Source organism: Pleurodeles waltl, chromosome 7, assembly GCF_031143425.1.
Source record: "Pleurodeles waltl isolate 20211129_DDA chromosome 7, aPleWal1.hap1.20221129, whole genome shotgun sequence".
Lineage (NCBI taxonomy): Eukaryota > Metazoa > Chordata > Amphibia > Caudata > Salamandridae > Pleurodeles > Pleurodeles waltl.
Genome location: NC_090446.1, coordinates 1,492,053,827 through 1,492,198,005, shown reverse-complemented (window position 1 = coordinate 1,492,198,005; position 144,179 = coordinate 1,492,053,827). Strand labels below are relative to the sequence as shown.

The 144,179-nt window shown below is 47.4% G+C and overlaps 1 protein-coding gene across 1 annotated transcript; it reads right to left on the bottom strand.

Annotated features, from left to right (window-relative positions):
• Positions 1–47,874: 47,874 nt before the first annotated feature.
• LOC138247446 (chemerin-like receptor 1) lies at positions 47,875–114,625 on the bottom strand. The gene is made up of 2 exons (XM_069202072.1): positions 114,507–114,625; positions 47,875–49,306 (listed from the first exon to the last, which is right to left on the bottom strand). The coding sequence occupies exon 2, from the start codon at positions 49,298–49,300 to the stop codon at positions 48,314–48,316; it is 987 nt and encodes a 328-aa protein (XP_069058173.1). The 5' UTR covers positions 49,301–49,306; positions 114,507–114,625; the 3' UTR covers positions 47,875–48,313.
• Positions 114,626–144,179: the final 29,554 nt, after the last annotated feature.

Sequence of the window (144,179 nt, the reverse complement as noted above, 5' to 3'; positions counted from 1 at the left end):
TGTTGTTTCCCCCCTGGCGGTTGGTGCGGTACATTAACTGTCTACGGGAGCTATCACCGCCATGGTCATAATTTGGCAGTACTTACCACCAGCCTGTTGGCGGTATTACCGCCACTTTTTCACCCACCACCAGGGTCATATTGAGGGCCTAACTCCTCAGAAAACAGTGAGAATGCTATTGTTACACAAAGCACCTGGTTTGCATTCAAAATAAAGCCGCAAGGGTGAGCATGCATCAAAAAAGTCAGCGATGCATCAATTCCTTACGTGGGAGTGAGGTTGTGCATTGTTTCCTTCTCCGGTCAGGTCAGCGATGTGTTACTTTTCTCCTTAGCAAGAGAGCGATGCATCGATTTCAGGATGAGGCACCTCAGATCCGCGCAGAGTCGGATTCACTTTGTTGCCCAGGGACGATGCGTGGAACTTCCTGACGCACGCTGTTAGAAAACTGTGCTGTGTGGGCTTGCGTCATTATCAGCTTCCGTAAGCGGGTGTTGCGTCGTTCTCCCAGCCGCGATGTGGCTGGAGTGTCGATTTCAGCCGTGAAGCCTGCGGCACGTTGTTTATCAGCTGCGTTTTAGAAGGTGCGTTGAAAATTTCTCCTAACGCCGTTCTGTGCGTGGATTTTCAGCTCTTGTTTGCCAACTTTACCTTTCAAGGGCCCAGGGACTGGATAGGACACCACTTGGCAGGGCAGGAGTCTCAGCAGAGAGTCCAGGTACTGGCAGGGAAGTATTTGATGGCCCTGAAACTTCAACAAGAGGCAAGCTCAGTTCAAGCCCTTGGAGATTCTTCTCAAGCAGGAATGCCCAACAAAGTCCAGTCTTTGTCCCCTGTCACAGGCAGAAGCAGCAACTGCAGAATATCCCAACAAAGCACAGTCACAGACAGGGGCAGCACTTCTCCTCAGCTCTTCAAATATTCTCCTTGACAGAGGTTCCTCTTGAATCCAGAAGTGATCTAATTTTCAGGGGTTTTGGGTCCACTATTTACACCCCTTTCTGCCTTTGAAGTAAGCAAACTTCAAAGGAAAGTATCTCTTATTTGTAAGATCCTGCCTTGCCCAGGCCAGGCCCCAGGCACACACCATGTGGTTGGATACTGCACTGTGAGAGGGCAGGCACAGCCCATTCAGGTGTTAGTGACCACTACCCCCTCCACTCTAGCACAGGTGGCTCAACAGAATGTGCAGGCTACTCCCCAGCTCCCTTTGTGTCACTGTCTAGAGGAGAGGTGCAAACAGCCCAACTGTCAAACTGACCCAGACAGGTAATCCACGAACAGGCAGAGTCACAGAATGTTTTAAGCAAGAAAATGCCTACTTTCTAAAAGTGGCATTTTCACACTCAGTCTAAAAACAACCTTTCCCAAAAGATGTATTTTAATTTGTGAGTTCAAGGACCCTAAACTCCATATTTCTATCTGCTTCCAAACGGGATTCTGTACTTTAATAATATTTAAAGGCAGCCCCCATGTTAACCTATGAGAGAGATAGGCCTTGCAACAGTGATAACCGAATTTGTCAGTTGTTCACTGTCAGGACATATAAAACACACTAGTATATTTCATACCTTAAACATCCACTGCACCCTGCCCATGGGGCTACCTAGGGCCTACCTTAGGGGTGCTTCACATGTAGAAAAAGGGAAGATTTAGGCCTGCCAAGAGGGTGCACTTGCCAAGACGAATTGGCAGTTTAAAACTGCACACACAGACACTGTAGTGGCAGGTCTGAGCCATGTTTACAGGACTACTCATGGGTGGCACAACTAGTGCTGCAGGCACACTAGTAGCATTTAATTTACAGGCCCTGTACTAGGGACTTACTAGTAAATCAAATGTGCCAATCATAGAAAGCCAATTACACATACATTTTACATAGGAGAACATGCACTTAAGCACTGGTTAGAAGTGGTAAAGTGCCCAGAGTATCAAAAACAGCACAAACATAGTCCAGGACACATCAACCACCTGGGAAACAGAGGCAAAAGGTTAGGGGAGACCACGCCAAGGATGCTAAGTCTAACAGCCTAGCACTAGGATTCATAGTAATTGGTACTTTGACTGATAAGGCGTCTTTGTTATATCACTTATGCCTGGAAAATTCTTGCTGCTGCATGATGCTTGGATGGTTGTGAGAGGAAAGTAGCAGAGATAAAAGGCCTAACCAGGAGTTTGGCTGTCAGACTAGCTGACCGCGAAACTCAGGGGGAGGATTCCACCGCCATGGCAGTGGCGTCTCCCCCAAGTGTATTACCAGGTTCCCTCTAGCGCCCTGGGCATAGGCAGTGCAGGGTCCGCCCTGGGTCCCTCAACTCTGGTTTTCTGCCAACCATGCCATGGCGGGGACACCACCATGGAAAGGCTGGCAGAATGCTGAGTTGTATTCAGCATGACGGTACTGAGTAAAACTCAGGCCGCTGGCAGCCCCTCGGGAATGATGTTCCTGACAGTGACTGTGAGAAAAGGCCTTTTTTTTACATGGTTAGCCCCCACTTTTTGCCTGGTATGTGATGTAGCCTAGAAGCTTTTAGTGCCCAGCGCGCCTGCTAACCAGGATCCCTGGGCCAGAGCTCTTTCCTTAAACTGTGGTGATGCATTGGAACAATTGTCAATGCCTTTGGCTGCCACTAGAAGTCCCTGGTAAATGGTACCTAGGTACCCAGGGCATGAAGTACTAAGGATAGGCTGCTGATGGCAGCAGCACTGACTGTGCCACACTCTAAAGTCATGCATCCAGATGCATCTAGTCCTACCATTGTAGACTGAATGCTCTTGAGCAAGCCAGAAGCTCGAACTCGACCTGGCACACTTAATGTGTGCCCTGTCCTCTATACACTGCATGCACTATGTGTAAGACACCCCACTACAGGCCTTCTAGCCCTAAGAAAGGGCTTTTAAAACATGTGCTGGATACTGGTCAACACGAGTTTCACTGCTACATGATGGCTATTCTGCACCTTGGGTTGGTTGGTATCTAACAACTCAGAATGATAAATTCCAAATTGGTTCAAGTGTTGGATTTATTATAAAATCTCCCCATGGGTCACCTTAGAGGTGCCCCTTACAAAAGCTAACTACCCTGGCATAGTTGCTGACTGGTCCTGACCAGCCTGCCACCGCCAGACACAAATCTGCAACCCTGAGGTGAGGGCCTCTGACCTGCAGAACAAAGCCCTTCCTGGGTGGAGGTGCTAACACCCCTCCCTCAGGAATGCACACTGCCCTGCTGGCAAGTTTCAAAGGGCATGCTGCCCTTGAAACTAGACCCCCACGCCTGCTGCTAGCAGCAGATGGCCAGCCCAGGTGCAAACCCCCACTTTTGGTGGGAGCAACGGTGGGAAAACAGACAAAAGGTAAGAGGAGTCATCAGTCCTGACTTGCACCACCCCTCAGGTGTTGCATGCAAGGTGACCCCTCCATTTCAGTTTTGCCATCTTGCATGGATGGAAAATAGCCAACCAGGTGTAGGGAAGTGACCTCTGTCCACAGGAAGTGGTCACTTAGTGGGTGTTGCCACCCTAAGGTAGGTGGTCCATTGTCCACTACTAGGTTCCCCCCTAAAACGCCCACCAAATTCTGTATTTAGTGGGCATCCTTAGACAAAGAAATCAGATTCCAGGGACAAAAGAAGACCAGCAGCAAAGAAGACCCAAGACTTGAGAACTGAAGTCCTGCTGTACCAAGATAAGGTTCCAAACTCTGCCTGCTGCACCCAGGACTCAACAATCGGTGCTCAGTGGCTGTTTGGACATTGAACAGACTTTACACTCCCCCGGAAGACCTCCACTCTTCACAAATTGCCAAAGATCTCCCTCCAGAGTGAAGGTATTTCTCTGGAACCCCAAGGAACCAAAGACCTAGTGAAGGCCACTTCAGTGCACTGCTTTTCCAAGTGGTCCCACGCAGTGGCCTGGCACCAGCTCCATTGACTTTCTGAAGCTGCTCCCGCCGGAACCTGGAGCTGCCCGAATTTCTTCAGCTGGTGCAGGATACCCATCAATGACCTCGATGTACCTGCAGAAGGAGACTCTGATAAACACATTGCCTGATTTGTTGTGAATTTTCCAAGTATTCCTTCATTAATTTCTATAGTGTGTAATTACGCACAGAAAGACTATTTTTAATAAACTTCAAAAATTCATAACTTATAAATGTCTCACCTGATTTTGATGATCTTGGTCTTGAAATTTATATAAAAATATTTTTATAAATTGGTCTTGAGTTATTCTTTTGCATGTGTGGTCTCATTTATCAATACTGCGCATGCTACAAATGCTTTGTACTTCTCCAAGATTAGCCTAACTGCTTGACCGAGCTACCATAAAAATTACATTAGGTGGTCTAGTTTTTACCTCTGTAAACCAATGTGTGGTTGCCTGGACCCCTTGCACAGTGTACCTAGCTTTGCAAACTACATAGAGGGCCAGCCTCCTATACTCCTCCAGCAGATCACAAACAACTGCTTGGATACCATGACACTGTAAGTGACCCTTACCCACAGAAAAGCGTGATTACTGCTTTCTCAATTGCATGTCATTCTAGATGGTGGTTTCCTCCACAAGGATTATTGTCATTATGGCTTTTTGCCTTCAAGAGTAGCCTCTGTGCCTAAATCATGGACGCTGCATAGGATTTTCAGTTACTACAGATTCTGGGATTCAATCCTCATGAAGCCCAACATTTATCTTGTAGAAATACACAACAGATTGTGATGGGTGGCCTCTCACTTTACAATGAATATCACAGTTACTATTTGAAGGTTTCTATCATGCTAGTTTAGTTGATCCTCTAAGAAGTTTTCAAAGATGTTTCCTATTCTGGGTGAATGGGCAATTTAAATTGAAAAATTACCCACCCATTCCTGTCCACATGTTCTGATTGGAATCCGACTATCTGTTGGCACTCAAATTTAGGAGCTATACTGATATACTCAAACCAGTGCCTTGTATCTGCCTTGACTTCAACAAAACTCTACAGCACCACCTGAGAGGAGGTGACATACAAGGAAAAGGACTTTAAGTTGTTTTTTCAGAGCTGGAACCGAGCCTAGGAGCAAAAGAGAAGGTCATACTGCTGTGCCCTTCATGTAAGATAAGGAGCTGGACTGCCTGGAGATGAGATGGCCCAACTTCGAGGACAAGCCCTGGGCAGAGCTGCGGCCTATATGGAGTGCAACTGATGTAGACAGCCTCCCAAAGGAGACACAATAATCTCCTAGCTGATCTGGACAATAAGCACAAAATATACACCTACATCATGAAATAAGTTAAGATCATTCAAGGAAATGCTTGATACTCTGACAGCACGTGCCTGCTTGGGAGCCCGCACTGCCAAACACCACCTGCTGCTCTATACCCCAACCCTGCAGTTTCCTAGCCAGTGCCAAAGCATATAATACAGTGGTGGATGGAAGGTTAGCCTGAAGAAGGAGTTTGTCTACACTTTATTTACTTAAGCCGCTATTGTGCAGTCTTCGGCCTGAGAGAAGCTCTAGTAGGTTGCACTTTGGAATTTTGTACACAAAAATATCGCCTAACAGCCATATCATGTCTTAAATATCATTTACAAAAATTATGGTATTTAGGACACGATGTTCATGTCAAACGATATTCTGAGTAATTGCGGTTCTAAGGACTAAAGATTGCATGAGTATTAAAAGGATCTTGCTCCTGCTTTGACTCATCTTAGGTATAACAAGAAAGAAAGATCTCAAGTTGCATACTGGGGAGTATTTGACTGTTGGCAATGGTGGCTTTGGAACCATAGACAGTGATTTAAACATAGTGCACTTAGCACTTCTCAGTAGGCCACCAGTATAAGCCTGAAGCATAGGTTTGGCTTCGGGACGGGAGGACTAGGAAAGATGTCCGATAAGGAGCTCATCCTATCCTGACAGGTCTAGTAGTAAACATGGAGATATTCAGAGCCAAAATAACTGCAAAAAATGCCGCTGAGCACAATTACTATATCTTATAATATGATTTTCTCTCACAAAGTAGAAACCTAGTGGTAACAGATTTAACAGGCACTAAAAAGAGATGGTACATTTAAGGCTTCTAAGCTATACCTTATTTTCATCACCCTCCTCTTTTGTATGTATAGTTTTATTGAGCGTACCAGTGACTGAAAATTGCTCTATATTGTGTGTTTACCCTATCGCATAAACTCAGACCATAGCACCAAATATGCTATCAGCTTTATCTTTTAGAGTGCTTCACTATTTGAGTGGAATTTTTCAAATCAATTTTATTGGATTTTCACAAGTTGACATTACAATCATCACTTATCTACACATATCTGAAATGCAGATGGTGTCTCTCCCCAAGTCAAAGAGGGAAACAAAAAACAGAGAAATATAAAAAAAACTCCCTCAACCCTCCACCCGAACACAGCAACACACTAAGACAGTGGTTCCCAACCTTTTGACTTCATGGAACCCCGAATTTATCATTACTGGAACCCCAGGTTTTCTGAGGAGGAGCTCAGGGTCATGGTGGACGAAATCATCCGGGTAGAGCCACAGCTATTCAGATCACAGGTGCAGCACACCTCCATAGCTAGGAAGATGGAGCTATGGCACAGAATCGTGGACAGGGTCAATGAAGTGGGACAGCACCCAAGAACACAGGAAGAGGTGGAACGACCTACGGGGCATTGTGCGTTCCGTGGTCTCAAGAGACCACATTGAAGTTCAGAGGACTGGCGGCGGACCCCCACCTCCTTCCCCACAACTAACAACATGGGAGGAGCAGGTCTTGGCTATACTGCATCCTGAGGGCCTCGCAGGAGTAGCTGGAGGAAGGGACTCTGGTAAGTCAAATCTTTAACTACCATATCCCCCACCCTACCTGCATGCTATCACATACCCCCACCCTCACCCTCACCCCCATCACTCCAACTCCTCACATATGTCCCACTATCACAAACCACCCATCCCAACACCAAGCACTGCATGCAACAACAGAGCATGGACACCCATCACCAAAACATGTCCACTACACATACCCATACAGATCCCCAAACCAAATATCACACAATGTCCTACACAAGAATGTAAGCACTGGGGTACAGGGTCACTAACCCATTCCACACAATGGCACACACAGATGCAATAATCATACCTTTACACCACTGCAGGACCCCTACCCAACGTCACCGGACAGGAGGTTCCAGACATGTCCAACCCCCCACAGTGATGACAGCAGCTCTGTCCAACTGGATCTAGATGACCAGCCCGGCCCATCTGGGACCTCAGGACAGTTGGTTCCCCTGACACAGTCACAGGCCACCACAGAGCCTCCCCCCTCAAGAAACACCAGCACAGCACCCACCTCTGTCCCCAGGACACGTCAAGCAGCATTGTATCCACCACTACAGGGAACCCAGGAAAACCCACCCCCCCAAGAACAGCAGGGACCTGGGGGCAGTGGCAGTGGGCACACGGTTCAGGGGACAGAGGCCCAGGAAAACCAGAGAACTGGGAGGTCTGCTGTGTGACAGGGGCAGGACAGGCAGGACAGGCCCAGGGAACCCACTCTTCACGAGGCCCTCTCCAACATCATGGGAGGGTACCATCATTCCCAGGAGACGATGGCAACGGTACTGGCCAAATTTCAGGAGAACCAGCGGCTGCAGGAGAAACAGTATTTGAGGATCAGGGAGGAACTCAAATCCATCAGTACCACCCTGGGCACCATTGTAGGGGTGCTGAAGGACATTGTGAACACCAGGAGGGACACTGTGGCACAACAAGGGGCCCCTGACACTAGCCTGGATGATGAACTGCCGACCACCTCCGCCGGCGTTAGTGGACAGGAGGCACCACCACAGGACCACAACACCAGCCCCCCAATCCCTGCAGATGGAGAACCACCCCACAAGCAGTCCCTGAGATCCTGGACAAAGACAGAGAACAATGCCAAGACCCCGCCAAGAAATGAGACCACCCTGATTGTCATCCTTCTATCCCATTTTGTCACCCTGTCCATCCTTAAACTGCTCTAGCTCCACTTCCTATGCCCCTTTGGGTAATGCACCTGCGAGACAAATAACTGGACTCTGCCATGAACATTCCTCCACCATCACCCCTGACCACTTTAATACCACCTCCACCATTTTGCACTTTAATAAACACTGTTGAATCACAAAACAATCTGGAGTCAGTCTGTGCTTTCACAAATGTGTATTTGCAATAACTGAGGAAAATACCAATGTCCATTTAATTTGTCATCATACCTATGTCACACAGCTCTAGTCCATGAGGTAACATACCAGAGGTCACACAGTGGGACCCACATCTGTGAAATGAAAAGGCAAAGTGACAAGTTAGGGTCTATACACTGGGTGAAAGTGACAGAAAGATGATAGGTCTTACAATTTTATCAGATGTAGGAGGTGGTGATGTCTTCTTACCTGTGTCTCACTGGAAGTATTGCTGGATCACGGTGTTTCTGTTGTCTATGTCCTCCTCTTCTGTCTCATCTTCTTCACTGTCCACAGGCTCCACAGCTACTACTAGACCCCCTTCTGGATCATCCTCCTGCAGAAAAGGCACCTGTCGTCGCAAAGCCAAGTTGTGCAGCATACAGCAGGCCACGAGGATCTGGCACACCTTCTTTGATGAGTAGTAGAGGGAACCACCTGTCATATGGAGGCACCAGAACCTGGCCTGCAGGAGGCCGAAGGTCCTCTCTATGACTCTCCTAGTTCACCCATGTGCCTCATTGTAGCGTTCCTCTGCCCTTGTCCTGGGATTTCTCACTGTGGTCAGTAGCCATGACAGGTTGGGGTACCCAGAGTCACCTGCAAATGTCGAGGGACAACTGTTATACACACACTAACCCTTAGGGACAACCCCAGACAACTATTCACACGGTATAGGGTCCTTGTCCTCACCTATTAGCCACACACGGTGCCTCTGGAGTTGACCCATCACAAAAGGGATGCTGCTATTCCTCAGAATGTAAGCGTCATGCACTGAGCCAGGAAACTTGGCGTTCACATGGGAGATGTACTGGTCTGCCAAACACACCATCTGCACATTCATAGAATGGTAGCTCTTCCGGTTTCTGTACACCTGTTCACTCCTGCGTGGGAGGACCAAGGTCACATGTGTCCCATCAATGGCACCTATGATGTTGGGGATATGTCCCAGGGCATAGAAGTCACCTTTCACTGTAGGCAAATCCTCCACCTGAGGGAACACGATGTAGCTGCGCATGTGTTTCAGCAGGGCAGACAACACTCTGGACAATACGTTTGAGAACATTGGCTGAGACATACCTGCTACTATGGCCACTGTAGTTTGAAAAGACCCACTTGCCAGGAAATGGAGTACTGACAGGACCTGCACTAGAGGGGGGATTCCTGTGGGATGGCGGATAGCTGACATCAGGTCTGGCTCCAACTGGGCACACAGTTCATGGATTGTGGCACTATCAAGTCTGTAGGTGACTATTACATGTCTCTCTTCCATTGTCGAAAGGTCCACCAGCGGTCTGTACACTGGAGGATGGCGCCATCTCATCACCTGCCCCAGCGGATGTGCCCTATGGACGAGAACAGCGAGCACAGAGTCAGCCAACACTGAGGTAGGAAAAATAAAATTTTATTGCACACATTTGTCAATCCACTATGTGCCTGTCTCTCTGTGTATGCAAGGCCTAGATATGTGTGACACATTTAAAATTAATGCCACGTGGCCCCCTGAAATGGCGGCAGTCTGACCTGTAATGTGGGACAAGGGGATATGAGGTAACTGCGCTGGCGTTGTACACTGTTGCGGTAGGCGGTCGAAGACCGCGGCGCAATCCTGCATTGGTTAACATTGGACCCTATGGGTCCCAGGAGCCAATGACGATGTACGCCGGCGGTGACGGTATGCACAGCCGCGGACGTGACCGCCATTTTCTGTCTGTTCAATCGCTTGTTACCTGATCTTCGACAGGAGAGGACCTACACTGCAAGTGCTGCTGTTATCTCAGTCTGGAAGCGACGATGGCTCATGTGTCTGGGGAAAGGGCCCCTGCCTTCACATCAGAGGAGTTGGATAAATCAGTGGATGGGGTCCTCCCCCAGTACACGCTACTCTACGGTCCTCCAGACAAACAGGTGAGTACACTGTGAGCATGTTGTATGGGCAATGCCTGTTTGGAGTGGTGTGGATGGAAGATACAGGGGTGGGGGGGATGAGGCATGCATGATCGGACGGTGAATGTATGTGCGTCTGGGCAAGGGTGGGAACATGGGTCAATGACTGTGATGGTCCGGACGGTTGCAGTTTTTCCTTTTGCCCTGTACTATTCCTCTAGGTCAGCGCCCACCAGGAGAAGGATATTTGGCGTACCATCGCCAAGGACGTACGGACCCTGGGGGTCCACCACAGATGGAGCACACACTGCTGTTTAAAATGGGAGGACATTCGCTGCTAGAGCAAGAATACAGCGGAGGCCCAGCTGGGGATGGCCTCCCAACAAGGGAGGGGTGTCCGTCGCACCATGACCCCCCCTGATGTTCCGGATCCTGGCTGTGGCGTATCCAGAGTTGGATGGGCGCTTGAGGGCATCACAGCAGTCACAAGGGGGTGAGTACCATCACATCCATCTGACTCTGCGCACATTGGAGGTGTCTGGGTGGGGGAGCTGGACAGTGGGTTCCCCTGAACTAGGGCGAGCTTTGTAGGCAAGGACCCTTTGTGAGGCAGGCTAAGTGGCACCCCCACCCCCACCAGTGGTAAGAGCCATCAACACCTAGTCAGGCTCCTGTGACTTCAAGGTGTGCAGCAATCGGGCATAGGCCATGTACCCCATGTCCCTGTGATTAATTAGGGAACTCTAAGTGCATGGCGTAGTGCAGAGGGCTGCTGTGTCTATAGTGTCCGCCAACGGTAGAGGTATTGCATGCCTTGTACATGTCTTTCTTCTTTCCCCCCCCCCCCTTTTTGTGGTCTCCCTGTTCTTGTGTGTATTAGCTTATCAGGCGGAGGAGCTGTGCCACCGGAGCAGGAGGGAGCTGCATCCCACATGGCCCTGGAGGCCGAGACAACGGAGTCAAAGATCACCAGTGGGACGGAGGGCAAGGGGAGCTCCACGGCGGGGACAGGAGCAGAGACCAGAGACACCGACTCCTCCTCTGATGGGAGCTCCCTTGCGGTGGCGGGCCCCTCTGTGCCCCCGCATCAACAGGTACAGCCGCCACCCCCCCTACCAGCACTGCCCTCTCAGCAGCCCCTCAGTGTGTGTCCTGTGGCCGCTCACCCAAGAGGGTGGGCATACCCTTCGCCCCAGGTACCTCAGGCCCTGCCCTAGTCATCCCTGCTGCCCTCAGTGAGGAGGCTATTGACCTCCTGAGATCCCTCACTGTTGGACACCCTACCATTCTGAATGCAATCCAGGGTGTAGAGAGGCAGTTGCAACAGACCAATGCATACCTGGAGGGCATTCGTTCTGGCCAGGCAGCCCAACAGAGAACATTTCAGGCTCTGGCCTCTGCACTGATGGCAGCCATTGTCCCTGTGTCCAGCCTCCCCCCTCCAACTTGCTCCACCCAGGCCCAATCCCCAGTACCTCAGCCTATCCCAAGCACACCATCAGACCAGCATGCACACAACACAACACACAAGGGTGGATCCTGCAAACATAAGCACCACACATTCCACAGGCACTCACACAAGCATCATACCCATGCAGACATGCCAACCTCCACTGCCTCCACTGTGTCCTCCTCCTCCAAGTCTCCCTCCTCCCTCCCTGTCACATCTCCACTCACACCTGCATGCACTACATCTTCAGCCACTACCGCCATCACCAGCACACCCATCACCACACAGCGCTCACATGCAGTCGCCACCCCCACTACCATTCACACATCCCCTGTGTCCTCTCCCAGTGTGTCTGTGAGCCCTCCTCCCAAACTACACAAACGCAGCCACACACCCATCCAACAGCCATCCACCTCACGACAGCCTCCAGCCCATGCACCTTCACCCAAAGTCAGCATTCAAACACCTCCTACAACCACTACCTCTTCCTCCAGTCCCAAACCCCCTCCATCTACCCGTCCCAGTGAGTCAAAAAAGCTTTTCCTCTCAAATGTTGACCTCTTCCCTACACCTCCCCCCACGTCTGTCCCCTAGGGCCTGCCTTTCCAGGTCCCAACCCAGCACCTCAGCTACCAGATCACCGGGAACAGTGGTGCAATAAATATCTGGATTCTTGAGTGCGCCAAGCAACAGGGCTGCCAGTGTCCCAAGGAGCGAGTCCAAGGACATTCCCCCACCTCCAAAACAGAAGAAGTTGCCCACATCCCGGAGGGAGAAGGCCAAAACACCTGCCACCAAGGGCTCAGCCAAGACAACAGTTGGGAGTGGCAAGACAGCTGCGCCACCATCCAAGATGGGGAAGGGCCTGAAAAAGAAGGCAAGTCAATGTCGCCGCCAACCAGCACCGCAGACACTGTGCCATTCAGCAGCACCGTGGTCAGTGAGCTCGCCACCAGCACCGCCGCTCATGACCCTGCCGCCAACCCCGAGGTCAGTGAGCCCGCCACCAGCACCGCCGCTCATGACACCACCGCCAGCACCGAGGTCAGTGAGCCCGCCACCATCACCTCTGCTCATGACACCTCCACAAGCACCGAGGTCAGTGAGCCCACCACCAGCACCGCTGCCCAATGACTGCTGCAAGCACTGCCGCTACTGAGCCTGCCGCCAGCACCACCAGCGGCCACGCCACATCCTGAGCCAGTGGCTCCACCACAGAAATGGCTGCCATCCCCAGTGGTCATTCGTACAAGGCTGGTGGTCAGTTCCAGGGGCCTGGGCAGCTTCCATGTTGCCCCACCGTCAGTGGACTGTCACATCCACTACCTCAGTCCTTGGCAGGATGAAGCACTCTGGGCACAAAGCCCCCTCCAGAACCAGTGGAGAAAGGCATCCACTACCTCTGTCCTTGGCAGGATGAAGCACTCTGGGCACAAAGCCCCCTCCAGAACCAGTGGAGACAGTTATCTACTACCTCTGTCCTTGTCAGGATGAAGCACTCTGGGTACAAAGCCCCCTCCATAACCAGTGGAGAAAGGCATCCACTACCTCAGTCCTTGGCAGGATGAAGCACTCTGGGCACAAAGCCCCCTCCAGAACCAGTGGAGATTCACATCCACTACCTCAGTCCTTGGCAGGATGAAGCACTCTGGGCACAAAGCCCCCTCCAGAAGCAGTGGAGATTCACATCCCCTATCTCAGTCCTTGGCAGGATAAAGCACTCTGGGCACAAAGCCCCCTCCAGAACCAGTGGAGAAAGGCATCCACTACCTCTGTCCTTGGCAGGGTGAAGCACCCTGGGCACAAACCGCCCTCCAGTACCAGTGGAGAAAGGCATCCACTACCTCAGTCCTTGGCAGGTTGAAGCACTCTGGGCACAAAGCTCCCCTCCAGAACCAGTGGAGAAAGAAATATACTACCTCTGTCCTTGGCAGGATGAAGCACTCTGGGCACAAAGCCCCCTCCAGAACCAGTGGAGAAAGGCATCCACTACCTCTGTCCTTGGCAGGATGAAGCACTCTGGGCACAAATACCCCTCCAGAACCATTGGAGACAGGCATCCACTACCTCTATCCTTGGCAGGATGAAGCACTCTGGGCACAAAGCCCCCTCCAGAACCAGTGGAGACTGTTATCCACTTGGGAGACTGTGGCTTTGCACTCCCCAGGATAAAGCAGTGGGCAAACCACCCACTGGAGAGACTTGAGAGACTGTGCCTTTGCAATCCCCAGGATAAAGCAGTGGGCAAACCACCCACTGGAGAGACTTGAGAGACTGTGGCTTTGCACTCCCCAGGATAAAGCAGTGGGCAACCCACCCACTGGAGAGACTTGAGAGACTATGGCTTTGCACTCCCCAGGATACATCAAGGGGCATGGAGCCCCCTCGTGGAGCTGGCGTTGTGCACTCATGGGGCTGAGGTGCCCCCCCTTCTCTTCCCCCTGAGGTGCCTTTTTTTTTTTCCATCTGATGCCCCTGCAGTGTTCTCTCCGTTGCGATCGGGTATCTTGTGTGAGCCTCACCCATGCATTTTGGGCCCAGTGGTCCATGGACTATATTGGTGCAGTACCTGGACTTGAATTCTTGGTGTACATATTTGTTTATAGTGTATATAACATTTTGACTAATGGATTTTACATAATTACAATCGTTCAACTCATTTCCTTTTGTCAGTGTGTTCTTCCAGGGGGTTTGTGGGGTGTAAATCTAATGTTTCAGCATGTATTGGTGTGTGTGTTGTTGTGGGTGAGGGTGGGGGTGTTGCGTGTGTGTGTCACTCTCTTTTCCCTTTCCCTCCCTTGTGTTGTAGGTGCAGTACTCACCGTGATCGTCGCCGCCGTTGGTCGTGCTCCTGGTAGAGGAGCAGGAAGACAATTGCAGGGAGTATTTGGAGTTCAGGCTCCATGGCGTCCTGGTTCCTCGTGGGTTGTGTAGAGGTGGGTGTTTCCGCCGTGTTTTTGTTCAGGTTGAATCCGCCCCGGAAAAGGTGGCGGATTGGCCTGTCATAATAGTGTGGGCGGTACATTGTCTTCCGCCTTACTGTTGGCAGTGACCGCCATGCTGTTTGTCTGTACCGCCGTGGCGGTCGGAGTGTTAAAGTGGCTGTCTATGTTGGCGGTTTCCGCTGTGGTCCTAATCCCATTTTTTTTCCGCCGGCCTGTTGGAGGTATTACCGCCTTTTTAACACCGACCGCCAAGGTTGTAATGAGGGACTTAATTTTCAGCCGCCAATTTCAATTCCTTGACATTTACAGTATATTTTAAAATGTTGAATCGTAATTCAGGCTTTGTATTTATATTCACTTTATTGATCTGTTAATATTATTTAATTTTGTAAGCAGTTGCGGACCCCCTGAGAAGGCTTCCCGGACACCCAGTGGTCCTCAGACCACAGGTTGGGAACCACTGCACTAGGACATGTCGCTCTCAAATGAGTCAATGCTTATTCTACTTCCCTTCGTCTTTGCTCATGGAAGACTATGATTTTGTTGTTAAAATGTAATTAAACAGATGGAGGTCCTGTAGTTTAGGAGGACGTTTTAATTAGTCATGAACTCCTTCCCCATAAGCTAGCATAGGTTGCCAAGTTCCTTGTCTTTTGTAACATGTGATATCAGTCTTTCTATTGCTATTTTTTCCCATATTCACCACCACCACATATGCCACATCACGTTGTTGTTTTCCATTGTCTAGCAATTGTCATTCGTGCAATGACTAGCATTAACTTCCAGTTCCTTTTCAGGGTTCCCTTCCATCCTGTAGGCCCCATACCCATAATTATAACATCTGGGATAGCTGGCAGTTGCACCCCTGAGCTCTCCATGATGGCCTTTAGTAACTCTTTCCAAAACAGGTCTGTTGTGTGGGCCATTCAAGCTCAAAACCACAGACAGTTTCACCCTGAGCATCACCCTCATTAACAAACCCCCCAGGACCATGCACCAAGTTTTCGGACATCATCACCAACTTTGGGCCTTATTTAGATTTTGACAGACGGGTTACTCAGTCACAACGATGACAGACATCCCAACAGCCAAAATATAAATCTCATATAATTTAATAGAATTTAATGGAATTTAGAGTAACCCGTCTGCCTAAAACTAAATCAGGCTCTTTGTTTCCAGCACCTTCATCCTTCTTGGAGACAAAAAATTCCACCTCAAAGCCCACTTGGACCTTAACAGGACTGGACTACACGAATAAGTGGATAACCTTGTCATCACCCAATGCATGAAATGAACCACTGACTCCACCGGACACCATTGTCCTCTGATTTTCACCACCTTCATTATCTCAATCAACAAACTTGTGCAGTTTCCCTGGACTGACAATTCCATCATCAAATTCAACATCCCCATCCCATATTACCCCAGAACCCACACCGCCAACCCACCCTGTCATTACTGGAACACAATCCCCAGATGAAGACTCTACGACCAAACTCATGGAGCACCAGCCTATTTCGCTCCATCACACATTTCAACAACTGGAGCACTACGTGTATTGACACCCTTTCTCCCCTCAAACTCAAGAAAGTCTCAAAGTCCAGACCACAACCAGCTGGTACACAAATAATTTTAGAATAACAAAGCAACACTGAAAACAACTGCAGTGCAGATGTGGATTGAGCTAGACTATGCAGTCATGCTTTCAAATCTACCTTCAGACACATCCACCAGCAGATGCAGGCCACCAAATGTTCCACACTCATAAACCACATTGACGCCAGCTCCAAAAGCAGCAAAATTATTTGATATAGTGAAAGATTTTACCTCCCTTGGAGCCACTTCCACCAGCATCACCCTGTTGTGAGACCTCTGCACCAAGGTCTCCCAATTTGCCTGCAGCAAGATAACCAGCATTAAAGACAAATTTGATCCACAGCCATATCTGGCTGCCTTCGCAATCCCCAGCTTGTCCAAGGCTAACAAACCTGAAGCTAACTCTACAGTGCCTCCATCAGACCTTTGCCCCACCATGCATTTACAAAGAACTACAAGCCATCAGCTCAACACTCACCCTAGTCCCAAATATCTAAATTGTAATAGTCACCTATCCAGATGGATGGAACATGACCATGGTGTTCCCTCTGCTTAAGAAGACTTCCATGGACCCAATGAAGATGGCAAATTACAGATCCATTTCTCTGCTTCTTCACCAAAGTCCTGGAGAAACTCATCAACAAACACCTAACCAACAATCTTAGTGCTCACCAACTTCTTCACATCACGCAATCTGGGTTCAGACACACCCACAGCATGAAAACGGAGCTCATCACCACAACAGATGACATCCGTATGTTTCTGGACAGAGGTGTGAGAAGTTGTCCCATCCTCAACTACAGAGCTGTTTTGGTGAGCGTGACTGTGAGCACAAACATGTTTAGTGCCAATGTGACTTGTGGCAGGAACACATCTTATGGCAGAAACAGGAAGGCTATCGGTCTTGAACCTATGATACCTCAAACACACCGTGGCAAAGAACATGCTTCATCGTGCAGAATGTGGTGGGTATGCCATTGCCATAGGACATCTTCTGAAGGCATTTTCATTCAGTATTAATAAAGGGACTACACGTTACATGATTCCTGCAGGCAGCCATTTCCAGTGAGTTCTCCAATGAAAGGCAGCCCGCACAAGATCAATTGCTCAATATTTTGGAAGAACTGGTGAGAGAAGAGGAGCAATTCAGAGTGAGACTTCCAGTTGCAGAATCTCAAGATTCAAGATCAAAACATGAGTGTTTCTTGTAAGGCCTACTGTGCAAGTGTTCTGCCTTTGTTTCCTTAACAGATTTAAAAGATAGAACAGAAACTGAGAAAACATTCTAACCTTTGATGGATTCGAAAAGATATAAGCTCTTTCAGACAGCAATTCGTGTTTGTTTAAAGAGAAAACTGTGAAATGTTATGGAGCAGGATCAGTGAGTGTCAGACATGGCTTACTCCTCCCCTAGTCTTCCGTGCTCATGCCCACCCAGAGGTCTGCTAAATGCCAACATGCTGCACGCCGACATGCTGTCACACCAACAAGCTGTACCCGCTCAACTCCTGCTCGTTGTCCGCATTAGGCCCCCTGCCTTCTGACCTGGGCTGGTCCTTCTGTCTCTTATCTCCTACCGGGGGCTGGTCTGAGGTTGAGAGGTTAGTGAAGCTGCATTTTATTGTGTTGTCGTCATGGTGCCATATCATGGAGTGGTGTGGTGTGGCGCTGAGCCGAGAGGATGGCTGTGCACTAGGACGTAGGTTTTGCCTTTCTGTGGCCTTTCCATGAGGTTTCTGGAGGTCCATTGTAAGAGGATGTTCGTTTTGGCTTGTGTCTTCACTGAGCAGGCCTGAGCAGTAGGTCCACCTCCTCACTGCCACTGCTCTTGACTCACTGTGTTTCTTACCGCAATCACTGCACTCAACTCACCCGGGGAGCCGAGTGAGTTTAGAGGCCTACAGAAGGGCCATGGTGATTGGTGGGTTGTTGGTGTGCTAGACTGAGGTGAGGTCTTGGGTTGTCTCCCCTTCTGCTTACTTGAGTTCCGCTTGAAGGCCCCCCTTTGCCACTCTTTGAGCCTGAGGCACTCAGACTCAGTACTTGGCATTTGGGACTTGGCACTTGTTGATAGTAACCTACCGTGGCCGGTGGGTGGTGGACCATGTGGTTTGTGGATGTAGTTTGTGGACTACGTTGGAAAGACCAGGTTGGAAAACTCAAGTTGAGCCTTTCCCTCTGCTACAGACCCTGGCTCATAGTTCTCAAAAGTTGTGTACCTTTGACCCCACCTTGACATCCCGAACAATGGGAAAGAAGAAAGCTCTGGGGGTCCAAATTTCACTGCTTTCCCCTAAAAGTACTTGTAAGGAAATGCCTCCTTTGCATGGTTACCCCCTGACGTTTTGCCTTTGCTGATGCTAAGTTTTGATTTGAAAGTGTGCTGAGGCTTGCTAACCAGGCCCCAGCACCAGTGTTCTTTCCCTAACCTGTACCTTTGTTTCCACAATTGGCACACCCTGGCATCCAGGTAAGTCCCTTGTACCTGGTACCCCTGGTACCAAGGGCCCTGATGCCAGGGAAGGTCTCTAAGGGCTGCAGCATGTCTTATGCCACCCTGGGGACCCCTCACTCAGCACAGACACACTGCTTACCAGCTTGTGTGTGCTAGTTGGGATAAAAAGACTGTCAACATGGCACTCCCCTCAGGGTGCCATGCCAACCTCACACTGCCTATAGGTATAGATAAGTCACCCCTCTAGCAGGCCTTACAGCCCTAAGGCAGGGTGCACTATACCATAGGTGAGGGCATACGTGCATGAGCACTATGCCCCTACAGTGTCTAAGCAAAACCTTAGACATTGTAAGTGCAGGGTAGCCATAAGAGTATATGGTCTGGGAGTCTGTCATGCACGAACTCCACAGCATTATAATGGCTACATTGAAAGCTGTGAAGTTTGGTATCACTGATGCCAGTGTACATTTTATTGTAACATACACCCCAGAGGGCACCTTAGAGGTGCCCCCTGAAACCTTAACCGACTACCTGTGTAGACTGACTGGTTTTAGCAGCCTGCCACACACCAGACATGCTGCTGGCCACATGGGGAGAGTGCCTTTGTCACTCTGTGGCTAGTAACAAAGCCTGTACTGGGTGGAGGTGCTTCACACCTCCCCCTGCAGGAACTGTAACACCTGGTGGTGAGCCTAAAAGGCTCACCCACTTTGTTACAGCACCCCAGGCCACTCCAGCTAGTTGAGTTGCCCGCCCCCTCTGGCCACGGCCCCACTTTTGGCGGCAAGGCCAGAGGAGATTATGAGAAAAACAAGGAGGAGTCACTGGCCAATCAGGACAGCCCCTAAGGCATCCTGAGCTGAGGTGACTCTGACTTTTAGAAATCCTCCATCTTGCAGATTGAGGATTCCCCCAACAGGGATAGGAATGTGCCCCTCTCCCCTCTCTCTCAGGGAGGAGGCACAAAGAGGGTGTAGCCACCCTCAGGGCTAGTAGCCATTGGCTACTAACCCCCCAGACCTAAACACACCCCTAAATTATGTATTTAGGGGCTCCCCAGAACCTAGGAACTCAGATTCCTGCAACCTAAGAAGAAGAGGACTGCTGAACTGAAAAACCCTACAGAGAAGACGGAGACACCAACTGCTTTGGCCCCAGCTCTACCGGCCTGTCTCCCCACTTCTAAAGACACTGCTCCAGCGACGCTTTCCACAGGGACCAGCGACCTCTAAAGCCTCAGAGGACTGCCCTGCATCTAGAAGGACCAAGAACTCCCGAGGACAGCGGCTCTGTTCACCAAAGACTGCAACTTTGCAACAAAGAAGCAACTTTGAAACAACTTGTGTTTTCTCGCCGGAAGCGTGAGACTTGGCACTCTGCACCCGACGCCCCCTTCTCGACTTGTGGAGAACAACCACTTCAGGGAGGACTCCCCGGCGACTACGAGACCATGAGTAGCCAGAGTTGACCCCCCTGAGCCCCAACAGCGAATCCCGAGGCTCCCCCTGACCGCGACTGCCTGCTTCAAAGACCCAACGCCTGGTAAAGACTCTGCACCCGCAGCCCCCAGGACCTGAAGGATCCGACCTCCAGTGCAGGAGCGACCCCCAGGTGGCCCTCTCCCTTGCCCAGGTGGTGGCTACCCCGAGGAGCCCCCCCCCTTGCCTGCATGCATCGCTGAAGAGACCCCTTGGTCTCCCATTGATTTCAATTGAAAACCCGATGCTTCTTTGCACACTGCACACTGCACCCGGCCGCCCCGTGCCGCTGAGGGTGCACTTTCTGTGTGGACTTGTGTCCCCCCCCGGTACCCTACAAAACCCCCCTGGTCTGCCCTCCGAAGACGCGTGTACTTACCTGCTGGCAGACTGGAACCGGGGCACCCCCTTCTCCATTGAAGCCTATGCGTTTTGGGCACCACTTTGACCTCTGCACCTGACCGGCCCTGAGCTGCTGGTGTGGTAACTTTGAGGTTGCTCTGAACCCCCAACAGTGGGCTACCTTGGACCCAAACTTGAACCCCGTAGGTGGTTTACTTACCTGCAAAAACTAACACGCTCTTACTCCCCCCAGGAACTGTTGAAAATTGCACTGTGTCTACTTTTAAAATAGCTAAATGTCATTTATGTAAAAACTTTATATGCTATTTTGCTAATACAAAGTTCCTAAAGTACCTACCTGAAATACCTTTCATTTGAAGTATTACATGTAAATCTTGAACCTGTGGTTCTTAAAATAAACTAAGAAAATATATTTTTCTATACAAAAACCTATTGGCCTGGAATTGTCTCTGAGTGTGTGTTCCTCATTTATTGCCTGTGTGTGTACAACAAATGCTTCACACTACTCTTTTGATAAGCCTACTACTCGACCACACTACCACAAAATAGAGCATTAGAATTATCTCTTTTTGCCACTATCTTACCTCTAAGGGGAACCCTTGGACTCTGTGCATACTATTCCTTACTTTGAAATAGTACATACAGAGCCAACTTCCTACAGTACTTCCATCAACAGGATGCTGCAGAAAGTGATGGGGGTGATCTCTACGAAAGGAGACTCTCCCTGCTGGTGGCCTCAAATAGCACAAGTGACCCCTGTTGGATGCTGTTCCTCCTGATTCTGAATTGACATCTTCAGTAAATCCTCCAGTGGATGTTCAGGTTTCAAATGGGGACAGGGTCCTCTCCTTACCAATGCCTCCTGGCACCCACCTCAATAAGTAAAACAATAGGGGGCATTTGAAGTCAATTGTGGCCACCAAATGGCCCAGGTGGCAAGTTAAGACCAACCAGAACATCCAGTCCAACCAGTTCACCCAGACCACACAATTGTTTATTGGTGTATCTGCCCCAGACCCACAGCACCCTCAGACCCTCTGAAACATTACCACCCAGGCGTCAAAGTGGCAAAGCTAGCTCCTAACTCTAACTCCAGTGCTACCTAGGTTGCTCAATTATTGAGGACTGCCACCACAAATTTAGAAGTATACTGTCTTCTGAGCTCACATCAATTCTTACCTGCTTGCATGCAATAGATCAGGTCTTAAAGGATATTAGGCATGTCCAGACATATGTACCCCAGGCCGTCAGCCCAGTACCGAGTGTTGGCGTGACATCCAGCCTGTCCTCTGTTAACCATCACCCTGCCACACAGGCCCCCAGGAGTCATGCCCTGTCAGTTTGCATGACCACTTACATTCATCAACCTGCTGCATTCTCTCCCAACCCCACTCAACCCATAAATGTCGCTAGAGAGTGTGACAACTAAAAAACTCAAGAGGTAATTCCAGGTGGCAGGGTCAACATGGACATGTCAGCAGGGCAGTCCTTCCATAAGCAAGAAACCCAAACTTAGCTTAAGAGGCATCCTGTGGTTAAGCCGGCCTCCTGCCCATATATGGCAGTATTTTCTGGGGTTCCCTAGTTGAGTGAGAGTCAGAGGGAGGCACTGGGCGAGCTCACTAATAAAGTTAGAATTGGCTGGTTCTCTATAGAAACTTCCCTCTTTGGCATTCTAACAATGTCCTACAAACCCGTAGAGTAGAATGGGTAGGCCCAGGACAGGTGAATCGCCCTAGGGACTGTGTTGTGATTAACTTCAGGTCCCCATTCCTGGTGGAGAGATTGCTTTTAGGTCACCCTAGTCAGAGGGGAGGGTTCATCCAGCTTTGAACTATTGCCGATGAGCTACTATTACAAGCCATATTTCCTTGGTAGACCAAGTGGCCCTGCTCAGCTACAAAACCAATTGCTGCACCTAGCTAGGGCCACTAACACCAAGAATCCTGCTGGTGCACGGGGCATACTTGGTTTCCCCACCTCTAATCGCCCACTTCTCTAGCCTTTGCTCTACAACTGAATTAGACAATACCCATATGACTGCCTGTAGCAGTGTCAATATTGATGTTAGGGCATTAGAGAGAGAATGGGTGCACGACCCAGAAGATTATTTCAGCAATTCTTAAGATCATCCCCAACAAAGCTCTGGGGCCTGACAAAATCCCTTGCAATTTTGTTTATAAGCGAGGTAGGTGTTTGGAACTAATACTTCTCTCAGCTCTTCAAAGCCATCCTAAAGAGGTCACCAATCACCTCCACTTAGTAGGGGGTTGAAATCATTCCAATATATAAAAAGGGTACATCTACACTGCCGTCCAATTATAGACCCATAAGCCTGCTGGATAGTTCATAAAAGCCGCTTAAGACGATTATGTTAGAAAGGGTACAAGACTGGATGGCTGCTGAATACATACTCACTCTTTTACAGGCAGGCTTCCGGGAACATACCAGCACTGTGGACCAGGCCTTCCACTTCCAACTCCTCTTTTGGAAAATAGTGACTTGTGGGAGTAGCCTTGGACTATGTGGACCTGCGGTTGGCCTTGGACCTGGTCCCCAGATCCTTGCTCTGGCAAGTGCTACCTATCTCTTGGCCCTTAAAATAAGGCCCAAGTGCATTGTGGCCGACAGGCAGAGATGATAGAGAACTTTTCCGTCATTAGAGGGGTCAGGCAGGTTTGTGTCCTTGCCCCCACCCTGTTCACTCTTTTTGTTAATAGGCTGGTAGCTTATCTGAATCAGTGTGAGGGTGACATCCCATTCCTGGCTGGCACTAGGATCCCCGCCCTGATGTTTGCGGATGATACTATGCTTCTTTCTAAGACCCTTAGGGGCTGCAAAGGATCATAGACAGCTTTGACACCTTTTGTAGTTGGTGTGGGTTTGAAATAAATATGGCAGAAACCAAATGTATGTTTTTCAATCTCTGCCATTCCTCTAGATCCATTCCCAGGCTCAAAGGAGTGCCCTTGGTGCAAGTGCAAACCTTCGAGTGTCTTGGGCTGATCCCTATAGAGCAGCTGAACTGGCATATTCACATTGACAAGTGTAGGCTTAAATGAGAGCAACATACGACTGGGTTGGTCAAAATGCAATGCAGATCCCAGCTTCAGTCAATTCTACCAGCACTGCAAATTTACAAACAGCAGACCCAAGGTGCTGTGCTTCATGGAAATTAGCTCTAGGGACATAGGGATTCAGCTGCCCTTATAGTAAAGAGAATCAATTATTGGCCAATTTTTGAAACCTCCCCGTTAGCACTCCCTTACTCTCCCTTAGACTTGATACATGGTTGAGGCCAATCCCTGAAGGGATAGGCATTAGACCAATCCTTTTTTTCAGGCCACTCCTGAACATTTTTCTTATCGCCTGAGGTTGGAAGAGATCTTGGACCTCTCTTGCTCCAGTAATATACCCTGGATACCAAGGGAAACTCTCACAAAGTCAGGCAAGAAGATTATGTGGGATGACCCCTCATCAGCCCCACCTACTAGTAAGATAACCATTAAGGAGAATTATAGCCAGTACAGACACAGCCTACTACAGGCACAACCAGCAGTGATTCGTCCATTGGAGCAGAGGAGCATCAGCCCCCCCCCCCACACTGCCTTGCAGAAAGTGTAAAAAATAAAATGCTTTCTGCCAGCAAACGGAGTGTGAGGGCAGGGCAGGGCCAGTGCATTACTACTGCTAATGATCAGCAGCAGTGAGGAGTGGCCACTTCAGTTTGAGGTGCGCATGTTGGTTTGGCCGAGTACCATGGTATTGGCCAAACTGACATGCGCAAATCAAACCTCTCCAACCCGGTTGTCTTGGACAGCTGGGTTGGAGAGCAAGCACAGGCCTACAGTGCCTTTTGGAGCATGGAGCCGGCCTACTCCAGCCAATCAAGACACTTTTTTCACGCTGCTTATCAGCATGAAAACAGTGTCTTGATTCGATCAGGGAGTTGGCTGTGGGCTTTGTGCCTGGAAGATGTGCTGTAGAACAACGGAGGCATGCTGCAGAACATTGAGTGAGGTAAGTTAGTTTTTAATTATTTATATTGGTGTGTATGTGTAGTTATATTAGTGTGCTATGTGCACTTATAGTAGTGTGTAACATGTAGTTTGTTGTGTATGTCAGTATTTTGCACCTCTCCAATGTAATTTGCCACCAACCACCATTGGACTCGGCCCTTCTCTGGGCGATTGACTGATGTTTTCTGGGCAGAGCCGTTCATGGATGAGATAGAACCTGTGGCTGTCCGGAAAATCTACCTTCAATTCCGCTGCGGCACACAATCCTCTCTTCAATTACTGATTGGTGGGCTCAGACTGATGACTCAGGCAGGCAGGCTTGGCCATCCTGCAGGGATACTAAGGAAACAGAAGAGCACGCTCTGTTCTTCTGCCCAGTTACTTGAAGGGGAGAAGGAGGTGGATAGTTCTACTGTTCCAGAATTTGCGATTTTAGGAAGTACACTGAGGCACTCCGAGTGCTGAAATACGATACAAGGCAAAATATCATCTTTTCAGTTTCACTGTATTTGCAATCGATGAGGAGGTTTAGGCAAAAGATGTGCCAGTCTAACACTCCCTCAGTTTCCCAAGAGGTTGGCTGCCCTAACTGAATCTAGTCTTAAGGGAGCATATGCATGTACCGCCTTTAGATTGCTAATATTTGTTCATCTTTTTAATTTTTATTGTGACTTAATAAAGGACTGTTTGTACTTTACTAACACCTCTATTGATGGCAAGCACTGATAGAGCTCTTAGAGCACTTGCTCTTTATTGCACTGTGCAGAGAATCCAATGCATATATATTTTCTGTCACACCAATGTGCCTATGATTGCATTAGCTGTACTTTTGTATTAAAATTTTATTGATGGTAAGATATTGTTTTATGATTATCTGTTCACATTGAACATTCTCAGTTTGTCTGCTTTGATGCCGACTGTTGATGCATTCTTACGAGTTTATCCTGTTTGTTTTTTATATGTTCTTTTATGGTTTACAGCTTAAATTATAAATTATGGATAGATAGATAAAACGTTATTAAGACCAGGAACACTAAGGCCCATATTTATACTTTTTTTAAAGCGGCTCAAACTTACAAAATACAATTATATTTCGTAAATTTGCACCTCATTTGCATAAAAAATGACGCAAATGCGGTGCTAAAAAAGTATAAATATGGGCCTAATTTTTTAGAAAGAGTGTGAATAGAATGCTGAAAACTGCCAAGAAATAGGCCGAGAAGGAAAAGACACTTAAAATAAAGTGTGTTTTGTTCTTCCATTCACAGCTTTCCAGGGAAAATGCCAAAAGATAAAGGAGAACATTGAAAAGACTGAATTATAACTGAAATGGCATTAATGTTTGTGAATAAAAAGAATTGCTTAGCATGACTAGCATGGGTGAAATCACAGTTGTACATGAAGCAATGATGGAGAACTAAGACTTATAAGGACTAAATAAAAAGAAACCCATAGTACAAATGTCTTCCATGTTCTAAAGACAAGTGGGAACAACCTTTCTGGGTTTGTTATTATGTTATAATAGTTTACTAATGTGTTAATGCAATGTTTCTCTTAAAGAAATGGAACGAAAACTAATCATTGTCTTCCTGTATATTTAGATATCTGGGAGAACTCCTGATCCTTATTAAATTGCAAAATTTGAGTTTATACTTTACAGGTAATCTCTGTAACTGTCTAAAAGAATGCTTCCCAAACTTTTTAGAACTTCGACCCGCTTTTTAGTATGACAAACTTTCACGAGCCACCTAGCTTTAATGTACATGAGACAGGCAATATTTTTAATGTGGACAAAGGATCTTGTGGTAGCACGTTCCATTTACAGACAGCATATTTTCCAATTAAACACGCACTAAATATTCAGTTATAAAGTTTTGCTGATAAACCTATATTGGAAACAAATGATAATACGTAGAAATTGGGTTTCAGTAAATATTTATAATTTGTGCATAACCAAGTAAAATGTCTTAATTTGTTCTGTTTCTATTAAAATCTTTGTTGTCACCTTACTTCAGAATTAAAATCAAATGTGCTTTATTTTTGCTTTCCTAACGGCTTAATGTGTACAGTTTATTTACATGTGTGTACATTGTGTTGTGTGTTACGAAACAATGAGAGCCCACAGCCTTTCTTTTCATGCTTTGTGTATGCCCGCAAGATTGTCACATAATCCACTTAACTTTACTTTCTCTGGCTGCAAAGTGAGAGGAGTCTGTAAACACTGGTTCCCATGTTAAAAGGAATTAGCAGCAATTTGTGAGAGGATATAGCCTGAGATTGGACCTCTATCTTTGAAGTGCAGCAAATGTGACAAGATCAATACAGCATTTAAAGTCTTTATTAATCTGACTCTATTTATTGGACTTTCGCAAATGACAAAAAATGTCTCGCAATCCACCAGTGGCTTTGAGAAACACTTGTCTAACAGTTTGTTGCTCAATCTAACTGAGAGAATAAGGGGAATAAAGTTAAGTGATAAGGGTTATTCTCTTCTATTCCAGCTGTCCCTCCTTGCTGTCCCCACCCTAAAACCGCTTCCATCTCCTGGCTGCTCCAACACTCAGGGGCTCGATTACAAGAAACTGTTGAGCCGCCCTGCGCCCCCTTAACTACGCCATAAGAGTACTGAATTTAGAATACAGTGCTCCATGACTCAAGGTGTCCACAACAGCGTCAGAAATTCTGAGGCTGCTGTGTTGCTAAACCTTAACATTGCTGGACTAGCATCAAAATGTATTATGCTAGTCGACAATGTACAGTGGGCCCCATAGACAACAGCACAGCATCCTTTATCACCTGCCCTGAGCAGCCATTAAACAAATGGTGCTATGTTGCCACAGCATGGCACAGTGAAATCTTGTAGATTTCACTAAGCCATTTCTGTGGGGCTTTTTATGGGGGAATGCCTCCCTTGCATACATTATACCTTGCGCAGGTATAATGTGGCGCAAGGCTTTACAAACGGGTGCAATGGTGACACTGCACAAGTTTGTGAATATAGTGTGGGGAACTGTTAAATCTCACCTTAGTGTAAAAAAAAATGAAGCTAAGGTAGCACAAAATCGTTGTGAATGAGGGACTCAGTGTCATTATTGTATACTGAGTTGGTGGTGCCAGCAGTGGGCCCCAGTGAACATCGTGCCGACCCCAGTGAACAATGGATTCCTGACAAGAGGAGACACTGTAGCCCTTTCTCCTGGATGACTCTGCAGCTTACGACATAGAATCCCACCCCATCCTCATCTGACATCTGAATGAGATTGGAATAAAATGACTTACCCTTCAAAGGTTTTGCTCCTTCCTGAACCAGAAGTACCTAGTCAGTCAGTTCAGTCCCCTATTGCTCGGAGGCCCGCCTCCTCATCTGTGGAGTATGGCAATGGTATGCAACCCTCCTCAATGCATGCATGCATGATCCAGCTCACAAGCCTCAATTACACCAATGACATTGACGTTCTATCCTATGCCAATGCCACTCAGCTGATTCTCTTTCTCTCAGAAGAGAACCCCAACAGCTGGACCAAGTTCAATGTCTACCTGACCAAATTCACTGACTGGATAAAAACTATCTTTAGGATGGACAAAACAGAAGTCCTGATCTTGAGGAACAACTCATCATCATGAGACTCCACCTGGTAGCCAGCAGAACTCAGGGCTACAACCAGCCCCACCATTCACACCAAGAACATATGGATTTTTATTGACAGGCAACTTCACAGGGCTAATCAAGTCAGTGTCATCACTGCTTCCTGCTTACATACCCTGAAGATGCGGAGGAAAACATTCAAATGGCTCCCTACCAGCACCCAGAAAACCATCACCCAAGCCATCATAAAAAGCAAGATGGGCTATGACAACACCCAAAAAGCCAGGATCAGCAAGCAACACACCAGGCAACTCCAAACCATCCAGAATTCTATAGCCAAAATCACACTCAAACTATCTTCACTCACACATCACACTGCACCTTAGGGAACTACATTGGCTTCCATTTCACAAAAGGGCATAGTTAAGATTTCTGACACACACCTTCAAAACCCTACACAACAAGGGCCCACCTTACCTCAACAATGGAATCTCATTTTACAAACCCACCAAACACCTCTGCTCAGCAGGGATGCTACTGGCGTTCACCCCATGCACATGCAGAACCAGAGCTGGGTGTTGTGCCGTCTACTACATCACAGATAATGCCTGGAATGACTTGTGCCTACACATCAGCGCCACCTTTTCAGTTCTTGAATTATGCAAGTAGCTGAAGACATGGCTCATCAAATAGGCCCCCCTCTAACCAGCCCCAGGCCAGGCTTGTTTAGTGCAGGATTTCGGTGCCAGGATACCCTCCTGGGTGGTAGCGCACTTTAGAAATACATATAACATAACATAGCTGTGAGACATTGGGTTGTTGTTTGAGAGGAGAGTGAGCCCTTCTCAAGCAGCGGCCACAAGCCTTCTCGGGGTAAACCACAAAAGTTGTTGAATTAAACTGTGCTCAGCTCCCTGGTAGCTTGGCAGGAAAACAGTCAGACTTAACTTAGAGGCAATGTGCAAAGTATTTACTTATTTATTCAAAGTATTTATAAAGCATGCCATCATCTCCTATGGGATATCCCAGTTCTGTACCAAAAACTCAAAGAAGTTCTCTGTTAGATGAATAACCAGGGGTAAAGAATTCCATTGGAGGACTGCTACGTAGTTAAAAGAGCAGCCAGATATGTTGTCTCCCTTAATTTGTCTACTGCAAACCAAGGCTTCACTTGAAGATCAAATCACTCTTGTGGGCTTGTATAAAGTCACTTGGCCACACAATATAGCTGGCCCTGAATCATGGAGTGATATACGGACATAGCACAGTAACTTAAACTTGCCTCTTTTCCACACTGGAAGCAACTGCAGTGAATTGAGGCAGGCATAGTCCAACCTTCACCTGGAGATATTACAAATCACTGTAGCTGTCTCAGTCAGTAAATTACAGTCGATTAAACAAATAATTGAAAATTCCTAAATATAGGGCGTTGACATAATCTAATCTGCTCATGTTCAGCACCTGTATGATAGTCCTACTCCATAATGTTGGGTTTCAACAAAACAGCCTTCTCGGAATGTGTATGAGTACAAAACATCTCCCACAAACAAAATTCCCTTGATCTTGCATCAAAAGTGAATCATCTAACTGAAATCCCAAGCCCTTAGCCACTCTTTTTGGTGAGGGGGCAGTACAGAGGGAGGCTGGCCACCATGTGTTAAGGTCCAGGAATGTACTGTGTCATTCCACAAAATCAAACAGCAACAAAGTGAAAACACAACACAAGAAAAATCCCACACCAATTTAGAAGAATAGAGCATAATTTAATTAGTTAATTGATACCAACACAACAAAAATCCAATCTATAGAATTGGAGATATTGAATTTGAAAGGTATGCATTAGAATAGCGCCAAAGGGCACACAGCGCCTACTAAGGGTATCTGGTCATGCTCAACTAGGACAAAGTCAGAAGTTCAGACCAACTGAGATGGAGTGCCTTCTGGGCACATGACCAAATTTGACCTACTGAGGACTGTACGCTATGTCCATGGTTTGCAGCCTATACGGTGCTGCTTTCCATGGCTTCACATTGTCTGTCATCAGTTCCAATAAAGCTGTGCAGCGAGGCTTTGTGGGGTTTAGTGCCACTCTGGGTCAGTTCCGATGAGCTGTGTGGCTATGCTTTGTATGACTGTGCATCGCCCAACGTCGGTTCCAATGAAGCTAGTAGCTGTGTTGTGAGGCTGTGCATGGCTTTACATCGCTCTGCATTGATTCCAGTGAAACTGACATCTGGTCGGTGAGATCTTGCGGGGCTTTGCATTGCCCAACATTAGTTCTGATGAAGCTTGCAGCTGCATAATGAGGCTTTGTGAGGCTTTGGATCACTTGCCGTTGATGCCAGTAAAGCTGACAGCTGTATGGTGAGGGTTTATGTTGCCCGGGGTAGGTTCAGATAACACTTGCAGCAGAAAGCTTGCAGCAGTGCTGTGAGGCTTTGTGGGACTACGTGTTGAATTGCTTAATGCAAGATTAGATCGAACCTTCAGTTATGCCAGAAGGAACTCTTTCTGATGTCAGCTAAGTGTCCCAGCCATGGGGCTGCACCAACTGGGGCTCTGGAGCTCACTCCAGCAGAAGTCAGCAGGACTTAGGCAAGGGATACTGTAGGTCCAGGCAGGTCCAATGCAGCAGCTCAGCTGAGCAGTTGCAGGAAGGCCTCTGTAACTTGTTGTGTCCCTGTAGCTCAGAACTAGAGGTCAGTCAGCTGAATCTTGGATTCACTCAGGTAGCCTAGGAAGAAGAGAGCAGGTCCAGTACTCCTTCTTAAGCATCAGGGCAGTTCTTGTTCTGTAGTGTCCTCAGGTCCAGGCGTGTACTGAGGAGTGGGTCTCAGGGTCCTACTTTATACCTGATGCCAGTTTTAAAGTGGTAGGAAGATCTAGAATATCTCCCCCACAAATAATTGGAATAGCCTTCCTCCCTGTCCTGGTCCAAGTCTATCTGCAGTGACAATAGGCTATTGTAAAGTTCTTTGTGTGTGAGCTGAAGCAGTGTTTTTGAAGTGTAAGTGGTGCTGTGCACAGCTCTGCCCCATGATGGCCCATAATGCTAACACCTAGTCCCTCTTTTGTTTAACTGTCTGGAAGAAATAGTCAAAATTCCCTAGACACCAAACATGATTTCTATATACTCCCAAACAAAAGTTATAACTTTTTAAATGTATTAAGGTAATCCACTGTTATCCAATGGGAAAGGTAGGCCTCACTGTAGTGAAAACACATTTGTGAGTTTTTCATTACCAGGCTATTTAAACCTACAAGTACATGTCCAACTTTTTAAATTCAATGTACACTGCCCTGCGGGCTGTCTAGGGCCTGCCCTAGGGGTAACATATAAATTACAAAGGAAGGTTTAGGCCTGGCAAAAGGTTTATTTTGCCAGGTCTAAATGGAAGTTTAAAACTGCACACAGGCTGCAAATGGTAGGCCTGAGACATTTTGGAAAGAGCTACTTAAGTGGGTCTCACAGTAAGTGCTGCAGGCCCACTAGTAGCATTCAAGTTGTCGGCCCTGGGTATATGGTGTACCTATTGACTAGTGACTGACAGGTAAATGAAATATGCCAAGTAGGTGTAAGTGAAATGTTACCATGTTTAGAGGACCCAGGCAGTGGCTGAGGAGGAGCAGCGGTCCTCATCGCCATCCCCGCCCGGACCAAGAGCACTCGGACAAAGACGATCTAGGGACTGACGGGGCCCTGGTGGACACACTGCTGGGCGGCCGCCCTCCAGTGACCCCGCAGACAGCGGACAAGATGATATAAAAAAATGACTGAATTAGCAGATGAGTTGGTGTGAGAACTGCCTGAAATAGAGACAAAAGGATGCAGTCAGGGGAGCTCCACCTAAATATGCACATAATACAAGGTGGGACATATGTCGGCATTATAAGGGCTGGATCCTGTAATGCAAGATCTTTGAGGATTTTCATATAGCCTTCTGACTGTGTTCCCCTCACATACACGAAAGGTGTATCCAACAATGATCAGTTCTTAGCTGTATTACTTGTGTGCATCATAGTGCTACTGGCTGATCGCCCATTGGCGCAGCAGCCTGGGACGGGGGAGTTTGCTGCCACACTTGGCTGTTCTAATGGATCAATGTATTTACAGTTGTTTGCACATATATGGGTGTGTGATTGAAGTGGAAAGGACTGGAGATGGACGAGAAGCTGTCGGGTAGAACCAGGGGTACAGCTCGAAGTGCTACACACTCGGATTGACACTGAGGGAAGATACGCAATCCTGGAAGGGAATTTAAACGGTGCGCCAATCTCCATAGTCTCCCTCTATGCCCCCAACTCCAACCAGGCCACATTTTTACAAACACTTACTACAGCACTCTTACTTGATATATTGGCACCATGCTACTGGAGAGGGGACTATAATTGCCTCCTGGAAAGAGATCTAGGCTGGTCAGCCCACCAGTATCCGGGGCCCAGTCCACGACTATCACACAACACTTACGACGATTGGCGAATCATAACCAGCTTACGGATGCATGGACAGGTCTATATCCCACTGCCCGTGAATATTTCTATTGCTCTGGGTTGCACAACTTACACACTAGAATAGACCTCTTTTACTGTAACTCAGGGCACTAATGAAGATTGGTAACTCACAATACGTCGGGCACACACTATCAGACCACTCTCCCCTCTGGATATGGTTGACTTGGAACCAAAAGCTCCTGTTCATACTTAAGTGAGTCTTCCTACGCATCCCTACAAGATGGTGCATTCAGTGACTAAATTAGGGACCACATTGTAGCTTACTTTGATACAAACGCGGGCTCAGCTAAGGATGCAGGGTTCGATTGGGGTACGTTCAAGGTAGTACTTAGGGGCACGCGAAAAAGTCAGCATATGGCGTCAGGCTAACATTACCCAGGGAATTTCACAGTTAGAATCTGAACTGCTGTACTACGAAGAACTCTTACCAACAAACGGGTCGGCGGCGTCTCCCCTAGAAAGAGCCTGCATTGCATAAAAGGAGACCTTCATAGGCTTAGTAAGTTAGACTACAAAGAATACCAAGCAAGGAAACACTTGAGAAAGCTGGCAAACTGTTAGCTTTACTCCTGACCCCAATCACTGCTATTTGAGATGGGGTGGACAGCTACTTAACACACAGGTGTCTGTTAACTCTACCTTCTGCCTGTATTATTCCAAACTATATTCCTCCCTGGAGGAAGCAGATGGTGACCACATTGGATCATTCTTGAACAGCATTAACATACCACACATAGCATCAGAAGCCCTAGAGACCCTGGAAACTCCTTTGCAGATCTCAGAAATAGAAGAGGCAATCAAACACATGGCACGACGTAACACCTGGAACCAACTGGATTCTATGCCATATAGCAAACGTTATTGTGCCCCCAATTATTGGCAACATACAACACTGCATATACCAAGGGAATCGTGCCTGCATCCATGCACGAGGCGACACTGGTAGTGATACCCCAACTGGGTAGAGACCCATTTCTGATGGGGTCCTACCACCCTCTATCCCTGCTCAATACAGATTATAAAATACTTGGCCGGGGCCTGGCAAATAGATTGACACCCATAATTAGAGGAATGATTCACTCTGGTCCGAATGGATTAATTCCAGGAAAGAACAGGCTTATGAATCTTCGTCAGCTATTCCTACTTCTGAGTACACTGGGCTGGGAATATCTGATGATGGTATTAAGAAAAGGGGCGAGGGGAGCTTCACGTCGGCCACCGGATCACCAAGCAGCAACACAGACTCGTTCGCTGATGGGGGCTCCCTTGTGGTGGCGGCACCATCTGTGGCCCCCCACCTCTACAGGTACAGCCGCCACCTCCCCTACCAGCACCGCCCTCCCAGCAGCCCCTCAGCTTTCGCCCCGTGCCCGCTCACCCAGGAGGGTGGGCATCACCTTCGCCCCAGGCACCTCAGGCCTTGCCCCAGTCAGCCCTGCTGCCCTCAGTGAGGAGACCATTGACCTCCTCAGGTCACTCACTGTTGGGCAGTCTACCATTGTGAATGCCATCCAGGGTGTAGAACGAGAGTTGCAACACGGTAATGCATTCCTGGAGGGCATTCATTCTGGTCAGGCTGCCCTTCAGCGAACCCTGCAATCTCTGGCCTCAGCACTGATGGCAGCCATTGTCCCTGTGTCTAGCCTCCCCCTCCAACTTCCTACACCCAGACCCAATCTCCTGTACCCCAGCCCATCCCAAGCACACCTACAGACCAGCATGCACACAAGTCAACACACACAAGTAGCTCAAGCAAACATAAGCACCACACACACGACAGGCACTCACGCAAGCCTCACCCACGTACAGACACAGCAACATCCACTGCCTCCACTGTGTCCCCCTCCTCCTCTTCTCCCTCCTCCCTCCCAGTCTCGTCTACACACACACCTGCATGTACCACATCTACAGGCACTATGAATCGCACAAGCCGCTCACCTGCACTCACCACCTCCACTGCCATTTACACGTCTCCTGTGTCCTCTCCCAGTGTGTCTGTGACGCCCCCTCCCAAAGTATACAAACACCGGCAATCCCTCACCCAACATCCATCCACCTCACAACAGCCTCCAGTACCTGCACCTGCACCCAAAACACCTAAAGTGACACCTCCTACAACCACCTCATCTTCCTCCACTCCCAGACCCCCTCCAGCTACCCATCCCAGTGATTGTCAGAAACTGTCCCTCTGTAAAGTTGACCTTTTTGCCCCCACCCCACCCCCTCCAATTCATCAGTCCCGTCATAGCGCCTCAGCCAAAAAGCCTCCAATACCAGTGGTGCGTGTTCAAGGTTTGTGGAGTGCACCGGCCACCAGGGCAGGCAGTAGGACCCGGAGCCAAGGCACTGGCAGCCCACCCCCTGTAAAGGCTCTCAAATTGGAGAGTGGACGACGGGACCGTGTTAAGACTCCTGGTGGGAAAACTACTGACATGGGTTCCAAGGGGATTGGAGAGTCAGCTGTGACTCCACCAAAGGTGGGTAAGGGCCATAGGAAGTCTGCCCAGCCTGTTGTGAGTGTCACAGCGGAGAAGTGCGCCATCATTTCCGGTGGTCGACACATAACCACCAGCACCGTCGTCACTGGTCCAGAGACCACCGCCGGAGTCACAGCCCAGGAGGGCCCAAGTATCGTCACTGGTCCAGAGACCACCGCCGGAGTCACAGCCCAGGAGGGCCCAAGTATCGTCACTGGTCCAGAGACCACCGCCGGAGTCAGTGCCCTGGAGGGCCCCGGCTGCCACAGCCCCGTTGGGCAATGATGGAACGTCATGCCACACACCAATGCCCAGTGTAGAGAACGTCATGCCACACACCGATGCCCAGTGTAGAGAACGTCATGCCACACACCAATGTCCGTATCAGAACCGCCATGTCAAAGCACCGCTGAACAGTCCAGAACCGCCATGGCAAAGCACCGCTGAACAGGTCATGCACTGCCATGGCAAGCACCGCTGAACAGTCCAGAACCGCCATGGCAAAGCACCGCTGAAAAGTCCAGAACAGCCATGGCAAAGCACCGCTGAACAGGGCATGGACCGCCATGTCAAAGCACCGCTGAACTGGGCAAAGACCGCCATGGCAAAGCACCGCTGAACAGGGCAAAGACCGCCATGGCAAAGCACCGCTGAACAGGGCGAAGACAGCCATGGCAAAGCACCGCTGAACAGGTCATGCACCGCCATGGCAAAGCACCGCTGAACAGTCCAGTACCGCCATGTCAAAGCACCGTTGAACAGTCCAGAACCGCCATGGCAAAGCACCGCTGAACAGTCCAGAACCGCCATGGCAAAGCACCGCTGAACAGGGCATGCACCGCCATGTCAAAGCACCGCTGACCTGGGCAGAGACCGCCATGGCAAAGCACCGCTGAACAGGGCAAAGACCGCCATGGCAAAGCACCGCTGAACAGGGCAAAGACTGCCATGGCAAAGCACCGCTGAACAGGGCAAGCACCGGGTAGGAATGAATGGACCGCCACATCAGGCATCCTTATCCCATGTGCAGCTGGGACAGTGACAGGACAGGAACTTTCACGGGGAGACTCATCTAGTCTGGGCACCAGTCCCCCCCAGTACCAGTAAAGACCTGCATCTACTTGAGAGACTGTGGCTTTGCACTCCCCGGGATGGTAGAGTGGGTAAACCACCCACTGTAGAGACTTGAGAGACTGTGGCTTTGCACTCCCCAGGAGGGTACAGTGGGCAACCCACCCACTGTAGAGACTTGAGAGACTGTGGCTTTGCACTCCCCAGGATGGTCCAGTGGGCAAGCCACCCACTGTAGGGACTTTAGAGACTGTGGCTTTGCACTCCCCAGGATACATCAATGGGCATGGAGCCTCTTCGCGGATCTGGCTTTGCAGTCATCCGGCTGAGGTGCCCCCCCTTGCCTTCCCCCTGAGGTGCCTGTAGTATTTCTATCTGATGCCCCGGCAGTGTTCTCTCCGATTGTGGTCAGGTATCCTTTGTGGGCCTCGTCCATGCAATTTTGGACTGTTGGTGCACGGACATTGTTATGTACATATCTGCACTACTTTTTGTATTGTATATAATTATGGCTGATTTCCAAATATATATCTGTATATTTTTGTATGACACATATATTGCCACATTACAATGTTTGACCAAATTTTGCATTGTCTTTTCATTCTTCCGGGGGAATTGTGGGTTGTTACTGTGATTTTTGTGAATGCATTGGTGTGTATGTTGTAATATGCGAGGGTGGGGGTCGGGGTGTTTGGTGGGTGTCCCCCTAACTTTTGCCTCCCCGTGTCATAGGTGCAGTACTCACCGCTGTCTTCGGCGCCTACGTAGCTGTTGGTCATAGAGGAGCAAAAAGACAAGGGCAGGGAGTATTTGGAGTTCCGGCTCCATGGAGTCCTCGTTCCTCGTGGGATGTGTTCAGGTGAACGTTTTCCCATAGCAAAAGCTGTTTCCGCCGTGTTTTTATCCGCAGTGAATCCGCCCCGGAAAAGGTGGCGGATTGGCGGGTTGTAATAGTGTGGGCGGTACATTGTCTTCTGCCTGTCTGATGGCGGTGACCGCCGCGCTGTTTGTTTATACCGCCGTAGCGGGCGGTGTGTTAAAGTGGCTGTCTTTGTTGGCGGTTTCCGCCAGGGTCATAATTCCCTTTTTTTTTCCGCCGGCCTGTTTGCGGTATTACCGCCGCTTTAACACAGTCCGCCAGGGTTGTAATGACCCCCTATGTCATAAGACACACAATACTCAGAGTTACTAAAAATAAAGGTACTTTATTTTAGTGACAATATGCCAAAAGTATCTCAGAGGATATACTCCCTTAGGAGGTAAGTAAAATACACAAAATATACACACAAACCAAAATCAGGTAAGTAAACACTTAGAAAAGTAGTGCAAACACGGTAGAATACAATAGAATGCAATAGGAGACAATAGTCCTAGGGGCAACACAAACCAAATACTCCAAAAGTGGAATGCACACCACAAATGGACCCCAGGCCTAGTGTAGTGTTTAGAGGGTCGCTGGGAGTGTAAGAAAACACTAAGGGTGTCCAAGATACCCCACCCCAAGACCCTGAAAAGTCGGAGTAAAGTTACCCTACTACCCCAGAAAGACAGAAAAGTCGAGATAGGGGATTCTGCAAAGACAACACTGACTGCAAAGCACTGAAGACGGATTCCTGGACCTGAGGACCTGCAAAGGAAGGGGACCAAGTCTTAGAGTCACACAAGTGTCCGGGGGGGGGCAGAAGCCCACTAAACCCCGGATGAAGGTGCAAAAGGGCTACCTCTGGGCGGAAGAAGCCAAAGATTCTGCAACAACGGAAGGTGCCAGGAACTTCTCTTTTGGTCAGAAGATGTCCCACAGCGTTCTGGAGGATGCAGAGTTGTTTCCACGCAGAAAGACCGCAAAAAAGCCTTGCTAGCTGCAAGAGTTGCGGTTGAAGATTATGGGTGCTGCCAGGGCCTAGGAAGGACCAGGAGGTCCCCCCTTGGAGGAGGAGACAGTGGGGGCACTCTGCAACAGAGAGAGCCAACACAGAATCAGGCAGCACACGCAGAAGCACTTGAACTGGCATTCAAGAAATCTGAGCACAGCAGTCATCTCAACACAACAAAAGAGGGTCCCACGAAGCCGAAGGTCAACTGAGCGAGTTGGGCAATGCGGGACGGAGTGCTGGGGACCTGGGCTGTGCTGTGCATGAAGGAAGTCTTGCAAAAGTGCACAGAAGCCCTAGCAGCTGCAGATCACACAATACACAGGATTACTGTCTGGCGTGGGAAGGTAAGGACTTACCTATGCCAAATTTGGACAGAAGGACCACTGGATTGTTGGGGTCACATGGATCCAGCTCCTGTGTTCCAGGAACCACGCTCATCAGGATGAGAGGGGACCCAGAGGACCGGTGATGCCTGCGGTAGCAGGAGGAAGATTCCGTCGACCCACAGGAGATTTCTTCTTGGCTTCCAGTGCAGGTTGAAGTCAGATAGCCCTCAGAGCTTACACCACCAGGAAATAGTCGAGAAAGCCGGCAGGATTAGGCACTACAATGTTGCTGGTAGTCTTCTTGCGACTTTGTTGTGGTTTTGCATGCGTCCTGGAACAGTCAGTGGTCAATCCTTGGCAGAAGTTGAAGAGAGAAGTGCAGAGGAACTCTGGTGAGCTCTTGCATTCGTTATCTGAAGAGGAACCCACAGGAGAGACCCTAAATAGCCCTCAGAGGAGGATTGGCTACCTAACCAGGTAAGAGCCTATCAGGAGGGGACTCTGACGTCACCTGCTGGCACTGACCACTCAGAGGTCTCCATTGTGCCCTCACACCCCTGCATTCAAGATGGCAGAGGTCTGGGACACACTGGAGGAGCTCTGGGCACCACCCCTGGGGTGGTGATGGACAGATGAGTGGTCACTTCTCTTTCCTTTGTCCAGTTACATGCTAGAGCAGGGGCTAGGGGCTCCCTGAACCAGTGTAGACTGGTTATGCAAGGAGGGCACCATCTGTGCCCTTCAAAGCATTCCCAGAGGCCAGGAGAGGCTACTCCTCTCAGGCCCTTAACACCTATTTCCAAAGGGAGAGGGTGTAACACCCTCTCTCGGGGAAAATCCTTTGTTCTGCCTTTCTGGGACTGGGCTGCCCAGACCCCAGGAGGGCAGAAACCTGTCTGAGGGTTGGCAGCAGCAGTAGCTGCAGAGAAAACCCCAGAGAGCTGGTTTGGCAGTACCCGGGGTCCATGCTGGAGCCCCGGGGATGCATGGGATTGGCACCGCAATACCAAATTTGGCTTGGGGGGACAATTCCATAATCTTAGACATGTTACATGGCCATGTTCAGAGTTACCATTGTGAAGTTACACATAAGTATTGACCTTTATGTAGTTCACGCGTGTAAAGGTGTCCCTGCACTCACAAAGTCCAGGGAAATGGCCCTGAACAATGTGGGGACACCTTAGCTAGTGCCAGGGTGCCCTCACACTTAGTAACTTTGCACCTAACCTTCACTAAGTGAGGGTTAGACATATAAGTGACTTATAAGTTACTTAAGTGCAGTTTAAAGTGGCTGTGAAATAACGTGGATGTTATTTCACTCAGGCTGCAGTGGAAGTCCTGTGTAAGAATTGTCTCAGCTCCCTATGGGTGGCAAAAGAAATGCTGCAGCCCATAAGGATCTCCTGGAACCCCAGTACCTTGGGTACCTAGGTACCATATACTAGGGAATTACAAGGGTGTTCCAATGTGCCAATCAGAATTGGTGAAAAATAGTCACTAGCCTGCAGTGACAATTTTAAAAGCAGAGAGAGCATGAACACTGAGATTCTAGTTAGCAGAGTATCAGTAATACAGTTAGGCACCACACAGGCAACATATATAGGCCACAAACTATGAGCACTGGGGTTCTGGCTAGCAGGATCCCAGTGACACAGGCAAAAACAAACTGACACACACGTAAAAATGGAGGTAACATGCCAGGCAAGATGGTAGTACTTTTCTACATTTGCTGCGTGTATATGTATGCCAACATTTCTTGGCAATTCTCATTAAAACATTGGTGTCTTTCCCTGGGGTGTATGAGTAACTTTTCATGATCCACCTCAATATAGGTGGGGTGGAGGCAGTCTCAATAGCTATCTCTAATTCATTCTGGTTATCCGGTACCAGCCAGTGCATAAGCCACTGAAGTTGGGCAGCTGCGTAGTAATGCTCATAGTTTGGTGCACCTAGCCCCCCCCTTGTCAATGGTATATATAGTTTGTCAATTGCCACCCCTATCCTGCCCTTACCCCATATCAACGTTATCAGCTTAGAGCGCATTTTAGTGATCTATTTGTGTGGGAGCAAGGCTGGAATGTCTGAGAAAAAATATAGTAGCCTAGGAAGCACTAGCCTTTTGGAAATGGCGATTCTGCCCATTGGGGAGAGGGGTAGGGACGTCCAAAACTGCAACAAATACAGGACACTTTTTGGATTATGATTCGTGTTCTGTGTAAGCTGTGGGTACGTACCTCTGAGTTGGTTGACTCTGTGCTCGCTGTTGTTCTTCATAGGCACCGTCCGCTGGGACATATGAGAAGATGGCGGAATCCTCCGGTGTACCGACCGCTGGTGGACCTGTTGACAATGGAAGAGAGACATGTCATCGTCACCTACCGTTTGGACCGTGCCACAATCCAGGAACTATGTACCCAGTTGGAGCCAGACCTGATGTCACCAATCCGCCATCCGACTGGAATTCTCCCTGACGTGCAGGTGCTGTCAGTGCTCCATTTCCTTGCAAGTGGGTCTTTTCAGACAACTGTGGCCATGGCATCAGGGATGTCCCAGCCTATGTTTTCCAACGTGTTGTCCAGAGTGTTGTCTGCCCTGCTGAAACACGTAAGGAGATACATCATTCTCCCTCAGGTGGAGGATTTGCCTACAGTGAAAGGTGACTTCTATGCCCTTGGACATATCCCCAACGTCATAGGTGCCATTGATGGGACACATGTAGCTCTGGTCCCCCCCCACAGGAGTGAACAAGTGTACAGGAACAGGAAGAGTTATCATTCCATGAATGTCCAGATGATCTGTTTGGCAGACCAGTACATCTCCCAGGTAAATGCTATGTTCCCTGGCTCAGTGCATGATGCCTACATCCTGCGGAATAGCAGCATCCCTGATATGATGGCTCAACCCCAGAGGCACTGTGTATGACTATTGGGGGACTCTGGTTACCCCAACCTTTCCTGGCTATTGACCCCAGTGAGGAATCCCAGGACCAGGGCAGAGGAATGGTACAATGAGGCCCATGGGCGGACTAGGAGGGTGATCGAACGCACCTTCGGCCTCCTTAAGGCCAGGTTCAGGTGCCTCCATATGACAGGTGGATCCCTATTCTACTCACCGATGAAGATGTGCGACATCATCATCGCCTGCTCCATGCTCCATAATTTGGCTTTGCAACGCCAGGTGCCCTTTCTGTAGGAGGATGATCCAGATGACGGTGTTGTAGCAGCTGTGGAGTCTGTGGAGCCTGTGGACAGTGATGAGGATGAAGCTGAGGAAGAAGACAACGACAACAGGGAGTCAGTCATACAGCAATATTTCCAGTGAGACACAGGTGAGAACATTTTCATTTTTACCATTACATTAACTTTCTCACGTCTACCTCTATCCTGTTTCTCGATTTCAATCACTATTTGGTAACTGAGCTGTACCCTTCCATTACGGTTTCACAGGTGTGGTTACCTACGTGTCAACTACTTGCATCCTTCAAGGGCTTGTGATGTGCGACATAGGTATGTTAGCCTTACAATGGTAAACCCATTATGACACTGTCATTGATAATACATATTTACTAAATCACAGACTGACTCCAGGTTGTTTTGTGTTTCAAGGGTGTTTATTGAAGTGCTCTGAAATGGGAGGGGTTTGTAAATTGGTGATGGGTTATGGCGGAGGAATGTCCATGGCAGAGTCCAGTCTATTAGTCTCACAGGTGCACTGCCCATCTGGGCTTAGGAAGTGGAGCTGGTGCAGTTTAAATATGGACAGGGTAACAAAGTGGGACAGTGGGAGGACAATCAGGTTCGTCTCATTTCCTGGCGGGGGTCTTCCCATCTTGTTCTGTCCTGTTCCTGTATCTCAGGGACCGCTTGCGTGGTGGTTGTCCGTCTGCAGGGGGTGGGGTGCTGGTGTGGTGGTCCTGTGGCGAGGCGTCCTGTCCACTAGCGCCGGCGGAGGTGGTGGGCAGTTCATCGTCCTGGCTAGTGTCAGGGGCCCCTTGGAGTGCCACGTTGTCCCTCAAGGTCTGCTGTATGTCCTTCAGCACCCCTACGATGGTGCCCAGGGCGGAGCTGATGGTCCTGAGCTCCTCCCTGAACCCCAAATACAGTTCGTCCTGCAGGCGCAGGGTCTCCTGCAACTTGTCCAGGACCGTCGCCATTGTCTCCTGGGAGTGGTGGTATGCTCCCATGATGGAGGATAGGGCCTCGTGGAGAGTGGGTTCCCTTGGCCTGTCCGCCCCCTGTGGCACAGCAACCCTCCCAGTTCCCCTGTGTTCCTGTGCCTCCGTCCCCTGGACCGTGTGCTCACTACCACTGCCCCCAGGTCCCTGTTGTTGTTGGGGTGGCGGGTTATCCTGGGTACCCTGTAGTGGTGGACACACCGCTGATTGACCTGTCCTGGGTAGGGAGGTTTGTGCCCACTGGGTGGGTGCTGTGCTGGTGTTACCAGAGGGTGGAAGGTTGGTGTTGGGCTGTGCCTGCGCAAGGGGAACCGACTGTCCCGAGGCCCACGATGGTCCGGGCTGGTCATCAGGATCTAGTAGGGCAGAGCTGCTGTCGTCACTGTGGGCCTCTTCTTGGGGTGGAGTGGTGTTGTCTGGATCCTCTGGTGTGGTGACGGTCCTTCGGGTTCCTGCAGGAGCATAAGAGCATGATTATTGCATGTGTGTGTGCAATGGTGTGCAACGGGTGGGTGTTTGTGTACCCCAGTGCAAGCATTCCTGTGTGTGTGTTTGTGTGATGATGGTTGGGGGGGTGTTCTGGGTATGTACAGTGGGCATGCTTTCGTGATGGGTGTCCATGCTTAGTTGTGTCATTGAGGGCTTGGTGTTGGGATGGGTGGTTTGTGTTATGGGTAGATTAGTGAGGATTTGGAGTGATAGGGGAGGGTGTGAGGGTGGGGGATATGATAGTTAAGATTTGACTTACCAGTGTCCCATCCTCCACCAACTCCTCTGAGGCCCTCAGGATGCAAGATGCTCAAGACTTGCTCCTCCCATGTTGTTAGTTGTGGGGGAGGACGTGGGGATCCGCCGCCAGTCCGCTGTACCACGATGTTGTGCCTGGAGACCGTTGAACGCACCTTCCCCCGTAGGTCGTTCCACCTCTTCCTGATGTCCTCCCTATTTCTTGAGTGCTGTCCCACGGCGTTCACCCTGCCCACTATTCTGCGCCATAACTCCATCTTCCTGGCTATTGATGTGTGCTGTACCTGTGAGTCAAATAGCTGTGGCTCTACCCGGACGATTTCCTCCACCATGACCCTGAGCTCCCCCTCGGAGAAGCGGGGGTGTCTTTGGCGTGACATGGGGTGGTGTGGGTGATGTGTGATGTGGTGATGATTGTGATGAGTGTAGTGGTGTGTGGTGTTTTGTGCGTGGATGTTGTGTGGGTAATGGTGTTGTGTGCCTCTGTGTGATGGGGTTGTCTATTCTGTGCTGTCTCTCTGGCCTTCTCTCTGTAATTGTGGTCGTAGGGGTTTGTGGGTGATGTGGGTGTGTGTTTTATATTGTATTGGGGGTGTGGGAGTGTTGTTTGTATGTGTATCAGGTGTGTGTATTTGGAATTGTCCAATGTGGCGGTGTTTTGGAGATGTGTGTGTATATTGAGAGCGGCGGTGTATACCGCCAATGGAATACTGCGGTTGAAAGGCCGCCGCATGGATTCGTGGGTCGTAATAGCATGGGCGTGTTTCTGTTGGCGTGGAGGTGGAGGATTTGTTTCCGCCAGTTTATCACTGACCTTTGGTGTGGCGGTGTTGTGTGGGTGTCTGAATTTCGGCGGATTCCAAGATGTGTGTCATAATAGCTGTGGCGGAATACCGCCGCCGCAGCGGTGTATTGGCCGTCTTGTGCACGGCGGTAAGCGCCTTTTACCGCCAATGTTGTAATGACCCCCATAGTGCTATATGACATAAGCGGTATAGTAGGAGCTTTGCATGTCTCCTAGTTCAGCCTAAGCTGCTCTGCTATAGCTACCTCTATCAGCCTAAGCTGCTAGAAAACTACTAATCTACTAATAACGGATAACTGGACCTGGCACAAGGTGTAAGTACCACAAGGTACCCACTAAAAGCCAGGCCAGCCTCCTACACCAAACACCACTGATTCCCTTATGCACCGGGGCTGCTGCTGTGGGTACTACCAGGATGCGCCAACATGTACACAGGGCCGGATGCAGTCGCCTGGGAGAGAGCGGGTATAACAGAATGGGGAGACTTCTTTGTGGATTTGATTTTGGCCACGCTTGATAGTTTGGTGGACGACAACGGCATATCACCAGGCACCTTCCTGACATATGCCCCAATTACGCAATACCTCAAGCACTACTGGGACAAGGGGAACCAACTCCTGCTGCACCACTCCAGACACTGTTGACTCAGGGGGGCGCACGACAAGCTGTCACTAACATATATAGTGCTATACGTATGGACAAGGAACAATCCCTTCAGGCGCTCAGAGCTTACTGGGAATCAGCCTTCCATATACCACTTACAGACAAACAATGGTCGCAGGGCCTCTCAATACCGAACATCATATCTACAAACGCCAGGCTTCAATATACAAAATTCAATTACCTGCATCACACTTACCTCACCCTCAAAAGACTGGCGAGTATGTACCCGTGAGAAGAGGATATATGCCTGAGGTGTCAATCAAACAAAGCACATGGTATGGACATGCACCCCTGTGATCACCTACTGGGAGTCCATAACTGGGAATTTAAATGCAATAACAGGAGAGCAAATATATGGGGATTGGGGGCATTACATAATAGGGATCACGACCCGCACAGAACAACACAATCCTATTAACAAATTCATGGATCTGGCACTGATCCTGGCAAAACGCAGACTAGCAATCTGCTGGAAATCAAGTACAGCACCACATATCACACTGTGGCTATCTGACCTGCGGACAGGGATACTCGCGGAACAGCAAGTGGCACTCACAGCTAGACCAAGTGGCAACCCCCCAATCAGGCTACCAGACTGGCAGAAACGTTTAGAGGAGTTTGAAAGACAATTGCTCATGCAGGGATACATCACACCAAAGACCAAACACAACATGAGCCAACTCCCTGTATGCCACCCCTGTGCCACCACATTGAACATAAAATACTGTTCAATCGTAATCCCTGATACGCACGCCCCAGAGTTTAAGGTTGTGAGGAGTTGCTGTACAGGTTGCTAACGGTACTGCACAGACATAGGTATGACTGTAGGAATCAGCACAACAGCAAGCGCAAATAGGAGGGGAGGTAACATCATTTGTATCACAAGTAAAATGTATACAGTTAATGGACCAATTACCAACAATGTGACTGTAAATCTCTTGACGTACGCTTTTGTGATAACTGTAAAAGGTATTACTTACCATACTGTGCACCCTTTTTGTTTCTTAAAACAATAAAGATTTATTAAAAAAAAAAAACTTTAGCAGCGCTGGTCTTTGACTTAAGTCATGTGGAAGATGGAGATATGACCGCTGCAATTGAGATTTTTTTTAAAGTTATTGTTCATATTCTAATCAATGTTGTCCCAGATCAAACACTATCCAGTCGAATAGTCCTGGATAAAGGAATGGTTTAGTACTGTGGTTTTCGAACTTTTGACATCTGTGGACCAGTGGCGTAACAAAGGTCCCCGCAGTCCCCGTGCTCCAGGAGGCCTGCTCAGCACAGTACACTGTACATGGGCAGCACGCCCCTGACCGGGTCCAGGAGGGAGGGGGCCCCCTACGGATACTTTGAAGAGGAGCCCCCTTAAATTTTGTTACGCCACTGCTGTGGACCCCCACTTTCTCTTTACTGGATTCCAAGCAACTCCACTGAATCACTGGACTCCGTATACTTCCCCTATAATTACAGACACAAGCATTCATCAAACAAATACACAAATGATGAAATTATGAAGAACTAGTGGTTGAACCATCACAAACATCGCTCTTAAAGCATTGAATGACGTTCTACTGCAAATAAGAGCCTCCTCCTCACTTCTTCCATTCTGCAAAAAGCAGAAGACCTAGCTCTTCGAGTAGTCCCACTAGGCACTAGGTGTGCTAGGCTCACACCTGCCTACTGCCAGGAGTTCTCCCCCCTCATCAATAGTGCGCTCTACAAATCTGCATGCCGTAACATAAAATGAAGGGACATATTTAAGAAAAGTGGCGCTGCACACAGTGCAGCGCCACTTTTCTTACACCTCTTAGCATCCCCCTAATGACACCATGTGTGCGCTGTATTTAAAATACGGCACACCATGGCAGTAGTTAGGGGACTGGCGTCATAACTGTTGACGCTAATCCTGCAAAGCCCATTGAGGCCCATTGTAATCAATACTGTGCATCCTTTTAATGCCTGCTCTTAGCAGGAATTAAAAGTGCCGAAAAAGATTATGCAAAGAAATCTGTTAGATTTCATTGCGCCATTTTTTCAGCCCCCCTAACGGGGGAACGCTCCCTTTGCATACCTTGGCAGGCATAATGTAGTGCAAAGGGTTACAAAGAGGTGCAATGCACACATTGTGCCACTTTGTGAATATTGTGTGGGTATTTTGGCCTCGTTGGGCCTCGTTAGTGTAAAAAAAATGATGCTAATGTAGCACAAGGAGGTGCTAGGAGTTCTTAAATATGCCCCTAAATATTTTATATAATTCTCAAACAGATATTTAAAAAATCAAACTTTTAATTTTAATGGAAAGGTTGGAGCTTTTATAAATTCAATTGAATCGTCTATATTATAGTTTGATGCATTTACTCTAATCCTCCAAATCAATCTGACAATATCAACTTAATTTTTAGCCTCCATTTTCTAATTCCAGAACATTTTAAATGTCTTAATTTTATATATTGCTCTTTATTTTTATACACTTAATTAATTTGTTAATAATATATCATGTTCTAAGCAGTCACAGATCACATGAGTAGGCGTAGTGGACCCCATCTGTCCCTTGATCACAGGTTAAGAATCACTGGTCTAGTGGAGATCTTCATAGGCCATAATATCTACATGCATTTAGGAACCTAAAAAAATAAAAGAGGCAATGTATTCTCATGGACATCATTCATGGACAACCAGAGGTGGCATCTGCTAGCCGTAGCTTGCCCTTTTTGCACCCATGGCACTATCCTTGCTCCTCTTACTCCCAATGATCATGAAGGCCGGAGCAGGGTTAACATGCAAACCGGACTCTTACTAATACAGTTAATATTTATATTTTCCCCTTTTTGTCTACTCCTTACCCCGATGAGCATTTAAGAACCTGTTGTGTTGCTCCAAAATTTTCAGCGGATAAGCATGTGTTCTGTGCTATTCAGGCTTGACAACTTTCCAAATATTAGTAAGCCATTTTATCCCTCAACACATCAGATCCTCCTCCTCATATCTTGAGTTCTGCAATAAACTGAAGACCTGGCTCTTCCTATAAGCACCTTGAGGTCCACACACTTATACAGCTGCCTAAGCACCTGGATAACCTTTTGGATGAATAGTAAACTATGCAATACAACATAACATAACATTACATAACATAACATAAAAGCAATGATCATAGTTCGCTCTTTATATCTTCCCAGATGGATCTCAGAACTAATTCCGTGATCAAACGTTTAACTTTTCCAAACTTTTTATTGACATCATACAAATTTCGGTTAGTAAGTTTAAAAGACTCAGAATGTTTACCTTCAATAGAGTTTAAATGGTTTTGACAGATTAATGATTTATCTGGCTTCACCTGACAACTCAAGAGGTGGCTAAGCCAACTAGGATATGGGCAACAGAAACTTTGCCTCACACAGCTATTTTGTTTCACATGTTGGAAAACATTTGTTTGTAGAACACAGACCTAGTTTCACTCTTGTGTACCAGCTTTCTACAATAATATATTTATAGAGAAGGGTGCCTGCCACCTAACTGCAGCATTGATAAAAGACTAATATTCTTGTTTGATGACTAGGACTTAGAACACACTCCTGGTAAAGCTCTGGCAGCTAGTCAACAAGTACGGCAACCCTACATTGCACATAAGGAAATCATCATGAAGCTGCCTCACAGTCCATGAAAGAGATCCTTGGTTTTCAAGCAACGCTCTGTACAGACATCTGTTGGGTTTCAGGCTCAGTTGAGTTACTCGTGTCATCGGCAAAGACTCGACTGAGAACCGAAAGCAGTGACTGCTTATGGTGGTGATTCTTCAGGTAGCCCATGAAAAAGTAGAGGAATGGGTTGACGCAGGCACTGAAAAAGCCTAAAAAGTTAGCAAACTTAAATCCTGCTTTCCATGCTGCTTTTGAACCACGGGTCTTCTTCAGCAAGAGCAACATGTGGTGGGGGAGCCAGCAGACAAAAAAGACAACGACCACTAAAGTAACAAGCTTTAGGGCGCCTTTTGAGGTCCTCACCTTTTTCTGCTTCAAATGGGTCGCCAGAATTAGGTTACACACACTGATGATGACGACGGGGATAACAAAACTAATAATGAATCTGGCAACACGCAAAACATGCTCCTCTTCTTTACCTAGGTCTTTTGTGTATTTACAGTCAGTCCGTGACCCATTCTTATAGGTTTCGAAGTAAAGTGCATAAGGCACAGCCATAGCTGTTGCCAGTAACCACACCACAAAACAGATGATGGCACTAAGCTTGGTATTTCGGTGGATCCGGCACCAGATTGGGTTGGTCACCATGATGCAGCGATCAATGCTGATGATCATCAGTAGAAGGACACTGGCAAAGAGATTGAAGAACTTTATGAAGCTGTTGACCTTGCAAGCAGTCTTTCCAAAAGGCCAGTCAAATAACATGCCTTCTCTGATGACACTGAAGATACGCGTGGCACAAAAGAAGAAGTCGGCCACAGCCAGATTCAGGTACCAGATTGTGCAGACGGTCTTCTCCATCTTGAAGCCACCCAACCAGATCACGATCCCATTGCCGGTAATTCCCGCAAAGAAGATGATCATGTTACCTATGCTTGCTGCTATATGTATTCCTTTTGTCAGTTCACTGTCATTATTGGCAGGTATTGTTAGCATATTGTAGGGTGTAGAGTTGTCAGCAGCCATTCCTTCCTGTCAGAATGAAAAGTTGGCATGACATCAGTCAACGAATAGGGACACAATATCACAACACCATTGCAACTAAAGAATCATCAAGACTCAGACTTACTCTGCCACTGGAATTATGCGTCAAATTCAGCAGCAGGATAAACAATTAACGAGGAAAGAATAGGCATAGACTCTAGGCACCTGGCCCCCGCATTAGCATTGTATGTAGCCATCTTAACACACAATGATACACAGAGTGTAGCACTGCTACAACAAAGTAGATGTCTTAAGGATGGAACGTGTGGACATTCAGAAGATTCTATCACAAAATGTAATTTAACTGATTCGTTATTGCATGGAAGCACATGAAAGCTACTTTATCTACATTGTATTTTGTAATTTTGGAGTAAAACTGTTTCTGTAAATACATTATAGCATTCAGAATAAAGGAAGGTTCCATGTGATCACTTCTTGCAATAAAAGATAGCTCTCTTTCCCTCTGCACGTCCTACTAGCATATTAGAGGGTTTTAAGCCTTCTGAAAACGAATGATTTCAGAAAGAAACAGCTGGGTGACCAGTATTGCACCTTACATAATAAGCACATGCATCACTAAAAAGGACTATAGTTACCAAGACATCTGGTGATCAAACAAGGTTTGGCAAAGCCATTAGGTTTTACCTATGCAAATAATGTTGACTTTGTCATTTTGTTTTCATATTGCAGAACAGATGAGCTGTTGTGCAATATAACCTAAAGTACAAAAAAAAAAGAAAACACCATGACACGGACAATAAGTGAAATCTATTGGTTTTGCCAATGCTTGTTTAAGCAAGGTGTCATTTCAGCGCAGTATGAGTTGAAGCCAGGCTAAAGGAGGATTGAACAAGCCCTTTTCACTTGTGTCTTATCTGTGGGAAACCCAGACTCCCCAAGCCCAAGTTAGCACATCCTCAAGCCAAACCAGGCTCTTCTCTGCAATGGTAAACGTGGAACATTCTGGAAAGTCATACCTCAACAACAGAATGAGATGCCATACCAATGGAACACTGTGCGCTGCTCGGACCAAAACAGCACTCACACACGTAATATAATATGACAGTGGTCGCATAGTAAATAAGATAAAGGATGTTGTCTAGATCCCATTCAGATAGCATATGCCACTCATTATTCTAGCAGATAGACTGTTCCACTCGTGCAAATTACATTTAAAAACAAGCATTTGCAATGCAATTGGTCCCGCATTTGCTCAAGTTAGAGCTATTAGCGTTGTAAACTTCCAACCGGCTTTTCCTTCGACATAAATTGAAAGAAAAAAAACGAGCGAGACCGCAATATTTAAAACCCAGCACCATCACGCTGTGTGGAAAATAAAAAGATCAAGTAATGCAGCAACCACGCTAAAAACATGGAGCCTCATATATTTTCAGTAGTTGCGCTCGAGGAGGGCTAAACATCAGAAAAAGGCATGACATATGCATGCCTTTCATTAATGAAATCAAGCAGATTTTAAAAGGCAAGCCCAGAAACCAACGAAAGTGACATGTGTTACATTGATGTGGTTAAAAGCTCAAAGAGAGATTACAACACGAAAGGAGCGCTTGTGTGCTCAACCCAAAACAAAATCAAGTCCAGGATATCCAACAGCACATGCTTTTGCCCATTTACTCCAATCAGTTGCATTAAAATGGAACTTGTGAACATGTTCCTGTAACTCTCCAATAGGTCTATTACAACTACAGTCTATTACAACTACAATAGGTCTATTACTCCACAGTTCCATAATGGCTACCCTGAAACCTGGGAAGTTTGGTATCAAACTTCTCAGCACAATAAATGCACACTGATGCCACTGTGCAATTTATTGTAGCATGCACCCAGAGGGCATCTTAGAGATGCCCCCTTAATACCAATCTGGCTTCTAGTGTGGGGCTGACCCGTTTCTGCCAGCTCGCCATCGCCAGATGAGTTGCTGGCCACATGGAGAGAGTGCCTTTGTCACTCTGTGTCCAGGAACAAAGCCTGCAATGGGTGGAGGTGCTTCACACCTCCCCCTGCAGGAACTGTAACACCTGGCAGTGAGCCTCAAAGGCTCACCCCCTTTGTTACAGCACCCCGGGGCATCCCAGCTAGTGGAGATGCCCGCCCCTCTGGCCACCGCCCCCACTTTTGGCAGCAAGGCTCGAGGAGATAATGAGAAAAACAAGGAGGAGTCACCCACCAGTCAGGACAGGCCCTAAGGTGCCCTGAGCTGAGGTGACCCCTGCCTTTAGAAATCCTCCATCTTAGTTTTGGAGGATTTCCCCAATAGGATTAGAGATGTGTCCCCCTCCCCACAGGGAGGAAGCACAAGGAGGGTGTAGCCACCCTCCACGACAGTAGCCATTGGCTACTGCCCTCCCAGACCAAAACATACCCCTAAATCTAGAATTTAGGGGCACCCCAGAACCCAGGAAATCACATTCCTGCAACCTGAACTAAAGAAGAAGGACTGCTGACCTACAAGCCTGCAGAGACGACGGACGACAACAAGTGCTTTGGCCCCAGCCCTACCGGCCTGTCTCCAGAGTCGAAAACCTGCAACCAGTGACGCATCCAACAGGGACCAGCGACCTCTGAAGCCTCAGAGGACTGCCTTGACCCCCATGACAAAGAAACTCCTGTGAGCAGCAGCTCTGCTCAAAAACAGCAACATCTTTGCAACAAAGAAGCAACTTTGCCCCCGGCTCGAGATCCAGAGAACCAACCCCATAGGGAGGACTCCCCGGTGACTGTGACCCCTTGAGTAGCCCAAGGCGACCCCCCTGAGCCCCCACAGCGATGCCTGCAGAGATAATCTAGAGGCTCCCCCTGACCGCGACTGCCTGTAACAAGGGACCCAATGCCTGGACCAAGCAGTGCACCCACAGCCCCCAGGACCCGAAGGAACAAACCTCAGTGCAGGAGTGACCCCCAGGTGACCCTCTGTCTAGCCCAGGTGGTGGCTGTCCCAAGAAGCCCCCCCCTGTGCCTGCCTGCACTGATAGAGTGACCCCCGGGTCCCTCCATTGTTTTCTATCTAAAACCCGACGCCTTCTTTGCTCACTGCACCCGGCCGCCCATGTGCCACTGAGGGTGTGTGTTGTGTGCCCACTAAACCCCCCTGGTCTGCCCCCGAGGACGTGGGTTCTTACCTGCTGGCAGACTGGAACCGGAGCACCCCTGTTCTACATAGACGCCTATGTGTTTTGGGCACCTCTTTGACCTCTGCACCTGACCGGCCCTGTGTCTGCTGGTGTAGTAACTTTGGGGTTGCCCTGAACCCCCAACGGTGGGCTGCCTATGCCCAGGAACTGAGACTTGTAAGTGTCTTACTTACCTCACAATCCAACCTTTACTTACCTCCCCCAGGAACTGTTGATTTTTGCAGTGTCCACTTTTAAAATAGCTTATTGCCATTTTAACAAAGACTGTATATGTTATTGCTTTAAATCAAAGTTCCTAACATACCTGTGTGGAGTACCTTTCATTTTGTGTATTTACTTCAAATCTTGAACTAAGAAAATATATTTTTCTTAAAAAACACTTATTAGCCTGGAGTAAGTCTTTGAATGTGTGTTCCTCATTTATTGCCTGTGTGTACAACAAATGCTTAACACTACCCTCTGATAAGCCTACTGCTCGACCACACTACCACGAAATAGAGCATTAGAATTATCTAATTTTGCCACTATCTTACCTCTAAGGGAAACCCTTGGACTCTGTGCACACTATCTCTTACCTTGAGATAGTATATACAGAGCCAACTTCCTACAACCATTTTGTGAAGGACATAGGACCTTCAGTAATGCCTTGAAACAAGCAGCTGATTGCAATGCATGCACGTAGCGAGCAATGCAAATGTTTCAAAGTACAGGGGAAACACGGACAGCAGTAACTTGCAAACAGAGAGGAGGCGCAGGCTTGAAGTGCTTGGACAAAAGTAAACAGGCAGGAATAGGCCATGCAGGATGTCGGGAAATACAGTCAACTCCGGCATGATATGGAAACAGTGCCCGGATGCATGCATCAAATCTTTTTCAACATTATGACCCTCATTACAACCCTGGCGGTCGGTGATAAAGCGGTGGTAACACCACCAACAGGCCAGCGGTGAAAAAAAATGGAATCATGACCACGGCGGAAACCGCCAACACAGACAGCCACTATAACACACCAGACACCATGGCGGTAGCAACAAAAAACGCAGATATAACCGCCAACAGCCAGGCTGAAGACAATGTACCGCCCACAGCATTACAAAAGGCCTATCCGCCACCTTTTCCGGGGCGGTACCAATGCCATCTAAAGCACGGTGGTAACAGTACACTGAAGGGAAACGACTCACCTCTCAACACTCAAGGAAGAACCACGACGCCATGGAGCCCGAGCCGCGCATATTTCCAATGCTGGTGTACCTCCTCATACACCAGGAACACGAACGCCAGCGAAGACGACCACAGTGAGTACTGCACCTAGCACAAAAGGGAGGGGGGGAGGGAGTGACACACACACATGCAACACGCAACACCCCCACCTCTACCCCCACCCCCAATACCATACACACAAACAGATGCAACAACATTACATATACACCCCGTAACCCTCAGGAATAACGCAAGGACAAAAGGAATGGATTAAAATGAGTGTAATGGTATAGTTTTAGATAAATATGTCCTTAAATCAATAAACAGTATGTACAATATATACCAAAGGAGGGACAATGCCCACTCCAAAATGTCCGTGGCCCACGGGGTTATAACACATAGGCCAAGGCCACACTTGGCTCCTGCCTCAATATGGAGAGAACACTGCAGGGGCATCAGGTTAAAAAAACACAGGCACCTCAGGGGGACAGGGAATGGGGGGCACCTCAGCCGGAAGATGGTACAACACCACTTGCCTGGAGGGGGCTCCATGCCCACGGCTTGGTCCCGGGGAGTGCAAAGCCACAGTCTCTCAAGTAGGTGGTTTGCCCACTGCTTGCCCCTGGGGAGTGCAAAGCCACAGTCTCTCAAGTGGGTGGTTTGCCCACTGCTTGGTCCTGGGGAGCAGCTCCCACAGCCTGCCTCCGTGCCCCTGAGCCCACCCTCACTGCTACCATGAGTTCGAGGCCCTACATCACCTGCAGGCACCCGCCTGCGCCTCATCCCTGGTGTCTAGTGGTTGCCGTAAGTATTGTGTGTGTGTCCTGTAATTTGTCTTAGTGTTTTTGTGCGGTTTTTACCACTTTCTGTGCCTTTTTCTGTTTTTTCTGACTCTGTCTTGTACCTTTCCTGTTTTGACTCTGTTGTATTGTCTTTTTGTATTTCTGACCTTTTCACCGTTTTTTTTCCTTACTCCCGTTCCCGCCACTACGTCCCCTGCGGCCCCGCCCCTCTTGTGCCCCTATTTGTCACTGCTCCCAGCCTCCCGCCTGCCAGCTGCTCCTCCCTCCCACCTCCCCTTCTTCATGGCAGCCGCTGCACGGTCGCGCCAGAGGCAAGCCCATCAGCGCCCATCTGCGCCTTGACCGTGCCTAGTGCCAGTCCCCCTGTCCCAGGCACCCCCCACACCACCAGACACCGCTACACTGACAAAGAACTCCATGCGCTCAACCCTGGCCGCCCCACTGCCCGCATCCAGACCTCCCCTAGGTACACCCATGGACCCTTCTCATGCCAGATGTGCAACTTCATCTGTGCTCAAGCCACCAAGCACCAAAACAACGCCACTCACCTCAACATCCTCAGCTGCATCCTTCTCAACACCCGCTCTCTCCACATGCACGCCCTCGAACTCTGGGACCTGCTCACAGCAACCTCCCCAGACATCGCCTTCCTCACCGATCCTGGATGAACCCCTCTTCGGAACCCGACATCACCATAGCCGTCCCTGAGGGCTACAAAATCACCAGAAGAGACAGCACAAACAAACCAGGAGGAGGAATCACCATAGTCCACAGGAGCTCCATCAGGATCTCAACCGACACCCATGACGCCCTAGAAGCCGCTGAACACCTGCACTTCCAGATATATGCCAACGGCAACACCACCCTGAGAGGAACCCCCGTCTACAGACCCCTGGATCCCCGCCCGCATTTCTGCGATGACATTGTCGACACAATCAGCACCCACGCCCTCGCCTCAATGCACTACATGCTCCTCGACGCCTGAATTTTCACCTGGAGAACACTGGCGACAACTCCTCTGCCCTGCTGGACAACCTCACCAACCTCTGCCTCAAGCAACTTGTCACCACGCCCTCCCACTCAGCCGGCCTCACATGCGATGCCATCTTCTCCACCAGCAGCCACGTCACCTTCACCCACACCACCGAACTCCACTTGACCGACCACCGCTGTGTCCATTTTTCCTTCCAGAAACCCACCGCCCACCACCAACAGCATCAGATCCCTCACCACAAGTGTAACAAGATCTTCAAGGACCAACTGATCTCCAACCTCGCCCACGCCCCACCACCCAACAACAGCGACCCCAACATCGCCGCCCTCAACCTCAAGCAATGGCTCGACAACTGCGCTAACACCCTCGCTCAGGAAAACCACCAACACCCACACCAACAAAAAAGCTTCCTGGTTCACTGCAGACCTTCAGGCTTCCAAACGGTAATGCCGAAAAAGCTGAGAAGATCTGGCGCCAAGAGCAAACAGAAAGCAACCACGCTGCCCTCAAATCCGCCATCCGCAAACATCACCAACTCATCCGGACCACCAAAAGATCTTTCTACAAAGAACGAATTGACAACAACGCACACAACAGCAAGGAGCTCTTCAGCATCATCAAGGAACTCACCAACCCCAAGTCCTGCTCTGCTGACCCCACCTACTCACAAGACCTCTGCAAATCCCTCACCACCTTTTTTCACAGACATCCATGGCAGCTTTGCACCACCGTACCCCACCACCACCACTCCCAAAGCTGACCCCAACGCACCCATCCACACCAACATCCTGAGTGCCTGGACTCCCACCAACAACGAGAAAACCACCAAGACCATGAGCACCATCCACTCCGGTTTACCCGCCGACCCCTGCCCTCACCACGTCTTCAATAAAGCCAGCCAAATCATCGCTCCACAGCACCGGATCATCATCAATAGCTCCTTCGAGACCGCCATCTTCCTGGAGAGCTCGAAACACGCCGAAGTCAACGCCCTGCTCAAAAAGCCCACAGCCGACCCCGAAGACCTCAAAAACTACCAGCCCATCTCCCTACTCCTCTTCCCTGTGAAAATCATTGAGAAGATAGTCAACAACCAACTATCTCGCTTCTTGGAGGACAACAGCCTACTCGACATCTCCCAGTCCAGCTTCCGCAAGAACCACAGCACCGAGACCGCCCTTATCGCTTGCACTGACGACATCAGGAGCAGGCTCGACAAAGGTGAAACCATTGCCCTCATCCTCCTTGACCTTTCCGCAGCCTTCAACACCCTCTGTTACCACATCCTTTGCACACGCCTCCACGAAGCCGGAATCTGCCACAGAGCCCTGGATTGGCTCACATCTTTCCTCTCTGGCAAAACCCAAAGAGTCCACCTCCACCTGTTCCTGTCAAAAGCCACCAAGACGATCTGCGGAGTCCCCCAGGGATCCTCACTCAGCCCCACCCTCTTCAATGTCTACATGGCACCATTCGCCAACATCGTCCGATCCCAGGGCCTCAACATCATTACGCGAACAACACTCAGCTCATCCTCTCTCTCACAAAGAACCCCGCAACCGCCAAGAACAATCTCCACACCAGACTTCATGCCATTGCCAAATGCATGGAGGCAAGCTGCCTCAAACTGAACTCGGAGAAGACCGAGGTCATCACCTTTGGCTCCAACAGATCACCATTGGGATGACTCCTGGTGGCCTGCCACTCTGGGATCTGCCCCAACGCCCACCACCCACGCACGCAACCTCGGCTTCATACTGGACTCATTGCTCTCTATGACCTAGCAAGTCAACGCCATCTCATCCTCATGTTTTAACACCCTTCACATGCTTCACAAGACCTTCAGATGGATCCCTGTTGAAACCAGAAGAACGGTCACCCACGCCATCGTTCGAAGCAGACTGGACTACGGCAATGATCTACACGGGAACAACGGCCAAGCTCCAGAGGAAACGTCAGCGCATCCAGAATGCCTCAGCACGACTCATCCTCAACCTCCCTTGTCACGAACACATCTCAGCCCACCTCAGAGACCTCCACTAGCTCCCCGTCAACAAAAGGATCATCTTCAAACTCCTGATCCACGTTCACAAGGCTCTCCACAACACCGGACCTTCCAACCTCAACGAGCGTCTCAACTTCTACATCCCGACACGCAAGCTCGGCACCGCCAACCTCGCGACCTTCCCACACATCCACCAGACCACAACCGGAGGGAGATCCTTCTCCCACCTTGCCGCCAAAACCTGGAACTCCCTCCCCGTCAACCTACGTCTGACCCAGGACCTCCTGACCTTCAGGAAGCGCCTCAAGACCTGGCTCTTTGAGCAGTAGCACCCCCCCCAGCGCCTTGAGACCCTACCGAGTGTGTAGCGTGCTTAACAAATTACTGATTGATTGATTGATTGAGTGAAAAGCCACAATCTCTCAAGTACGTGGTTTGCCCACTGCTTGGTCCTTGGGAGTGCAAAGCCACAGTCTCTCAAGTGGGTGGTTTGCCCACTGCTTGGTCTGGGGAGGGCAAAGACAGAGTCTCTCAAGTGGGTGGTTTGCCTACTGCTTGCTCCTGGGGAGTGCACAGGTAGAGTCTCTCAAGTGGGTGGTGTGCCCTCTGCCTGGTCCTGGGGAGTGCAAAGCCACAGTCTCTCAAGTTTGTGGTTTGCCCACTGTTTGTTCCTGGGGAGTGCAAAGTCACAGTCTCTCAAGAGGGTGGCTTCTCCACTGTTTTTGGAGGGGGCTTTGTGCCCAGTGTGCTTCATCCTGCCAAGAAGGGGGTGAGTGGATGCCTTCTTCCACTGGTTCTGGAGGGGGCTTTGTGCCCAGTGTGCTTCATCTGGATGGGGCAAGGTCACAGTCTCTCACCTGGGTGTCACACCGACAGGTGTTGCAGGGGCCAGGACACACTGCAGCCCATGTAGTCACTACTACACAGTGCTCACCGGCGGTGATGGCTGCTCAGTGGATGGCAGTTGCGCTGCAGGTGGTGATGCTGTCAGTGGTGGTGGGAGGCTCCAGCCCTTCACCTGCCGCCTTGGAATGCTGCCCACTGGGGCTGCTGCTGGCAGTGGTGCTGCTGGTGGCAGGGCAGGTGGCAGTGCTGGCTGTGGTGCAGGTGGCGGTACTGGCCGTGGTGCAGGTGGCGGTGCTGGCCATGGTGCAGGTGACGGTGCTGACAGTGGTGGGGGGAGTCTCCAGCCCTTCCCCTGCAGCCTCGGACGGCTGAAGTGCCATGGCTGGTGTTGTGTGCCCATTCCTGCCCTTGGCAGATGGGGGTGCCTCCTTACTTCTACCAGCTGCTGTTTTTTTCTTGCCCTTGCTGGCTGGTGGTGCCTCCTTTCCCTTGCTGGCTGGTGTCCCCTTCTTGCACTTGCTAGGTGGCGGTCCCTTCTTGGCCTTGGCAGGTGGTGCTGGCACACGGGCTGTGCAGATGGGTGCCTACTTGGAGCCTCTCACACCTGCAGTAGCTGTCAAAACCACAGTGGCCGTGGACTGGGTGGCTGAGGTGCTGGGTTCTGCCCACCCTTGTCTGAAGTGAAGGGCGGGGGGAGGAGTAGTGAATAGGTCAATGGTGGTGAGAAAAAGCTTGTTAGGGACACTGGGGTGGGAAGAGGGTGAAGGTTTGGTATTGGAGGAAGAGGGAGTGGTTGTAGGAGATGTCAGTATAGTGTGTTTAGGTGCAGGTACATGGGCTGGATGCTGTTGTGAGGTGGATGGCTGTTGGGTGTCTGTGTGCACAAGTTTATGTACTTTGGGAGGAGGGGTCACAGACACAGTGGGAGAGGACACAGGGGACGTGTGCATGGATGTGGAGGTGGTGTCTGCCAGTGAGGGGCGTGTAGTGATAGGCGTGCTGGTGATGGAGGTATGAGGATGTAGTGCATGCAGGTGTGAGTGGAGACAATACTGGGAGGGAGGTGGACAAGGAGGAGGAGGGGGACACAGTGGAGGCAGTAGATGTTTGTGTGTCTGCATCTGGATGGTGCTTGTGTGAGTGCCTGTGGGATGAAGTGTGGTGCTTGTGTTTGCCTGAGCCACTTCTGTGTGTTGATTTGGGTGAATGCTGGTCTGAAGGTTTGCTTGGGATAGGCTGGGGTTGAGGGGATTGGGACTGGGTAGAGAAAGTTGGAGGGGGAAGCCCTCAGTGAGCTGGCCAGAGCCTGGAATGCTATCTGTTGGGCCGCCACACCAAAGTGAATGCCCTCCAGGCATGCATTTGTTTGTTGCAAATGCCCTGCTTGACCCTGGATGGCATTCAGTATGGTTGACTGCCCAACAGAGAGGGATCTCAGGAGGTCAATAGCCTCCTCACTGATGGCAGCAGGGCTGATCGGGGCAAGGCCTGAGGTGCCTGGGGCAAAGGAGATGCCCACCCTCCTGAGTGAGTGGGCATGGGAAACACACTGAGGGGCTGCTGGGAGGTCAGTGCTGGTACGGGGTGGCAGATGTACCTGTAGTTGGGGTTGGCATAGAGGTGTCTGCCACTGCCAGGGAGTTTCCATCGGAGGAGGAGTCTCTGTCGGTACTGTCCCCTCCTGTCTCCATCGTGGTGCTCCCTCGCACTCCGTCCCACTGGTGCCCTCACTGTCAGTGGATTCAGCCTCCATGCCCATGTGGGATGCAGCTCCCTCCGTAGCTGGTGCCTCTGCTCCACCGATAGATGATGCTAAGGCACACAAGAATAGGGGGACAAAACAAAAAGGGGGGAGACAGAGTATACACTTGGTCAATGCCAGCAACAACACTACCGTTGGCGTTCGCAATTCAAAGGAAACAGCCCTATGCACTAGGCCATGCACTACCAATAACAATGCTAGTCACCATCCCATGGGGTACAATGCCTAATGCCATTAGCTGCACACCTGAAACCCACAAGACCCTGCCCAGTAGTAGATGCCCACCAACATTATTGTGGTTGGAGTGCATCTGAGCTTGCCCATCATGAAACCTACCCTGCCATGTTTGCCCTGGCCTAGGGGCATCCACAGCCCACATCCCCCACCCAGGTAACACCTTAACATGCGCAAAGTCAAGAATCTGAATCTGTACTCACCACCATGTGGCTGCGGTGATGCCTTCAAGAGCCCATCCAACTCAGGATAGGCCACCGCCAGGATGCGGAACATCAGGGGGGTCAGAGTACGATGGGCACCCCTTCCTCATTAGGAGGCCAGCCCCAGCTGGGCCTCCACCGTTTTACTTGCCAGCAGCGCAGGTCCTCCCACCTTTTGCGGCAGTGGGTGCTCCGTCTGTCAAAGACCTCCAGGGTCTGCACCTCCTTGGCGATGGCACGCCAAATACTCTTTTTCTGATGGGCGCTGACCTGCAGGAAAAATACAGCAGAAAAGGTATTAGTCATACCGTCCAGACTGTCATACCCATGGCCCACCATATCCATTCTATCCCCTTATGCACAGACATTGAGCACCATACATGCAGCACTCTGACCAGGACCCCTCAGCCCCCCCACATGAGGCTTACACACACAGCACTACATACGTTCATGCCCCACGCATCATGCACACAGTGTACTCACCTGTTTGTCTGGAGGACCAGAAAGTAAAGGTTATTGGGTGGGACCCCATCCACCAGTCTCTCCAACTCCTCCGAAGGGAAGGCAGTGGCCCTTTCCTCAGACACTCGAGCCATGGTCGCTTCCAGACACAGGTCACAGCAGCACTTGCAGTGTAGGTCCTGTCCTGTTGAAGGTCAGGTAGCAAGTGAGTGAACAGATAGAAAATGACAGTCACGTCCACGGTGGTGTGTACCGTCATTGCCGGCGTACATTGCCATTGGCTCCTGGAACCCATAGGCCCCAATGATAACCAATGCGGTACTGCACGGCAGTCATCGACCGCCGACCGCAACAGCACACAACGCCAGTGGAATTAACTCATTTCCACTTGTCCCTCCTCACAGGTCAGGTAGCCACCATTTCAGGGGGGCACAGGCACATCAGACAAAGGCACTGACTTACAAGTTCACATACTGTTTCTGTAAAACCTGGTGCCAATGGAGGACAGGAGCATTATCCTAACCTACAGACTTGATAGAGCCACAATCCAAGAGCTGTGTGACCAATTGGAGCCAGACCTGATTTCAGCTATCCGCCACCCCACAGGTATCCCCCCTCTAGTGAAGGTCCCATCAGTGCTCCATTTCTTGGCAAGTGGTTCCTTCCAATCGACAGTGGCCATGGCATCAGGGATGTCAAAGCCTATGTTCTCAAACGTGCTGACCAGAGTGTTGTCTGCCCTGCTGAAACACATGTGCAGCTGCATCGTATTCCCCCAGTTAGAGCATTTGGCCATAGTGAAGCCTGACTTCTATGCACTGGGACATAACCCCAACATCATTGGTGTCATTGATGGTCCACATATTGCCTTTGCCCCTCCCCTGAGAAATGAACAGCTGTTCAGTAATCAAAAGAGCTTTCACTCTCTGAATGTGCAGATGGTGTGTTTGGCGGTCCAGTACATCTCCCATGTCAATGCAAAGTATCCTGGCTCTGTGCATGATGCCTATATCTTGAGGAATAGCAGCATCCCATATGTGATGGTTCAACTCCAGAGGCACCGGGTGTGGCTAGTAGGTGAGCCCCTGGTCCCCACCCAGTTGATGTAAGTATATTTACAGGTGACTCTGGTTACCCCAACCTCCCATGGCTACTGACCCCAGTGAAGAATGCCAGGACAAGGGCAGAGGAACATTACAATGAGGCACATGGGCATACAAGGAGGATCATTGAGCGCACCTTTGGCTTCCTGAAGGCCAGATTCCGGTGCCTCCATCCGACAGGTGGATCTCTGTACTACTCTCCCAAGGAGGTGTGTCATATCATCATTGCATGTTGCATGTTGCACAACCTGGCCTTGAGACACCAAGTGCCATTTCTGCAGGAGGATGAGCCTGGGGATGGTTGTGTGGCAGCGGTGGAGCCTGTGGACAGTGACGAAGAGGAGGCAGAGGAAGAGGAGGTGGACAACAGAAATACAGTAATCCAACAGTACTTCCAGTGACACACAGGTAAGACACTGTAACTTCACCTTCCATTGCAGTTTTGTGTTGGACATTGCACATGGCAGCCTGATTTCCCTATTTCTATGGCCACTTACTGTACCCTTTGGCATCTCTATTTTCAGATATCTGTGCCCCGCTCTGGCTCCTGGTGTGGTTACTGCTGCCCACTACAGGTGATACATATGTAAATATAACTGTGCTTTTGAATTGCAATGTTAACAGCTTGTTTAAGTAATACATATTACAATCAATTGACAGACTTCATACTTGTATTTGTTCCAAGGGTGTTTATTTCTGTGATAATATGTGTAGGGGGTATTGCAAAGGGCTGGGTTGATGGTGGAGAAATGTCCAGGATAGAGTCCAGTCTATTGGTATCACATGTGCATTATCCAAATGGGCATAGGAAGTGGAGCAATGTCAGTTAAAGGTGGACAGGGTGACAGAGTGGGACACATGGGTGACAATCATGTGAGTCTTATTTGCTGGCTGGGGTCTTGGCAATGTTCTCGGGCTTCTGCCTAGATCGCAGGGACCTTTTGCGTGGTGATTCTCCTTCTGCAGGTGGTGGGGTACTGGTGGCCTGTTGTTCCAGTCCTCCAGGGCCTCCTGTCCACTAGCTTTATCGAAGGTGGAGGGCTGTTCTGCGGTGTGGCTAGTGTCAGAGGCCCGTTGGTGTGCCACTGTCTCCCTCATGGTGTTGGCCATGTCTGTCAGCACCCCTGCAATGGTGACCAGGGTGGTGTGGATGTCCCTAAAGTCCTCCCTGATCCCTAGGTACTGTCCCTCCTGCAGCCGCTAGTTCTCCTGCAACTTGTCACGTATCTGGCCCATCGTCTCCTGTGAATGGTGGTATGCTCCTAGGATGTTAGTGAGTGCCTCGTGGAGAGTCAGTTCCCTGGGCCTGGCCTCCCCCTGTTGCACAGCAGTGCTCCCAGCTTCTCTGTTGTCCTGTGCTTATTTCCCTGAACTAAGTGCCTACTGCCACTGACCCCAGGTCCCTGATCACCCGGTGTTAGTGGGGTTGCCTGGGGTCCCTGTAGTGGTGGACACACTGCTGATTGACGTGCCCTGGGGACAGAGGGATGGGCCCGCTGCGTGGGTGCTGTGCTGGTGTTTCCTGAGGGGGAAGGCTCTGTGGTGGTTTGGGACTGTGGCTGGGTCACCGACTGTCCAGAGGTCCCTGATGGGCCAGGTTTGTCATCCTGATCCAGGCATGCAGAGCTGCTGTCATCACTGTGGGCCTCTTCTGGGGGGGGACTGGATGTTGCTGGCACCTCCTCTCCGGTGACGCTGTGTGGGGGTCCTATGGGGATGTAAATGCAGTGTCATTGTTTCTGGGTGTGACATCTTGTGCATGGGTATGTTTCCTTCTGTGGTTGTTATTACCAAGGCAGCTTTGGCTTGAGTGAGTTGTGATTTGGTTGGCTAAGTGATTGTCACTAGTGTGCATGCCGTGCTGATGGGTGTCTATGCAGGTCTGTGATGGGGGTCCATGCATTGGTGTTGCATGCAGGGCTTGGGATTGGGATGGGTGGGTTGTGATGGTGGGGTATATGTGAGGTGGTGGAGTGATGGGGGTGAGGGTAGGGGTAGGACGTTGTGATGGCATGCAGGTAGGGGGGGATAAAGTAGTAAAGATTAGACTTACCAGATTCCAGTCCTCCTGCTACTCCTGCCAGGCCCTCAGGATGCATGATCACCAAGACCTGCTCCTCCCATGTTGTTAGTTGTGGGGGAGGTGGTGGGGGTCCACCGCCAGTCCTCTGTACAGCTATCTGGTGTCTGGCTACCAAGGAACGCATCTTCCCCCGCAGGTCATTCCACCTCTTCCTCATGTCATCCCTTGTTCTGGGGTGCTGTCCTACAGCATTGACCCTGTCCACGACTCTCCGCCATAGCTCCATCTTCCTAGCAATGGACGTCTGCTGCACCTGTGATCGAAAAGCTGTGGCTCTACCTGGATGATTTCTTCCACCATGGGCCTAAGCTCCTCCTCAGAGAATCTGGGGTGTTGTTGTGGTGCCATGGGTGTAGTGTGAGTGGTGTGTGTGAGGATGTGTGGGGTGATGTGTTGGAGTTTGTGCTGTGAGGTGTGTGGATGGTGTATGAGGGATGGTGTTTTGTGGCACAGATTCAGTAGGTGCTCCTGGCTTGTCTCTCTCTCACTTGTCACATTCTTTGGGTCGTAAAGGGTTGTGGGAAGTGTGTGTGTGTGTTTTATAATGGTGTGGGTGTATGGGTGTGGTGTGTGTATGGGTGTCAGGTGTGTGTAGATTGAACATGTCCAATGTGGTATAGTTTTGTAATTGTGTGTGTATTTTGAGCACAGCAGTCTGTACGGCCAATGGTTTACCGTGGTTGAATGACCACCACAGTGATTCGTGGGTCATGATGCTGTGGGCGTATTTCTGTTGGCGTAACGGTGTGGGTTTTGGTACCACCAGTTTATCACTGACCTTTGGGCTGGCGGACTTATGTGTGTGTCTGTATAGTGGTGGATTTCTATGTGTGGGTCATAATACCCGTAGCGGTATACTGCCGCGGTCGGGGTGTGTTGGCGGCAGTGAGCATGGCGGTAAGCACACTTACTGAAAATGTCATAATGAGGGCCTTTATATTTATAATGGTTTTAGGGGTTTGTATGACAACATCAGACCTTTGAGTTTCTGCAGTTTTGTGCCTTTTCCCCTGCTTGCGAATATCATGTGTGACATGATCTGAACATATTTTGAATTGAAATAAGACGTGCACATAACAGGAAGCAAAACAAAAGGAAGCTGGTCTTGGGAGAAGTCTGTTATCCTTTCTGAGCCAAGCTTTTAGCTTGCGCCAACATTTAACAAGTTTGCAGCGTACACCAACAAAGGGTGTTTTATAAAACTGATTAGCTTGTTATGCTTATGAGTGGGAGGCGCAACCTAATAAAATAAGTGGTAAGCACACAAACCAATGACAAGCAAGGGTGGGATGTAGACCCCTTTTAATATTTATATTAAATACAATAGATTTCACAAGCACAGAACAGGCGCTGTGCAGGTGAAACCTAAAAAGAGGCAGCAAGTTTAGGAGTTCCCTGGAAATAACCGTTTATTTGAGCATAGTGCCAATGAATTAGGAGTAGTTTTCCTAACAGTGTAGTAATAAAACATGAATGTGCATGAATAGTAAAATATAACATTTTCATGACAAAAGCCCTACCTGTTCTACTGTAACGTGGTAATTGCAAACTGGTGAGCTCTTGTACTTGCTATATCCATGTAATGCCATCAGCATAGATTCCCATCAATGTAGTGTATCATGCATGTAACTAATAAACAAGAGGGAGATTCAGATGGAGCTCACGCACACAAGTCTTCTTGATTTTTTAATATATCCCTTGGTTTCAAATAACATTCAAACCTCTACTATGTAGACACTGATAAACAACTGAGAGTCCACTGCAGGTAGCATAAACCGTCTATTGTCAGCCTTAGTAGTGTGAGTTACTTGGTATTCCTGCTTTGTTACCAACAAAGATTATGGCCACTCCTTTCCTGTAAATGAGGGTAAACATATTGAAACACTCTTTGTATTGCACCAAGAGTCAAGGGATCTAATTTCAAACAGAAGCTGCCAGTATATTTGCTGTCTGGGCACTCCCATCTATAGTGACTCATCTCAGCCTATATTTGTTTATAGGTATACTGCTGCTTGTTCCAGCTTGTTGTGTACCTCAATCACATATGAAATGCATATTTCTAATTCTCATTACCACTGATTGGAGCCCCCCATCAAATTTCAACTTAATGATATGCTCTAACATGTAGTTATTCTATACCTTTCAAAGTGTGCTATATTCAAGGGTTAGATGAAGCTGTTGGGCTTCTCCCGAGTTGTAAAATGATCTCAGAGATCTGTTTTACTGTGCAACAGTCTCATGTAAAGCTAAAGGGAGTTCTGAGAGGTGTTCGAAGTGAGATCATGCAGGATCGATATGTAATTCATGCAGTCTGAGGGAGTGTGCAGGATGCAGAACTGTCATAAGTTGAAGAACGTGCAGACCCGCTACAATATGTAGGTGAAAGGTATAATGCATCCAAACTGAGGGCCTGATTCACAGAGGTACACCTATACTTTTGTGTAAGTTTATGTTTGTTTACTATTCACAAAGGGGTTTACAAGTAGTATCTTTACAAGTGCGGAGTCTCCGCACATAAAAATACCTATTTATTTTTGTGCGGAGATTCTGCACTCTTAAAAATACGACTCGTAAATCATTTTTTGAATAGCAAGCAGTTGTAAACTTATACAAAAGTGTAAGTTTACCTTTGTGACTCAATCAAACAATCAGGAATTTGTAAAGAGCACTACTCACCCGTGAGGGTCTCAAGGCGCTGAGGAGGAGGGGTTGGGGGGAGATTCTGCTACTTCTTGAACAGCCAGGTCTTGAGAAGTTTCCAGAAGGTAAGGAGGTCTTTCGTCGGGTGTAGGTGGGTGGGAAGAGTGTTCCACGTTTTGGCGGCGAGGTGCGAGAATGATCTACCGGTAGTTGCAGTTCTGCAGGCGTGTGGGAACGTTGCAAGGGCAAGGTCGGCGGAGCGGAGATGCCGGGTCGGGGTGTAGAAGGAGAGTCGTCTGTTAAGGTATTCTGGTCCAGTGTTGAGCAGTGCTTTGTGAGCATGGGTGAGGAGTTTGAAGGTGATTCTCTTGTTGACTGGGAGCCAGTGCATGTGTTCAGGTGGTCTGTGATGTGGCAGTGGTGGGGGAAGTCCAGGATGAGGCGTGCTGAAGTGTTCTGGATGCGTTGCAGCCTCTTCTGGAGTTTGGCTGTGGTTCCTGCATAGAGGGCATTGCCGTAGTCCAGCTTGCTGCTTATAAGGGCTTGGGTGACAGTTAATCTGGTTTTGGTGGATGTCCATTTGTAGATCTTTCAGAGCATGCGGAGGGTGTTGAAGCAGGAGGAGGAGATGGCGTTGACTTGCTAGGTGATGGATAGTGAGGGGTCCAAGATAAATCCTAGGTTGCGTGTGTGGTCGGTGGTAGTTGGAGCGGTTTCGAGAGTGGCAGGCCACCAAGAGTCATCCCATGTGGAGGGGGTGGAGCCAAAGATGAGGACTTCCGTCTTGTCAGAATTGAGGTTGAGGCAGCTGCTCTTCATCCATTTGGTGATGGCCTTCATTCCTTCGTGGTGGTTGGTCTTGGCGGAGTCGTTGATGAGGGAGAGGATCAGCTGGGTGTCGTCGGCATATGAGATGATGTCAAGGTTGTGGGATGGGCGATGTTAGCGAGTGGGGCCATGTAGACGTTGAAGAGGGTCAAACCTTGGGGTACACAGCAGATTATTTTGATGGTCTCCGAGCGGAATGGGGGAGGCGGACTCTCTGGGTTCTGCCGGTGAGAAAGGAGGTGACCCAGTTCAGGGTTCCGTCATGGATTCTAGCACTGCTGAGGCGTAGGGTGTGGTGGCAGACGGTGTCAAACGTGTCCGAAAAGTCCAGGAGGATGAGGGCTGCAGTTTCGCCTCTGTCCAGTATGCTTGTGATGTCGTAAGTGGCGGTGATGAGGGCGGTTTCGGTGCTGTAGTTGCTGCAGAATCCCCATTGGGAAGGGTCCAGTGTGTGGTTCTCCTCAAGGAAGCGGGTTAGTTGTCTGTTGACAGCCTTCTTGATGACTTTTGCCGGGAAGGGGAGCAGGAAGATAGGACGGAAGTTCTTCAGGTCCTTTGGGTCCGCCTTGGGTTTTTTGAGGAGGGCGTTGATCTCGGCATATTTCCAGCTCTCCGGGAAGGTGGTGGACTTGAAGGAGCTGTTGATGATCTTCTGTATTTGGGGTGTGATTACGAAGCTTGCTTTGTTGAGGATGTGGTGAGGGCAGGGGTCAGATGGAGAGCCAGAGTGGATGGTGTTCATGATTTCGATGGTGTTATTGTCGTTGACGAGGGTCCAGGAGAGCAGGAGGTTGGTTGGAGGTGAATCTGTGGTGTTGGCGGTTGCTGGGGAGGTCTGGGTGCTGAAGCTTTTGTGGATGTCTGCAATCTTGTGGTGGAAGTAGGAGGCTAGGGAGACACAGAGGTCTTGGGATGGCGGGATGTCGTTGGCGTTGGAGCTGGGGTTGGAGAGTTCACGACATTGAAGAGCTCCACTGATTTACCCTACATTGAGGGACATTCCATAAACCTGAGACATAACTGGTATGAACCAGCTTGATGAAAATAGTTCAACTCGGACTACATGCTTATTTTACGTAAACACTGTCATACATTGAATTGTAAATATCATGTAGCTTGTAGAAAATCTGCATCACTTTTCTCTGTTAGGAAAGACATTGTTTAGATTAGACCAAAAGCAGACAGGCTAACTTAGCTTGCTCAAAATGGAGCCTGACTTTGGGAGTGTGGGACAGTACAATCTAATTGAAATAGAGGCAGAAGAGATATTTGTGCATGTAAAATTGTAGAGAATACAATATATGCAAAATAGAATACATTGATACAAGTAAGATTGTAAAAGGTGACCTGGAGAGACTTTCAACTATTCAGTAAAATTATGGACTTTTTTGCAACATCTCTAAAGTTTCCAAAAGTCAGCGAATATTGCAGTGGTAAGATATGAGCTATGATCAGGACATAGCAAGCTAAGCAGTATAATTGACCAAGATAAGAGTTTGCATCAGCTGTTTCCATCGACACTGTAAAGCAACACACTGGACTGGGACTACTTTTTTTCAGTGTTGGAGGTCCTGAGATCTGGGACAAATATTAGGTCCTAAAGTAGGCTTCTGTACACTCACAACACAACCAAAGTAAATACAGTGGCAATAATATCCGAGGAATGACAGGTCCATAAGGGCACGAGGCAAGGGTGCCCCATGCCTCCACCCATTTCTGCTCTGGCAATTGACTTGTTTGCCAAACAAATGAGGGCCGACTTAGACAGCTTAGGCCTACTGACCATAAACATATAATCTCATTATACGCAGATGATGTGCTGGTGTATGTGGAAAACATGGCGACTGCACTACCTTGGCTATTAAACAGATTAGAGTACAATGGGACAGTGTCCATCCTAATAATGAATAGATCTAAACCATGCATTTTCCCCTATAGTTTGACAAGAAGAAGAGACATAATTTGCCAGGCAAATGAGGCCTCACACTGGAGCAACATATGTTTAAGTACCACAACATAAATATTTATAGACGTGACAACAATATTTTTGCAGGTAATTTTGATAGGTAACTAAAATCTTCGAGGGTTCCATCAGATTTTTTACAAAATTCCTGTTTGTTAGACCTGACATGCCTTAGGGTGGTCACCCTTAACTTTTTGCCTGCCTCCCTCCACTTTTTGGACCTTGTTTTGCTGGCTTTTAGACTCTGCGCACTTTACCACTGCTAACCAGTGCTAAAGTGCATATGCTCTCTCCCTTTTTAAACATGGTTACTTTGGATCATACCTGATTGGAATATTTAATTTACTTATAGGTCCCTAGTAATGGGCACTACATGTGCCTAGGGCCTGTAGATTAAATACTACTAGTGGGCCTGCAGCACTGGTTGTGCCACCCACTTAAGTAGCCCCCTTAACCTTGTCTCAGGCTTGCCATTGCAAGGCCTGTGTGTGCAGTTTTCACTGCCACCTCGACTTGGCATTTAAAAGTACTTGCCAAGCCTAGACCTCACCTTTTTCTACATATAAGTCACCCCTAATGTGTGCCCTAGGTAAACCCTAGAGCAGGGTGCTGTGTAGGTAAAAGGCAGGACATGTACCTGTGTAGTTATAGTTCTTGGTAGTTCTGACCTGTTTTTGTTGGCTTTAGGACTCTGGGCACTTTACCACTGCTAAACGGAGTTAAAGTGCATATGCTCTCTGCATAAATTGTATTGTTAATTGGTTTATCCATGATTGGCATATTTGATTTACTAGTAGGTCCCTAGTAAAGTGCACTAGAGGTACCCAGGGTCTGTAAATCAAATACTACTAGTGGGCCTTCAGCACAGGTTGTGCCACCCACATTGTTAGCCCTGTAATCCTGGCTTCGACCTGCCACTGCAGTGTCTGTGTGTTCAGTTTAAACTGCCAATTCGACTTGGCAATTGTACCCAGTTGCCAGGCCTCAACCTTCCCTTTTTATACATGTAAGGCACCCCTAAGGTAGGCCCTAGGTAGCCCCATGGGCAGGGTGCAGTGTATGTTAAAGGTGGGACATGTACTTATGGCCCTCATTACAACCCTGGTGGTAAATCCTGCTTACCGCCGTGCAGACGACTGCCAACATACCGCTGCGGAATTCCGCTACAGGTATTACGACCCACAGCTCAGAATCCGCCACAATATAGACACCCACACAAGTCCGCCACACCAAAGGTCAGTAATAAACTGGCGATAACAAAACCGACACCGTCACGCCAACAATAATACGCCCACACTATCAAAACCCACTAATCAACGTGGCGGTATTTCAACCCCGGTAATCCATTGGTGGTACACACCGCCGCGCTCAAAATACACACACTTACAAAACACAACCACATTAGACAATTCGAATTACGCAAACCTGATGCACATACACACACCACACCCACGCACCCAATCCATTATAAAGCACACACCCACATTACCCACAATCCCTTACTACCCGAAAGCAGGCCACAGAGAGACACTACCTAAAACAACACCAGCATCCACAGACACACAACACCATCACTTACACAACATCTACGCACCTCAAACAACACACACCAACACACCCCCTCACACATCACAACAGACACCACCTCACACATCACCCACACCAAATCATGGCACCTCAACGACATCCCAGGTTCTCTGAGGAGGAGCTCAGGGTCATGGTGGAGGAAATCGTCCGGTAGAGCCACAGCTATTCGGATCACAGGTGCAGCAGACATCCATTGCTAGTAAGATGGAGCTATGGCACAGAATTGTCGACAGGGTCAACGCAGTGGGACAGCATCCAAGAATACGGGAAGACATAAGAGAGAGGTGGAACGACCTACGGGGGAAGGTGTGTTCCGTGGTCTCCAGACACCAGATTGCTGTACAGAGGACTGGCAGTGGATCCCCCACCTCCTCCCCCACAACTAACAACATGGGAGGAGCAAGTCTTGGCAATACTGCATCCTGAGGGCCTCGCAGGAGTAGCAGGAGGACTGGACTCTGGTAAGACAAATATTTACTACCTTATCCCCCCGCCCCACTTGCATGCCATCACATACTCCCACCCTTACCCTCACCTCATCACCCCAACAACCCACAGATACCCCACCAACACAACCCACACATCCCAAAACCAAGCTCTGCATGTAACACTAATGCATGGACACCCATCACCCAAGCATGTCCACTACAGAGACACACTCATGCCCCAAAATCACCATTCCCACAAGGATCAAGCCAACAATGCAAGCACTGGAGTAGAGGGTCAACCACCTATTTCACAAGATGGCACACACAGATGTAATAAATATGCATTTACACCCTAACAGGACCCCTACCCAACGTCACCGGACAGGAAGTGCCAGACATATCAAGTCCCCCACAGAAGAGACCCACAGTGATGACAGCAGCTCTGCACAACTGGATGAAGATGACCAGCCCGGCCCATCACGGACCTCGGGACAGTCGGTTCCCCTGACACTGTCACAAACCACCACAGAGCCTCCCCCCTCAGGAAACACCAGCACAGCACCCACCCAGTGGGCCCATCCCTCTGTCCTCAGGACACGTTAATCAGCAGTGTGTCCACCACTACAGGGAACCCAGGGAAACCCACCAAGCCAAGAAAATCAGGGACCTGGGGGCAGTGGCAGTGGGCACATGGTTCAGGGGACAGAGGCACAGGATAACAGGGAAACTGGGAGGACTGCTGTGCGACAGGGGGAGGACATGCCCAGGGATCCCACTCTCCACGAGGCACTCTCCAACATCATGGGAGCTTACCATCATTCCCAGGAGACGATCACAACGGTACTGGCCACGCTTCAGGAGACCCAGCGGCTGCAGCAGGAACACTACCTTAGGGTCAGGGAGGACTTGAAGTCCATTAACACCACCCTGGTCACCATTGCAGGGGTGCTGGCATACCTTGTCAACACCAGGAGGGACACAGTGGTACAACAAGGGCCCCTAACACTAGCCTGGACGATGAACAGCCCTCCACCTCTGCCGGCTCTAGTGGACAGGAGGCACCGCCACAGGAACAACAGGACACCAGCACCTCACCCCCTGCAGATAGAGAGCCACCCTGCAAACGGTCCCTGATATCCAGGAACAAGACAGAGAACATTGCCAAGACCCCGCCAGGAAATGAGACCCCCCTGAATGTCACCCTTCTGTCTCACTATGTCACCCTGTCCATCCTTAAACTGCCATTGCTCCACTTCCTATGCCCCTTTGGACAATGCACCTGTGAAACAAATAGACTGGACTCTGCCATGGACATTCCTCCACCATCACCCCAGCCCATTTTACAACCCCCTCCACTTATTAGCACAGGAATAGACACACTTCAATCACAAAACAATCTACCCCTCCACTTATTAGAACAGGAATAAACACACTTCAATCACAAAACAATCTGGAGTCAGTCTGTGCTTTCACAAATGTGTAATTGAAATAACTATGGAATATAGCAATGTCAATGTACTTGTTCACATACCAATGTAACACAGCTGTAGGCCAGCAGTAAACATAGCAGAGGGCACAAAGTGGGACCCAGATCTGTGAAATGGAAAGTCAAAGTGACAAGTTAGGGACCATACACTAAATGAAAATGACAGACTTATGCTAGTGCCAACAATAGAATGAGATGTGGGAAGCAGTGGCATCTTCTTACCTGTGTCTCACTGGAAGTATTACATGATGATGTTTCGGTCGTTGATATCCTCTTCTTCTGCCTCCTCTTCTTCACTGTCCACAGGCTCCACAACTGCCACAAGACCACCATCTGGCCCATCCTCCTGCAGAAAAGGCACCTGGCGTCGCAAAGCCAGGTTGTGCAGCATACTGCAGGCCACGATTATCTGGCACACCTTCTTCGTGAGTAGTATAGGGAGCCACATGTCAGATGGAGGCACCAGAACCTGGCCTTCAGGAGGCCGAAGGTGCGTTCGATCACCCTCCTAGATTGCCCATGGGCCTCATTGTAGCGTTCCTCTGCCCTTGTCCTGGATTCCTCAATGGGGTCAGTAGCCAAGACAGGTTGGGGTAACCAGAGTCACCTGCAAATGTTGAGGGACAACTTTTAGACACACACTATCCCTTAGGTACAGCACCATACCCAGACAGCAAAAGAAACTGTGTGGGGACTTTAGGCTCACCTATTAGTCACACACGGTGCCTCTGGAGTTGCCCCATCACATAAGGGATGCTGCTATTCCTCAAAATGTAAACGTCGTGGACTGAGCCAGGATACTTCGCATTCACATGGGAGATGTACTGGTCTGCCAAACACGCCATCTGCACATTCATGGAATGGTAGCTCTTCCGGTTTCTGTGCACCTGTTCATTCCTGTGCGAGGGTACAAATTCCACGTGTGTACCATCAATTGCACCAATGATGTTGGGGATATGTCCCAGGGCATAAAAGACACCTTTCACTATGTGCAAATCCTCCACATGAGGGAACACGATATAGCTGCGCATGCGTTTCAGCAGGACAGACAACACTCTCGACAACACGTTAGAGAACATTGGCTGGGACATCCCTGATGCCATGGCCACTGTTGTTTGAAAAGACCCACTGGCCTGGAAATGGAGTACAGACAGGACCTGCACTAGAGTGGGGATTCCTGTGGGATGGCAGATAGCTGACATTAGGTCCGGCTCCAACTGGGCACACAGTTCCTGGATTGTTGCAAGATCAAGTCTGTAGGTGACTAGGATGTGTCTCTCTTCCATTATCGACAAGTCCGCCAGGGGTCTGTACACCGGAGGATGCCCCCATCTTATCACCTGCCTCAGCGGACTTTCCCTATGGAGGAGAACAGCGAGCAGAGAGTCATCGAACACTGAGGTATCACAATCTGTTATTTGCAGAAACGTTAATAATCCGCAATGTGCCGGTATCTGTCTATATTCCCGGCCTAGATAGGTGTGACGCAGTTAACATCCATCCCATGTGGCCTCCTGAAATGGCAGCTGCCTGACCTGTAAGGTGGGACAAAGGGAAATGAGGTAACTGCGCTGGCGTTCTACACCGTCGCGGTGGGTGGTCGAAGACCGCTGCGCAATTCTGCATTGGTTAACATTGGGCTCTATCTACACCGGCGGTAACAGTACGCACCGCCGCAGACGTGACCGCCATTTTCTGTCTGTCCCCCCACTTGATACCTGACCTTCAACAGGAGAGGACCTACACTGCAAGTGCTGCTGTAACCTGTGTCTGGAAGCGACGAAGGCTACAGTGTCTGGGGAATGGGCCCCTGCCTTCACTTTGGAAAAGTTGGAGAAACTAGTGGATGGGGTCCTACCCCAGTACACGCAACTGTACGGTCCTCCAGACAAACAGGTGAGTACACCGTGAGCATGCTGCATGGGCAATGCCTGTTTGGAGTGGTGTGGATGGAAGATATATGGGGAGGGCTGGAGGCCTGCATGTGCAGATGGGGAGTGTATGTGCGGCAGGGCAAGGGTGGGAACTGGGGGGCAATGAGTATGACGGTCCTGACGGGTAAGTAATTTCATTTCCCCAGTACCATTCCTCTAGGTCAGTGCCCACCAGAAGAAGAGTATTTGGCGTGCCATCGCCAAGGAAGTTCGGACCCTGGGAGTCTACCACAGACGGAGCACCCACTGCCGTAAAAGATGGGAGGACCTGCACCACTGGAGCAAGAAGACGGCGGAGGCCCAGCTGGGGATGGCCTCCCAACGTGGGAGGGGTGCCCGTCGCAACATGACCCCCCTGATGTTCCGGATCCTGGCGGTGGTGTATCCGTAGTTGGATGGGCACTTGAGGGCATCACAGCAGCCACAAGGGGGTGAGTACACTCGCATTCAGCTGACTCTGCGCACATTACGAGGTGTCTGGGTGGGGGAGGTGGGCAGGTGGTTCCCCTAGGCCAGAGCAAACTTGGTAGGCAAAGTCCCTTGTGAGGCAGGCCATGTGGCGCCTGAAACCCACCAGTGGTAATAGCCATCAACACCTAGTCAGGCCCCTGTGACTTCCAGGTGTGCAGCAATTGGTCTTAGGCCTCATACCCCATTGTCAACTGAAATTTCTAGGAGCTGTCAGTGCATGGCGTAGTGCAGAGGGCTGCTCCCTGTGTGTTGTGTCCGCCAACGGTAGTAGTGTTGAATGCACTAAACATGTCTTTCTTCTGTCTCCCCCCCACTTTTTGTGGTCTCCCTGTTCTTGTGTGAAATAGCATAATCAGGCAGAGGAGCATTGGCAACGGAGCAGGAGGGAGCTGCAACACACTTGGCCGTGGAGGGCGAAACAACGGAGTCTGAAGCCACCAGTGGGACGGAGGGTGAGGGGAGCTCCACGGCAGGGACAGAAGCAGACAGCAGTGACAACGACTCCTCCTCTGATGGGAGCTCCCTTGCAGTGGCAGGCACCTCTGTGCCCACCGCATCAACAGGTACAGCCGCCACCCCCCCCTACCGGCACCGCCCTGCAAGCAGCCCCTCAGCGTGTGTCCCGTGCCCGCTCACCCAGGAGGGTGGGCATCTCCTTCGCACCAGGCACCTCAGGCCCTGACCCAGTCAGCCCTGCTGCCCTCAGTGAGGAGGCTATTGACCTCCTGAGATCCCTCACTGTTGGGAAATCTACCATTGTGAATGCCATCCAGGGCGTTATGAGGCATTTGCAACAAACAAATGCATACCTGGAGGGCATTCATTTTGGGCAGGCAGCCCAACAGAGAGCATTTCAGGCTCTGGCCTCAGCACTGATGGCAGTCATTGTCCCTGTGACCAGCCTCCCCCCTCCAACTTCCTCCACCCAGACCCAATCCCCTGTACCTCAGCCTATCCCAAGCACACCATCAGACCACCATGCACACTCGTCAACACACAAGAGTGGCTCAGGCAAACATAAGCACCACACATCCCACAGACACTCACACAAGCACCATCCCCATGCAGACACGGCAACATCCACTGCCGCCACTGTGTCCCCCTCCTCCACTTACTTCTCCTCCCTCCCTGTATCGTCTCCACTCACACCTGTATGCACTACATCCTCAGCCACTGCCTTCATAACCAGCACGCCCATCACCACACACCGCTCACGTGCACTCCCCACCCCACTTCCATTCACACATCCCCAGTGTCCTCTCCCAGTGTGTCAGTGATCCCTCCTCCCAAAGTACACAAACGCAGGCACACACCCACCCAACAGCCATCCACCTCACAACAGCCTCCGGCCCATGCACCTTCACCCAAATTCAGCAGACGTACACCTCCTACAACCACTACCTCTACCTCCACTCCCAAACCCCCTCCATCTTCCCTTCCCAGTGTGTCAAAAAAAAAATTCCTGGCAAGCCTTGACCTCTTCCCTTCACCTCCCCCCCTCGTCCTTCTCCTAGGGCCAGGCTTTACAGGTCCCAGCACCTCAGCCACCAAATCCCCAGTCACAGTGGTGCCAGCAACTGTGGGGTCATCAAGTGCGCCACCCATCATGGCTGCCAGTGTGCCATGTAGCGAGGGCAAGGACATTCCGCCACCTGCCAAGGTGAAAAAGGTGCCCACATCCCAGAGGGAAAAGCCGAAAGTACCAGCCACCAAGGGCTCAGCAAAAAACAAAGGGGATAGTGGCAAGACAACTGCGGCACCATCAAAGCTGGGGAAGGGCCACAAGATGAAGAGCAGGTCAGGAGAGGGCATGGTGGCACCTACTGAGGGACCAGTGTCACACTTTCTGTCTATGACCACCCCAACCTGTACGGCGTCGAACACCGCTAGCTGCCATGCCACCACAACCGCCACCTGCACTACCACATGCACCATGCACCACCACCTGCACCGCCCCGGCACATCTACAGCCTCAAAGACAGTCCCAAGCGAGCAGCCATCTGAGGCTGCAGGAGACGTCCTGCTGTGTCCCTCAGCAGGTGCTGAGCCATGCACCACTGCTAGCACCGCCGCAACAGACACCGCCGCAAGCACCGCCACTGGCCCCGTCGTGTCCTCGGACAGAGGCACCACCGCTGACATGGCTACCATCCCCAGTGGTCAGTCGTCTGAGGCTGCAGGAGAGTTCCTAGACCCTGGGCAGCTTCCATGAGGCATTTCTTCCATCACTGTTTGCACCTGCAGGTGGAAGGTACAGCCGCATCAGTGTGGGGTATGTCGCTGCCTCCATGGCGTATCATGCTACTGCGCAAATCTCATGGCACGCACACCCAGGTGAAGGAATTGTACCGCCAGACTGCACGTGGAGCCCTCTGGGCACCAAGCCCCCTCCAGAACCAGTGGAGTATCACATTCACTACCTCAGTCCTTGGCAGGATGAGGCACTCTGGGCACCAAGCCCCCTCCAGAACCAGTGGAGTATTACATACACTACCTCAGTCCTTGGCAGGATGAAGCACTCTGGGCACCAAGGCCCCTCCAGAACCAGTGGAGAGATACATCCACTACCTCAGTCCTTGGCAGGATGAAGCACTCTGGGCACCAAGCGCCCTCCTGAACCAGTGGAGTATCACATCCACTACCTCAGTCCTTGGCAGGATGAAGCACTCTGGGCACCAAGCCCCCTCCAGAACCATTGGAGAGATACATCCACTACCCCAGTCTTTGGCAGGATGAAGCACTCTGGGCACCAAGCCCCCTCCATAACCAGTGGAGTATCACATCCACTACCTCAGTCCTTGGCAGGATGAAGCACTCTGAGCACCAAGCCCCCTCCAGAACCAGTGGAGTATCACATCCACTACCTCAGTCCTTGGCAGGATGAAGCACTCTGGGCACCAGGACCCCTCCAGAACCAGTGGAGACTGTTATCCACTTGAGAGACTGTGGCCTTGCACTCCCCAGGATAAAGCAGTGGGCAAACCACCCACTGGAGAGACTTGAGAGACTGTGGCTTTGCACTCATAAAGCAGTGGGTAAATCTCTATAAAGGTAGTTTTCCTTATTATTTGTTAAAAAATCAGATATCATATTTGAATTGGAATTTTATTAAGGATGAGAAATAGCAGTTCAATATTTTTTCTATCTGGTCCCATTCCTGAGTTGCACTATTAGCATCTTAAGCTGCACTCTGGTTTTCTTTGTAATACAGCTAGACCAGCCACAGTGAAAATAACTTTTAGGGCCTTGTCACTGAATGTTCCTTGTAAATTTAATGTTGCATATGCCCCACTTTTAAATACCACGTGTCCTCCATTGTGGACTGCAAGTCCTACTGAGGATGGCTTACTAATAATTGAAAGGGCGGTTATTGCCTGTCAAAAAGAGTTATTTAAAAGGCAGCTCAGCAGGTTTTACACTACAGCAGACAATCTACAATGGTAGCCATAAAGTCATGTTTTCATTTGTCACAATAAGTGCTGCAGTCCACAGGTGACAGACATTTAACTTTCCATGCCATTGGTGTATTTCCCACACCATCTACTATGGCCTTATAGAAAAGTAAAAAATGCCAAACATGGATTGTTTCAGGGTGGGAGCACATACACCAGCCACTTGTCTCACTGTGCAGAGTCTAAAAACCAGCAGTGAAATTGAGTAGAAAATTGGGATGACCATGCAAAAAAGCACATTTTCTCACAGGCTTGTAGTACGTTTTGGTTGATGGACAGTCTTGCCAATAGTTACAAGTCAAAGTTTAGTAGTCAAATAGACCCACCACAGGCTTTCAACTTCTTGGCCAGGGAGTGCAAATGATCAGTTTGTAAGACGTATATGGACTGGGAAACTATGATCATACTGCCCAGCACAAGTGGTCAGGTGGGCTACTGCTTCAGAGGGGCTCTAAAGGAAAGGAGATGAATTTTGGGGACAAATTGTGTTCCCATAATCAAACCACAATAGAACCAAACCTTGGATTATCTCCTTGATGTCTTGTCCCCGGAGAAATGGTTTTATCCCTCTGACAACTCTGAGTTGATGGCTAGTACTTCTAGACACCATATGGATGTGTTTACTTAGAATATGTCTGTTGGCATGAATCACACAAAGTGATTTTCAACTCCTAATAATCATAAGTGAACACTCCAGGATAGTGATATAATCTAGCTATTTCGAACAGAGTTAGAGAAAAGAATGTGATTAGATGAGTAGCATCTCTATTTTGTTGGGAATACATTTGAGATGATGTGTGATCCAGGAGATAGTTTTGATGAGTTCAAAATATGATCTTTCTTTGAAAGTAGACTATTTGTTAGATGGTTTTCTAGACAATAAAGATCAAGAGCAAGGCATGCTTTAATCTTGGAATCAAAGAGCCAGGCAAATTCCCTGTGTTTCAAATCATAGCTAGATATGGAGTGTGTGTTGGGGATTTGTGGCTGCCTAAAATAATCTCAAAGAGTTTCTTTGACCTTTTCCTGACTGAACCTATTTAAGTTTTTAAAGACTGGGATTTTGCCTCAAAAATAGGTTGTTATGTGATTGGCCAAACAGAGATGGTGTATATATGGTCTGGAGAGGTTTTGTCCCCAGGAACATTTAATCAGTCTGAGTAATTATTTTTTTGTTACTTTTGTTGGTATAACTGGAAGTGAGATGTGTGCTCTTTTCTCTTTAAAATGGAACAAGGGGTTCCACCAAGGCACTTTGAAGTAACTTTGGTAGCATCTTGTTCATGCTTGGGACAGGGGACACAATATGCGGCATAAATAGCAATATAGTTGGGATTAGTAATTGTTGTATCTCTAACCAGAGTTTTGGTAATTAGCGCTGGACACATATTAATAATTTGAAGATGACCTAATCAACCAACTGCAAGATGGCAGTCAACTCTCTGAAATTCCTTCTTCACAATCATCAGATTGAGGGCAGCATGTTTGATGAGTGGAATAATGGGAGCAATGTATCAAATGATTTGCCACAGAAAAGATTAAAGTAGCTGTTAAGTGTTTCACCAGTTCAACTTGAAGTCATCAATAACTGTTGGTTGGTTAGTCTGAGTTGGTAGGTGATGTGGTCTATACATTGTGTCGAAAGAATGATTGTCACATTGTGGATAATAAATTATGTAATTTTAATTATGAGACACTGAAAGGTGAGAAAGGCCTCAACTGCTACTTGTTGGCAAACTATTGAGTTCTTCTGAATCATGTCAACTTCTCCTTCCAGCAGGGCCAGACTGGGGATCCAAGAGCACCCTATTAAAAAATTAGTCTTGCTGACTTTGTCTCCTCATACTATCTCTTTCCAGCCTCCCAGTCTCTCTCTCCTTTTAGCTTCTCTCTTCTCCCTCTCTGATCATGTTCTCTCTACTTTCCTCCCCCCTCCCTCTCTTTCTCTCTTTCATGAAATCTCACTGTGCCTGCTGAAATTAACCTGAGGGAGATGACAAGGGCAACAGGAGTGGCTCAGGAATTTTAAAAATGGCCACTAGGGACATGACTGGTGAAATAAAAAGTGTGTCTAGCCCTGCCTTCCACCTTACCGTCGTTATCTTGACAAATAAAACTGGAAGAAGTAATTCCCTGCAGGGCAAGGAAGATTTGTTGAAACACATTCCCATAAAAATCAGGTCCATACAAATGATCGTGTCAGCAATCTTAACCCTGGACTTTTGACCTACAGTTTTCTACTATGCATCATAGCACAGTGGTGGGAACAGATTTACATGAAGAGTATTTTAACTGGCTCTACTTGAGATTATTGTTTTCAAACATCCTATGGGAACTGTTATAAGGAAGCCCCTCCAAGACAGTAATTGTTGGGGACAATGGAAGGGGTGTAGAATGCAGTCTTTGAAAATGTAAATTGTGAGAAGAAGGTTGAGCCAGCATGCTGTGAGTCAGGGGTAGATTCTACATCTCCACAAGAGCAGACTGGAAAAAGAGATTTGAGGGATGCAACCAATGTTGTTGATTCAGATTACTTAATAGATTGTTTGGACATCATTAAATGAAGAATTTCCAAGATTCTCATATGAAGATTCCATCATGATGTTCCCATTTCTGAAGATTGGGAATGGGAGATGAGCTACGATTCATTCAACATGAGCAGTTTCTGTCTCTAAAGAATCTTAGATCTGCCAGTGGCTGAGGTGAATTTCCGCATTTTAACCATCATCTTGTTGTTGTTGCAGCTCATATCCATTGTCAGCAGGCAAATTGATCTGATCAACGTTCATCACTGTGGCATAACATGAAATGATGTGGCCCCCGGGGAAAATGGCCTCTGATTATCCCGCATTTCTCAAATATTCATTACCGTAGGTACATTAAGCATAGAAACAGACAGATCTGATTGCCAAGAGAGGAAGAAGCAATGGTGGAGCCCACATTCCCACGGTGACATCAGTATGAAAAAAATAGCAAGCCTTTTTCACTTATTTTCCAGAAAAAAAGACATAAGTGTTCACATTATGCAGGGGAATCGCATTAAAATATAAAAAATATAGAGTGATCGATGCTATATTATAGTTATGGCCCTCATTGAGGGCCATATTTATACTTTTTGATGCAAAAGTGCGCTAATGCAGTTTTGCGTCACAAGATTTAACGCAGGCCAACGCCATTTCTTAGCTCCACCCATGGGTCAAATTTATACGTTGACGCACGTTGGCACTAAGCACGGGATAGAGTCATTTTTTTTACGCTAACCATTGCTCTGCATCGTAAAGAAAAATGATGTTAATGCAGGTAACATGAGACTAATACGGTTTCTGACGTCGCAAACAGGATATGCAGCATTTTCCACCGCAATAGCATAAAAAAATGGCGCAAACGCAGCAAACAGTGCAAAGGAGCCCCAAAATGGATCCCAGAAGCCAAGAGAGACCCCAGGGAGACCTCTATCTACCAGGAACCAGCCAGGAGGACACAGACAAGGCCCAGGGGAGAGACAAGAAGAAAAAGAAGTGTTGTTTCAGTGCAGAGGAGCATGAAATACTGGTCAGAGAGGTGACAGGGCACCAGCATCAACTTTTCATCACCTCAAAATTGCCAATTGGGAGAAGAGAGGCAATTTGGCATCAAATTGTCGACAAGATAAACAGTGTGGCAGAGGTTAGGAGAACTGTCATGGAGTGCAGGAAATGCTGGCATGACTGCAAGCGCAGGACAAACGAAAAAATGGCAAGGAGCAGGAAGGTAGCACTGCAGAGTGGAGGTGGTAGCCCTGGACAAGATGGAGGAGATGGTTGCAGCCGTCATCCCGGAGGAGATCGTCACAGGGCAGGACAGCGCAGACTACCAGGAAACAACATATATGCAGGGTAAGTTGCATGGGATACCAAAATGCATAAATGTTAATTGCAAGTAGGGGAGGTACATACCTACTACACAATGCATGTCAGCAATGGAAATCAGGCAGTGGAAAGGGGGAAGAGGTACGGCATGGGTGCATTGGCTGTGCAGGGTCATCCAGGGGCACAACACAACACCAACAACCTTTGCATGGGGGTACTCCGCCATGGCAAGGCTGCTGGAAATGCTGTAGCAGACCAGGAGGGTAGGGTAGAACATAAAACTGGGCTGCTGTCACAGGACAGCTGGTATTGTCAGAAAGTGAACTAGGGGACAATGCCCAGTCTCAGGCCATTTCCTCAAGTGGCAATTAACATTGACAACAGTTGCTACTACCCCCTATGCTGTGTGTGCTGGTCAATTAGGAAATGGCAGTTAGGTGCCCATGGAACAAACACACCCAAATTGAGGGTTCAGGATGACGACATGATCAATCCCCTTCAATTCCTAACCAAGTGCTCCTGCATCCTGTCAAGTGCTCATGTCTATAGGCGTAATAAACATCAGGTATTGTGACTTACATTGTGAAGTACACAGCAGTAATGTCATACCCATGCTGCCCATTCCAGGGTCTACCCGGTGCCTTTGTTACAATAGCTGCAATGCACCCTTGCAACATCTTAACTGTCATACTGCTAAGATAACAGCATTGAGGGGGAGGACATATGTGGCTAGCTAGTGAAACACACCAGCACAGTCATAAGAGGAAATGGAACTCTTCCAGGCCCATCAGTGCAATCCAATGTAGTACACATTCTCAAACATCAACATGACACACTACGAATGCTGACACCTGTATCGTGTCATGCCAATGCAATACATGGTATGTGCCAGGTCTCAGAAACATATAGATGTATGTGAAATATCATAGACTGGGTCAGTCCCATATTGTTATGTGTGGTGCAAGTGGCATCAGAACACCGACAGGCATTGCAAGGCTAATGGACATAGAGGGAGGGTTGAGCAGGACAAGAAAGTGGCAAGACACAATTTGGACAGAACCTACACCTAGAGGATGTGATGCAGACAATTCCTTAAACTGCCCACACTACATGTGACATATAGGTGGGGCATAGGCCTGTGAGAATGCTAATATTAATGACAGGAACAATGAACAGGAACCAAGATTACAATGTTCCACTAATAGGAAGTCAGTGACGTCACATTACAACTGCCACAACACAGACACACTAATTATACAATATCTCATTGCAGAGGACGATGGGTCTCCTGTGGCTATGCCTGTCCTGGACTACCCTAATGACATGGATGATGAGCTGACAACCATAAGCCAGGAAACCCTCCAAGATGTCTGGGAATCCTCCAGACACCACCTTCAGTCTCAAGGAGGAACACAGATGTAGCATCCATCACAGAGGACTCATCCACCACCCCAATAGTACGACCTGCCAGCTCAAACACAGCTGAGGACTTTGATGACACTGGGACCACCTTTGAGAGGACAGTTGTGGGAGTCCAGCGGGAGCTGGCCAAGGAGGTGCGGGTGGGGATGCAAAATATGGCAGCCAGCCTTGAGGGGATGCGCATTTGCATGATGACATCCGCAAAACAGTCAGCAGCCATGCAAGTCCAACAGTCACTACTGCAAGGACTACAACAGTGTGTGAGGTACTTCACCACTGCAGTGAGGGAGTTGCCACAACACCTGGCCTCCCAAACATTTCACTGCATGCATGACTACAATCATGACCCCCTCAGGGCCGACCTGGCTGCCTACCACAGCGATGTTGCTGCTAGACTCAATAACTAGCAGCTCCTCCTTGCAGCAGTTATGCCCTTAGTAGTTACACAGTTGACACCTACCGGGAATTCAGAGTCCACTTCCCCAAACACTGAATTGTGTGTTTCCCCCTCAAACCCACCACCACCAAGGGCAGAGGAGACTACACACACATAAGAAGATGAAGACGTGGAACAGATCACCTTCACCCGGAGGAGTACCCAGTAGTACCAGTCCATGCCACATGGGCAGTGATTTTCCAATGTCCTGTGCTTTGTAACATGCCAGTCTTGCTACAGTTGGTAACATGCACTGTTTTCCAACACACTGTTTACCTTACCACTGTGGACTGCAATTGTCTCTGACTACCTAATTGCCAATTGATGTTCCTCTGCACTGAATGACACTCAATCACAGCATGTCCAATGACATGTCCCTCACCATTGCACTTGTGTTACGTCACAATAGAATACGTCACACTAATGGACTTACAATCCTGGACTATGTAAATATTGCACTGCAGCACTTTAAAATAAACAGCACCTACACAACCACTTTGTCTCTGTGTAATGTGACACATCAACTGTGTAGGAGTTTTGTGATGCATGTAACATGTCATTGGCCACAGAATGTCAATACAATAGTGTAGAAAGAATGTGGGCTGATATATATGCACAAGGCTCTGGATTTTATCATCATCTGTGCTGCTTGTGGCTCATTTCTGAAGTTAAAGGATCACAAACTGTATACTGTTGTTTCAAAAATGTATATGTCAGGCCCAACGTATCTACAATATGAAACTCAATGCTGCCCACATCCCCTACAAGACAATCATTGTTTATGTAACATATGACTCTAAACTCCCACAACCACACCATACAGCAGGAATGGATGTTTACAAGTGGGTGGACTGTAACGTCACCTGCGAGTACAATGTAAAAACCCATAGTTGTTTTTTTTGTATATTGAACTTCCTAAAATTATGACACCACTCAGTTTATCAGGGTTCACATGAACATCAGGCTGCAGGCAGACTTCCTGCAGTGCCCAAGATGCAAACACAGGACTCAAACAATGACAACTTTAAAATCACATCTACCTCTACCATACATGGGAACCATAGTGACCTTGAGTGGTGGGTTCAGTGGATGGCAGATGCATAGACATGTAGCTTTGTTGTAGCTGCCAATGTGGCAGCTCATTTGGAAGTGGGAATAACTATGTCAAGAATGGGATGTGGATGCAGAATGGAACACACAGGCAAACACAAATTTGACACTGTACACTCATGTAAAGGCCCAGATCCCCGAGCATATGACACATGCCGTAAAGGAGTACATAATACTTTATCATATATGTATGAAAGGAAACTTAAACTATGTCAAACACCTATACTAACCTAACCTATCCCAACTATTCATTAACCACAACTGGCCCTAACTACCCTTTACTAAACTTACTTACCACATGTAACTAAACACTCTAAACATCAACTCCCCACCCCCCTTATATGACGGGACACGTGCAAGACAACATATACTAACTTAAAAACATACCAACTAATCCTAAACAAATATATATATTTTTGTATTTTAAATGTATTTTTTTTTTTTTTTTTAATACACATAAACCCCAACATTAACCAACACACCAACATGTAAGAATATGACCCCGCCCATTCCTCAACCCACTTATCCTAACTAAACTAATAGCCTACTCTAACCTATCACTAAACCCCCTAAACCCACTAAAAAACACTATGAGGAAAGAGGAGGGAGGGGATGGAATTAGGGGTGAGGAAAAATGTTCTCAGAGGTTTGCCCTCCTCAGAATTTTTTTTATAGACCTCAGTCTCCTGTTGTTTGCAGGCCACCTCTTGCTAGAGACTGTCCATTTGGCTCATCATCCTCTGCATGTCCCGTTGTAGGTGGCACAATGCTGCCATGTCCATAACACCTGCTGTGGTGGTTTGTGTTGCACTCGATGTTCCTGGTGCTGGTGCTGTGGTTTGAGGTGATGGTACAGAAATGGTGCAGCAGTTGTGCCTTGTGCTGCTGAGGTTAAGGGTCCAGCTGGAGTGTCTGATATCCCAGTGTCCACTGTGCCTGCAGTGGTTGTGGTGGCGGCTGTTGTGGCCAATGCTGGTCCCCTTTGGCTAAAAGCCCTCCATTCACCTGTGGCTCTCTCCTGACGATACCGCCTTCCATCATGAACTACCCAGCCTTCACATCGAGGATGTGCCTGTACCGCACTGGGCACCTCTGAAACTCACAAATTTCCTGGGCATTCACGTGGGCAGCTGTAAAAAAGAGACAGGCAAACATTAGTTTCATCATTGTGTGATACATGTACAGATGATAATCTTACACTTCCTCACAAATAGCACATGCAGTCCAAATTACAGTACTGATGATAGAATGTCCCTGAGGAATGGCATGTCAACGCAGCCTACACATCAACTATCTAACAGCACAGCAATGCACATCTAGGTGTGTACCAAATTAACTGATCTGTGCATATATGTAGTGCTATTGCTCACATTACAAATGCTGCAAGTACTCAACATATGCCAGGCCAACTAATCCCTATCTTCTGGATCAAATTCAGGGCACACAAGAACTTTGATTTGTATATGGAACTGGCAGGATGGTATGTAGTTGGTAATCATAAGGTGTGATTGTAGTTTGAAACACATAAACGCTTGAATTACATGTCTGTCATCTGCACTGTGAGCATCACACATAGCTACATATATTTTCTCCTCTTAACCCAGTGCCACAGGGGGGATGGGCATGCAATACATTTTTCAAACGTCAAGAGCAACCACCAAAACCTTGTCCAGCTGTACATGGATTTAGTCAGTGTGAAACAGGCCTGCCAACTAGGAGTGAGTCAACCATTGGTCAACACATCATGTTTCTATTTGTGACAACCATCAGCATAAGATCACACTGACACATTTCCTAAATCAACCACATTGATGCAAGCACACATCTGGCCTTGACCTGCATGCACATCTATAACATATCACTTAAGTGCCACGTAAATGGAGTGCAACATTTGGGGCTAGATGCTGAGGGACTGTCACCCATACAGTCCTACATGTTTATTACATTACATTGATGCGCAAGTTTGTGTGTTAAACTGATGCATCACTGTTTTGTGTGAATTAGGGTATGACTAGCTGAATAAATTATGACACTGGCCACCTCCAAATCTGTTGTGGGAATACATGTGGCTACAAATCACCTTGTTCACCTGTCCATGCCTATTGCGCAGCACTAAACTCCCAAAATATGACTCTCTGCCAGTGAATGTCTAGCTCTTCCATGGAATACTATGTTAACCTCCTGTCAAGTCACATATCAGATCACGTGCCAGTCCAACACACAGGAGTCAATCACACAACAGCTGCAAACGCAACACAGGACAAACATTTTCACACTTACTGGATACGTCTGGGTCCTCGAATCAAGCCACTTCACCTATGGTGTAGGGGGATGGTCCAACTGTAAAACAGAGAAGGGTGATATATGCTCAATGTCTGATCACTAGACAAACATGGGAACATCAAATCACTGTGTGTGATATTTCATATGATAGAGCTGCACATCAGGCATGTAGACACTCCAACAGACATACCACTGCAAACATGCATTGACACTGTCACTCCAGTGAGTGATAGACACACATATGCACACATGCACTGGCCCTAGAAATCATGTGGTGCCAAACCTGATTACACAGTTTTGTGGCTAATACGTTCCAGATGGTACTCCATTCATAATTTGTTATTGGGAGACAAATGCAAAGCCACATTCCTGGTGCACTGCAATACCAGTGACTCAGGTATTGTAGCTTGTGCAGCAAGTGACAATGAGTAATTGTGTGAGGGACATGGGTGTTGATTTGCTTTCAGGATTTATTCAGTGGTCCATAATAGGTGTGCCAGTGTAGTATGAAGGTAACACATGCCTCATTGGCAGTGTCCCCTAAGCTGTATATGCCCCCTATGACAACATGATGGCAGGGATCCTGTGTGTGAAATGACACTGTTGTGCCAAACTGGATTGCCCACTTTTCTGTTCCAAAACTGCAAAATAATGTATGCTGCAGTGTCTTAGTTGATCATCATTGATAGAATGCATGGGCACAGGTGTAGGAATTGCACCTGAAATATGTCACTCAGGGCCATGTGTACCTATATCAGGTATTGTGAATCACACATTAAAAGATTCTGCAACTTGCAATTAGCTAGTTGTATGATTAGCGGCAGTACACCTGAAATTACACTGTTTGCAAATGACAAATGGGCTAGCAAATGTCCTACTTCTTCAATCATGATGAGGTAGGTCTCTATTTGAAAACCTCTTGGGAATGGCAGCACTCGCAGGAATGCTGGCCTGCTGAGCTCAGCAGACCACCATGTCTGTGACTACCTTCATACTGAGATGGTTACATTTGTAGAAATGCTGCAATATTTCTGCAGGGGTGCACAGAAAGTAATTTAACTACATATTTCTTCACTAAAATAGTATTATGGAAGCAATCAGTGGTCCCTTGCACAACTTCATGCTCAGAAATAGTTTGTGACCATGCATTCACATAGAGGAGGGCACCAATGTGATATAGATGGTAACTGCAATAGCTCAGCCCCGGCAATTGTGCCCAAACAAAAAATGTCATAGGGGCCTGCTACTCAATGATAGGATTTCAACGCCTAATCCAAAATGCCACTAGAGGACCCTGTTTTGTGATAGTGCAATCTGGTAGCATAATGGCACATTTGTGTTTGGCCATGTGAATGATAATTTGCCCTGTCGTAAACACACAGATACAGAGAACTTGGGCCCAGATATATATTTTATTTACTTTTTGACACAACAGCTGCGCAAATTTGCAAGAAATATTTGTATGTTGCAAGTGTGTGCAACTTTTGCGTCCAGAAATGACGCAAATGCAGCGCAAAAAATGTTGAAATATGGGCCTAAGATAATAGTGAAGGTTATGAAGAGCTTGGTACGTATGGCCCTGAATACTGTTCGGACATGGTTCAACAAAACTGTGGACTGCATTGTTACGATGTATTACCATGGGGAATACATCACATTCCTGGTACACTTACAGTTTGTTCAACTTGCATTCCACATGTCCACAAACATTGCATGCACCATGTCACAACATATGCTACTGTCACTCCAGAGCATTGTACTGTACACATTTTTCAATCTGGTACTCACCAACAGGGCTACCAATCGCCACACCCAGGTGGCCCAGCAGGTCATGCTCTCGGCCCACCAGGTCAGCCCAGCGATGCTTCAGCTGGTGCTCATTATGCTGCGTCTTGAAAATCCTCCTCAGGTGGAACAGCACCTTTGCCCACCGCAGCCGTCTTGCCTCAGTGTGATAACCCTGTATCACATGGCACCCAGCCTCCAACACCACGGGGAGGAAGTTGCACACCAGCCACACAAAAGCACCAAGCTCCTCCTCACCCAGCCATGCCCTTCCCGACATCATAGAAAACACTATTTCCAAAGCAAAGAGGGAAAAACAGGGAAAGGAGGTAGAAAAAGTAAACTTATCTAACCCAATGAAAGCCCCAAACTACCCCAACTAATCCGACCCACGAACAGACTCCCAACAGTAAAAATACAAACCTAACTACAGTGAAAGACACAAAAACACATACACAAATACAAAATACACTTACAAAACACCAAAAGACAAATATTGAGCACACAGGAGACAAAATCACAAAATCCACAGAGAAACAATACAACACACAGCCACACAGTCTAGAAAAATCACAGGCTGCAAAGTGAAAGTGAAAGTACACCCACTGTACCATTTCTATAAACAGGATATCCTCTTACATCACTTCCTGTCTCATTTGTGGCCTGTTTTTTGACTTGCATGTACATTTTTGACGCTTACGTAGTTTGCGTCAAAATGTTTTGATGCATATGCATCACAATCCCACGCATTATGGAATCAATACATTTTTAATGAATATCCGCATGCCTGGGGTTGGCAGGTGGAATTAACGCTAGGGACCCATTGATGTATATTGTGTGTTTACGTCATTTTTCAAATTTAACATGCATGCAGCCCAGACCTAGAAAAAGATAGGATGGTATGACCTGCAGTGTGTGTTCTAGTGTTTGGGCACATGTGGCAGACCATGCAACTGCGGCCCACATAGCTCATTTCGCTGTGCAGGATTAGCTCTCTTAACTGACGCAACAGCAGCGCAAACCTTGGAAATTAAAATTTAATTTTTAAGTTTGCGCAGGTGTTGCATCAATAGAGGACAGCAAGGCTACCCTACAAAAATATGAATCATGGCCTGTGTGTTTTGTGTGTGAATTGACTGTTAAAACTATTTGTGAGCCTCTGTTGGAACGGCATGCAATACATTTGTCGTAATGTTCATGTATGAATGTGTTACAAATGAGTATCACCATCAGATGCCAATTAACGAGGTACAACAGTCATGATATGTGTTTGGAATATCAGTTGCCTCTTTTGCTGTGTGTAGTTGCTTGACTTTGGGGACAAGACATTTCCCATGACAAACAACACACCGGAAAGATCGAGGATGGCCGATGAGGGCTATGTCACGTATGTTACCCGTTACATGTCATGAAAGGTTGGCTACCACTTCATGGTCACTTGCGTGTATACTACCCATGAGTCAGGCATTTGAACATGTTAGGTAGGTACAGTGTTTGTGACACAGCGCCTCAAATGCAATCATAACATTGTTATGTACATCATAGGTTGACTAATGTAAATGACCTATGTTCCTTCTGTGGCTGTGGTGGACCAGCAGCCCTGGCTGCATGTGTTCACATATTTCCAGTAGTTCATTGCACAAAAGTGTCCAGTTCAAGTGTGTGGCCATGTGTACCCTGTGTCAGTATTGGCCTCCAGGGTGTGACGGTTACGTGCAGGTCTAGTCAGGAGTCTGTGGGGCCAACCCTTGAATTAACAGAGTATCCTTCAAAGCAGATTTGACCTAAAGCCAAAGATCAACTAATGGCATACAAGGGGAAAGGGCAGCTATGGTACAGCAGAAATTACAGAAGGGTGACGACAGAGCAACATTGTTGTGGTCAAATATGTTATGGATCAGTAATAGACAAACAGGAAGGTTTCATCAGTACAGTTGTACACAGGGTAGGGCTCTGAACGTCCCACAGCAACAGGGAACATCAGTGCCTCTGTGCAATTAATCTCACAGCTAGTCACAATGCAAGCCCCATAGAATGGTGGCAGCAGAAGTGAATCTGTGTCTGGACTGTCAGGGCACAAACATGTATTGTCCTTACACATACACATTAGCAGCCCTTGTTTGTTGGGCTGGAGGCACAGTACCAAATCCAGGAATACAGCCATAGCACATTGTCTCTGTTTGGCACTAATGTATACATGCAAAACCAGACAAAGGATGAGGGCTGGATTGGTCCCCTGGAAAACATGTCCCGGTAAAAAAAGAGATTAATAAAACAAATTAAACTATTCTATTCATTTGAGGACTGACCATAGACTTACTAGACACAATGCCACAAGAGGAAACGGAGAGCATGGAAACCAACTATGAGGCAAATGTAGGTACAGGGAACGTCTCTGGTTAACGCCAAGAGAGAAACCAGCCTGGCTAACAGGAAGCAGGCTCTGTCAGGAACAAACACGAACAAGGCAGAAAAACAGGGAGCAGAGTCTGACTGGAACAAGCAGGAACAGCACTGTGGAAACAAAGAGCAGTTTCAGGTGTACTCAGCACTGTAACACAATCCAACAAGGGCTCAGAAACACAAATTAATTGTACTCCAATGCACATCAAGGAGCTTCAGGATATAGCTGTTGCGCCGCGTGGTGCGGCGCGAGCCGAGCATTCGGCTCGCGCCGCGCAGCGCGTTCTCAGGACGCGGCGCACCCCGAGTCTTCTTTGTACAGCGCGAGGCCCCAGATATTATTTTGGGCCTCACTCTGCCTTCTGTTGTGTCCCTGTTCTCCCCTGACCCCTCCTTACCTGTTTCTTTTTCTTTCTTCTTCTTCTTTTTCTTCTTTACTTTTTCGAGGCATTGTCTGTCCTTTCTTTATGTCTTTCCCCCTTCCCATGTTACCTTTTTCTTCCCAGCATTCCTTGGTCCCTATTTTCTATGGTTCCTGTTCTATTCTATCCTATGTACTTTTTCCCTATCTAAAATGGTGTCTTTTTACTTCCTGTTGGTCACTTCCTGTTTCTTGGTATATAAGGGCTCTGTTTTCTCCCTTTCCTTGCGCTGCATCACTTTCTGCTCAGATTGTGTCTTCGCTCCTGATTCTTAGCCTTCGGTTCTGAATCTTTTCAATTTTGCATTTACCTGCATTTTGTTCCTGTTTGATTCCTGGTTTTGTTTTCGTTTCAGGAATCCATTTTTTTGAGGTTTTTTCCCCTTTATTGGGTTTTTTTCCCTCTGGCACTAATTCTAAAGGGCACGGTCTGTTCTTGGCGTTTCCACTGCCTGCAGCACCGTGGCTACTAGAAAGAGTCGCCCTTTTCTGGGCCAAAGCCGAACCCTCAAGACTTACGCCACTAGATCTGCGGTTTCCAGGCGCCAGCAGCACGTGAGTCGTGACAGAATGCAGCGCCAAACCATTCCGACATCTTCTGATACTATGGATGACACAGTGGCGGCGGCTGCAGATCCTGATTCATCTTTTTTGACTACTATTCAACAACAAGCTCAGGAATTGCAACAATTGCGCAACGAGAATGCGGTGTTACGACAGGCTTTGGCCCTCCGCAGTGGCGATGTTCCGACTATCTCCGCCTCAACGCCTCGCTTCTCTGGTGAACCAACTAAACTGCGTGAATTCCTGGATGCATTAACGGTTTACTTCGCCTTCAGACCTAGCCAATTCTCTCATGACAGGACAAAGGTGGGATATCTTATTAGTGCATTATCCGGTCCTGCCTTGGCCTGGGCAACCCCGATGGTGTCATCCAACGATCCAGTATTGTCGGACTATTCTGCCTTCGTGACCAGCTTCAAACAAATGTTTAGTCGCCCAGGATTGGAAGCCTCGGCAGAGGAAGCATTATGTGATATCCAGCAAGGTTCCCAGGATGTCCTCCGATATATTACACGTTTCCGTCAATTAGCGGCAGAGACCACTTGGGTGGAGCGTACCCTGGTAACTTTGTTTCGCAGAGGACTTAAGGAAGAAATTAAGGATGAATTAGTACATTCCACCAGAGTTGAAGATCTTCGTGGCCTCATGGATCAAGCACTTTCCATCGAGTATCGTCTTCAAGAACGACGAATGGAGAAGAGAAGGAGTAGAGGAGCGTCTCAGCCAAGCTCTTCACGGATGTATCCACCTCATCCTGAGGAATCTCGTCCTCCTGCTAAAGATAAAGAAGGGGAACCCATGCAAGTGGATACTGCTCGAGGGCCACTCTCTGCTAGTGAGAAGGAAGACAGACGGAAGAAGGGATTGTGCCTCTACTGTGGTTCTGCTGGTCACATGCTTCGTACATGTCCTGTACGTCCACCTAGACCCTTGGGAAACGCCACCTCCCGTCCTCTGTAAGAAGGGAGGGGACGGGATCATCGGCTATACCTTCTATCAGCTCATTCAATGACAATACAACTTACTTGTTCGTGTTACCAGTCATATTACAACTACCTGATGGCCGCCAAGAAAGAACTATGGCATTATTGGATTGTGGTGCTAGTGGTATATACATGGATAAGACATGGGCCACTAATCTGCAAATTCCCACTCAACCCAAAGACATTCCTGAACAAGTACACACCGTGGATGGTTCTTTAATATCCTCAGGTCCAGTCGATACTACGACCTTGATGTTAAATTTACAGTTTGGTAATCATCAAGAACACCTCTCTTTTGATCTCATTTCATCTCTCAACCATACCATTATTCTCGGAATTCCATGGTTTACTAGACATAACCCATATGTGAACTGGGTAACCCGGACAATTTCTTTATCCTCACAGTTTTGTCAAGAAAATTGCTTTGCTTCCGATAAATATTGGTCACCAAACAGATTAACACCTATGAAGAGTACTACGGAGTATTCCATCAACACTGTCCAAGGGGTTCCTGAACATTATTTAGAGTTCCAAGACGTGTTTCAAAAACCATCCAGACCTGTATTACCTCCACATCGAGAGTACGATTGTGCTATTCCTTTGGAACCTGGAACAGTCGTTCCCTTTGGGAGGATGTATTCTCTCACGGAACCTGAAAAGGAAGTTCTTAAGGAGTATCTGGAGGAAAATGTACAGGGTGGTCTCATTGTTCCATCATCTTCTCCAGCAGGGGCTCCTCTCTTTTTTGTACCTAAGAAGACCAAAGATCTTCGTCCTTGCATAGACTTTCGAGGCCTAAACAAGATAACTATAAAGGATCGTTATCCTTTGCCCCTCATTAAGGATATTTTAGAGGCAGTCAGAGGGGCTCAACGTTTTACCAAGTTGGATCTTCGGGGAGCTTACCACCTTTTACGTATAAAAGAAGGAGACGAGTGGAAAACAGCATTCAGGACACCGTTCGGTCATTTTGAATATAAAGTCATGCCCTTTGGTCTTACGAACGCTCCTGCTATATTTCAAAGGTTTATGGACTCAATATTTTCCGATCTCTTGAACCAGACACTCGTAATCTACTTGGACGACATCCTTATTTTTTCCAGACACCCCGAACTCCATTCTTCTCATGTGAAACAAGTCCTTCACAGACTCCGAGCACATCAACTATTCTGTAAACCCGAAAAGTGTGAGTTCGATAAGACGGAAGTCAAATATCTGGGTTATCATTTAAGTTCCACCGGCATAGCTATGGACTTAGAAAAGGTACAAGCAATTCTAGAGTGGCCTTCTCCCTCTTCTATCAAAGAAACACAATGTTTCCTAGGATTAGCAAATTTTTACCGACAGTTCATTCAAGACTTTGCTAAACAGACCAGCCATATAACCCATACCTTAAAGAAGGAAAATCTAAAACAGGGGTTTGTCTGGACCAAGGCGGCTGAAACAGCTTTTCAAGAATTAAAGAAGGCATTCACTCAAGCTCCCATCTTGAGACATCCAGATACCAATAAACAGTTTATCGTAGTTACCGATGCTTCCGAAAAAGCTATTGGAGCAGTCTTGCTTCAACTTCAAGAAGATGATGGTCTTGAACATCCTGTTTTCTATTTGTCCCATATTCTCTCTTCAGCTGAACAACATTACTCTGTACTAGAAAGAGAGTTGTTAGCTCTGAAGACAGCCTGCATCAAATGGAGACAGTTTCTGATGGGATCCAAGGAGCCTTTCGAGGCGAGAACAGATCACCGTAATCTGCAATGTCTACGTAATTTTGTATGCCAAAATAGTCGCCAGGCGCGTTGGGCCTTTTTCTTTAGTCAGTATGACTTTTACATCACCTATATTCCTGGATCTCAAAACATTCTGGCAGATGCTCTGTCTCGACGCTATCCAGATTGTACTCCTTCCCCATCTCAGTTTCTACTGGAGCCTAGTAAGATCATTGGAGTTGCTCAATCTTTTCTGGATGAGGTACAACTGGAGTATTCCAGCCTGTCTAATAGCGAAATAGAGAAATTAAGAACCTTTTTATGCAAGAAAGAAGGATTCTTTTTTCATCAGAAGCTGTTATTCCTCCCTACTAACAGAGTGCGAGACAAAGCCTTACAGATGTGCCATGATTCACCGGTTGCTGGACATAGAGGTATTAAGGCCACACAAGAACTTCTTTTGCGATCTTTCTGGTGGCCTACCTGGAAATCAGATGTCGAAAGATATGTTCAGGCTTGTCCCATATGTGCCCAAGTCAAGATTCCCCGTAGCAGACCTGCAGGATTACTACAGCCTTTGCCAGTTCCACCAATGCCATGGCATACTATTTCCACTGACTTTATGTGTTCACTTCCGCCATCAGCTGGAAACCAGGTTATCATGGTCACTGTTGATTCTTTCACTAAGATGGCCCACTTTACTGCTCTAAAGAAATTACCAACATCCCAAGAATTGAGCCAGATATTTATCGACCATATTTTCCGTCTCCATGGACTTCCACATACCATTGTGTCTGACAGGGGTGCCCAGTATATTTCCCGGTTTTGGAAACATTTTTGCAAGACACTGAATATCAATATAGCACTATCATCCGGTTTCCATCCTCAGACCAATGGACAAACTGAGCGTTTGAATCAAGGACTAGAACAATACCTTTGTTGTTTTTGTAATTCCACCCAAAGCAACTGGAACACTTATCTTCCTATTGCTGAATATTCCTACAACAATTCTGTCCATAGTGCCTCCAAGGTCACTCCCTTTTTCTGTTCCTATGGCTATCATCCGACCTCTTTTCCTACTGCTCCTCAATCTACCTCTCCTCTGCCTGCCATTACATCTTTTTCCAAACGTCTCCTGCAACTCCATAAGCTAATTAGATCTAATTTATTGCACACTAAGAGATATATGAAGAAGATCGCTGATAAGAAACATGGACCCACTCCTGATTATCACCCTCAGGATAAAGTCTGGCTTTCTTCCAAATTCTTGCCCTCTCGTCTTTCTCTGAATAAGTTCACGCCTCGCTATTATGGGCCTTTTCGTATTCTTCAGTTGCTCAATCCTGTCACTGTTCGTCTTCGCTTGCCTCATACTTGGAAAATTCATCCGGTCTTTCATGTATCCCAACTCAAACCTTATGTCCCTGATCCTTTCTCTCGTCAGTTTCCTTGTCCTCCTCCTGTGTTGGTGAATGATGTCCCTGAATATGAGGTTCAAGAAATTTGTGACTCTCGCCTTTTTCACCGGCGTCTTCAGTATTTGATTCACTGGAAGGGTTATCCTCTTAGTGAATGCTCTTGGGAAGATGCTTCTTCTGTTCACGCCCCTCTTTTGATTTCTCGTTTTCATCGTTTGTTTCCCTTCAAACCTAGACCTTCGGGGGGGGGACCTACTGTTGCGCCGCGTGGTGCGGCGCGAGCCGAGCATTCGGCTCGCGCCGCGCAGCGCGTTCTCAGGACGCGGCGCGCCCCGAGTCTTCTTTGTACAGCGCGAGGCCCCAGATATTATTTTGGGCCTCACTCTGCCTTCTGTTGTGTCCCTGTTCTCCCCTGACCCCTCCTTACCTGTTTCTTTTTCTTTCTTCTTCTTCTTTTTCTTCTTTACTTTTTCGAGGCATTTTCTGTCCTTTCTTTATGTCTTTCCCCCTTCCCATGTTACCTTTTTCTTCCCAGCATTCCTTGGTCCCTATTTTCTATGGTTCCTGTTCTATTCTATCCTATGTACTTTTTCCCTATCTAAAATGGTGTCTTTTTACTTCCTGTTGGTCACTTCCTGTTTCTTGGTATATAAGGGCTCTGTTTTCTCCCTTTCCTTGCGCTGCATCACTTTCTGCTCAGATTGTGTCTTCGCTCCTGATTCTTAGCCTTCGGTTCTGAATCTTTTCAATTTTGCATTTACCTGCATTTTGTTCCTGTTTGATTCCTGGTTTTGTTTTCGTTTCAGGAATCCATTTTTTTGAGGTTTTTTCCCCTTTATTGGGGTTTTTTCCCTCTGGCACTAATTCTAAAGGGCACGGTCTGTTCTTGGCGTTTCCACTGCCTGCAGCACCGTGGCTACTAGAAAGAGTCGCCCTTTTCTGGGCCAAAGCCGAACCCTCAAGACTTACGCCACTAGATCTGCGGTTTCCAGGCGCCAGCAGCACGTGAGTCGTGACAATAGCAGCTTCTAAGCAGTTCCAGGCAGCAGCAAGGGCAAGGCAGAGTCAAATGGCTGAGCTACATGAGAGTGCTCACAGGTGTGTGCAGCTTCAGTCTCTCACAAGTCCTGGAGTTGAGAATCCAGTATAAGGGACCAACCTGACTTTTCCCATGGGAAGCAATGGACAGCAGATTACAGGTCTTACTGACTACCTGGCAGGGCATTATGGGACCTGAAGTCCATGCAGGTAGCTGAAGTAGACCTATGGCATGCCATACTGAAAGGGGAAGCACAGAGGTGTCAGAATGGGAGTCTGGGTGAGTGTAGATGCTGATTCCCAGGGTACAGATAGTCCATTTACAGCGTGCCCTAGAGAAGGGTGGGCAGAGACTTAAAGCATGGCAGTGGCAGGACTTATTACCTGGGATGGATTGCACAGGGCATGTCTTGTGAGCATTGCTTGTCATACCTGGGCCACTCGTGCTATCCATTTTCAGGTTTGATGCACTTCTTGTTACACATACTCCTTGCAGAGATTGCTGATGTCACACTTACTGATGTCAAGGGTCTGGTCATACATTCCTGATACCAATGCTATTTCACATCCACTGCCTCATGTATGGTGCACTTTCTTACCTTGTGATTGATGGTGTCATAGCTGTGGTCCTATGAGTTTGCCCTTCACATGTGAAATAGACAAGATGTTTTTCGTACAAACTGTGTGTGATGTTTGCTGTACATTCATACCCATCAAATGTGATGTGGCATCAGAGGTAGGAAAAGTTGCCTTTCTGCAATGCTCCGTGAGGTAATACTCTGATTCCTAGAGATCATGTCATGCAGAAATAATTACCCAAAGTATGATTGAGTGACAAAGTGAGCTGTTTAATTCCATATCAAAACAAAGTGGTGATAGTGACTATTGTTGGAAAAAATGTAGTACTGTATGTTGTCTGCAACGCATTCCTACAGCTGTGTTAAAATGTTCCCCCCTGATTTTCCCAAACAGCATCCTCCTCCTCCTCCTCCTCCTCAGGCAGTTGTTGTTCAGGTTCATAAAGGGGAATGTTCCTCCTAACACAAATGTTGCGCAGGATGGCACAGGTCAAAATGATCTGGCAGACCATTTCTGGGAAATATAGGAGGCTGACTCTGGTGATGTCCAGGCACCTGAACCTGGAATTGAGGATGTCAAAAGTCTGTTCAACTATTTTGCATGTCCTCTGATGTGCCTCATTATAGGCACGCTCTGCTGCTGTGCTTGGGTTGGGGAATGGGGTCATGGGGAATGGGGTCATGATCCATGTCTGGATCCTGTAACCCTGATCAGCTGAAAGAGAAAATAGTTTTTTTTTTGTTGGAGCTTGCACTAGGAGCGTTATTTTGCATGGCAGTTGTTATCTTGTGTCGTCTGTGACTCATATGTGTTTGTGGTATTGTGTGGGATCCTAGGCATACTTTCTGCATTGGGTTGTTTGACCTGAAAAACATGTGTTTGGCTAATTGACCTTATATCTCTGGTATATTTTAAAACTCGCAGTTCAGTGTGTATCTCCCATGCGTTATGTGGTGGGCAAGATGTTTTCATGTGCATTCACTGGAGGTGACATGATACTTCCACACACACAATAGATTCCACTGTGGTGGTAACATGGTTGCACTACATGGCCTGGACATTCCATCCAATTCAACATATGTAATTGCAGATGAAATGCAACAGCGAGGCCCTTTGATTTGGCTGGGTGACAATGCACAACACATCTCCATAAGTTGGCAGCACTGAGGTGTTCAGTATTGACGATGCACAATTGTCCCATGTGTGACTAGTTCTATGCAAACCAGTTTTGGTTCCCTCTGCCAGTTGGCTCATGTGCAACCGTGCACCTACACTACTGAACTTGCTCCAGGTGAGCTGGCTAACTTGGTTGTGGAGGTGGATGTATTTGTGTAGGAAGGTCCATCTCCCTGTACATCTGTTATGTAGATGGGGAATTGTCTCTTTCAGTATGTGTAGCAGTATGCACTTTGCATTAGTGTCACATCAACATGTTTTCATAGCACAGTCCACTTCCATATTGCTAGCTGGCAATGTCATCCCAGGAGTGATGTGACATGTTGGTACTGCCTCAAAAATTCCATGGCACCTTCATTTGAGTCAGCGTCATCATGCTATGTGTCTCATGGTGTTTGCCCTGCAGCAACACACATTGCACACCCCATACAAAGTACATATTGCTTGGAAAGGTGTGTGATTGACTATGTGGCCTTATGTGATATTGAATGGTTAATCTTCCAAGTTGTACTGCCAGTTAAGGCCATGTCATTGTCACTGTGTGATTTTGAATTGGTCCCTTGTGGCTCTAGAGTGGCATCTATTGTTATTGGCAGCCGTCATTTGTCCATAGGTGTGTATCCCATTGTGTCAGGGTTTTTGTATATTACTAGGTTTCAGGACTTACCGACAAGAAGGCCATTGTCATATCATCCATCCTGGAAGTGCTGATTGATGGTACTGTGGTGGAAGATGAAGGAATCATGTACACTCCCAGGATACTTTGCCATGATTGGAAGAGGAGTTATCGAATGGAAATCCTCCGACTGAAAAATCACTCCCAGAGACTGCACCATTGTCCTATCCCTCAGATGCTGTCTCAGTAGCTGCTGTCTCGGTCTCTGATCCTACATCAGAGCTGTCCTCTCTAAACCGAATTAGGGCTTGAGCAGCAGTCATTCAACGAGATGCCATCTCTACTACTGGCTAAGCCGTCGCCCCAAAACACTAGCCTACGTAGACAGTCACAAAATTGCTCATGTGTGATAGCTGCAACAGTAGAGGTCACCTTACCTTCACTTTATCTCTCAATCAACATGTTCTTTCAAGACACTCAAAAAAACAAAAAAGACACACTATTACTTCACCTTGTCACATACCAATCGTCATAGTCTTTATCGCCTCTAGTGCCCAGTCCAACAATCAAATTATTGGTTCTCCCACTCCCATTACCTTCCCCTCCGACTCCCTCACTACCACCCAGGAAAAGTGTATTTCATCTCTCCATAACCCCCTCGCACATACAGTTCATTTGTATTATTGCGCAGTTTACTAATTTACTCAGCTATTCACATATAATACAGTTTTGATCCTTCCAGTATGCATATAAACCTTCTGTGCTACTTTATGTCATCAAAACTGCCACTAGACAAAAGTCAGATCCTTTTCTAGCAGAAAGATAATCAAAAGAGTTACTTGACTTTTTTATTGCTGCCTAAAAGCTACAGTTGAAACATGTCATTTGAAGTATGTGCATTTCTTTGAAGACGCAAGCTGCAACTGCAAGAGAAGCGGTGGCGAATATATGTATGTAATATATATACATATATTCGCCACCGCTTCTCTTGCAGTTGCAGCTTGCGTCTTCAAAGAAATGCACATACTTCAACTGACATGTTGAAGTGTAAAGAGATCATGTAAAGAGATCACTTTTATATGTAGGTGTGGTTTTCCTGGGGGCCGATTGCAGCCCCCAGGGAAACCAAACACACGTAGGTGTGGTTTTCCTGGGGACCGATCGCAGCCCCCAGGGAAACCAAACATGTGTTAAAAAAAGCGAACACTTTATATATCTATCTATAAACATATCTATATATATACATGAGCTATATATGGATATATCTATCTGTACAGTATATATATATATATATATATATATCTTTTTTTTTAACAGCTGTATGGTTTCCTTGGGGGCCGTAGTGGCCCCCAGGGAAACCATTCAGCTGTTTACAAAAATGATTGCACCCACAGGGGATCACCCTGCTCACGGGCAACCCCCTGTCAATTTCATTATTATTATTATTTTATTTTTTTTCACTTTTTACATCCCTGGGAGGTGCGATATAGCACGACCACCCAGGGGTAAACCTACCTTTCCCCCAAAAAATTGCCCCTGGTGGCGGGCCGGTTTTCTGTGGAGGGCGACGCCCCCAAGTGAAATCCCTGGTGTTGAGGTGGGGGTTTCCTGGTTCTTGATCGCAGCTGTGCTGCGATCGAGGGCCAGGAAACCCATCCAGGAAGGCCCCGCTTGAAAGGGGAGAATCTTCCCTTTCAAACGAGGCCTTCCTGAACGTTGGGAAGGCCTGTTTGGGCCTGTTTTACCCACTGGTGGGGAAAATGGATAGTGACATCAGCGTGCGTCGCAGCGTGTTGTCACAAAGGGGCGGGTAGAGGGGTGGGCGGAGACACATGTCTCCCGTTTTTTTTTTAATTAATAAAAAAATCCTCCAGTGTGAGTCATGAGAGGATTTTTTAACCCTCTCCCTGGTGTCGGCCACTGGTCGTGACCCGCACCAGGGAGGTAGGCCGACGCCCGCCCTGAAGAGGTTTAATGAGGAAGCCTCACCCATATGTTGTGTCATGCCACCTCATCAGCGTACCCTGGTAATCTGATACTACCAGGGTATACTCAACCGCACTTGAGAGAGAGTTTTTAATAAAGCTTATCAATGGATAATGATGGTATCCATGTAATTCCAAAAATAGCTTGGGGTAAACCTAGAGGCAATGCCTTTATTAGTAGGTATCTCAGGTATTGTTAAAACAATAGGTTGGATTATGATGGGTACAATCCCCCTTTCATCCATTACAGAGTCAACATGTTTCTGCTCATGCTTCAAAACAGGTCACAAGTATCCATCAGGATTTTATGAATAAAGATCCCTTACTACACACTGGTGTGTTCTCTGATGTGTGGAAATAGACAATAGGACCCCGTGGGACATGTCATATGACATTCCCATTAGTATGACCAGAAATCTCTACCTGTAGCAGCTTTCCAGGTGTACCATAAAGTGATATAAATCTTGCTTCATAAGTTTATGCTTTTTTTATTAGGTCTCATGGACACTCATTAGGGTCTGTGCTAATTGCAAGAGAAGCGGTGGCGAATATATGTATATATACATATATTCGCCACCGCTTCTCTTGCAGTTGCAGCTTGCGTCTTCAAAGCAATGCACATACTTCAACTAACATGTTTCAACTGTAGCTTTTAGGCAGAAATAAAAAAGTCAAGTAACTCTTGTGATTATCTTTCTGCTAGAAAAGGATCTGACTTTTGTCTAGTGGCAGTTTTGATGACATAAAGTAGCACAGAAGGTTTATATGCATACTGGAAGGATCAAAACTGTATTATATGTGAATAGCTGAGTAAATTAGTAACCTGCGCAATAATACAAATGAACTGTATGTGCGAGGGGGTTATGGAGAGATGAAATCCACTTTTCCTGGGTGGTAGTGAGGGAGTCGGAGGAGGAGGTAATGGGAGTGGGAGAACCAATAATGATTGTTGGACTGGGCACTAGAGGCGCTAAAGACTATGATGATTGGTATGTGACAAGGTGAAGTAATAGGGTGTCTTTTTTGTTTTTTTGAGTGTCTTGAGAGAACATGTTGATTGAGAGATAAAGCGAAGGTAAGGTGACCTCTACTGTTGCAGCTATCACACATGAGAAATTTTGTGACTGTCTACGTAGGCTAGTGTTTTGGGGCGACAGCTTAGCCAGTAGTAGAGATGGCATCTCGTTGAATGACTGCTGCTCAAACCCTAATTCGGGTTAGAGAGGACAGCTCTAATGTAGGATCAGAGACCGAGACAGCAGCTACTGAGAAGGCATCTGAGGGATAGGACAATGGTGCAGTCTCTGGAAGTGATTTTTCAGTCGGAGGAGTTCCATTCGATAACCCCTCTTCCAGTGATCATGAGGGAGGTGATGAGGACAGTCCTGCTGTCCCTTCGCAAGCACAATCTGTGCAGCAGGATGCTAGCGGGTTATCCCAACCCAGAGACCAAGTGCATGCGGCGGCAAGCACAGAGAGAGTGATCTCTTGGGAGCTCCCCAATTTAGTTCAGCCCCAAATTCCACTGCCCAAATCGTATTGTGGAGACATCAAAATTATCTAGCACAAAACAACCTGATTTTGTAAGGCAGGCACCTGCGTTTTTGGTTCTGGGCTCGGTGGACATATAGTGAAACCTACCAAACCCAGACATTTCTGGAAACTAGACATCCAGGGGAGTCCACAGAGGTGTGACTTGTGTGGATTTCCCAAAGTTTTCTTACCCAGAATACCCTGCAAAGCTGAAATGTTGAATAAAAACTCTATTTTTTCTTGCAGTTCTGTCACACAAACTACAGGAATATGCTGGGATCCACAAAATTCCTACCAGCCAGTGTTTCCCCACCTGTCCTGATACAAACCCTACCTGCTTGAGTGCCTGTACCTAGTGCCTGCGTCAGGAATGGATCACCCCAGCGTCAACAGTTGCCCTCATGTAAGGACCAACATTGACCATTGTGTGATCTATTCCTGACACGGGCACCAGGTCTACCACCACAAGTTAGGTACAATTTTTATCGAGAGACTTGGAGGAATGCTGGGTGGAAGGAAATTTGTGACTCCTCTCAGATTCCAGAACTTTTCATCACTGAAATGTGAGGAAAAAAGTATTTTTATTTGCCAAATAGAACCTGGTGAAAGCCCCACAAGTCACCCCATTCTGAATTTACCTAGATGTCTAGTTTTAAAAAATGTATAGGTTTGCTGGGTTTCCCTAGGTGCGAGCTGAGTTAGAGGTCAAAGACCACAGCTAGGCACTTTGCAAAAAACAGGTTAGTTTTCTTTGGAAAAATGTGATGTGCCCACGTTGTGTTTTGGGGCATTTTCTATCGCGGGAACTAGGCCTATCCACACAGGTGAGGTACCATTTTTATCGAGAAACTTGGGGAAATGCTGGGAAGAAGGAAGTTTGTGGCTCCTCTCAGATTACAGAACTTTGCAGCACCAAAATCTGAGGCAAAAGTGTTTTGTTAGCCAAATTTTGAGGTTTGCACAGGATTCTGGGTAACAGAGCCTGGTGAGAGCCCCACAAGTCACCCCATCCTGGATTTCCCTAGGTGTCTAGTTTATAAAAATGCACAGGTTTGGTGGGTTTTCCTAGGTGCCGGCTGAGCTAGAGGCCAAAGACCACAGCTCGGCACTTTCCAAAAAACACGTCAGATTTCAATGTAAAAATGTGATGTGTCCATGTTGCGTTTCCTGTCGCGGGCAGTAGGTCTACCCACACAAGTGAGGTACCATTTATATTGGGAGAACACAGAATAGCAGAACAAGTGTTATTGCCCCTTGTCTGTCTCTACATTTTTTCCTTCCAAATGTAAGACAGTGTGTAAAAAAGAAGTCTATTTGAGAAATGCCCTATAATTCACATGCTACTATGGGGACCCGGGAATTCAGAGATGTGCCAAGAACCACTGCTTCTCAACACCTTATATTATGCCCATTTTGGAAGCATAAATGTTTCCTTGAGACTTATTTTTCAGTCTTTATATTTCACCAAATGAATTGCTGTATATCCGGTATATAATGAAAACCCATTGCAAGACGCAGCTCATTGATTGGCTCTGGGTACCTAGGGTTCTTGATGAACCTACAAGCCCTACATATCCCGCAATCTGAAGAGTCCAGCAGAGGTAATAGTATATTGCTTTAAAAAATCCGTTATAGCTGGAAAAAGTTTTAGAAGAAAACGTGGCTGGAAATGGCTCTTTTGTTAACCTCAATTTCAATATATTTTTATTTTAGCTGTTACTTTCTGTAGGAAACCTTGAAGGATCTACACAAATTACTCTTTGCTGAATTCAGAATTTTGTCTACTTTGTAGAAATGTTTTGCTGTCCAGAATCTAGCATTGGTTTCACACCTATTTCTGGCACTAACTGGATGGAGGCTGAAAGCACAAAAAATAGTAAAAATGGTGTATGTCCCAGTAAAATACCAAAATTGTGTTGAAAAATGTGTTTTTCTGATTCACGTCTGCCTGTTCCTGAAAGCTCGGAAGATGGTGATTTTAGCCCCATAAACTCTTTGTTGATGCAATTTTCAGATAAAAAAACACATGCTTTCTTCAGCCGCCCTTTTTTGCAATTTTTCAGAAAAAAACAAAATTTTAGCTGTATTTTGGCTAATTTCTTGGCCTCCTCCAGGGGAACCCACAAATTCTGGGTACCTTTAGAATCTCTAGGATGTTGGAAAAAAGGATGCAAATTTGGCGTGGATAGCTTATGTGAACAAAAAGTTATGAAGGCCTAAGCGCAAACTACCCCAAATAGCCAAAAAAAGTGCTCAGCACGGGGGGAGGCCTAGCAGCTAGGGGGTTAATAAGACTGGTCTACTAGCAGATCATAGGGTTTAGATGGAGTGATCAACAAGATCATTTCCCCAATTTCCATTGTGCCATTTGTGTTTTTGTGGCTTGATTAGGAGGATGCGTGATGGATTTGCCTCTGTATCTCTTTTGGTGTTAGACTTACAGTCACTTACCACGTGGAGATTGCACACTAATGTCCCAGCTGCTAGCATGGGCCCACTCATATCAGTGGGTCACTCCTGTCTCAGGGTGTCATGGTTCAAACACGTTGTCCCCTTTCGGTTTTTGTGCCGCCTGCGTCACAGCCATCTGAGAGCACCATTTTGAGTAGATCTCTGAGGTAAAAGAGAACAGGGGCTTATTTCCTGCTCTGCATCTCACATCTATCAGTGAATTTTGATGGTGAAGAGCAGTAATTGTCTGTGTTGGAGTCAATGCCTGGAGCTAAGCAGAGATGTGTTTTAACAGATCCATTCCCAGGCCATGTCCAGTGTAAGTTTTTAAACTTATATCTGAAAACGTTTTAGGTGTCATCTGTTGAGGATTTTGCACTTGTTTTCCCAAGAAGAATACAAAGGATTCTCATCTATGCATATATTTTTACAAATATTCTTAAGAGAACCTGTGATATCTAGGCCCATATTTATACATTTTTAGCGTCGCATTTGTGGCATTTTTTTACGCAAAAATCAGCATAAACTTACAAAATACAATTATATTTTGTAAGTTTGCGCCGCTTTTGCGTCAAAAAATGACACAAATGCGGTGCTAAAAAAGTATAAATATGGGCCCTAATGTGTACAGTTTATTAACCAGTCAGGTCCAAATTATCTCAGACCTCAGAAAACATTGCAACAAAAGTGAAGGTAGTTATTCATAGTTGGAATTGGCAAATAGCTTAGAATACTCCTGGCATATAGTACAAAGTTTAAATTGTAGTTTCTGATTATCAGAACCTACAGCACTGACCTGGTGTTTTTCCTTAGGGGTGACACAGATCCATGACAGGCTCCTCTTTCCCAATTAAATTTCTAACACCACCCGTAAGGCCAATGCAAGGGTAAGCACTACCTACGTGGGGAAAAGAGGATTGGGATCAGGGGCATCTTAAGGATTTTGGGGCCCCGTGCCAACATAATTTTTTTTGCCCTCTGCTCAGAGCAACTCTAAATTTATTATCCATTTTCACTTATTGACACCATCGGCAACTATGGTCTGATCATTGACAACCCTCTTCCTTTGAATATTTATGAGATATAGGAGAACTATGAGATCATTGTGTTGTGGAGGGGACCCCATCAGTTCTATGTAATACCACTGTCCTGAACCGTCCTGAAAATTTAATGATGGGGTCCCTAGAGAGGTGGTGGCCCTGGGTCACAGCCCACTTTGTCCATACCTTAAAACATCTCTGAGTGGAATGAGAGAAGAGAGATGTGTGGGTCACATTACAAGGTAATGTCCTCTAGTGCAGTCTCCAGTCATCTTCCATTTACTATATTGTTATGTGTTCCCAATGAGTGGTTATCAAGATGGATCGGCAAAACCACTGCAGAACAATTTAAATTGTAAAATACCCAAAAATGGTTGCCATCAAGGGAACAGCCAATGCTGCAGACCACCGGTCAGAGAGCCGCCAGGCTTCAAAGACATGGGCACAGAGTATGATAACAGGTAAACAAAACAGCACACATGTTTTCAAGTGTGTGCTTCCCGTGATCAAATAAAATATCAATCAGGTAATTTCCTTTCATGTAAAAAGTCATTTTAGTTCTGAGTAACAATTGAGAACCAAATAAAAGATGCTAGAACTACTTGTTTCAAAATGCTATGGGGCTTTACTGATGATACACTCCAACCTGCTGGTGACTTGGACAGCAGCTGTTTTATCATCTTGTCTTATTAGTTAGATCTTATAATTGCACTGCTCGATGCATGTTCTCAGTGCTGAGACCCGTGGACCACAGAATCACATTCCGGTGTGATGAACTTAGCCATTCATCCTGAACTCAGCCTTTCAGCCTCATTCTTCAGCAGTCACAGAGTGGTAGGAAAAAAGTGAGTGAAATAAAGAGGAGCGCTACAGATGTGGACACAATTACACCAAATGTATGAGAGATTGAGCGTAAGTGGAGACACATTTTCTACCTCAAAAGATTTGAAAATAATGCAAACAATTGAAGGATCCAAAGTGACCATGGAATACTGAAATTCCTAAACACAGTTTTGAACAAACCATCCTTCGGGTATGTAATTCTAGCAGTGTAAACAAAGACACAGCTCTGTCTTTGAGGTCTCATATTGTCTTGTCTCTTAGATCTGGCAGTCTGAGCTGTGAGACAGTGCTTCTCTCGGAGGCCTAAATTTGCAACCTCAATGTGGAGAGTAGCTCTGTTGCCTCTAAAACGCCTGGCATATCCTATGTAGATTGAGAGACAAACTGAGACAAGAACTTGTAAGCTGTGTGTGGTGGCTGTATGTGATTTCATAGAATAATGATTTCATGGAACGCCATTACTGAGAAGCCATTTTTTTGTTTAATGGAAATTTGCAGGAGGAAATTCTAAACCAATAAGTAGAATTCCTTTTTTAAATTAGCTTTTGCATACTTATTTCTAAGGTATTGCAATGGTTGTATGTCTTACTTTCAGAAACATTTTTGTCAGAGATAATTATTTCTGTGCTGTACTTAAGGGGACAGTGTTTCAGATTTCTGTCTTTTACAGTGTCAAACAAATACTTTGGGTGCTTTTAATTCACTGATCCCCTAATCACTCCTGAATACTATACGTCACTCACCTACCCATAACCGCTAAATACCATCCATCCCTGGCCCTTAAAAATCCCTCAGCACACTTAAGCTTCACTCAGCCTTGACCCATAAACTCCAACCGTCCCTCAACAGTAAAAAAGCCCTTTCTAGCCCTAAACCCACTCCTCCATGAACCACGAAACCCACTCATAACAAACAAGATGCACACACAAATCCTACACTCTAGGAATTTCAGTATTCATGGTCACTTTGTATCCTTTAATTGGTTGCATTATTTTCAAACAGCAAATTTGTCTCCACTTTAGACTAGGGCAAGGGCCCTAAACCTCTACACGCAATCTCTCACGCATTTGGTGTATTTGTGCTCACATCTGTAGCTCTCCTCTCCATTTCACTCACTTTTTTCCCCTTCTTTCTGATATCTGAATACCTCATCACTAACCCTGGTACTAATGCAAGAGTGGTATGATTTGCAACCAGTAACCCCCTAATTAAGTCTCTGACACTTTTCACAACTAGAGAGTGGTCGTGAGTGGACAGTACATCTCCACTATCTAAGAGAGAAAAGTCAGCCTCCTACACAGAGTTCGTCCACTTTTGTAAGAAAACTGGTGGTAATATTTTGTCGGCCATCTCCACGAATGCGCACATCTACATGGTGATCTCTTTCGAATGCTCCTTTTTGCCATACTGTACCTCATCTGCCCATACATTCTCTTCTCTTGTAAGTGTGGTGCTTTATAAATAACTGCATAAACACAATATATAAAGGAAGGGGTAAGAAGGGTATTGTAGTTGGTGTGAAAAATGATTTGCCATTGCAGGAAATAAATGTGTTACAGTTTCATAGCCACGAGAATGACTCAGCGCTAGAGAAAAAAATGTTTTTTACGTAGCGCTTTTTTGGAGGTACTTTACATAAAATATTTTGTATACAAGTAGTGCAAGGATGTCTAAAGTATTACCCTTAATTCACCTTCATTAATTGGTGTGTGTAGCTTCAGAGGTAACACTGCTACATGAGGCTATAGGTCCCGATTCACAAAGGTAAACTTAGACCTGAAGTCTAAGTTTAGACCTGAAGTCTAACTTCAGGTCTAAACTTAGACTTCAAGTCTAAAGCTAGACTTTAAGTCTACCTTTAGACCTAACTTTAGACCTGGAGTCAAACTTAGACTTAAGGTCTAAACTTAGACTTTAGGTCTAAACTTGGTCTTAGGTTTACCTTTTTAAATTGGGTCTATTGTATGTAAAGGCTGAGAGACCCCTTGCTGTCTAACCAAATCATGTATGATCGGTGTTACCTGAAGGGTAGATCTGGTTTGTGAGGCCAGAGCCAGTATGCTTTATGTATATCAGTTTTACACTTTTCATGTAACCTGCAAGAGAAGTTTGACTCAAGACAAAGAGCTACTGAGTAACACACGCCTTTTAGATCTGTGTAATATAAGTGGCTATTGTTGGACCTGGCTTTTTGACAGGGACATCCCCAAACTTTTTGCCTCCTTCCTCCTAATTTTTTCTGACCTGTTGTTGTTGGCTTTTGACCTCTGGGCACTTTACCACTGCTAACCAGTGCTATAGTGCATATGCTCTCTGTGTAAATTGTACTATTGATTGGTTTATCCATGATTGGCTATTTAATTTACTTATAAGTTCCTAGTAGAGTGCACTTTGTGTGCCTAGGGCCTGTAGATTAAATGCTACTAGTGGGCCTGCAGCACTGGCTGTGCCACCCACTTCAGTAGCCCCTTAACCTTGTCTCAGGCCTGCCACTGCAAGGCCTGTGTGTGCAGTTTCACTGCCACTTCGACTTGGCATTTAAAAGTACTTGCCAAGCCTAGAACTCCCCTTTTTCTACATATAAGTCACCCCTAAGGTGTGCCCTAGGTAACCCCTAGAGCAGGGTGCTGTCTGGGTAAAAGGCAGGACATGTACCTGTGTACTTATATGTCCTGGTAGTGTAAAACTCCTAAATTCGTTTTTACACTACTGTGAGGCCTGCTCCCTTCATAGGCTAACATTGGGGCTGCCCTCATACACTGTTGAAGTGGCAGCTGCTGATCTGAAAGGAGCAGAAAGGTCATATTTAGTATGGCCAGAATGGTAATACAAAATCCTGCTGACTGGTGAAGTCGGATTTAATATTACTATTCTAGAAATGCCACTTTTAGAAAGTGAGCATTTCTTTGCCCTTAAATCTTTCTGTGCCCTTCAACCCACGTCTGGCTAGGTTTAGTTGACAGCTCCCTGTGCATTCACTCAGACACACCCCAAACACAGGGTACTCAGCCTCACTTGCATACATCTGCATTTTGAATGGGTCTTCCTGGGCTGGGAGGGTGGAGGGCCTGCCCTCACACAAAGGACTGCCACACACCCTACTGGGACTCTGGCAGACAGGATTGAACTGAAAGGGGGCTTGGTGCATTTCTTAGACACTCTTTGAAGTCACCCCCACTTCAAAGGCACAACTTAGTATAAAACAGGGCCTCTGCCCTACCTCATCAGACACTTGCTGGAGAAGAAACCTGAACAAGAAACTACATCCTGCCAAGAAGAACAGCCTTGCTGCTCAAAGGACTCACGTGTCTGCTTTCTACAAAGGACTGCTGCCTTGCTGTTGGCCTGCTGCCTTGCTGAACTCTTGTCTGGCTGTATAAGTGCTCTCCAAGGGCTTGGATAGAGCTTGCCTCCTGTTCCCTGAAGTCTCAGGACCAAAAAGACTTCTCTTTTTCACTTGGACGCTTCGTGCGCCGAAATTTTCGACGCACAGCTTGTTCCGTGGCGAGAAAAACGCTGCACACCGACGCTGATCAACACGACGCCTTTGGGACGACCAGAACTTCGACGCACGGCCTCGCAAGGACAACGCCGCCCGACTTCCAAGGAGAAATCGACGTGACGCCTGCCGTGAAAGCGAAATTTCGACGCACAGCCCCACGGAACGACGCGCAGCCAGAAAACAAGCAGGAGAATCCACGCACAGACCCGGGACATCTGGTAATCCCCGCGATCCACAGAAAGAGACTGTCCGTACGCCGGAAAACGACGCACGACTCCCCCGCGTGAAAAATAACGACGCAAGTCTGTGTGTGCCTGGGAGAAATCGACGAACACACCATTTTTCCACGTATCTCTTCTTCTGCGGCCCTTTGCGGAGATTTTCCACCAGAAACCAGGTACTTTGTGCTTGAAAGAGACTTTGTTTGCTTTTTTAAAGACTCAAGACACTTTATATCACTTTTCAGTGATATCTTTACAAATTCATATTGCATTTTTGATCGTTTTGACCTGCAAATACCCAGATAAATATTATATATTTTTCTAAACACTGTGTGGTGTATTTTTGTGGTGTTATATTATGGTATTGTATGGTTTATTGCACAAATGCTTTACACATTGCCTTCTAAGTTAAGCCTGACTGCTCGTGCCAAGCTACCAGAGGGTGGGCACAGGCTCATTTTGGATTGTGTGTGACTTACCCTGGCTAGAGTGAGGGTTCTTGCTTGGACAGAGGGTAACCTGACTGCCAACCAAAAACCCCATTTCTAACAGCTATGATGTGTGAGATCTGTGGGTTTCGAATCTACCAATGGACACTTCTGCTGTCCAAAGCTTGTTGGTCTGAATAATCTGAGGCACAGGCCTCCTGCCTAAGGTCTTAGACAGCCAGGCCTCTCTATCCTGAGGGATGGACATGTTGGTCACAGCTGAGCCAGCGAAATAGCCCTTCTGCCCGAGGCCTGAGCTTGTGTATGATGTATGGTCAGATAGATGGTTCAGGACTATCCATGTAATTTATTGGATACCTGAGACATAGATCTGATGTCTGTGACAAGGTTGTTGGCACAGGAGCTATGCATCTACAGTTGTTTAAAGCAGATAGCAGTAAGTTATATGTAATGTGAGAAATAGCACTGCCATCTGAACCTGAAACCTAAAGTTCTCTGTCAGCTCAAGGTAAATCTCCTGTGTGACGCACGAGCTTCTAAGGTTTGAGATATCGATCTGCTGTTTTAAAGGTGAAATTGGTAAGATGTGTGTAGCATAACGGAAAGATCTTTGGTGGGTAGGTTATGCCTTTCATTCTTTCTACCTTTTGTTGGATGGATGAAGAAAATATGGGCTCTCGACATTATCATTTTCCGTTGTAAACCTCATTTAAACCTCCTCTGTGTTTTTCCATGTCTGAGGGCATATCACTCAGGCTAACAACTGATAGCTCTGTTGGAGGATTTTCCAATTTCAGGCCTGTGAATGGCAGATCCTCTATTGTCTGTCTCAGCGGTACATATTTTATCTGCCTGATTTCTCTAATAAGAGGCTTCAGCCTCTAGGCCGCCCTATGTGTCAATGGAGTCACATCCCATCCAAATGTTCAAGAATATGATCGTCTTGGAGAAGAGGTATGTTGTTTACGCTGATGACGAGGGATCTCTGTTAGAATCCTATACAAGCATGACTAAAAATGGTGTGAATCTGGGTAATTTTTTACCTTTTCTACTAAATATCTGAAATGTAATGTATTAGTGCATTTAAAAGCTGTAAGTTCCCACTTCATGCACAAGATTTCTTAGCGTCTCTCAACACCCCTATAAGGTACACCACTCCATGACTCTTCAGGTGTGCCCTATATTGTTGCCAATTCATCCATACTTGCAGATAATAACTTGCACTCACAGAGATACAAACGGTTCATTTCTGTGCCTCCTGTGCCCTCTGTGCAGACCTTGCCTGCATTACCCAGACACCCCCTGGGACCCCATGATCTCCTGCCTGAACCCCATGATCTACCTTCTGTCCCCCCCACAATTTTTTTGGAAAAAGACGTTTTTGAAAAACACTGTTTACCAGGTATTGTGAAACCCAAACAGTTTTTGCAGAAAAGTCTGTGGAAAATCTCCCGAAGTACACAAACGTTGCAGGATCACACAGTGCAGAATTTACGCAGCGCTATCCATCTGTCCCGGAAGAATGAACAATTTGCACAAACATAAATTAAACGTGTTGTTTTTGCTTTAAAAAGAAAATCTGCATTTAATAAGCCTCTGGAATGGGGATATGCTTACTTTAAAACGTTATCGTCGAAGTAGGCAACGGGGAGGGACGTTCTTTTGATTCTGAAGAAATGTGACTTCATGACAGACCACGGTTGGGCTCTACTGTGCAAGTAATACGTTTTAATGACTTACCTGAAATGGAGGACGCAGGCGAATGAGTACAGGCGGTGCCGTGTCCTCTACAGACCACCTAAACCTCCTCTCTTAGAAGGCTCGTGCGCTCTGCCAATCTTAGTAAGAGCTCATCTGAGAAGAAAAATGAAGGTCTCACGAGAGTGCGGAAGTCTTGCAAGAAAGAGTCTGTGGTTTTCCAGGGAAGTACGAAATCTCCCCGAATCTCACGGTCCCTCGCGCTCTCCACTGGCTGCAGTGAACTCTGGCACAATACAGGCCACACGCAAACTGCAGAGTAGCAGGGTAGCGCCCAGACACCATCTGGTTTGTATTGTGGGAGTTACAAATAAAATTAATACACCTAGTGAACAACATGCAGCCTGACAGACGTGTTGACTTAATTTTGGTAGACTCATGCCAGTGACAGGTGATGGCACATGATGCTACTTGGTAACATGATGGGCCTGACTTCACTGACTCGCTGCCCCCTCGCAGACCAATGTCTGCCAATACTTTATCCATATAAATGTATTGGAAAGATGACTGTTAGCATGTTAGTAAATAGTAATTTTAGTCAGTCATAGACAAAATGCTACTAATGAAGCCTTACTGTTTGCTCTGTGTGTTTACAGTGTGAAGCCCTCTGCCCAGGAAGTATCTGCTGTTAATTGCCTGCCACTGTGACAGGCACACCTGCCAATTGCAGCTTCCTGCTCTTTTTTATATCCATATCTATATGCATCTATGCCACCCTCATGCCCATTCTCAAGAAAGCATCCACTGACCCAGCCACGCTTTCCAACTACAGGCTCATCTCCCTCCTACCATACAGAGCAAAGGTCTTAGAGAAACTAATCAATGAAAACCTTCAGACTCAACCACAGTACAGAAACAGCACTCATTGTCGCTACAGAAGACACCTGCATGATAGAGGAGACACTCCAGCCCTCACTCTCCTGGTCCTCTCCTCAGCATTTGACATAGTCTTCTACCCCATGAGGTGTGTGCACCAGACTGGCATTGAAGAACCCGCTCTCTGCTGGGTCAGCTCCTTTTTAACTGATAGAACAAAAGCTGTCCGCCTGGCACCTAATTCCTCGGAAGCCTGTAAATTCATCTGTGCAGTGCCTCAAGGTTCATCGCTCATCCCACCATCTTCAACACATACATGAGCCCTCTTGCCAATGTCATCTGCACACACATCTACACCCTCTCTTTCCTGATGACAAGCATGCTGGTTTTCTCAGATAAGACCCCCAAAACAAGAAAGAATTTCACCATCGGCAAGATTGAAGGTGCTAACTGGATAAGAGCCAAGTGTTTTAAGCTCAACACTGACAAGACAGAAGTAATGATCTTCAGCAAGAACACCTCTCCATGAGACTCCAACTCAAACCTTAGACCTACACCCAGCGTCCGCTCCAGGAACTTCAGGATATTCGTCAACAACAAACTGGACATGACATTAGAAGTCAAGGCCATCACTACATATTACTACTACACCCTGAAGATGTTGAGGGAAATCTTCAAATTGCTCCCAACCAACACTAGAAAAATTGCCCTCCTGCCCTCGTCACCAGCAAGCTGGATTACAGGAACACCCTCTCTGCATGGATCACAAAGTAACTCACTAGAAGGCTACAAATGTGCCAGAACCCAGCAGCCAGACTCACCCTCAACCTCTCACACAGAACTCACATCACACCACAACTTAGGGAGTTCCACTGGCTCGCAATACGCAAACACACTCATTTCAAACTCCTCACACATGCACACTCAAGGCACCACACAGCTTAGGCCCCATCTACCTAAAGAATCACATCTCCTTCCACCAACCACCCATACACCTCTGCTCTGCAGGACTCCTCCATCACCCATCCCACCGATACACAGAACCACATCAGGAGGACGGTTGTTCTCTTCCATCGCTTCTAAACTGAGGAACAGCCTCCCACTCCACACTAGAGTCTCCTCCACTCTTCTTGAATTGTGCAAGAAGCTAAAGCTCTGGTGCTTCAATTAACCAACCTACCATAGGCAGGACTAGGCAAACACACCTGCTCAGCACCAGGATGCCCTCATGAGTGATAGAGAAGTTTATAGATACACATAACATAACATATCTATAAATATATTTCTATCTATATATATATTCACCAAAACAAAACCAAGGGTTGAAGTGGTAAAATCACAGGAAGTAGTTTAAGGTTCACCATGGGCTGCAACTGTCATCCCTGCCTTTTCCCCTTGTGACCCTGGCACTACCTTTGCAACCCCTAGCCGCATAGGTGGCAAACTCATTGACAGGACCACATAGGCATCTTGTCCTTATGGTTGTCGGCTGGGCCTCAGCATTCCTTGTTTTCTGTCACTTTTCTATTACACTATTGAGTGTAATAAAAATGGAGTACAATTCGATGGAATATGACCTACCCTGGCATCTGAGGTAAGTAAAAAGTGCTCTCAAATGTATGTAGTGTGTGTATTTGACGGTGAGAGTGTGTTTATGTGAGAGAGAGTGCGTGCATGTGTGAAGGTGTATGTATATGCAAGCATGTTTGTTAAAGTAAAAGTAAAGGTCAAATGTTGTGTGATGTCACTTCCACTAAACCTGGCATTTATGTGAATTGATATTCATGGTTAAAATTATATTAAAGTGATGTTTTAGTTCGGTCAATGATGTCATATGAGATGTCAATAATGGTGTCATCAATGAGGTCTTTTAAGATGCCATTAGTGATGTAATACGTGAGGTCATAAGCTTTGGTGCAAGTTATAGTTATTTCAGTAAACTGTAACTCGTATATGTCTGTGTTTTTTCATTTGTATCTTATTTCAGCACCTAACTATAATGTCACTTTAACCTTTGTAATTTCAGTGATATTTCTAGGGTGTTTTATCATAAACTAAGTATTTAGGCTTAAATTTAAGAAAAGTGGCGCTGCGTTATATTCAGTACCACTTTTCTTGCACCGTTTAGCGCACCACTAACGCCACCATGTGTGCGCCGTATTAAATATACGGTGCATCATGGCACAGTTTAGGCACAAAAGCCTCAACATTTTGTACACTATTTTACTTTGCAGGATTAGCGCCAAAAATGTTGGCGCTAATCTTGTATAGGACATGGAGTCCCATCACAAATAATGGTGTGCCTCCTTTTAATGCCGGATCTGTGCAGGCGTTAAAAAATGCATCAAAAATGGTGCAGGGGTATCTCCCCTGTGACATTTTTGCGGTCCCCCTTACTGGGGAACGCCACCCCCCTTGCATCCATTATGCCTGGCAGAGGCATAATGTGGCACAAGGCGTTACAAAGTGGAGCAATACATGTATTCCCCCAGTTTGTAAATCTGGCACAGCGAATTTGGCCTTGTTGAGCCACATTAGCGTCATAAAGGTCAGCCTTTTTTAAGGTCAGCAAAGATCTTATCACCATAACTAAGTATCACTTCACTTTAACTTTTGTGTTTTTTACATTGTATTTCTGTTTTTTTTTTAATCATCTTCAACTTCTACCACTGGGCAGAGCTTTTGGCCGGGTGCAGGCGGTGTTTGGCCACGGGGGGTTTGGCCTCAGGGCCTGGCCTGCTGCCACGCACTGCACCCAACCCTATGTTTAGAAGAGAATGTATATGATTTAATTGTGTATATTTGTGATTTTTTTTACATTTATCAACTGCTGCTAATGTCATTTTTCTGATCTAATTTACATATTTGTGTTTCTCATTTTTTTTTACTGTTATTGGCTACTGATTCTGTGATTTTTTTAAATATCATTTTAAACATTTTTTTACATATTTTATTACTTTTTTAAAGTTGTACACGCCTTACTCATCTTCAGATGCTGTTTTGTGGCCTTTCTATACATTCTTTTAGTCTCTTCAGCACGGGCCACAACTTTATGGCAGGCCCTGCATGATATACCGAAATGATGCATGCTGTCATCATTCTCTTCCACTTCCTGTTTCAGCACTTCCCATGGAGCAGTTGGTTCTCTTTTTACTGTATGCTTCTTTTTCATCTTTGCACGTAGAGTTGTTTGGGTGCATAGCCCTCAGGTGATTCCACATTCCAGTGGTTCACATTCAATACTGTCCACTGTTTGCTCTATGCAGCACATTCTGGCAGAAAGTTGAAAGTATCCATTGCACACTTAGGGGCATATTCACACAGCTTTTGCATCACCCCTGAGCCATGCAAGGGGACACAAGGGTGAGTCAAAACCTAAATGAGACTTATCAAGCTGTGCAAGACCACCTCGCATCGCCCTGAGTGTCTTGATAAATATAGAGTAACGCAAGGCAGCACAAATCGCATACCTCCATCTATGGATTCTGAAACATTTTCAGGTTTGCCACCATTGGCCTGGAAAGAATTGTATGCAACCTATCTTTATTTCTTCTTCTTGTTTCCTCTTTCATGCCTATGAAGATTGTTTTTGTGAAGGAAAGATTCCCTTCCTGCACAAAAACAATTCTGACTGTATTGCAGGCACCCTTGTAACATGATGTCAGGGTGCCTGCATGGGCTCAAGGCAGTCAAGAGTGTGGCAGCATTAGAAAAGGACAGGAATGCACTGTATAATTCCTTGTGCTCCAATGCAGGCACCCTTGTGTCATGTTGCAATGGTGCCTGCATTGTAAGCAGGATTTTTTTTGTGCAAGAAGGGACACCTTCCTGCACAAAAACAATTCTCAGAGGCATTTTCCTATTACTCTGTGGTGCAGAATGCAGTACACATGAAGAAAGGAAAAAATGAGGTGAAATAAAATTAGTTATCCCCCCTGGGAAGGAGTAGCATTTTGACGCATTCACAGGTCTACCACTTATAATAAATCTGTGCCAAGAAGGAAGGGGGGATGCGTGGGAACACCCACGCGCCACCCATAGAACACGCAATGAAGCTTTGCGCTGCCTTGTGTTACTCCAGATTTGTCAAGTCATACAGGGCCATTCCTGTAACTAACAGTAAAGCAGCAGCCTATTGACTAATGTCGAATGTTTGATGTATTCCCGGGAAGTCCCAGCCTTCATACTGTTATCAGGGAGCGGCACTTGAAAACATTCACACCCTCTATAGTTTCTCCTAGCATTTTTGTTTTTCAATGTCCAAATTTTATCTCAATTGAACTATAAAAATGGCATCTCAGAAAAGGACAAGGAAGAGCAGTTCCAGGAACATCAGGACAAAGCATAGACCCCACAAAGATTCCAGAAGTACAAAGGAAAGTGTCTGCATAGAGCACCACATTGAAGATCTGCCATTGAGAATTTTCCAGGGGAACAGGGAAGAAATAGTTTTTGAAAGCTCTGGAAAGTTCAAACACATGAAGCCTTATCACAGAAGGAAACTAAATCCTGCAAATCAAAAATATCAGGAGATTGAAGGATCATCTGCATTCCCAGCATATCTACATTGCTTCTCTGAAGATGCTGCAGCCTTGAGCTGTGAATAGAACTCCCTGTACTAGCATTGTGCTTTATTGCATGAACTGTGGGACATTTGTAATTGCTGGAAATCATGGTACCTAAACAAGGAACTAGTTGCTAATGAAGAAGTTTGTACATTGGGCTTTTTTAATAAATATTTCAAACCCAGTTTTGTTGCCCTTTTTTTCTTCGTCTTTACTATAATCCAACAAACGTTCTTCAAAAACAAGGGGCCAGATTTATCAAGGGATTGCGTTCTCCTTGTGTTACCAGGACAACTGTGAGAAAACAGGGCTGATTGCAGAGGCCCCCTAATATTTTGCCCCCATTTTCCACTTTTTGCTGGTGTTTTCCTGACTCTGATGGTGCCCTGGGTACTGCCAACCAGTCCCAGGGCCTGTGCTCTGTGTAAAATCAATATGCAAATTAGGCTAATTATAATTGGCTAAGTTAACCTACCTATAAGTCCCTAGTATATGGTAGGGCATGTAGGTTTAGGGACCACAGCATAGGTAGTGCACCCATAGGTGCACTGCTGAGGTGCCCAGTGTCATTTTAAAGGCAGGCCTGCCTTGCTGGCTGCTTTTAAATTAAAGTTATATGCAAATTCGACTTTGGAATTAAAAGTAGTTCCAAAGTCTTAAACTACCTTATTTTTACATATAAGTCACCCCTAAGGTGTGCCCTATGTGACCCTAGGGCTGGGTGCCATGTAACTATAAGCAGGGACCTTACAAAAATAGTTTTATAAGCCCTGGTGAGGTAAAAACAGCCAAATTCGTTTTCCCTCATTATAGTAAATGGCCTTCATAGGCTAGAATGGGGAGACTTTATTTTAATTTTTAAAGTCTCCTTAAATGATGCATACCAAGAGTTTTGTATCAAATTAATTGTTGTAATAAATCCCACAACTTCCAGTTGTGGGATTTAATATAACTTGTTCAGGTAAAGAGTTTTAAACTTTACCTGAAAAGTTGCCAATTTCAGCCCTGCATTGTTTTTGCTGCTGTGCTCTGATTGGTCAGCCTTGAGCAGCTTGACCAAGCTGCCTTGATGAGGTGTGAAGTGGCCTGGCTTCACACAAAGGAATGTGCCTGTGGGAGGGAATGTCCCCTCAGCAGATGGTGAGGCAGGAAGGGGGAGGGCTGCCAAACTGGTCTTCAAAGGCAGAGAAGGACATTTGTAGCAACCAGCAACACCCCCACATCCTGCAACCCCAGACAACTAGGTGCCCCCTTGATTAGATTAGGAGAGGGCAGGAGAGGGGAGTGTTTATGATTTTTAGCCACACCAGTGGGTGGGCTCAGCCAGATGTAACCTCCAAAAATCAGATTCAGCCATGATGGATTTTTGGAGAATGTTGCCTCCTGGGATTGATTTTTGCCACACTTCCCAGGAAGTGGTCATCACATGGGGAAGGACCCTGCACCTGATTGGAGAACCAGGACCCCCCTGCTTTTCACCCAGGAGCTAGGATAAAACTGGCAGACCTGCACCCACACCTCAGTTCCCTACCACATCCAACAAGGAAGAACAACAGAAGAAGAAGGACTGCCCTGCTGGACCCCTGGCCTGCACCTGGAACCTGCACTCAGAAGGACTGCACCAGCTGCACACTTGGGCTTCACCACAAGAAGGGCTTTGCCTGGCTTCAACTGGTTCAAGGAGGGACTCCCTGTTTGCTACAGGTGAAAAATTGCTATCCAGAGTCCCCTGCACCACCTCCTGAAGAAAGCGACCAGCTACCACTGTCCAGTGGCCAAAAAGGAGTTTGCGCCAGGTGCATTCTGGGAGTTGTAGTCCGCACCCCCCAAGGACCATCTCAGAACTTCTGGAACCTTGGGGTGAGCTGTGGACCGCAAAAGAACCTTAAAAGTACATCTGGGAGAAGCCCCAGAAGTTTGGAGAAGTTTGGACAACTTTTGAAAAAAAGCTCCATAGAGGGACCGACCCGCCGCGGCAACTCTAGCCGGCTTGCCTCAACCGCGACCCGGCCTGATTTGCTGGTTCGTCCCGGTAAAGAAAAATCTCAGAAAAAGAGACTAAGGCCCTCATTCTGACCTTGGCGGGCGGCGGAGGCCGCCCGCCAAAGTCCCGCCGTCAGGTTACCGTTCCGCGGTCGAAAGACCGCGGCGGTAATTCTGACTTTCCCGCTGGGCTGGCGGGCGGTCGCCTTCAGACCGCCCGCCAGCCCAGCGGGAAAGAGGCTTCCACGATGAAGCCGGCTCGGAATCGAGCCGGCGGAGTGGAAGCTGTGCGACGGGTGCAGTTGCACCCGTCGCGTATTTCACTGTCTGCACAGCAGACAGTGAAATACATGTAGGGGCCCTCTTACGGGGGCCCCTGCAATGCCCATGCCAGTGGCATGGGCACTGCAGGGGCCCCCAGGGGCCCCGCGACCCCCCCTACCGCCATCCGGATCCCGGCGGTCGGACCGCTGGGATCTGGATGGCGGTAGGGGGGGTCGGAATCCCCGCGGCGGTGCAGCAAGCTGCGCCGCCGTGGAGGATTCAATGGGGCGGCGGTACACTGGCGGGAGCCCGCCAGTGGTGCCGGTCCGACCGCGGCTTTACCGCCGCGGTCGGAATCCCCATTGGAGCACCGCCGGCCTGTCGGCGGTGCTCCCGCGGTCCTCCGCCCTGGTGGTCTTTGACCGCCAGGGTCAGAATGAGGGCCTAAGTCCCAAGGTAAAAAGTTGACCAGGACCTCCCAGCCAGCGTATCCGAGGAGGGCTCCATGGACGTCGGATCAAGATCCAGGTTTACCCCGGTCGAAGGATTTTCACCTCGAAAAAACGACTAAGTCCGAAGGTAGAAATCTCCACGAGGATTCCAGCATCGCGTATCCGGAGAAGGGCTCCAGGAGGTCGGATTGGACTGGCAGGTTCGTCCCGCTGAAGAAAATCTTCGAAAAAAAGACTAAGGGGGTGATTCTAATTCTGGCGGGCGGCGGAGGCCGCCCGCCAGAATTCCGCCCCCATAATACCGCTCCGCGGTCAGAAGACCGCGGAGGGTATTATGAGTTTTTCCCTGGGCTGGCGGGCGGTCTCCAAAAGACCGCCCGCCAGCCCAGGGAAAAACTCCCTTCCCACGAGGATGCCGGCTCGTAATCGAGCCGGCGGAGTGGGAAGGTGCGACGGGTGCAGTAGCACCCGTCGCGTATTTCAGTGTCTGCAAGGCAGACACTGAAATACCTTGCGGGGCCCTCTTACGGGGGCCCCTGCCATGCCCATGCCATTGGCATGGGCACGGCAGGGGCCCCCAGGGGCCCCGCGACCCCCCCTACCGCCATCCTGTTCATGGCGGCTTTCCCGAGGGCTGGGGGATTCTGAGGGCAGCGGTAAACCGGCGGGAGACCGCCGGTTTACTCTTTCTGACCGTGGCCAAAGCGCCGCGGTCAGAATGCCCTGCGGGGCACCGCCGGCCTGTCGGCGGTGCTCCCGCCGACCCGCCGGGGTTAGAATCAGCCCCTAAGTGTGAAGGTAAACTTTTAACCGAGGCCTCCCGCAGCCTGTAGCCGAGCAGGGCTCCATCGCGGTCAGCCTTAAACTTTGACTTTGCCCGGTCGAGGTGCAACTAGATGACCCGATTGGCGCTTTTTGTTTCTAGGCGCTAAAAAAATAATAATTCTTTAAAAATTCATATCTCCGGTTCCCCTTATCCGATTTTATTCGTTTTGGTGTCATTTTAAAGATAAAAATATAATCTATTTTTATAAATTGGCTTTGGATTTTTAAACTGTTTCCTGTGTTTTATTTAATTACTGTTTTGTGATATTTGAATGCTTTACACTCTGTCTCCTAAGTTAAGCCTTGACGCTCGTTGCCAAGCTACCAAGGCTTGAGCTGGGTTTAATTTACTGAGACCTAACTGGACCTTAGTGGAGGTTAGTGGCCTATTGCTAAGTGTAGGTACCTACCTGCCCTTACCAATAACCCATCTTCCAACAACAACGTACTCCACAAGTCAGATTTACCAAGCAATGCAATACCACCTTGCATGGCCCTGCGTTGCTTGGTTAGTCTGGAGTAAAGCAAGGCTGCGTAATTTGCTGCCTTGAGTTTCTCTGCCCGAGAAGGCATTCAATGGACAAAGATTGGGTGTTTGCATGCATCCACCCATGGATTTTGGCACATTCTCAGATTTACCAACATTGTCAAACCTAGGAATAAGTCAAAATTCTACACCTTCCCAGGGGAGGTACAACCAGAAGAAATATCTTTATTTCTTCTCCTTGTTTTCCCTTTCTAAGTGCAAAAAGAGAAAAATGCTTCTGATGATTATTTTTGTGCAGGAAGGTGCCCTGACCTGCACAAAATCAATCATGCCTACAATACAGACACCATTGCACCACGGTGCAAGGGTGCTTGCACAAGGCAGCACATCTTCACCACAAGGAAAGAACAGGAATGTCCCATATAATGTTAGTGCAGCAAGGTGTCTTGTGCATTGCATAAAAGTATGAAAAATCTGGCCCACTCAAGCATCATCCCCACAGTGAAGCTAGACCATGCAAACTTCAAGAGTTTGCATTTGTTCTTGTGGAGTACCGTGATACCTGTGACAGTTACATTTTTCTTTTTTTTTGGCCAATGGGAGAGTCCCTCGAGGTCTTCCACAGAGGTGCCTGGGGTCAGGTTACCCCCTACGCTGCCCCCTTACATGTTTTTACAGTTTCACTTTTTTTTAAAGAGTGAGGGGACCGGGTACACATGCCCTGTAATGGCAGCCGTAACATTTTTCTTCATGTTGCTACCAACCAATCAAATCGCTTGGTTCTGGGGGACTGAAAGGACCGACATAGGGAAAAGGTCTATCAACACATCAGATTGCTGTTTTTACAATCACCCTAAATGCTTTAATCGCTCTAAGAAAAATACCACAGTCACAAATAATACCCATAGTCCACCCAGGTCATTGCTCTAGTTTTTAAATAGAATGGGTTCCTGAGTCCTACTTCCGCCCTGCAAGTGGTAGTGGTTATACGCTATTCAGCGTAGGTGACATTCAGATTAAGCCCCACTAGTAGTCTGATTATCAGGAGTTCCACTGCAACTCCAATTAAAGTCTACAGTTTTCCGATGCCAAAATGCTATATGGCAGGCAAGTTACCCAGGAGCCTTGAGTCCATCTTGCCTGCACCAGCAGGACTTGTATGACCGAAGTCTCTGAATGTGGAGGCTGTCAGGTGTCCTTGAGTCCTCACACTCGTCCCGGTGTCCTCCACTCTTTTCTGATGCTGACAACCTTCTTTGGAATCTCCTCACAAGAGGAAGAGAAGAATTTGACTCCTGTGGTGCAGATCCACAGTCAGGGCTTGGCCCACATGGGTCACCACAGTAGCTGCTTCCTCTCAATGACAGTCTCGACCAGACCACAATCCTTGCCTTTTTCCCTCTGGCCAAAACGTTTCTATGGGGGTCCCTGCACCTGCTGATCATTCAGGTAAGGGCCTGGTTGGTACAGCTGCATGTTACTCTTCCCAGAAGCCCTCTGATCATTCAGGTAAGGGCCTGGTTGGTACAGCTGCATGTTACTCTTCCCAGAAGCCCTCTCTAGGACAAGGGGTGGCCGACTCACACTGCACATGAGTGACACTCGATTGTCACAGCAATCTTCACAGACCTCTGGCTTACAAGTTCATAGACTCATACCTGCACAAAGGCACTGAAACAATCTGTGCAGCAGCCATCTCCTTACATCTCACAAGAGGGATTCCCTCTCCAGGATTTCCCACTGGACCTCACTCCATCCAGCTCTGTTCTTTTTGACAGGGCTCACTGGTCTTGGTAAGCAGGCAGCCAGTAGTGGTCCAGGGGCAGCTTGTCTTGGATGTCCCTGGTTAATGTTCCCTCACCCAGTAGAGAGACTGGCAGGCCATTGTCTTTATCACTGATCACAGGGAGAAGTCTTGCAGAGCTTCTCCTTCTTGCACAGCCTGACTAGCTGCTAGACAGGTGATAATTTAAAGGGCCCCAAGCTCTCTTTCCTATATTGAATTTCAAGACACCAAATGTGATCTAGGTTCTGCTTTCTTTTTAAATGACCTCTCCTCTTTCCTGCCCTCCCGCCAGATAGCAGTCTCTCGCTACAGGAGTGATTACAAATCTGATAGCCCCATAACAGAGGCCATGGAAGGGAGTAGACGTTGAGACTTGGATGTCAGCCACGGTGATATGTGTGTTAAAAAGTTACCCCAGTTACTTTTGAGTAAAAGCCTTCCTAATACTTTGTACCAGGTTTGCATCACAAAAGTGATGCAAACCTGAAGAAAAGTGTTTGTAAACTGTGGGTGTGTTTCAGTGAGTATGACCTTGTGAGATTAAGGGTGAATTGTGAGCAAGAATGAAGAAGAATGGGTGTAAGGGGATGTAAGAGATAAACAAGTAAGAGTGAGAAGATGAGTGTGAGTGAGTGAATGTGAGAGTGAACATGATGGTTGCGAGTTTGTCATTGTCGTTGGCCCTGACATACTAAAGGTAATTATTCACTTATAGTGATGCCTAGAACATAATACATGAACTGGTTACTTGCAGTAATTCATAGCATGACAGACACCTGTGGCAAAATACTGGCGTTGGCACACTAGTGGTAATTCTTGGCATAAAGGGCACCAACTGTGAAGTACTGGTAGCGGTATACTAGAGATAATTCATGGAATGTAGAACACACATGGAAAAGTACTGGCATACTTGAGGAAATTATTGGCATGTGGATACCAGTGGCAGAATGCTGGTACTAGCAAAATGAGTGTAATTCTTGTAAAACAAATGTGGTCAATACTTCATATGGGAGGGTGATTATCATGACAAAATGCTGATCCTGTGATCCTGACATAATAAAGTAAAGTTTGACATAAAGGTCACCTATGGTATAGAGATTACATAAATTGCAAAATTCTGGCAATGGCATGTTTTATGCCATTTTTTATATAAGAGGCATCGATGGATTTTAGGGGCATCCAAGACAAAATGGTGGCTCTGGCACATTCAAAATCGAGGTATTTTATGACATATAGGAACACCCATAGTACATTTTGAAAAAACTGGGATCAAAATCTGAGGAACATAGCTGCTTGTAACGCCATTAAAGTATTTAAACATTTAGGCGGTCATTCTAACCTTGGCGGACGGCGGAGGCCGTCCGCCAAGGTACCGCCGTCAGAACACCGCACCGCGGTCGAAAGACCGCGGCGGTGATTCTGACATTTGCCCTGGGCTGGCGGGCGGCCGCCAAAAGGCCGCCCGCCAGCCCAGGGCAAATCAACCTTCCCACTAGGATGCCGGCTCAGAATTGAGCCGGCCGAGTGGGAAGGTGCGACGGGTGCAGTTGCACCCGTCGCGTATTTCAGTGTCTGCTAAGCAGACACTGAAATACTTTGCGGGGCCCTCTTACGGGGGCCCCTGCAGTGCCCATGCCATTGGCATGGGCACTGCAGGGGCCCCCAGGGGCCCCGCGGCACCCCCTACCGCCATCCTGTTCATGGCGGGAGAGCCACCATGAACAGGATGGCGGTAGGGGGTGTCTGAATCCCCATGGCGGCGGAGCGCGCTCCGCCGCCATGGAGGATTCAGACGGGCAGCGGAAAGTCGGCGGTACCCCGCCGGCTTTCCGCTTCTGGCCGCGGCTGTACCGCCGCGGCCAGAATGCCCGGCGGTGCACCGCCAGCCTGTTGGCGGTGCTACCGCCAACCTCCGCCCTGGCGGTAATTACCGCCAGGGTGAGAATGACCACCTTAATGAGTACTGATTCCTACGCCAATGGCATTCTCGCAAATTTATTTGAAAATTGTGTTTTAAAATGCATGATTTCACCCCGTGCTTTTCAAGTTGTGTACGTTGAGAGACACCGACTACAAGACAGCTGGCTTACTTGCTGTGCTTGTTCACTACAATTCAAGGCAAGTATTATGTTCCAGAACTTTCAAAGATCAAATCCATAATACAGGGGATATTTAAAATAAATATTTGTGTGTTATAATAATCGTGCAATAATTATGGAAATGTTATGCTATGTCAATTGTTCTGATGATAGGGTCATGTGATATGGCATACTGAAAATAAAACCAGTGTCAATGGTCATGTGATGTCATTAAGGTCAAAAGACCATAGGGCTGATTAGCTACTTGTTGAACAGGCTAAAACAACTCAATCGACAAGTGGATAAGAGATGCTATCAAGCATTGAACCCTGCTAACCTTTCCACAAAATGCAGGATCTGTAGTCAACACTTGGACATTTAGGGCCAGAAGTATCAAGAAAGGGCTTTGCGAATCGCAATTAGCGATTTTTAAGAAATCCCTATTTCCGAGTCGCAATATGCCATGTATCACTATTGCGATTCGGAATTAGCGATTTCTTAAAAATCGCTATTTGTGGTTTGCGAGGCCCAAATACCGAATCACAATTTGCGAGAATGCAAATTGCGATTCGGTAATTGAAAATCGCAAATTGCGAGAACGCACACCTGGAGGAGCCTGATGACATCACAAGCAGGAAGTGAGTCATCCAAGACAGTTTGCAGGTGCCACACCCAAAGGAGCACTCAGAGAGAGACAGCCCAGCCACAGTGAGCAAGTCTGTGAAGAAGGCAGTACTGTAGAACCACCATGGACACCTCTGCACAGGGAAAGGAGAAGGGAGAAAGGAAAAGGAAACAAAAGTTTAGTGAGCAAGAACTGGAGGTGCTCACAGAGGAGGTTGTGAGGAGCCATGACCGTATGTTTGGTAAAAGCTCAAGAGTGAAAAGTGCAGACTCTGGGCAGATATTCAGACACAAATCTGCGCTGTGGGAGTTGCACAGTGCTCTGTGGAGGAGAGAAAGAAGAGGTGGTACGACCTGCGTTCCCGCGCCAAGGAGAGGGTGGCAAGACGACTGCAGGAGGCAAGGAGCACAAGAGGCGGCCCACCCACTGAAACACCCTTCACACAGATGGAAGACCTGGTGGAGTCGACACTCCTCCCAGAAGCAGTGGGGTCACTGACATCGACACATCCGGCACACCAAGCACCAGTAAAGGTAAGTGCAATAGTGAAATGTAACCCCATATGTGTATGTACAAATGTCCCTTAGGAATTAGCAAGTAGGGCAAAGCTGTCAACACCAGGACTTTGCACGCTCTACGGGCATCTAGAATGCAAAAACCCAACACTTGCAAGATAAAGTAATTTATGCATTGTGATGATATGTTATTGTTGAACCTTTTGCATTGCAGAATTCCATCCAAAAGATTAATTTTTAAGGTGCTTATAAATACTGTACATTTACAATGTATTGCTGCAGACATTCAGAGTGTGTTAGGGTGTGGTCCATTTCCAGGGCCTTCTGGAGACTTTCCCTGCAACATGCCTGGGCGTGGTTCTAGGCTGGGCCAAGACTCTATAAAAGAGACTCAGCCCAACTTTCAGTGCTCAATATTCAGAGGTCCCGGTGCAGAGCAGCAGCTTCTTCCTGAGCTCCTGTCCCGGCGACCTATTTGGATTTTCCAGTCTTCTGCACTCATCTCTCACTGGTGATCACTGTTTCCAGGCGGTAAGACGGTGTTTGGACATTTCCCAACACCATAATTGAGAATCTTCATATTCTTGCTTTTAATTCTTAAATGAATAACAGATTACTTGTGCACTGCCATTTTTTGACATTTGTATAGTGGTTTGCAAGAGGACGCGCAATTTATTCCATGAAGATTTGACTTCGTTATTACATTATTGTTCATTGCGCGCTGATATTTCTTGACATTTACATGATGTTTTACGAGTTGGCAAGACGTGCAACTCATTTCATGAGCATTTAACTTTGTTGTTCATTGCGCGCTATCTTTTCTTGACATTTACATGGTGGCATTAGAATCGGCGAAACGTGCGATTCACTTCTCGTGTGTAATTCATGCTGTTCATTGTGCGCTATCATTTTCTGGCATTTACATGGTGGTATTCGAATTGGCAACACGCGCGATTCTTTCCTTGAGTGTTTTTTCATGTTGTTCATTGTGTGCTACTATTTCTTGGCATTTGTATGGTGGCATTTGAATCGACAAGACGCGCGATTCTTTCCCTGAGTGCTTTTCATGTTGTTCATTGTGTGCTACTATTTCTTGGCATTTGTATGGTGGCATTTGAATCGGCAACACGCGCAATTCTTTCCTCGTGTATAAATAATGTAAGTTACTGTGCGCTACCATTCTAAGACATTTTCTTGGTAGCATTTCAAGTTGACACGTCGCGTGATTTATTCCTTGAATCTACGTTGTGTGATTTCATGGTGCACAAACCTTTATGGTGTTTAATACTCATATACAAATCTGCAATGTGCGCAATTTACTTCCAAATGTTTTTTCTGAGATGAACACAACAATACCAGAATTTTGTAATGCTGTGTGTTCCTGATATGTATTCATAAAAGGAGATTCATATGGTTGTTTAGAAATTGCTCAGAGTGTTTCCTGATTCTCATGCTAAAGAAAGTACTTGAATCTGAAAGTCCTATTTAACTTTTCCTGTTTCCTCCTCAGGAATTCGGTCATCTAAAGCCTAGTCAGTTTTAGGATTATTCCAGGGTTGTTCATGTTTTTTCTGAAAAGATGAAGCTTAGAGTTGTAGCATGGTACTGATTTCATGAGATGTAATTTTGATGTTGTGTTTTAACCTTTTGCTTCCTACAGGTCTCCTTCCCAGCTGTTCCCGTCCTAATCCCCTTTTCCCCACTTGGACTCTCTTAGACTCTGTGATAAATCTAATCAGAGTATTGGAGCTGTCTTGTGGTGGAAGTGTTGGGAACGTGCACGGACCCCGAGGATCTGGTGACTCTGACAAAAGCATTGTGAGAAGTAGTTCATTCCACATCTTAGAAGCGGCACAACAATGCCTTATGGGAGTGGTAGTCCACAACCCAGAGCTCAAAGTAGCACATAGAATGTAAATATGCCAAGCGACACCCAGAAGAACACAACACCCACAACATTGTGATGAGAAGTAACTGCACATTTATTACCATTGTGTGACCTTTGGTGATACATACATAACTGACATGCTACACATTGTTGTCGCAGTTGGCCCGGCCCAGCAGCTTTTGCAAGTGCTGTTGCGGGGGATACAGAAACCCACCCTGCATCTGACTCAAACACCAGTGAGTCACAGAATATAGCGCCCATCAGACGGAGGGCTAGGGCTGTACCGCTACCTGAACTGAGCCAGGACTCTGATGACCTGCGGGATGATGCCCACACACCTTTCCCAGATGGCAGATACACTGGTATGCAAGAGTCCCAGCCCCAGCGTAGCACAACACCCCGCAGGAGGCCTACGTATGCAGGCGCACAGCAGTTTGAGGTAGGAGAGGGACCATCAGTGTTCCGTGGCCTGGAATCTGCTATGTTGAAGCAGCAGCGCCTATAAAACAAGAAAATCTCTGCTTTACAAAGGCAGATGCAGGCACACAATTCAAACATGGGGGGACTGCATCGGCAGTTGGAGTGCCTCAATTCGTACCTCACTAAACTGCATGAGGGACAGATCCAAGCATCTGAAAACACCAGGGAGCTGACAAGTGCAGTGAGGGAACTGTGCACTGAACTGCGCCACAACAGAGTTAGCCACCGCAGGCAGGAGAGACGTTTTATGGGGATGTTTGGTGGTTTTTGTCGCTCAGTCAATTGCCTTGCAAATTCAACAGCCCTCATACTGCGGTGTGCTGTGGCCGCACAGGTGGAGGCAGCGCACAGCAGTAGGAATGTGGCACAGGGACTGGTGCAGATCATAAATGTGCTTGACAATATGCTGGGTAACTGCTCCACCACACCCAGTGAGCTGGGACTGGGGGACACTGAGGACACATCTAGCCTCAGCAGCGTAGCAGTGCCCACAACTGATGCTAGGCGTTGCAGTGCCAGGCACAGCACTGCCACTGAGGCAGAAAACAGAGGTGCCAGTGAGGCCACTGTGCACTCGAGTGGCCTGCGTGGCTTTAGAAAGTGAGAGTAATGGCCACAGGGGACTGTTTATCTTTGTGTCATACAGTAAACTATGATTGAATAGTGAGATTCTGTTATCTGCTTTTGTTTTTAGTTACATAATATGATTTTTGCTGCTAGTGAAACTGATGTCACCTGACATTAAGGTAATAAATTTACTAACTACAAGTACAAATTTCAGTGGAGTTGTGTTGTTCTTACTTACATCTGAAATGGTTGTGCGTGATGTCAGCACGACTTTGCCTGCCCTCTGCTGCACTGGTCCTGTCTGCTGGATGTAAGGGTGGTATGGGATCATCATCCTCATCAGATTCAGATTCAGATATTTCCACAAGTATGCCTCTGGTGGTAGCTATATTGTGCAAGATTGCACAAGTAGCCACTATTCTACATGTTGTCTCCGGGCTGTACTGTAGTGCACCTCCACATTTGTGGATGCACCGGAAGCAACTCTTCAGCAGCCCAAAGGTGCACTCCACCACATTGCGGGTTGCCCTGTGTGCTGCATTGTATCTCCGTTCAGCAGGTGTTGTAGGATTGAGGTAGAGCGTCATCATGTAGGTGTGCACTGCGTAGGCACTGTCTCCTGGAAGGAAGAGAGGGTATGATGAGTAAGTGAGCCATCTGACGTCCCCATGCCATCAATCTGCCACTGTACAGAATACCTAGTAGATATCCTTCTCCAAACTCCCTAGCTAGCAGTCTTGTGTGAATCCCGCTGTGGTGAAAGATGTATGAATCATGTGTGCTCCCTGGGTACCTGGCCACGAGATCAGTTATGATATAAGAGGCATTGCATATCACCTATATATTCATGGAATGTTGGTATTTACGGTTGCGGTACACATACTCTGTGGCTGATGGTGGACAGATTGCAACACCTGTCCCATCTATGGCACCTAGGACATGGGGGAACTGTGCTATCTGGTAGAACTCGATTTCTGTCTGCTGTATTTCCTGTGGGATGTGGGGGAATTGGATGTACTGGTGTATTCTGCTCAGCATGGCGTTGATAACTGTATTGAAAAATCTAGATAGGGCAGTCTGTGATACCCCCCAGCTGCTGCTATGACCTCTTGATAGCTCCCTGAGGCAAGTAGGTGGAGGGAACATAATACCTGCACATGGGTGGGTATGCTATTTGTCCTGTGTGTTGAGCGCTGCAGTATGGGTTGTAGCTCTGCTATCAGGTCAAGTATCATGGCTGAGTTCAACCTGTACTTCTCAAATATTTCCTCCTCAGTCTGTTCAAAAAGGGTAATGCGCATTCTGAAAATGCGCTCCTGTCTCCTCCTCCCTCTCCTCAAACCTGCCAAGATCCTCATTCTCCTAGCCATTGTGGAAAAGAGTCTGAGGCATTCTGGGGCTCTTTATATAGGTTGCACCTGGTTACCACCTGGTTTCACTTTGTGGTATTTTGCATGTGCAAAATGCCATTCTGCAAAAAATCGCAATTTGCGATTTTTGGTGCATTGAATTGCGACTTGGAGTTGCATGGCGCATTTTGCGTCCCACAATTTCCGACTTGAAATACCGAATCGCTAATTGTGATTCGGTATTTCATGTCGCAAATTGCGAGACGCAAAATGCCACACGCAAAACCAGGTCACAACGCAAAAAAACGCTATTTTTGCAATTTCTTATTTTTGCTCTGCGTATGCTTTTCATGCATCGCAGACCACGTTTTTGCCTTCGAAAACAGCCAAATTTAGCGATTCGCACCGTTTGCAAAGGCAAATCCGTTTGATACATCTGGCCCTTAGAGCCTTAGGAGATAATGGATTCACTAACTTGCCAAAGCATGAGTGGGCATAATTTTTAGAATAAGAGTGACCCTCATTGGCATATGTTTTAGTCAACTGTAGGTCCCTTCCTAAGCATAAGCTTGAAATGTTTACATTTCTAGAGGATAAGCAGCCAGAGGCCTTATTCCTCATGGAAACTCGGTTAAAAGATCACTGTATACCTGATATCGCAATAGCACTCCCTAAAGAGTATTCTATCACCATCTGTAATTGGGTTGACAAAGTGGGCAGAGGGGTTGCCATGATTGTTTAGAGCCACCTCAAGGTGAATTTCACTTCTATATCAATGTTGGGTGCTAAAGCCTCTCATTTGAGATCAAATTATCTCCTATATTTTCGTTCTCTAGATTACTTGTGGGCTGGCCACCGAATTCTTACATGTCATGCCTGACATTCTGCAGTATACAAACTCTACCCTGCTAGGTGACCTAAATGTGCACATAGAGGGCAGTGAAGGCAAACAGATGGTAAACGTTTTGCAAGACCTTCTGACTATACAGCTTTGTCAGTTAGAAAAATCCCCTCCCCATATAAAAAGACATCTACTTGACCCAATTGTCTAACATCTCCTTCATGTCAGTAAGAGCCCTCTTTCTATCCCTTTTCCCTACCAATAATGAGAAATAAACCCCCTGCAGTGGGTCAGCCAAGAGCTGCTAGACAATGGCCTAAACTAGACACAATTAGCTTGGAGATGCTCTACTTAATTCAATACTTAAGGTGAATGACAATGTCATTACATTGTATACAGTCTTCAATGACTGGGTAAAGGACACACTAAGTGAATGAATCCCCCTGAGATTGAGCAAAAAATCAAGGCCTCAAACAAAAGCTGTGAAGGAATGTAAAAGGACGGAAAGGAAGTGGAGGATAAATTACAAGGAAACATGTAAGCTGACATAAAAGGCACTAAAATAGTATACTGAAAGTTCTTCTAACTCCTTGAAGGAACTTTATAAGATTGTCAAATCATTTTTGAAGCCTCAGAGCCAGAGCATGGTCTCAGGCCCTCTCCCCTTAGAGTCTTGTTGCGACTCATCAGCCAGCGACTTTCTCACAAAAGCAAATCTTATCTATTATCAGATTGCCAGGACCTCTGACTTTAGAGAAAAGATTATTGATAAAACCTCAGCTGTTATGACTATGGGAGAACTTGCAGCTGTTTCCTAAGGTTAGCGTGATGGAAATTACTAACATACCCACAACCATAAAATCAGACCTCGCCCCTGTAGACATTGTTCTAAAAGACGAGGATGCACTTGTTGCAGTTCTCACTGACATATATAACCCGTCCCTTGACAAGGGCATGGTGCCCGATGCTTGGAAGCATGCAATCATTAGGCATCTGGTAAAGAAACCACCATTGAACCCAGAGATAGCCCAGAGTAATAGGCCTAGGTCTCTTCTCTCTGCAGTCAGCAAAATCCTGAAACAATTAATTAACAATCATCTATCTTTTGACATTCTTGAAAGCTCATGACATTTTACATCCTACTCAAACTAGATTCCGACCAGGATGTCGCATGGAAACTTCACTGATTGTGGTGACAGAGAAGCTAAAAATGTTCCTCGACCTTGTGGGCTCAGCTGCTGTCATCCTACCCGATCTAAGTGCAGCCTTTGACACTGTCTCATTGTTGAACTGATGACTGCAATGTCTTTTCTAACAGGTTTGTTACATCATGATATGTATACACTAGAAACGTGGAGTAAGATTCTCATTCCATGAGAAGGAAATGTGTTGAGATTCTGTACTATCGATTGGCAAGCAAGCTCCCTCCATGTTGGTTGTGATTTATTAAACCAGAAGCTACCTTACTGCAGGTTAATTTCAAGTCTACAACATTATCTCAGATGTGTCACATGTGGAAGTTGGATGGTAGATTGCTTATTTCCTGAATGGACAGTGGTGAAATGAAACCGGTTACATGATTTATGTGATGACATTGTGAGATCTACAGCATCCTGAATGATTCCAGTAAACCAGCACACAAAACAGACGTGGGCTGTGCACAGCTGTCTACGTAGCTTCTCTATATCCAAAAAATTTCAGGATACCTTAATCAAGGTTTACGAGGCCTCAAGGTCCTGCATCCCACCTCATTAAAATGACTCCCCATGCTGGAGTACACCTCAAAGACGTTTTAGCACTATTGTCAAGAGTTGCACCACCAGCAACACAGGGCCGGCTGGGTGCAGAGGCCAAAGTTGGCATCAGATTTACCATGGAATCCTATGGGGAATGGGGTGCTCGGTAGAAAGCAGATTTCAGGTAAGTGCTCACGGTTCCAGGACATAGGTCTGGGGGTTTAGGTCAGCTCCAAGGGAGGGGGACACAGGATCACACCAAATACACACCCTCAGTGGCACTGGGCAGCCGGGTGCAGGGTGCAAACACAGAGCTGGGCAGCAATGCTTTTCAATGAGGAGGGGACGGGGCGGTCACAAAAGATGCTGCAGGCTGGGTCAGGGGGATCGGGTGTGGGAAACCAAAGGCTAGACAGCCAGGAGAGGTGCCCGCTGGACACTGCTTGACCATTGGTCAGATTTGCCAAGACCAGGGGGCTGTGGGTACAGGGTCTCCTTGGGCATTGAGAATCTTTGTCGGATCCAGTCGCGGTCAGGAGGGTCCTCCGGATTCTGGCTGCAGGCGTTGTTGTATTGGCCAGGAGGGGTAAACCCAGGGTGGGATTCGAGGTCGAAATCAACTGGGCACCTTCTGTGGACTGGTGGGCCACCTGGACTAGGGCCGTGGGCATTGGTTGCAGAGTGGACCGGGCTCAGGGATCCGGGGCAGTTCTGGAGTCCTTTTTGGAGGTTTCTTCTTGACAGGGCCAATGTCCTTGGAAGTTCTTGGTCCTCTGCTGGGCAGGCAGTCCTCTGGGGGTTTGTAGAGGTTGCTGGTCCTGCAGGGTATTTTGCCTTTTTGGAGCAGGGGTCTTTGAAGCAGCAAATTGGGTGATAGTGCTGAGGTGAAGTCAGTTGTCATCTGGAGTCTTCACTGCTGGGGCTGGCTTAGCAATCCTTCTTCTTTCTTCTGTTTTCTTCTTCATGATGTTGCCAGGAATCTAAGGAGTAAGGTTCAGGAGAGCCCCTAAATAGTGGATGTAGAGATGTTACAGGGGTCAGAGGGCAGTAGCCAATGGTTACTGTCCCTGAGGGTGGCTACACCCTTCCTGTGTCCACTGCCTTTGGGGATAGAGGCACATTTGTATCCCTATTGGCCCCTATCCTTCAAAACAAGACAGTGGATTCTGCAAGGAGGGGGTCACTTCAGCTATGGACACCTTAGGGGTGGTCCCAGCTTAAATGGTCACTCCTTGTTTTTCCTCATTTTCCTGCCGGACCTACAGGCAAAAGTGAGGCTTGGTAAAGGGGTTGGGAATCTCCACTAGCTGGAGTGCCCTGGGGTACTGTAACAGGAGGCCCGAGCCTTTGAGGCTCACCACCAAGTGTTACAGTTCCTGCAGGAGGGGGTGTGAAGCACCTCCACCCAGAGCAGGCTTTGTTTCTGACCCCAGAGAGCACAAAGGCTCTCACCCCAGGGGGTCGGAAACGTGTCTGTTAGTGGCAGGCTGGCACAGACTTGTCAGTCCTGCACTAAAGTGTTGGCTAAAATACATGGGGCCTCTCTAGTGCATTTTACAATACATCCAACACTGCCATCAGTGTGGGTTTATTGTGCTTAGAAGTTTGATACCAAACTACCCAGTCTTCAGTGAAGCCATCAGGAAGCTGTGAAGTTCAGAATGACAAACTCCCAGACCATGTACTCAATATGGCCACACTGCACTTAGAATGTTTGAGAATGAACTTAGACACTGTTGGGGCATATTAGTCATGCAGCTATGCCCTCACCTGTGGCTTAGTACAACCTAGGACTGTAAGAACTGCTAGAGGGGTGACATACCTGTGCTACAGCCAGTGGTTTGTGGGCATGGCATCCTGAGAGGGATGCCATTTTGACTTTACCTTTTTCCCCCCACCAGCACATACAATCTGCAATGGTAGTGTGCATGTGTTTGGTGAGGGTTCCCTAGGGTGGCACAATAGATGCTGCAGCCCTTAGGGACTCTCCTTGGTCACAGAACCCTTGGTACCACTGGTACCTTTAACAAGGGACTTAGCTATGTGCCAAGGGTGTGCCAATTGTGGAAACAATGGTACAGTTTAGGGAAATAACACTGGTGCTGAGGCCTGGTTAGCAGGATCCCAGCACACATTCAATTAAAGTTGGCATCAACACTAGGCAAAAGGTGGGGGGTAACCATGCCAACAGTGGCACATTCCTACACAACCCCCCCTAAAGGAATGAGGATGAGACTAACCTTTCCCAAGAGAGTCTTCATCATGCAAGTGGAAGAACCTGGAAAGGCCATCTGCATTGGCATGGGCAGTCCCATGTCTGTGTTCCACTGACATGTCAATTCCCTGTAGGGGTATGGACCACCTTAAAAGTTTAGGGTTCTCACATTTCATTCACATCAGCCATCGGAGAGGTCTGTGGTCAGTTTGAGCAATAAAGTGAGTACCAAATAAGTATGGTGTCAGCCAAGTTAGCATCAATATCAGACACAAAGTGTGAGGAGGTAACCAAGCCAAAAGGGGCACTTTTCAGCAGGCCCCATCTGCAACCACTGGCTCAAATTAAGCACTTGGTATAACACTTCTGCATCTCTTCATGGATCTTTGGAAGTGTGGGTAGGCCTAGAGTCAAAAAGCAGGGTTACCTGTCACTGGCACATACTTAAGAGCCAGGTTTGATGTAAGACCAGTTCCCAGGAGACTCTTTCTTCCCATGGTCGATCGCATTAACAGTTTTGAACTGCAGAGCATCACCCACTCACTACCATTTTGATGACATCTGATCTTGAGATCTGGTCTTTCAACTTATCTTCATTTTCTGTGTATTTGTGGCTCATAAAGACAGCCTAGGGAGACTTTTAGATGGGAGAAGCTGCTCCCCATGTCTAGGATCTATTTTTGTGCTGGACTGTTGACTCTGGGTTGTTGAGGGTCCTAGGAGCCCTATGTAGACAAACACTTTGCATGGTCCCATTCACAAAGACTATTGCTTACCCTGCCCTCTGTGCTAAGGGCACAGGACAGGAACCCCACTAGGCAGCCCTGCTTACAGCTCAGCTGTCTTTCACTAACTACTGATAGGAATCTTCCATACTATTTGCTCATCTCAGATACATCACTACTCACCCATTCAGACACCCAAGGCAATATCCAGACACATGTTCACTTAGAACCATATTTATACTCTTTTTGCGCTAAACCCGTCAAGCGCCAAAGTTATGAACTTTGAGTCATTTTTTTGCACGTGAAAACCTAACTTGCGCTAATGACATGCAAGATAGGCATTCCCGTGCAAAAAATGACTCTAAGGCATGTGCCCCTTATTTATCCTCCCTCGTCATTTTGACTCACATTAAAAAATGTCGACCCAGCCAGATTTGCTCCGTTTTTAAATACCTGGGTCAGGCGTTAAGAGACCTGTGGGCTCATTTCCATAGTCTCTGACCATGGAAGCAGTCCACAGGTGCCCTTCCCTGCCCCCAGGGACACCCCCTGCCACCCTCGCCCACCCCTGGAGGACACCCATGGATGTGGAGACCCATCTACGGTAAGTAGAGGTAAATGGAGGTAAGTATTTATTTTTAATTTTTAGGTGGCATGGGGGTCCTAACTTGGGCCCCCCTACATGCCACTGTGCTCAATGGCCATGCCCAGGGGACAGATGTTCCCTCGGCATGGTCATTGGGCAGGGGGCATGACTCCTGTCTTTGCTAAGACAGGAGCCATTTCCATGGGGGTTGTGCATCGAAAAATGACACTACAGTAGTCAGGTTAGAGTAATTTTTTTTTACTCTAACTTGACTTGCACCATTCTTTGACGCAAAACCCCCAGTCTCTCCCTACGCCTCTGCTGCCTGGTTAGAGTCATTTATTTTGACACTAACCAGGCTGCAGCGCCGGCTACCTTCATTCCTTAAATATGACGCCCGGCTGGTGCGTTGGAATGGCGGTAGCCAGCATTAAACTTTTTGAAGCAAACCTGCGCTGGCACAGGTTTGCGTCAAAAAGTATAAATATGGGACCTTAGTTTCTTCCTTAAATAGATACAAAGTTTCCAAAAAAATACATTTGTCCCAGTTCTTTGGTTTCATTAACTGTGGCAAACTAGAGGGTCTTTAGGTAAAACTCGTGCACAAATGTGATTTAGCATGGGACCTGGTGATTATATCCAATCTTCGATTTAAAAAAAGCTAAAATATTTTCATACTTTTCAGCAGAAATGATGGATAGAAATGCTGCAATGTAAATTTATGAAAACTATGTTTCCTGCTCCCATCTCTTTGTCATATAATGTTAACATTGACTAAGTATGTCTTGTACAACACACTGGCAGCAGAGGTTGGGTATACTCCAAGTATTCAGTAAGGTCCTATGCATCTCATCAACATCTTATCAGGATTTGTAATTTGTAATACATCTTAGCTTGAACAGTCCCCTATTAATTTAGAATAATTACTTAGATTTAAATATAGTTATTCAGTTTTCTTACAAGGAAGACATTGCTAATTGATAATCACTATACATGAATCAATATATCTGCTGCAGATAAGGTATTTAGATGTCAATATTAAACACTGCTGTACATTCTGTAGGAGGCTGACCTGGCTTATAGTGGGTACCAATAGTACTTACACCTTATGCCAGGTCCAGTTATCCCTTATTAGTAGAGTAGTAGTGGTTTAGCAGCTTAGGCTGACAGAGGTAGCTATAGCAGAGCAGCTTAGGATGAACTAGGAGACATGCAAAGCTCCTACTATACCACTTATATCATATAGGTACTATATCATAAGAAAAACAATACTCAGAGTTACTAAAAATAAAGGTACTATATTTTAGTGACTATGTGCCAAAAATATCTCAGAGAATATACTCCCTTAGGAGGTAAGTAAAATACACAAAATATACACACAAACCAAATCAGGTATGTAAAACAGTCAGAAAGTAGTGCAAACACTGTAGAATACAATAGGATGCAATAGGCCTAGGGGCAACACAAACCATATACTAAGAAAGTGGAATGCGAACCACAAATGAACCCCTAGGCTGGTGTGGTGTGTAGATGGTCACTGGGAGTGTAAGAAAACACCAAGAGTGTCAAAGATACCCCACATACTACTATTTCCCCAGAAACACACTAAAGTTGTGATAAAATATTTTACAAAAACCACAACAGACTGCAAAGCACTGAAGACGGATTCCTGAACCTGAGGACCTGCAAAGGAAGGGAACCAAGTCCAAGAGTCTCTAAAGTGTCCAGGGGGGCAGGAGCCCCCTAAATACCAAATGAGGGCGCAGAATGGCTGCCTCCGATTGGAAGAAGCTGAAGTTTCTGCAACAACGAAAGGAGGTAGGAAGTTCTTCTTCATGCAGAAGATGTCCCACAGCGTGCTGGAGGATGCAGAAGTGTTTCCTTGGCAAAATACTGCAAACAAGCCTTTCTAGCTACAAGAGTCGCAGTTGGAGAAAAGGGTGCTGCCCAGACCCGGGAAGGACCAGGATGTCGCTGCTTGGGATAGGAGACAGAGGGTGCCCTCAGCAATGTAGAGATCCCATGCACAAGCAGGAAGCCCCCGCAGAAGTCCTTGAACACGGGTTCAAGAAGACTGAACACAGCGGTCATCTCAAAACTGAAAAAGGAGGCCCCACGACACCAGAGATCAACTCAGGGAGCTGATCATCGCAGGAAAGAGTGCTGGGGACCTAGGCTTGGCTGTGCATGCAAGAATTCTTGGAAATGTGCACAAAAGCCCTTGTAGCTGCAGTTCATGCTGTGCACAGGATTACAGTCTGGAGAGGGGAGGCAAGGACTTACCTCCTCAGAATTTGGACAGTTGGACCACTGGACAGTCTGGGTCACTTGGGTCCACCACCTGTGTTCCAGGGGCCACGCTTGTCAGGATGAGAGGGGTCCCAGAGTACTAGTGAAGCTGAAGTTTGGTGCCTGTTGAAGCAGGGGGAAGATTCCGTCGACCCACAGGAGATTTCTTCATGGCTTCCAGTGCAGGGTGGAGGCAGGCATCCACCAGAGCATGCACCACCAGAAAACAGTCGAGAAAGCCAGCAGGATTAGGTGCTACAGTGTCACTGGTAGTCTTCTGGCTACTTTGTTGCAGTTTTGCAGGCGTCCTGGAGCAGTCAGAGGTTAATTCTTGGCAGAAGTCGAGGAGAGAAGTGCAGAGGTGTCATGCTGGATTCTTGCACATCGGTGTCTGAGGAAAAGCCCACTGGAGAGACCCTAAATAGCCCTCAGAGGAGGATTGGCCACCTAGTCAGGTAAGCATCTATCAGGAGGGGTCTCTGACATCACCTGCTGGCACTGGCCACTCAGAGGCCTCCGGAGTGCCCTCACACCTCTGGAAACAAGATGGCAGAGGTTTGGGACACACTGGAGGAGCTCTGGGCACCACCCCTGGGGTGGTGATGGACAGAGGAGTGGTCACTCCTATTTCTTTTGTCCAGTTTCGTGCCAGATCAGGGACTGGGGGTTCCCTAAACCGGTGTAGACTGGCTTATGCAAAGAGGGCACCATCTGTGCGCTTCAAAGCATTTCCAGAGGCTGGGAGAGGCTACTCCTCCCCAGCCTTTAACACCTATTTCCAAAGAGAGAGGGTGTAACACCCTGCTCTCAGAGGAAATGCTTTGTTCTCCCTTTCTGGGACTCGGCTGCCCAGACCTCAGGAGGGCAGAACCCTGTCTGTGGGGTGGCAGCAGTGGTAGCTGCAGAGAAAACCCCAGAGAGCTGGTTTGGCAGTACCCGGGGTCCATAGTGGAGCCCCGGGGATGTATGGAATTGGCTCCCCAATACCATATTTGGAATTGGGAGACAATTCCACGATCTTAGACATGTTACATGGCTATATTCGGAGTTACCATTGTGAAGCAAAATATAGGTATTGACCTATATGTAGTGCACGTGTGTAATGGTGTCGCTGCACTCACAAAGTCCGGGGAAATGGCCCTGAACTATGTGGGGGCAACTTTGCTAGTGCAAGGGTGCCCTCACACTTAGTAACTTTGCACCGAACCTTCAGCAAGTGAAGGTTAGACATATAGGTGACTTTTAAGTTACTTAAGTGCAGTGAAAATGGCTGTGAAATAACATGTGTGTTATTTCACTCAGGCTGCAATGGCAGCCCTGTGTAAAGGTTTGTCTGAGCTCCCTATGGGTGGCAGAAGAAATGCTGCTGCCCCTAGGGATCTCCTTGAACCCCAATACCCTGGGTACCAAGGTACCATATACTAGGGAATTATGAGGGTGTCCCAGTGTGCATCACTAGCCTATAGTGACAAATGTAAAGGCAGAGAGAGCAAAAGCAATGAGATTCTGATTAGCAGAGCCTCAGTGACACAGTTAGTCACTACACAGGTATACACATTGAGGCCACAAACTATGAGCACTTTGGTCCTGGCTAGCAGGATCCCAGTGAGACAAGCAAAAGCAAACTGACATACATGTAAACATGGGGGTAACATGCCAGGCAAGATGGTACTTTCCTCCACATTCTAATTATAGATACACCTTGTGTTAACACAGTACATTAAATTATTGTCATTGTGAGTGCAACATCAACAGTAACTGATGAATTTCCTCTTCAAACAGCCAGAAAAGTAGGAACCAGCTATTCAGTCAGCAGTTCATGAACCAAGAAGTAGAGGCTTTCCCCCCTTGGGCTCAGCATGCAGGCCACAGAACTTTAAAACACTCTCACAACCTTATTTTGTTTTTTAGCCCTGTGGTGTGGTCTACTAAACTTCATTGTGGCTTATTTTAGAGTTGGGTGGGGATAAAAACTCCTCCAATTCTAGGTAGAAAAACTTAAGCAAGAAAATCCTCAGCTGAAATGTAATGAATATAGGTATGGTGGGGAAAAGTGAAACGGTGGATCTTTCTCCAGATTTAGCACTGCTTCTCAGAATTGAAGACTCTTCTCTTACCAACCAACTTTAATTCAAGCCCTTAATGTTTTTAACTTACCATGGTTCAACAAATTAACTATCCACTCTCTTTTAGGACATCTTGTTTTTCCTAACAATGTTTGAAACAAATACCCATAGAGCAGGTGACAACAGCTTTGGTCTTCCTAGGTATAAACATGCATAAATTATCAAAATCTATGTGCTAGCCACGGAGAAGGAAGTCTGCTCCCTGATATGGTTCCAGGGAATCAGGAGGCCAGAGGCTGTATAGCGGGTGACCACTTGGGGGATTATCACTTCAGCCTAGAGAGTGCTGCCAGTAAAGCCAGAGTTGTAGATGAGAATGGCATTGACGAAAATGCAGATGGTAATGGAACTCCATTTGTTCAAGAAATGGAGGTGAGTTTGTGGACCTGAAGGAGCATGCTGCATTGTATACATTTTGCAACTGCTGGAGATAAGGGCTGGCATCCTGGATGTATGG

Bases quoted from the DNA above. Each gene is read 5' to 3' on its own strand.
- LOC138247446 (XM_069202072.1), bottom strand. From the start codon at position 49,300: ATGGCTGCTGACAACTCTACACCCTACAATATGCTAACAATACCTGCC.